At 41.4% G+C, this 111,373-nt stretch overlaps 1 protein-coding gene and 1 pseudogene across 4 annotated transcripts; one reads left to right on the top strand and one right to left on the bottom strand.

The window, feature by feature from the left end:
- Positions 1-770: 770 nt before the first annotated feature.
- On the bottom strand, positions 771-32,403 carry LOC118581924 (annotated as a pseudogene).
- Zhx3 (zinc fingers and homeoboxes 3) lies at positions 955-105,239 on the top strand. 4 transcript variants are annotated; one of them, XM_036183102.1, is made up of 4 exons: positions 955-1,193; positions 46,684-46,805; positions 92,049-95,038; positions 103,009-103,205. In XM_036183102.1, exons 3-4 carry the CDS (start codon positions 92,185-92,187, stop codon positions 103,071-103,073), a joined length of 2,919 nt encoding a protein of 972 aa, XP_036038995.1. In that variant the 5' UTR covers positions 955-1,193; positions 46,684-46,805; positions 92,049-92,184; the 3' UTR covers positions 103,074-103,205. The 4 variants fall into 4 exon arrangements, with proteins under 4 accessions (XP_036038995.1, XP_036038999.1, XP_036038997.1 ...); XM_036183106.1 differs by lacking the exon at positions 103,009-103,205 and adding an exon at positions 105,080-105,239 and having other exon boundaries at positions 956-1,193; XM_036183104.1 differs by lacking the exon at positions 955-1,193 and adding an exon at positions 1,399-1,593.
- Positions 105,240-111,373: the final 6,134 nt, after the last annotated feature.

Here is a 111,373-nt window from a genome sequence, read left to right on the forward strand (position 1 = left end):
TTACATAGGTTTGCTGACTGTAATAAACTCAGCCTTTTTATTGTTGTTGAGACAGGGTCTTACTATGTAGCCCAGGCTGACCCCAAACTTGCAATCATCCTGCTTCAGCCTCTTTGAATGAGATTACAGGTGTAGGCCATCACACACAGCTATAATTTCAGCCTTACTTTAAACACTAAATACCAAGACATGGAGCAGAAAGCTTTATATAGACTGCCGTTTAATTCTGTCATTTATCCTATATATCCTAATATTTTGTTGCCTTTTGTGGATGAGAGATTGTGGCCAATTGATGTTAGATATAAGCAGATTTGGGATTGGGACCCAGTCAGTCTTCAGAGCTCTATCTGTTAATCTGGATTTGAAGGGTGAGGACCACTTTCTGAACATATTTGCCACAGATTTGGGTTCCATTATAAAAAGATGCCTGGAATATGAAACAAGATTTTATCCCAGGCCAACAGCAGCTGCAAAAAATGAACATGATGGGAGCAGGTGTTTGAAAGCTCCAGTATCCTAAGATAGCGTCAGGGACACGGTGACCATAAATTCGTTTCGGCTACTATTTTTTGAAGTAAACAAAATACTACAACCTGCAGTGAAACCTTGGTGGTGTTAAAAAGTATCTCCCTAAGGTTGGTAGTTTGGAATCACTGCACGGAGGAGATAAGGCACACGGGTTTGGGATTCTTGCCCAGACTGCCCTACAGAAAGACCAGGATATGGAGCACAAAGGCCGGGAACGGATAGGGCCTCAGCATCCGCCTCCTCTACCCCCTCGGTCCTCCACACAGAAACCGTAGGCGGCCAGCGGGCCGGCGCATGCGCTCTGGGTAAGGCCCGCTCCCCACGACGTCAGGGGGCTCGCGCCCGTTCCCAAAGCCCCGCCCCTTAGCGCCTGAAGGGACCTGGGCGGGGGGGGGGGGGGCGGCCACGCCCCCAGCCGAATCGCGGAGGGCCGATCGGAGCCGAACTCTTCCGAGCACCACCGAGCTCCGCCGAGCGGCCGGGAGACGGTTGGAGCAGCTCGTCCCCGCCGCAGAAGCAGTCCGTGGCTCCGGCGTCGCCGCCGCCGCCGCCGTCCCCGCCGCCGCCACCGCCGCGGGGCCTGCGCCGGCGGGCCGGCCGCCCGGGAGGGAGGGAGGCCTGCAGCGCGGGGAGAGCGGCCGGGCCGTGGGTGCCGCCGTCGCCAGGTGAGCGCCCGCCGAGGCCCGTCGTCTCCCTCCGTAGCTGTCAGTCCCCGGTGTCTGTGCGTCTCCCCGCCTGTCAGCCCCTGTGTGTTTGCGAGCGCCTTCCCGCCAGGCCCCGCTCCCGCCGGGCCCTGTCAGCCGCCCGCACCCCCGCTCCGAGCGGCCCCGCCCCTTCCCCCTGACGCCCCGCCCTCCCCATCTGTCAGCGCCGCGCTCGCTGTGGGTCCGGCGTCCCGGAGTCCCGGGTCATTGTGGTCGCGCGGGGCAGGGTTGCAGAGGGAGCCGAAGCGGGCGGTGGAGGCCTGGCCGTGGGCACGCGTGTCCGCGCTCCCGCGGGCGGCTGCGGGCGGCTGGCACCCCGGGCCTCTGGTGAGAAGAGCGTCGGGACTCGAACTACTCAGGGGTACAGTAGAATCCTCCTTCCCCACGCGGAAACACCAGGGTTCCGGGATGCCCAGATGGGCGTGTGAGCGGAGTTTAGGACTTGTTAAGCCTTGCCAGTTTGGGGGTTTTCATTCAGAGAAACCTGTTGGAAGTGACTGAGGAGTGGGTGGGATGCGGGGCTTAGGTGGCAAGTGTCTGAGATCTTGAGTCGTTTTGAGTTGCATTTATGAACAGTGATTGCCGTGGTATTGTGCGAGAAACGGTTACGTGATTCGGGTGGGGTAGGGGGTTAGAGAAGAGAAAGCATGTTCCTTTCTGCCTTTATCAGTGTCATGCCAACGCGTATATTTATCTAGATAGCCTACAATGTTTATTCATGAAGCATCCACACGTTTTTAAATTAAAAAGGAATACGGCACTTTCCATTTATATACATGTTCTCATATGTTGCTATCTTGATTTTTTTTGTTTGTGGTAACTTAGTTTTGCAATATTTCAAAACTAAAAGAAATGTGTTCAAAAACAATTGGTAGCTTGCCGGATAATTCTCAACCGAGGAGAAAAGAGCCAAAAGCACACTTCATTAGCTGGAACAACTGATTCAGGGTTAATTTGCTTCTAAGAGACATAGAGTGGAAAAATCCAGAAACAGCAAAGGAGTATCAAAGAGCCTTAGGGAATGAGCGAAAAGGGCCTTTGTATGTATGCTTTGGAGAGATGGTATCGAAGTTGCTGTAAGGGACAGGGCTGCCATGTAATGATAAACATATTAACCAAGTTGATTTTGTGACCTTGATACGTTGGGCCATTCTGGATTTGTGCAGTGGTTCGTGACAGGCAAACATTGCATGGGAAGTGTGGTCATTTTTTGGATGAAAAAAATTCCCCATGTTGTTTTTCTGTCCCCCTTCAGTTGAAGTAAGATTTCAGACTTGCTTCGTCCATGATTGGGGTGCAGTGTGTGTGTGTTCGCGCGTGTCTGTATGTGCGTTTGCTTGCTGTGTAAAGCCATTTCTGTTTTTTCTGCCGCTGATTTATATTTAAAGCAGAAAACTTGAGTAACAAAAGAATAAGCGGCAAAAAAAAATCACACAAACTCTAGTAAACTTGTTTGACATTTATTTTTTAAGTCTTTTGTTCCCAGTTATATGTGCTTCCTTTTTTTTTTCACTCTCTCTAAAAAAAGTGCTACCAACCTATATGATTTTTATTGTATACTTTTCCTTCCATTTATAAATAGATTATGAGGGGTATGACTAGCTTTTATGAGGAACTATTTTCCCTTTGTAATTCCTTTAAAAAGAAATCCAGGTTGTGGAAGTTCTCTGCTTGCACTCCTCCAGTAACTTCTCTGAAAGTTAGATCTCCAGTCCCTCCTGGGGCCTGCTGGCTACCAGTCTCCAGCCTGGCCCAGTCAATCTCGGCTGTCTTTTTACAAACCTCGTCATACTCTAGCCCTGTGCCTCTGTGGTTACAGTTCATCTGTGTGCACAGTTGGCCTAGATATTATAAAATTAAGATGGATTTCCTTAGCTTTAGGTCTTTAGGTTTTCCCCAGCAACTCTACAAAATTCCTATCACCCCCAGCTTTCCATTCTGTGCTGTACTTATCACCACTTGGTAGTATTTATTGGTTGGCTTAATGTCTGTCTTCTTTGCTGTCTCACAAGCACGAGACCTTGTTTCACTGAAATCCCCTCGGGGTTCAGAATGGCCCCTGATCCACTATAGGTACTAAAATACTTGCTCACTGAATAAGTAGAGGAATGCTAGTTGTCCATCTGTTCATGTGACATTGCTGGTAGCCTTCTACATGATGAGATGGAAAAACAAATTAAACTTTGCAACTTTCCTCTCCTTAACATATCTTAGAAGAATTTGTAAAGTGAGCTTAGGATCTTAGAACAACAGTCTTAGGGGCTGGAGAGACAGCTCTGCAGATCTTTCAGAGGATCAGTGGTCCATTTCCAGTGCCCACATGGACAAATATCTGGAACTCCAGCCCCAGGAGATCCAATGCCCTCCACTGGCTTCTGTGAGCACCAGGAACACAAGTGATACACAGATATACCCAAAGATGAAACATCCATACACAAAAATAAAAGTAATAAACTAGAAAAACAGGCTGGAGAGTTGGCTCAGCAGTGAAGAACACTTACCGCTCTTGCAGAAGCTTGAGGTTTGAGTCCAAGCACCCACATGGCAGCTTAGAACTGTCTGTAACTCCAGCCGCAGGGGAACTGACAGTTTTCTGACCTCCATGTGTACCAGGCACATATATAGTGAAAGCAAAACATTCATACACACAAAATAATAAAATCAATAAATCTGAAAAAAGAAAAACCTTGATTTAACTTGAACAGTTGAGGGAAGGAACATTTTTGGCAAATGTTGCTGGCTTTCCATCTTATGCATTATTCCTTGTGTCACACTGGGAATTTTTGAGAAGCCTAGAGTGTCCTAGTTTGGTTTTTCTTAGCAATAGTATAAGCCTCAAGAGTATAGTGAGCTTTTTGTGTCCTCAGATACTCAAAGGTGTAATTACAGCTTCAGTGTTTTCACTTGGGGAGTAGCTGTTATATTTACTTACTTTCTTGGCCATTCTGTCCTTTCATCTCTCTGCCTATCATTTTTAGATGGCTTTGGAGATGCACTTACTTGCTTACTTTTTTTTTATCATTTTATAATCATTGACCTTTGAACATTTTTCAGTCTCTCGTGTGACCTTTGAACTGTTTGAAAGTACCAGCTTTATCTTTCAGGAGGGAACATCATCTGTAGTAAAATGTATCATTGTGCTTCCATTGATTTTGAAGAGGGGCTAATGTTGGGTGTAAAATTCTTAAAGGTTTGAACTTCAGATCGGCTACTATTTGAGGTTTTTTGGGGGTGGGAAAAGACTTTTTAACGATGCCTAGAACAATACAGCCCAGAGATCATAGAAAACCTTTTGATGCTCATGTTCCAGATATGTAAGAACTTGGTGGTAGTGGTTGTTGTTGTTGGTGATATAGTGTATATGTCCTAAATGGAAAATTTCTTCAGCAGAAGGCCTGTAGGAAATATGTTAAAATGTTTTCTTATTTCTTTTCCTCAATGGGGATTTGTCCCAAATGTATTTGGGGGCAAGCCTGTGTGCTTTTGTAGAGATTGCTTAATCCTGTTCAGTTTCAGATTGCCCTCTCTTTCTCTGAGACAGGTCTTCATATATTGCTGAGGCTGTCCTTGAACTCACTATACAGCCCAGGATATCCTTGAATTTATAATCCTCCTGCCTCAGCTTCCTATGTTTTGGGAATAAAAGCATGTAACCTCCACACCTGAATTTTATCCTTTTCTCATACCCCAGATAACCTCACCCAAGTCTTTAGTATGCCCTATATGGAGACAACTCCCTCTTCAAGTCTCCCACTCCTTCTGGCTCAAGGCTTGCATTTTCATCTATCATCAGACTTTCCTATTGTCTTTGCTTACCACCTCATCTCAAACTTCACATGTCCACAATTTACCTGCTCCCTCCATTCCTCTCTCATGTTAGTGATATAACCTGGGACCTTGGATTTGCTGAGCAATCCCTGAAACCCCCAAATTGGTCTCTCCATCTTCTTCTTAAACTTTTATGCCAGGCAGTGGTGCACACCTTTAATCCCAGCACTCGAGAGGCAGAGTTCAAGGCCAGCCTGTGTTTATGTTGTTATAGAGTCCAAAATTTGACTTTGGGTGCCTTTCTTAATTGCTCCTTGCCTTTTTTCCCCCTTTGGAGACAGGTCCTCCCTCTGTAGCCCTAAAGGTCTGGAACTCAATATGTGGACCAGGCTGACCCCAAACTCTTAGAGATCCACCTGCTTCTGCTTCTAGAGTGTTGAGATTAAAGATGAGCACCTCCACATCTGGCCCCCCTTTTTTTAAGTTTATTTTTCAGCTGTAAATGTAAAAGAAAAAATGTGGTTCTCATCTCAGAGGGTCATTGTGAGGAACAGAATTGCACACACAAGAAAATCAGTGTCAATTATAAGGAAGGAAAGGCTTGTAGTCTCACCTACAAATATGGCTTGGTTGAGAATGGAAGACATACAGTTCATAATTGTGTGTTCTTCCACTAACCCCGGTTTTGAGTAAGAATTTGTAATTATTCTGTGTATTCATGATAACTTTATGTTTGGATTTAAGCTTGTCTTATGCTTGGGAGGCAAGATAGCTTCCTTCCTTTCTTTTTTCTTTTCTTTTTCTTCCTTTTTTTTTTTTTTTTGGTTGTTTCTTACTGCTTAGCTTTGGCTATCCTGGAACTTGCTCTGTAGACCAGGCTGGCTTTGAACTCACAGAGATATGCCTGCCTCTATCTCCTGAGTGTTGGGATTAAAGGCATGCGTGCGCCACCACTGTCTGGCTTCCTTTCTTCTTTTAAAACTCATCTTTGTCTTTAAGATTCTTAGAGGAGAGAACTCTCAGGAGGCTATTTTATTTTCCTTTTCTAGAAAATTACTCACTGGGTGTCTAGAGAGATGGCTGCTCTACCAAAGGACCTAAGTTCTGTTCCTAGTACCCACATGGTGGCTCACAACCATCTGTTGTTACTACAGTTCCTGGAGGTCTAATGCCTTCTTATGACCCCCCACCTGCACTTGGCATACAATGGTACACATACATGCATGCAGGCGAAAACACTCATATGCATGAAATAAAATAAAAACATTAGAAAGCTATTCACCTTGCTGGGCAGTGGTGGCACACACCTTTAATCCCAGCACTTGGGAGGCAGAGCCAGGTGGGTCTCTGTGAGTTCGAGGCCAGCCTGGGCTACCAAGTGAGTTCCAGGACAGGCATCAAGACTATGTGGAGAAACCCTGTCTCGAAAAACCAAAAAAAAAAAAAAAAAAAAAAAGAAAAAAGCTATTCACCAGCATACTGTTTGTTTCAGTTCCTCTAGGGAATTTCAGATCCTTGAATGAACAGGGTCCAGCTCAGGTATCATGAAGTTGGCAGCCCTCATGATGGGACTCTCTGAGCACAGTTATATTTTTTAGTGGGATTGTTTATGGATGAGTGATAGCATAATGGCTTCCACCCTTTTTGTATAAGTTACTTTTCTTTCTTTCTTTCTTTCTTCTTTCTTTTTTTTTCTTGGTTTTTCGAGACAGGGTTTCTCTGTGTAGCTTTGTGCCTTTCCTGGAACTCACTCTGTAATCCAGGTTGGCCTCGAACTCACAGAGATCCACCTGGCTCTGCCTCCCGAGTGCTGGGATTAAAGGCGTGCGCCACCACCGCCTGGCCTACTTTTCTTATTGCTGTGACCAAATACTTGGCTAAAAGCAACTTAGGTTTAAGAAGGGACACAGTCTTTCATGGAGAGAAGGCATGGTGACAGGAGTGTGAGGCAACTGGTCACACTGGGTCCACAGTCAGGAAGCCAAGAATGATGCATTATGGCATAAAGCTGGTTTCCTCCATTTCCCCTTTTAATTAAGTTAGGACTCTAGTTCATGTGATGGTGCTGCTTACGTTCATCAACAGTCTTCCTCCATTGTTAATCCTTTCTGGAAACCCTCACAGACACACTCAAATGTGTGCCTCACTGAGAACTTAAATGTTTACAAATCCAAAGAGCCACAGTAGAAATTAACCAATAGAGAATGGAGTTGTTTGCTTAGAATAAGTTCAAAGAAGCCAAAGGAAAAAGGAAACATTTTGGCAACCAATTGAGGACAGAAGGATGGAGAATGAGTTTGAAACAATGTCTGCGATGGCTAGGCAGCTCAAGATAGGAGAGGATAGATTAATTGAGCATTTAACTGCATCATTTGGGGAGCAGAGAAGGCATATGGTTGGTTGGATTGAGCCAGAGTTGGGATTTGCTGAGGGTGAGTGGCAGAAGGACAGTGAAGCAGGTGTGCTGAGGGTATTGGTCAGAAAGTGATTAACATGACAGATGGGGTTCCCAGGCTACATGGCGAAGAGAAAAGAGCTAGAGGTGATGATGAAGTCAAGGGATGAGTGTTTGGGAGTGATGAATAATACCAGGATGTGGTTAGAGCGACATGTGCATGCAAGATTTCAGAGTTGGAGTACTTAATTAGTGGGCATGACAGACTCCTGTGTTTTGCCACAGATATGAACCATTGAAGTGAACTCAGTGAAGATGGCTGAAGTCAAGGAGATAAAATAACTGAACAGCTGGAGCTGTTTTAGTTATCTGTAAGGTTAGAGAAGCCATTAGGATGGCAGCATGTGTGGAACTGAGAAGAGCTAGGTCTTCAGTGAATGAGGGGAGGTAAGAGGTCCCAGCAGTGGAAGAGGCTGAGATCTATTAAAATCAGTCTGCAGGAGCTTCAAATTATCAGTGGATTCTGCTCAAAGGAGGATGGCAAAAGCATGACCCAGATGTACTGGCTGTAACGTCTCTAGGAGAAGTCAGTTTTGGCCCTGTTCATTGTAATTCAAATGGTCTGCCTTGGTAACATGCACTGCTGTGTTTCTAGAATGTGTATGAAAACAATGTTAAAAAAAGAGATACCAGGTTCACCTATGGGACTATCTCAAGGAGAGGAACTTGAGAATATGTATTTAACACACCTCTCCCATATACATATGCCTGGAACTTCTTTATAATTAGGTTCTTTTGGAGTAGTGTGTCCATAGTAATTAATAACACGGGAGTGCTAGGAATGTAATTTATTTGGTAGAGTGCTGACCTAGCAGGCACAAAGCCCTGGGTTCCATCCCTAGCATTACAAAATTATGGTTGCCCATAATCCTACCACTTAGGAGGTGGAGGCAGGAGAATCAGGAGTTCAAAGTTAACCTAGTCTATCTAGAGTTCAAGGCAAGGCTGGGCTACACACACACACACACACACACACACACACACACACACACACACACGGTGGGAGGAGGGTTCGGGGAGAGGGAGAGAGAGACTGAATCTGAAAGTTGACTGCTGAGTCTAAAAGAAGTGACACCAAAGGCAGTGAGTCTTTGCCTTGACTCTCAGTGGCTCATTTCTCCCAGTCTACCTGATAGCAGACGCTAGGACATGTTTCACTAGAGGCGTCCACACTGAAAACAAGAAGGGTGCCAGGTGAGGATAGAAACAACACTGCTTAATAAATTAACTGAAAGATTAGCAGTTTGGAGGATGCTCACCAATCATTATTGTTATCCCATCAACATAAATAGCTCTTCAGGCTTGATTTGTTCATAAGGCAGGGAAATAATAGTGCAATTTAGAAAGCTTTTCATCACAAACAAGCAAGTCTTAGTGATCCATAAAGTTAACTTATGCAGCTCAATTCTGTCTCTGAAGATACTGGATTAAAAGAAAGATTTACTTAATAACACACAAAGACAAAAGCAATTTTATTCATAAGTGATGTATAAGTGAATAGATACTTGTATCATAATACCAGTAGCCATGCTACCCTGTTCTTTTATTTCAACTAAGCAAATCTGTTTCTTTCCATGACAAGAGGGCCATTGCAAAAGAGTAGTTGCTAGGAATGGAACTGGAAGTTAGCTCCCTGGATGACTGCATAGAAGCTTCTGTTACCTGTGAGGAGATTTTGAGCTGGAGTTGTACTGTTAGAATACTTAATTGTATGCCTACCACATGGGTTGTCATACACAAACACTAAAGTTTTTTGGGGGAAGAATGCAGCCAGGACTATAGGAAGTGGATGCTGTGGGCTTTCAGCTTAAAACTTTGATTTGCTCTGTCCTGTGTTAGATTTCTATTTCCTCTTAGACAGAGAAGCCAGGCTTTCAGCTGATGAGCCCATTAACATCTCAGCTGCATTCCAGTAACCTCCACATCTTCCAGTCATGAGTCTCATTCTTCCTTCTCTTCCTCTTCTCTCCCTTTCCTTTCCCTCACCCACTTTACCATTGAACTTCAGGGACCCAGTTGTTTGTTTCCACACTGAGAGGCCTAGAAAATAATGGCAGTGGAAGTTTAGCAAATGCCAACTAATCAGAAATTTCAGTTTTAAATAAAAATATTCCATCTTAGAAAAAACCCCTGGAAATCAGAGTTTTCTTTCCCTTTTAGAAAAACATTTTTCTTCTAAAGCAGAGGACACTGAACAAAGCCAATGAGCAGTTTGATGGTATTTCTTTAGTATCAGACTTCTTTTCCCCTCAGAGTTCAAAAACCCCTGAAAACTGCTGTTTTGTGGTACTCTTTGTAATATTTGAATTACTAATAATATTCACTTTGTGAAGCAATTTTTGTAAATGCCTGCTATGTACCAGGCATCTTGGGGTTACAAAAAGGTGAGGGAGGTCTCTAGCCTCAAAGAACTTTTTTTTTATTTCCTAAGATAAAGAGGTATGGCCTTGTTGGAAGAAGTGTGTCACTGGGGGTGGGCTTTGAGGTCAAATGCCTACACCAGGCATAGTGTCTGTCTGTCTGTCTCTCTGCCTATGGATAAGGATGTAGCTCTTAGCTAGTTCTCCAGCACCATACCTGCCTGCTGCCTCCATGCTCCCTGCTGCCACATGTTCTGCCATGATGATAATGGACTAAGCCCCTGAAACCTTAGACAAGCCCCCAATTAAATGCTTTCCTTTATAAGAGTTGCCTTGGTCATGGTGTCTTTTCACAGCAATAGAACAGTGACTGAGACAATGGTATAACCTATTACTCCTAAGCTATAAAAATATACAGTGTACTACTGTTCTGAATACTAGAAGTAACTATGACACAGCAGTGTTTGTTTAAACTGAAAGTATAGTAAAAGCCCCATGCAGTTGGAATTTTTCAGCTCCATCCTAATCATATGGGACCACCATAATATATGCAGTCCGTTGTTGACTGAAACATCATGATGTGGCTCATGATTATGTAATGTGATAAATGGAAAACTAAAATAATGGAATAGTTGGTGATGGAGCCCTGCGGGGTGGGTCAGCTGCTCGCCAATCTCCCTTGCTCTAGGATGGCGAAGTACAAGGGACTAACATAAAAGCTGTGCAGCAGTGCTCAGGGGAGCTCTTCCTGGTTGAGGGCTCTGTGTGCTTGGTTCTTGTGTGGTCTGCCTCAGAAAAAAAACCTTGTTAGAGTGAATTCTCTCTCACTGATTGAGTGTGTTCCTGTGAGTGAGTCTTCACTCCTTTGGAAGGTTAGTGACTGCCAGGTAGATCACCGTGCTGGCTTTGTGGAAAGTAGGAGCTGAAGTCTTACCCTTGTAAAAGCTATTTTGTTTTTGAAGTGGATGGGCCTTTGGCACTAACTGGTTAAGGGCAGATAGTACAATGAAGTCTTTGAAGGAAGGAGAATGTATCAAATTACTGTTGTAGAACTTCGAAGTAGGAGTTGATTATTGCTTTCCATTGTCTGTTGGATGAAAGTTATACTCCACAGATTGATATTTAAAGACTTCCACATTCTTTGATCAGTTCTACCAGACTACTTATCCTTTTCATTCATTCCAGCCCCTTTGTACATCAGCCAAGAGTGCCTCTGATGGAACACTAGAATGTTATTTGAGGAACCAGATGCTGTAGTGAAAATGCCTTTAGACTGTAAGTCAAGTACTGAACTCTGCCTCACTCTTGGCTCCTCCATTTACTAGTGACTTACTTATCTTCTAAGTCATTCTCATTTATTTTATTTCATTTTATTTTATTTTTTTGAGACAAGGTTTCTCTGTAGCTTTGGAGCCTGTTCTGGAACTAGCTTTGTAGATCAGGCTAGCCTCGAACTCACAGAGATCCACCTGCCTCTGCCTCCTGAGTGCTGGGATTACAGGCGTGCACCACCACTGCCTGGCGTCATTCTCATTTATAACCCTCTGTAACAATGATGAGTGTCAAATGAGAAACTTTATTTTAGAATTTCTTGATGAGAATTAATAATTTATAGAGGTTATGCCATTATGCTATTCCTAATCCTCACACCAGGCTCTTGTATAAATTTTATTCTTTGCCACTGTATCTTCTGCCTTCTCTCAGATACCCAAACTCATATGAGTAGAGAAGCACTAGCATATATAATAGACAACACAGCTGACACCTCAGTGACCAAAAATAATAGACATATTTGTGCTTATTAATAATCCAAATAGTGAGGAAGAGAAGACCCAGTCCTATGAGTATATGCTGGCTTATAATCATGGCATCCTAAGTTGTCCTGGGGTAACAATGGCCAAAAGCATGAGGGAAGAATGAATGGTTGTCTAGGAGGCTTTTATGCACCAGACTTAGGATGGGAGCTGGTGAGTAAATCCAAAGGAGAAAAGGTTGAGAAGAGGCTGGATAGGAAGTGAGTTTGGGTGTGTGAATGTTTGCACAGTGGTGCAAGGACTCCGGAAGAGTGAGGCAGGACCTGTGCTGTTTGAAGACAGAACGAAGAGGCCCTTCTGCCTGGGTAGTTAAGGACTGAGAAGGGCTGCAGAGCCTAAGACTGGCTCCTGGGTGGAGGCAGTTGGTTGCAAAGGTCAGGAGTGAGAACTGCGGTGTTCACATACATTCTAAAGTAACCTTCCAAACAGCTCTGGAGACAGATACTGTTGCCCTTTAAAGCCTGCACAACTAATGGGCAACAGAGGGAAGTGAGTTAAGTCTGTAGTAGTAAGAACCAGGAAAATCCTACCTGGATGACTGGACACCCGAAGCCACAGATGAAGTGGCTGGCGGTGAACTTGGGCCTGGGGCAGAGGAAGATCTTTGTAGATGACCTCCTCTGGGCTGCTCTAGTTAGTGCAGAGGGAGTAAGAAAAGGGACACTTCTAGGTGGAAGAAGCGGCCTGAGCAAGGTTCCAAAGGGGAAAACCTGCTTAGAGCGTTGCAGGTTTGAAAAGAGCAAGTTGGGAAAATCAGGTAGGAGGGAGAGCTGGTGAGAAGATGGGAGGGAAGCAGAACCCAGATCATTCAAGAATCTCCAGGCCTGTTGTGGAGTTGAGATTTTACTACAAGGGCAGTGGGAAGCCACTATACATTTTGAGTGATGAGTAAGTTCTCAACTTATATTTTGAAAAGACCATCCCATCTAGCTGATGAATGAGGAATGGGTGGAGAGGAGGCCAGAATATAAATTCAATGTAGTAGATAGGTAAAAAGAATGCAAAGCCCAGTCTGGAGCTCAGAGAAGAGGTGCCGGCTAGAGAATAAAATGTGATCCTGTTTCCTGGTAGCCCAGTCTGTTCTAAGCTAAGCTTCTTGTGGGTAGCCTTATCCATGGCCTCTACTTCCTTACCTCCTGTGGTTCAGCTCTCTGTTCTCTAGCTCTGTAACTCCCTGAAATGTCTCCAGCAAAGGCCTCCCAGGGTCCTTTGTGGTTCTTAAGTCCAGGACATTCACTGTAGCAATTCCAGCCTGAAGTTGCTTTCCCCTTTAATGCTTTTATTCTTTGGCTCTCAGCCTGTGGCCTTTCAGGTCCTAAGTTCTCAGACCAGTCCTGATATGATGGCATTCTTGAGGCTTCTAGCCTTGAATTTTCTTGATTTCTCTTCTTCATCAGCCCTTGCCAGCCTCATGTCAGGTGCCCCTCCTCTGGGGGCTTTCCCTGACTCCTCTGGCTGTGTTAGGCACCACTCCCCATTTTTCATGTCTCTTCTGGATACTTATGGTAGCACCTGGTTTTATTGTCTGCCCAGGTAATAGTGCATGAAGGATAGGATTACAACAAAATACTTCATGATCTAGGCCAAAGATTGCTTTTCTTCATTTCAGATGAAAGTTACACTTTATTATGAAGGTGCCTGACCTTTAATAGAGCATTCATTTCTCACTGAGTCTGAAGGCTGGAGTTTGGGTATATCTTCTGTGAACAGAAGAAATTAGTTTAATTTGAAATAATCATAAATTGTCTTTAAATTGACTTAAAAAATCTGAATTGTTTCAGAGGAACTTGTAAAGACTTGTGCTTCTCACTGGTATCTCTGCTCTCTTGCTTACTCTCCAGAACTTGTATGTGTCTTGTATTTTGTGATTTCACAGTTCTGGGTTTGACGTTACAATTGCCTCCATGGTGATGGGCACTAATGTTCTGTGCTGAATTGTGATAGCTGTGGAAAGTGGCAAACACACTGGACGAAAGATGAGCTTCTTCCTTTATGTTCTTGCCTCCTGCTAATCAGCTCATGGTGGAGAGAGAAAAAGAAGAGATGAGCAGAGATGGTGCTGTGTCAGTTAGTGCACAAGTCCAGCATTTGGAAGTTCAGTGAGGTTTGGTTGGTTAATGTCACTGATTGCACATGTCTTTCTATTCTTTTGAATCCTCTCTTTCTGTCTTTTAGTTCTAAAGCCACTCTACCTTTTGGGTGGGGGGAGTAAAACAAAGAAAACACAATGTTGAATCTTTCTTCCTAGTGGCAACAAATTTTAGAATATATATATACATTAATATTTAGCTTTCTAAACAATTTCTAAACAGAATAAAAAGCAATCTTGCCTTTGTTTAAATTCTTAGCACCTTTACTCAAAATAATGCAACAGATTGTACTTGTGCTTTTTTTTAAAGTGTAGTGTTGGCTTAGATTTTTTTTCTATTGCAGGGCTGCTAGAATAACTCTCAGATGGAATAAAACTCCCTCTGCAACACAGCAGAGTAACTCATAGCGCTTCTACTCTCTCAAGTGTTTGTTGTTATCCTGATAAGAAATGCTGGCACATGCGAGCCGTGCTATAGTTATTATCACTTCTGTCTCTTTCTGATGTCTCAACTAGACATTAGGATTATAGACACTATTGATGATATGCTGAGAACTCCCCTTATGTAGGGACCTTCTTTGTTTGCTCAAGAACATTCTTCCTTAAAGGAAACTAGCCTCTGTCTTGGGAACTTTGATTCATCCACTTTGCATAGCTAGTCTTTCGACCATATACAACTCTTTAGATTGCTTAAAGCTATCATCTTCCCTTTTATTCCTGTCTTCCTCTCCACACTCTGAATCCCTAGTCTCTTCAGATGTAACCCTCCCTTGTACTCTACACACTGTGATCATAATAGATTATCCCAAAATTTTAATGGATTTTTCTGCTCTCTCAATCACTTGCTGGTTTATTATTGTCTGAAACCCACCCTCATGGAACTCCTGTCAATATTGATTTCCATGTTTACTTAGGGATTTTTTAATTGCATTTATTTTGTGCTTGTGTGTGTGTGTGTGTGTGTGTGTGTGTGTGTGTGTGTGTACTACATGTTATGGTACATATGTAGAGGTCTGGGAATAACTTGGAGGAGTTGGTCTTCTCATTTCTGCATGTGGGCTCTGGAGATATAACTCAAGTCATCAGGCTTGGTGATAAGTTTATTTATCTGCTTAGCCATCTTGCAGGACAGGAATATTTCTATCTCAGGAGTCTTAACTAGCAAGTTTCCTGTTGTGTTTTGTTATATTTGGTAATATTGTAATATACTTACCTCCAAAAGAAAGCAAATGTTTTAAAATTTTGGGGTGATGGGAAAATCCCGATAAAGCTATAGAATTTGATTTCCTGCTAGAGTTCATTTACACATGTCACTTGAATCTGATGACAAGAACCAGATATTTGTTACAGATATTGTTAGTACCGTGCAGAAGCCCTGTGTTAATAATAATATCATTAAGGTATAATGTTACTGACCTCATTTTAGTAAGGAAAAAAACAGAGGCTTAGAAAGGTTGAGACTGCTCCATGGTTTATAGGCAACAAGCTGTCAGGTTGCCTCCCCATTACTTCGTTCACACCTTTCTTTGTACAACTTTCTTCTTTTGTGCTCCATACAGAGTTGAGCTTTCTGATCTTCTTCATTGGAATGCTATTTTTTTTTTCAGAATATTGGCAGATTCTTGTCAACTTACCAGGCCATCTAGAGGAGCAGCATGCACATGGTGGGTGCTGACAGAGTTGAGGCCCTTGGTGTACTGTGTCTCTAGACCCAATAACAAAAGATCAAATAAATCTCTCTTTCTCAGTCCTGAGTGACTAGAGTCACTCTAGGCTTTATAAGCCCAATTAAGCCAGTCAAAGTCTGATGCATTATAGAGGCCTAGAGCCAAACTAGTGGAAGTGTTTCTTCCCCTTGACATCAAATGTAATGCTGTGCATAGGATTTTATTGGAATCTTGGAAAAGAAATGATGGCATTCTCAACTCAGGATAATTTCAGGAGTGGTAACTTAAAGAGGTGTAGGTTGTCTGTAGAGGAAAACATAGGGATATTATAGTAACTTCAGGTTATGGTAATGGAGGAACTCTTAGTATCCCACCTGAGAAGGAATGATGGATGAAAATGCCTATGAGAAGCCAGAAGAGATTTTTATTTAGAGGACGGTTCTTTGAGAGGCTGCTGTACTTTTTGGATTAGGAGTTCATCCATACCAAATACAGTTAATGCCTCTAGCCTTATTCCTTTCCTCATCCCTTATTTCCTTCTCTTGGCCTTTTTCTGAGACTTGGCATTAGCAATCAGTTGGGGTCCAAGGATCCCCAAGGCCTAACCTGAGTAGGTTAGAGAGCAGGATAGAGGAAGACACGTGCATAACATGAGGTGTAAGAACTCATGAAGTTTTACACTGGGGGAATATATGTGTGCTTTAGGTAGAAAGTGGGATAAAAGGATAAGATGAACATTTCTTGAGAATCACCATGTACTAGGGACTTTCTTAAGACTTTATCTTTTAGGGTAAGTATGTTATTTTCTTCTTACAAATGTGAAGAATTTGAACCCAGACACCTTGGTCCTGAGTCTCAGCCAGTCCTTGTGAATCTGGTGATGATGGCTGGTGTTTACCACATCCCAGAAAGCTCTATTTCAAGGCATTGCTGGGGGACAGGGAACTGTAATAGAGCTGCTGTGTACTTTTCGCCTTCAAGTCTGTTAACTGTGGGCAAGGAAAAAGAAGAGGAAAAAAACTCAACTTGGCATGAGTGATGTTAAGCAAGATCAAATAAGGTGAAAAGCAAAATAGAATCCAGAAATTTTAGTTTTGCTTTTACTCAGAGTTCATGGGCGGTTGCTGAACAAAGTCCTTTTTACTTCCCACAAATGCTGAGCTCTCCTCCTCTTCTTCTTCTTCCTCCTCCTCTTCTAACAACACGAATGCCATTATTTTTAGTTTTACTTGCTTGTAAACTTAAAGAGCTTTAAAATATTTAATTAATTAAAATGTTTTTATGTGTATGAATGTTTTTCCTGAATGCATGTCTGTGTACCACATTCATATAGTGCTCAAGGAGGCCAGAAGAGGGCATCAGATCCTGTGGAACTGGAGTTACAGATGGTTGTTAGCTGCCATGTGGGTGCTGGGGATAGAACCTGGGTCCGCTGGAAGAGCAGTCAGTGCTCTTAATTGCCAAACAGTCTTCCAGCTCATTTAAAGAGCTTTTTAAAGGACAAAGACCCAATCAACCATGAAGATCAGTTATGTCATTGGTGCTACTTTATTTCTTATTAATGTAAAAATTATTATACTGCATGATGAGTTATTCTTATTTTGTTTCCTGACATTTTTCATTATAAAAGTATGTATTGAAAGTTAACAGACAGCTGGAAAGATGTCTAATTGGTTAGGAGCATTTGCTGCTCTTGCAGAGGATTCAGGTTTGAATCCAGCACCAACATGGTGGCTAACAACAGTCTGTAACTCTAGTTCTAGAGCACTTTCTGATCTTCACAGGCACTGTACAAATACAGGCCACAGATATACATGCAGGCAAAACATTATACACATAAAGTAAACGTAAATAAATCTTTTAAAAAAAGGAAAGCAACAGTGACATGGAAATTCTTAGTAATTTGCTAGGGAAATGGCTTAAGAGGGTAAGAATGCTTGGTGGCAAGCATGAAGACCTGAGTTAAAATTCACATCACTCTCATTAAAAAATAAAAAACTAATTTTTGAGATTTATATGTATGTATTTGTATGTCCATACCCCTGGTGCCCTTGAAGGTCAGATCCCCTGGATCTGGAGTTGTAGATGGTTGTGAGCTACTATGTGAGTGTTGGAACAAAACTTGGGTCCTCTGCAAGTGCATTAAATGGTCAGCCACTGAATCATCTCTCCAGATCCCCCAAAAGAAATTTTTGATAAAAAGAAGATACCCCAATAAACTTGAAAATAACTTTAATTTTTTTCCCTTTTCCTGTTTTTTTCTCATATGTGTAATTTTTACATGGCTAAAATTTTACAGCTTTGTATTTTTTAGTTATCCCTCTAAACACTTCCCATGTTGCTATGAAACCTGCAAAATTATTTATAATAGTTTATAGTTTACCTTAATTTTTTTTTTTTACTTGTTAGACTTTTAAAATTATTCATAATCTTCTCCTGAAAGGACTGGTGGTTTTGTTGAACATACTGCCTTTCTCTATAGGCATCTAGTTCTACCCTCCCTCTCTGAGGTGGGAAGAGATCTTCATTTCCTTGGAGGACTTCAAGAGTGGGATGAGTGACTCCGAAGCTGTCAAAGAACACGATATGCAGTAGTTGTAGAGAGGGTAGTTGGGGGAAGCAGACTAGCTAAGTCAGTAAGCAGAATGGTTGCTTACAATATTAACGTGGAGTTTTATTGAGTCTTAGGTTTTAAAAATGATTGCTAAAGAGAAAGTTAACATCATTAACATTTACATATGAAATCCAGATGCCAATCTGAGATATAGTTAAGTTAAAAACATCACTCTGGGCTAAATTAAATGTGACAGGTCTTAATCTTATATTAAAGTAATGATATTGTCCCCAATTACCTTATACCCCTTGAGTATTAGCCTTGGCCTGCTAGTCCCCTGCACTATGCCCTGGGCTGTGTTCTTTTCCACCCTCAGCCATCCCTCCCAGTCTTGGGGAGCAGAGTTACTTTTGTCTGTAAAACCTATAACCCAGAAAGAAGGGTCTTCTTTGAATGTCTTTTGACTGGCTCGAATTTTCTTCCAGAATAACAGTCAGATTTCTTTCACTAAGCAGAAACCTTTAAGAAATCAGAGTAGTTTGGTTTTGAATCTCTATATCCTTATTCTGGGCATAATGCCCAGCACATAGCAGATACTCAAAAACACATTTGCAGAATGAAACGTCTTGAGACAGTCCTGAAATGTGTGAATAGTACTACAGTCTCTACATAGCTCTTCTGCAGCTTAATGTCTTCTAAGTCAGTTATTCCTCATGGTAGACTCTCTTGATCCTCATTGCCTATAGCCATGGTTGGCTATTAATCACAATAACATATATAGCCAGATTTCCCAGAAGTGGTGTAATTTACAGTAATACATTCAAGTATGCATTGTTATTTTATTTTGTTGAGAAATCCCTGGCTGCTTATGTCTTTGTATATAAGCTACTATCAAACCTGGTATTTTCCAAAAAAATGCTTGTGTACATGGCCTCCTACTTTAGTGTTACTTGGGGCTTGATGAGCTCTTCACTCAGTATCCTCATCCTTAGGGAAGTTCCAAGGAGGGACCTTGTGGAAACCTCCCTCCAAACTGGCAGTTATCCCCAATTCCATACTTTTCAGAATTTAGTTACAATGCAGGTTTTGATTCATTAGGTCTGAGTACAGCCTGAGATTACACCACTGTAACAAATTCTCTCTAAGGTTTAGCTGATACTGTGGGGTCTCCTGGATTTTACTCTGTGTAGTAAGGTGGAGTTTTGGGGCAAAACTACTCCTGAGTGCAAATCTATCAGTGTTTGGATGGCTGAGCAGTTCCTATCCAAGCCCTCAGAAGATTCTTTCTAATGCTCACTAGATAGACAACAAGATGAATGTAGTTTCACTAGCTTTTACAAGCTGCCCACCTCTCTGTTCAAGTTCATTTGCTTTCTTTCTTCCAGCAGAACAGCTCTCATATCCTACATATTCAGTATCTTTTCGAGTTGCTTTTCATCTGGACATTTGATAAAGCATTGATGTATACTGTTTGGGATTTTGTTTGTTTTGAGTTTGGGGAATATTTTCATATACCAGGTTACCCACTGAATACATTGTTTATGTGGTACTGAAAATTGAGTCCAGGACCTTGAACATGCTAGGCAAGCACTCTACCACTGAGCTATATCATCACTAGACTAAACAGATAGTTTTAAAATCTTTGGCTATAAAGTATGCTGTTACTGATAAAATTCCTTTATAAGAAATGTTAATGCCATTCAGGTTTTTTTTTTTTACTTTATTGGAATTTGTAAAAATGGATTCATTGTTGAAATAACATTCCTGAATTGAAAAGATACCCATGCAGATGGCAGCTTTTGAGATTAGCCAAGTAAATTCTTTAGAACACAGGGTACAAGGTCAGAAGCACTGATGTCCCCCCCTTTTCTTTTTCCAATTTTTAACTCTTTTAGCTTGAGTGAAAAGTGCTTTTTTTTTGCTCTTTGTATAAGGCAAATAACAGTGTATTTAGTTCTCTCTCTCTCTCTCTCTCTCTCTCTCTCTCTCTCTCTCTCTGTGTGTGTGTGTGTGTGTGTGTGTGTGTGTGTGTGTGTGTGTGTGTGTGTGTGTGTGTTTGGGGATAGAACAGAGAACCTTGTGCATTTTAAGCCATATCTCTGCTATTGAGTTATATCCCCAATTCTACCAACAATTTTTTTTTATTATTTCAAAGAGTAATTACTATGCCAAGATGCAGACCTATTTATTACATCTGCTTATTTTGTACAGTTCATTGTGATTTGATTAATGGATTTTCTAATTGCTTTAGAGAATTTTTTGTGAGATAGTTCTCACTTTCTCAAACTTCAACTTAGAGGATATTGATACAGAAGCCAGGAGGGAGACCTCCAGGTGAAGAATGTGCTGGAGGAGACTGGGGAAGGGAAAGATAAGTAATATTTATTGAGACTCTGTAGCCATTTTTCTACATGTTCACTTAGACTTCCTACCATGAAGACTTGATAATTGGAGAAATGTTGGCTTTGCTAGTGTAGCTAAGTAGATAAGAGCAATAGCCTGGCTTAAAATCCCTGCCCTGCCACTATGTATAGGTGGCTATGTAACCTAAGGTAAAGAGTCTTTCACCTTTCTCTTCCTCTCTCTTCATCCAACTTAGATAACATAGCATTCCTTTATAGATTATTGATTTCAGAAATGGTGCCCGGCATGCAAACAGAATTTAGCAAAAGCAAACTAATTCTCATTTATTACTTCTTTGTAGATATATAGGTTTGTTTTGATCTTTACAGATATAGAGGTTTGCTTTGGTATTTGAAATTGGGTCTTATTATCTTATTGAGGGTGATCTCAGACTCTTGGACCAGAACTACAGGTATATACCACCATGTCCAGCTGTAGAGTTAGTGGAGTTTTAGGATCTTTTAATAACATTTAAAGTGATTATAGATTATTACTATTATTATTTTGGTTTTTTGAGACAGAGTTTCTCTGTGTAACAGTTCTGGCTGTCCTGGAACTCACTTTGTAGACTAGGTTGTCCTCGAACTCACAGAGATCTGCCTGCTTCTGCCTCTCAAGTGCTAGGATAAAAGGTGTGCATCGCCACTGCCTAGCATGATTAAGCATATTTTTAAAGACCATAACAGAACTTTGTCAAACATAGGTGTGGTTTCCTCTCCAATGGCCCATTTTGAAAACCTGTTATTTAACTCAGGTTGGCCCAGTGTTGCTCAAAAATCTTTGGACTCACTATTAGTTTTTAATCTGTAATTATCTTTTTGTTACAGTTGCAACTAGGATGGAGGTAAATTCCTACATAAGTAAAATTATTTATCTTTTTATTCAGATTTTTAAATTACTACTACTTTTTTGTCAGCTTACTGGTGGGCACTTGGAATTAGTGAACAAGTAAGATAGGGTCATTTCTCTGTGGAATCTGCATCTGAAGTACAAAAGGCTTTCATGAGCTCATTGGATTACTTAAGAAATATGACACTCTTAACTAACATTGATTAAACTGTTCAAAGGAAAAAGGCAAATTTTAGAACATTTGGTAGACATATCCAAACTCCATATTGGTATAGCATAATCATAGCCTTGGCATGCTACCCAAGGAAGAAATTTTGTTAACAAAATGGGAGACACCACTTTCTATTCAGTGCCATGATATAACCAGCTCCTTAGAGATTTGAAGTGAAACAAAGAGTGTCTTTACTTCCTCCCAATTGGACTAACAGTGAGTTTGGAGCCATTCATCCATGCACTTGACATTGGATAACACAATTGGAATTAGATTATCATTCAACAGTGATGTGGTGATGGTTGAAAATAGTTATATGAGGCCAGGCGGTGGTGGCGCACACCTTTAATCCCAGCATTCGGGAGGCAGAGCCAGGCGGATCTCTGTGAGTTCAAGGCCAACCTGGGCTACCAAGTGAGTTCCAGGAAAGGCGCAAAGCTACATAGAGAAACCCTGTCTTGAAAAACCAAAAAAAAAGGTTATATGATTAGGAATATTTTCTAGAATACATTAACTAACCTGTCTAAAAGTGCTCTGAGTTTTTCCAAGGGCTTAAATAATTGTAAAATATATACCCCAAATAAGCAATGTGGCAGAGCCCTGAAATTCAAAGAAACTTTGCAAATATTTAGAATAGCTACATTTCTAGTGCCAAAATGCTCTTCACTTACTTTCTAACATTTCTAATGATGGAGAATGTCTAGGCATAGACTAAGGGGACCATGGGGAGATAATATAAAGGTGGAACTGGTAAGGGGCTAGAGACATAGTTCAGTGGTTAAGAGTGAGCACTGCTCTTACAGAAGACCTGAGTTTGGTTCCCAGCATCCACATTAGGCAGCTCACAACCACCTATAACTGCAGCTCCAGGACATCTGTCTTAGTTGGTGTTCTATTGCTGTGAAGAGACACCATAACCACAGCAACTCTTTGTTTTTCGAGACAGGGTTTCTCTATGTAGCTTTGCGCCTTTCCTGGAACTTGCTCTGTAGACCAGGCTGGCCTCAAACTCACAGAGATCTGCCTGCCTCTGCCTCCCAAGTGCTGGGATTAAAGACATGCGCCACCACCACCTGGCACACAGCAACTCTTAATAAAGAAAAACATTTAATTTAGGGCTTGCTTACAGTTCAGAGATGTATTCCATTGTCATCATGTCAAGAAGCATGTCGGCATGCAGACAGACATGGTGCTGGAGAAGTAGCTGAGAATTCTACATCTAAATCTGAAGGCAACCAGAAGAGAGAGTGAAACTGGGCCTGGCTTCAGCATCTGAAACCTCAAAGTTTGACCCCAGAGACACACTTCCTCCAACAAGGCCACATACTTCAACAAGGCCATACTTCCTGATAGTGCCACTCCCTATGAGTGGATGGGTCATTTTCATTCAAACCACCACAACATTGGACATCCTCTTTTGTATACCTCACAGTTTTGCTTAAACATGCACTCCCCACATACACATAATTTAAAAAATGTATCTTTTGGGCTGGAGAGATGGCTCAGAGGTTAAGAGCACTGACTGCTCTTCCAGAGGTCCCAAGTTCAATTCCCAGCAACCACATTGTGGCTCACAACCATCTGTAATGAGATCTGGTGCCCTCTTCTGTACACATAATAAATAAATAAAATCTTAAAATATTGGAGAGCTTCTCTCCAGGTTCCACCAAGCCCCCACAGTCCCACAACCCACGTATAAAATAATCATACAGACACTTATACTATTTAAACTGCTTGGCCATTAGCTCAGGCCTACCATTGTCTAGCTCTTACTCTTATATTTAGCCCATTTCTGTTAGTCTATACTTTGCCACATGGCTTGTAGCTTACCGGTATCTTTACATGTTGCTTCTCATGGCAGCGGCTGGCAATGTCTCCTCCCAGCCTTCCTGTTCCCAGCCTTCTCCTCTTCCTTGTCCCACCTACCCTATCCTTCCTGCCTGGCTACTAGCCAATCAGCACTTTATTTATACAGATTTATATATATCCACAGTATATATATCTTTAACACAAAACAATAACAGCAACAACAACAACAACAAAAAGGCCGGGCAGTGATGTTGCATGCCTTTAATCACAGCACTTGGAAGGCAGAAGCAGGTGGATCTCTGTGAGTTTGCTTCCAAGATAGCAAAGGCTACACAAAGAAACCCTGTCTCGGGGTGGGGGTGGGGACCAACAACAACAAAATAGGACTGGTAGTACCTATGGCAAATTGTACCTACGTCAGTGTAGTTTTTCCAGATACTGTCCTAGCCTGCTAAGACTAGTTCTTGTAGGCTAATTTCTGCCTATAAACCTCAATGTGTTGTCCTTCCAGCAAATTTTGGCAATCTTAAGGTTTTTAGTTTTTTTATCTTGTAAAATTGTAATTAGCATATAGTTTAAACTGTATACTTGCTTAGAAAAAATTTAACAACTATTGTGGGCCAATCACTTTTGTAGATTGAAGGAATGATGGTACTGAATAAAAGTCACCATCATCCTGAAGATTTCAGGTCCAGGAATAAGAGGCTCCAAACTTAGACTCAAGTGAAAATTTTAAAAATGTGCTTGCTTTGCTCTACATTTGAATTTAAATGTTGTTGCTAGGCTCAGTTATTCACAAGCACCCATCTACCTGGTTGTCTCATGACTTCATGTTGGCTTCCTCTGGGATGCATGATCCAAGGAAGAGGGAAAGAAAACACCCAAGATGGAAGCCAGAGCTTCTCTATAAACTGATTTTGGAAGTGACATTCCACCACATCTGCTCTATTTGTTAGAAGTGAGTCAGTAAGCCTGGCCCACATTGCAGCAGAGAAGGTTACATAAGGGCATGAATACCAGGAGGCAGAGATCATTAGGGACCATCTCAAAGTCTGCCTAACACAGAGTAAGACATAATGAAATTTAACATGTCCCTTCTGTGAAGAAAAGAACTGACTGAGAGTATCTAAGCCATTATTCAGGCTACACTGTTATTGGATAGCAAGCTAACTATCATTTGAGAGTGTAGGTGACACAGGTTTTCCAGACAAATACCGAGAAATTTAGCATGTAGTGATCATTATTAAACCCCTAAAGTAACAGAAAAATGAATGCAAAAGGAAGGAATGGGATGCAAGAGGCCATTTTACAACTGGTTACATTAACAACAGCTGTCTCTCTAAATCAATTTTAAGTGGCTAATTTGGGGTAATGGAAATTATTGCCTTTTTTGGTTTTTATTCTTTTTTGCATTTTTAATTTAAAAGACTTTGCAAATATACAAAAAGTACATTGTAAACAGTGACTATTATTCTGATGCCATTGTAAATTTTTCTTACCTGTGTCAATGTAAGGACTCTATTATCTAATATTTACAACTTGTACCAATAGTTAACACTGATGAGCCTTTACTCTGTGGTAGGCAGACTGCTATGCATTTATAAGTATTCTCTTTCCTAGTTCTCAGCAACTCTCTGAGATAGGCACTATTGCTATCTCTGTTTTACAAATGAAAACACTCATATTGTAAAAGCTCCCTAACTTTCTGGTGGTGGTACTGGCTATAGAGAAGCACAGGCAGGTGACACTAGCTAGTGGGCAGCACATCCAGAGCAAGAGGATGACAGGCTTTACCCTAGAGCTCTTGCTTCCAACTGCAACACTATTTCTGTCTTCTTTGATTACTTTGTTTTGAGAGAATTATTGAAGTGCTAAGTTAACTCAGGAATCCCTGGAAAATAATCTGATGATGGTTTCTTACTAAATTTAGTATCATCTTGTTAGTGGGTAAGTTCCTCTCTTTTACTATTTAAACAAGAAAACCAAGGCCCAGGCACATAGGCTGACTTGTCTGTGGTTATGCAGCAAACTTTTAGATGCTGGTAACAGCAACATTCAAGAGTTAGGTAATGTTAGCATCATTTCTTTAAAATCTGAGTGTTAGCTTCAAAAAAGATCAAGGTTTTATTACAATAGCTTAGAAAAAATTAATTTTGTCCAGACTTGCTCATTCTGTAAGCTGGGATTCATAACTAGTCAATTTTATTTATTTATTTTCCTTTTGTTGTTGTTTTGAGACACGGTATTGCTATATAGCCCTGGCTGTCCTGGAAATCACTGTGTATACGAGGCTGGTTTGTAACCCACAGAGATCTATGCCTGCTTCACCTTGGAATGGTGAGACTAAAGATACACACCACCATGCTTGACTATTTTTAAGTACTTTAAAATTTTAACTATAATTTCTGAGGGAATTATATTTTTAACTTTCATAAGAAAATACAAAGTACTTCTAGATACCATTAGAGAAAACTATATTATGCATACGTTTCAATAATATTTAATTATATATAACATTCATACAAAAACTTTATAGGAAGTGGGACATCTAGCTGGGTGGTGGTGGCGGACGCCTTTAATCCCAGCACTTGGGAGGCAGAGCCAGCCAGATCTCTGTGAGTTCGACGCCAGCCTGGTCTACCAAGTGAGTTCCAGGAAAGACACAAAGCTACACAGAGAAAGCCTATCTCAAAAAGCCAAAAAAAAAAAAAAGAAGAAGGAAAAGAAAGTGGGACATCTAAAAGACATTGCATGATTAAATTAGTTCTTACTTTTTTTTCTGTACATATATAAGTTAATATAAAGAAAACTGATGATGTCATCTTTCATATGTGAATGTCTTATTTATAGTTTCCTGTATCACAATTTTATAATTCAAAGAATGACTAAATATTTTTAAACAAATTGGTAAGTTTTTATCTTACAAGAGACTAAAAATGGAACAGTTCTGGACATATTGAGTTAAAATTTTCTTATTCACATAAACATGTGTCTTGGTGCTGTTTTTCAAAGAAAACTTTAATTGTGGAATTAAAGGGAAAAAAAAACCATGGTCACTCACTCAACTCATTTGGTAAGGAGTGTGGGCTACACTTGTTTAAAAAGTACTTCTGGAAGTTTCTTCCTTATTTGGGGAGCACAGTGAACTTTATTGGTAGTATGTGCAAGAATGGAGCTCCCTAAGCCCTTCCTCTTCTTCTGGGGATCTGAGATAGAGATTGTGAGGGGAAATGTTCTATGTGTTGGCAGTTGAGTTGGGGCAGGGACTTACTAGTATTTGAGAGCCTCTCTCTTTCTCTTGTTCTTTCTGGGGTGAGTAGTCCAGGGATTCTTATTCTTTCAAGAGCATGTGATGATGAGGTTCACCACTCTGTTGCTGAGGCCAAATTCATTGGCACACCAAAAATTGAGCTTGACAAAAGTGGTCTTTGAAGGCTGTGCCAGCTCTAGCATCAAGTATCAAAAATGGAAGAGTGAATGTCATTATTAAAGTCACAGGAGACAATAAGACAACATGATCCTCATTGTAGCTCAGAATGCTCTTTAGGGAGTTCTCTGATGTTTGCTTTACCACCTTCTTGAAATCATCACATTTGGCTGCTTTCTCCAGGTCAGATCCACGTGGACATGTTGGGGACAGAACTGTAGAAGGCCTTGCCAGTGAGTTTCCCATTTATCTCTGGATGCATTCAGAGTCAGTGAATGTAAGGATGGCGTATAAGTAGCCCCAGGGCCATCATGTCACAGTTTCTAAGAGGGGACACTGACAGCCTTCTGGGTGATGGTAATGGCATGGACTGTGATCATGAGTTCTTCAATGATGAAAGTTGTTGATTGATTTAGGTGGGGTATAGTTGGACTTTCTTATTGGATTTTCTTTGGGACCTCCAGCTCCCCAATAATGACCTGGAGACTTCTTATTGATTATGAAAGCTTGGTCTTAGCTTACATTTGCTCCCAACTAGCTCTCAAGACTTAAATTAACCCTTTATATTAATCTACATTCTGCCATGGCTAGTTACTTCTCCTCCATATTGTACGTCCAACTTCCTCAGTGTCTCACTGGCATCTTGTGCATATATAGATTCATCCCCAAGTTCCCTCTCTACCCAGAAGTCCCGCCTGTTATCTCCTGCCTAGCTATTGGCTGTTCAGCTCTTCATTAAACCAATCAGGTATCTTAGGCAGAAAAGGAAAAACTGTGACACATCTTCACACAGTGTGATAAAGTATCCTGCAACGAGGGGTACACAGCTGGTGGCACAGAGGCAATGCTGACAGTTTGGTATGAGTTGTTATACTTCTGGTGGTTCATACCTATCACAAACAAGAGGGTATCAGCAGAAGAGGCAGAGATGATGACCCTTTTGGTTCAACCCTTTAAGTGGGTTCCCAACTACTTGATGATAGTGAAGACACTGGTAGGGTTGGTTCCACGATATATTCAGCCATCTGATGTTGGTAAGATCTCTCTTTTGGAAGATGGAGATGGCCTTTTGTTGATGACAAGTTTCCTATTCTCAGTCTTGACTATGTTGTGGAAATGCCATGTGTGGAATCATACTGGAACTTCAAGACCATGTAATTGAGGTCAATAAATGGTCACTGATGGCAACAATATCCATTTTGCCAAAGTTGATGGCAGCCCAAGAGACCTGCTGCTCAGTATGGCCAAATTTATTCACTCTGACTGTCACCATCATGTCTCATGGATGAGGCTGGCACCAAGTGAGAAGAAATGGCTGTTCCTGGGAGGGAAAGGATCAGAGAACATTTTTCTTTTCTTTGACACAAGGCCTCATGTAGCCTAGTCTGTTCTCACCTGGTGTGCAGTACTGAGGGTCAAACTCAAGGCTTCATGTATGCTGGGAAAGTTACATTCCCTAGCCCCACTTCTGGAAGTTTCTTGGCCCATGGGTCACTAGAGTGTAATAATAATGTCCAGAATATAATTCACTCCACCCATTCTAAGGGAAATGGAGTCCAACATGCTGGATGCCCTTTATATAGCTAAAAAGGTTTATAATGAAAATATTATTAATGACATCTCAGGGGGCATATTTTTGCAAAGTTTTAAAACATTTGGCACAGCAAAACCTGGAGGTAAAGGGGAAGGTGAAGTAGGACTAGCTTTTATCCCTCACCCTTTTTTCCATCTACATTGGACAGTAATGAAGTGGTCGTGGGAAGAAAAGGTATAACCAGTGTTTATTGATATAAGTGTCTTCCATGGAAAAGGGCAGTAGACAGGACCTTTGGCTTCAAGTAATGTACAGTTGGTGTGAATGTCAAGAGTAAGAGGAAATTATAGGTTAGCATTCCAATTCCACCAGACTGGTGAAAACAGGACAACCAAACTAGTATTTGGAGGAGAAGGAGCAGAGGCAATTAGGGAATGTTTGGAGAAGGAAGTGCCTGAGTGGCACTAAAGGACTAGTAAGAGTGGACCACACCAAGGGAGAAGCGAGAGTGTGTCTAGAGGAAGCAGTGTGGCAAGAACTCGGGGAAAACGTGGTAGGACCCTGAGGAATCTGGCAAGAACTTGCTATGCAGGTTGTAGGTGGGTAGGTGGAGCTAGAGCTTGGTGGTGATTAAATTGGTGGACTATGAGGCTGGGAAGGGTGGGAGGAGCCTGGTTTGGAAGGTAGCATTCATAGATTTGATGCTGAGGTTTTAAGGAAGGGAGCCTGAACACTATGTAGCAAGGAAACAACTGACCAGATTTCCATCAGGAAAGATAGAGCCTGCACACATCCTCAATCAGGAATCTGAGGTGGGAAGATTTCTAGTTTCAGGCCCTCCTGGGCTTCATGGTCAGTTTGAGGCAAAAACCCAAAAACTGGAAGAGAAGATGGAGGGAGGAGGGGAGGGAAAAAAATCCAGGGCCGTCTAGAGAGTGGAATGCAGAGAGCTTGGAGATTGGAATCTTGGTGAGAAGGGCTGTTTCTTTGAACAGATGTAACTGAATAGCCAGCATATTAAAGAATATCTCAGGAAGGGAAATACTGGAGGAAGTTCAAGATAGAGGAAAAACATAGGTTTCGTTATTGCTTGTACATTGAGGTGAGCAATGGAAGAGATAGATCAGTTCTGAAGGAGAGGGTGATTCTTTTGGGACATGTTTGGGACAAGCAGAGCTTTGGAGGAAATGGGTTATCCAAGAGCTGGTGTGCAGTGTGCAGCTAGCAGGCCTATGGTGTGAGGAAGCTGGCTTTGGGAATTGCAGGCATGTAAGGTAAGACTTGAAGCACCTGGAACAGCATAGATGAACACAGAACAGTTAGTGGCTTGAGCATAGAAGAGTCTAGTACAGCATGTTGCTTGGTGCCTTATAAATGCCAAATACAGTGCTTAAATTAATTTATTTAATCAATAGCTGTATTTTTAAAAGTTGTTATGCAATAAGCATTTTATATTTTGTAGTTGAAACATGATATACATGATTTATTGCTATAGGGAGACTAAATTGTATTATGTTTTCTTTAAAAGTTATGCATATAATTCATAGACATACACTTAACATATCCAAAAATATGTATTGTGTAGAGTGTAAAAAGCTGTTCACTTTGACTTTTCTCCTGGCCCTTTGTCCCCTGAAGACCTTTAAGATGATTTTCTATTTACTATTGCTAAGAGAAGCTGAATAGGCTGTAATTTAGAAATTGGAGCTTGTGATTCTTCATGCTTGCCTTTGGCTCATAGATATGTTTTGTTAGTGTTCATTGACTAGTCTTCCTGGAAGAGGTGCTTACCTTTGCCCTTTGTAGTGAACAGTCTTGATGTTACAGGATATCCAGCTTCATAGTGGAGAGCTGAAACCCTGCATTATGAACTCTGGGGATCTCTACAGAACTGGACAGATGCAGAGCAGAGATGTGTCATTTTCATGACATAGAAAACCACTGCTGTATCAATGTATGTAGACACACAACTTCACAACCAGGTCTAGGAGTTGTGATGTGTCTTTGGAGGTGCATTCACATTTTAGTATATTCACACCAATTTCTAGCTATTAAGAGTAATTTTTAGGAAATATTAGTGAAAAGTGTCATTGCCAATTTTATTAAATACCTACACTATCCCTGCTTTACTATATGTAATGGACTTAGGATTCTAGGGTGTATCTGATATATGAACCTCATTAGAGATACTAAAAGCCTTGTAGACATCTGGGGCATTACTCCTAGTGTTAAATGTACATAAAATATGTTTTGAGGAGGATTGCTACTTGATAGGAAGGGTGAGATAAAACATAGAATTGCTTTTGATATTTGCAGAATCTAGAAAAATTAGTCCTGAGCAAAAATACTGCAAATTTTCTGGGCATTTCTTTGATGTCTTCAGAACTGTCCTGTTATCTTCTCCATTTTGGTAGAACAATACTGTCCTGGATTTAGTAATTAAAGCTACAAAGTTGAGATCTATCCTTAAACACTGTTCCTTATGTGCAGCCCACCAGAAGCCTGCTGATACCTCCTGCTTCCAGCACACAGAGAACCCTCTCCATTGCCAGCAGCCTACTGTGGCACTAATGCAGACTTCTGCAACAGCCATCTGCTTTCCCTTTCTGCTCATATTCCGGCCTTTATTATCATCCATTTGGCCCTTCAGCCAGGGTGGTCTTTTTGGAAACCTAAGTCAACTGTGTTAATGTCTTCTTTCCTTCTCTCTTACTTGAACCCAAATCCCTGTCCTCTTTATTTCCATCTCTTGTAGCTCAGGCTGGCCTTGAACTCATTATGAGGCCAAGAATAACCTTGAATTTCTGATACTCCTGCATTAATTCCCAAGTGCTAGGATTACAGGCATGCATTATCATGTTCAGTTTTATGTGGTCCTGGGGATCAAATCTAGGGCTTTGTGCATACTAAGCAAGCACTGTACCAACTGAGCATACAGCCCTCACTTTTTAATCTACTGTTTTTCTTAGTTTGTTAGTTTGGTTTCTATTAATATTTATAAATGAGGATACAGAAAAGCAACTTTCTCTTCTTTTGTGGGGGGAGTTCAGTGAACTTTGTTGATAATATTCAAGAGAGTGGTGTACCCTAAGTCCCTCCCCTCTTCTGGGGGTCAAGAATGGAAACTGAGGGGAGATGCTTGATGTTGGGGGCTGACTTGGACAGGGACTCCTCAGTAGCCAAGAGTCTTTCTCTTCTTCCTGTGTTCTTGTTGGGATGGATGGTCAAGGACTTCTTACACTTTGGAGACCATGTATACCATGAGGTCCACCACTCTGTTTCTATAACCATAGTCATTATCATATCAGGAAATGAGCCTTACAAAGTGGTCATTGAGAGCCATGCCAGCCCCATCATCAAAGACAGAAGGGTGGATGTCACTATTAAAGTTACAGGAGACAACCTCATCCTCAGTGTAGCCAATGATGACCTTAGTGGGCCCTGTAATCCCTGCCTTACTACCTTCTTGTTATCATTATACTTGGCAGCTTTTTCAGGTGGCATGCCAGATCCAAGAGAGACACATTGGGGGTAGGAACATGGAAGTCCATGCCAGTGAGCTTCCGTTTCAGCCTTGGAATGACCTTGCCCACAACCTTGGTAGCACCAGTGGATACAAGGATGATATTCTGGGCAGCCCCATGGCTACCATGCTACAGCTTCTCAGAGGAGCCATCCACAGTCTTCTAGGTGGCAGTGATGGCATAGACTGTGGCCATGAGTCCTTCCACAATTCCAAAGTTGTCAGTGGATGACTTTGGCCAAGGGGGCTAAGCAGTTGGTGGTTCAGGAAGCATTGCTGACAATCTTGAGTGAGTTGTTATATTTCTCGTGGTTCACACCCATCTCAAACATGGGAGCATAAGCATAAGAGACAGAGATGATGAGCTTTTTGGCCCCACCTTTCAATAGGCCCCCTGCCTACCCCATGGTGGTGAAGACACCAGAAGACTCCACAACATACTCGGCATCAGTATCAACAAATGTGATTTTGGTGGGTTTTCACTCCTGGAAGATGATGATGGCCTTCCTGTTGATGACAAGTTTCCTTTTCTCAGTGTTAACTCTGCCATGGAGTTTGCCATGGGTAGAGTCATACTGGAACTTGTAGACCATGTAGTTGAGGTCAATGAAAAGAGCCACTGATGGTAACAATATCCACTTTGCCAGAGTTGAAAGCAGCCCCGGTAACTAGGTGCCCAATATGGCCAAATGAGTTCACTCAGACCTTTATCACAGTGTCTCAGGGACTAGGCTGGCACTGCATGAGAAGATGTGGTATCTAAATGGGGAGGAACAGAGTCAGATAAACAATTTCAAACTAGGACAGCACTGAATGTTCTGGTGAGTTTTAAAATATACACACCTGGGCCTACTCCTGATAGTACTACTCAGTTGAATTGTGGGGTCTAGATGATTGCTGTTTTTATGAAGCTCCCAGATGACTCTGCTTCTGTGATCAGAGTGGTAACTGAATTGGGTTCTCTCAACTCAAGTGGCAATTACCATTCTTTCAGAAGTAAATTCAAGCTACAGGTGCCCTTGTCCTAATAAGCACTCTGTTCAAAGTTGCCTTCTGGGTAGGTGTGTGCCTTGTCATTGTGTTGCTATTTTTTCACTTTGTAGTCTTAGTGCCAATGTGGGTGGGCTCCACAGCCAATACTCTCCTTCAATATAGAGAGCTGTTCTAATAGCTCAGTCCTTATGAGAACATTAAAGGATTCAACTGTTCCCCAGACCATTGATTGTCTCCTTTCTACTTCCATCCACATCAGGTTCTACTATCTGAAATTAGGATTGCTTCCCCCAGGGTTCTATGGATAAACACACAGTCTTAGGAGTCCTTTCTTTTTGCTTGATTCAGGTAGAGGTTTTTTTCCTACATGATCTTGATTGCTTTTTAAATTTTTTATGCCTTCAGTCATCACTCTGTTCTGATAACATTTTCCTATTATACTGTGCCACTCTATCATCCTTTTATATTTTATAATATATTTTTTATAATAACTAATATTTTACATGGAACATTTTAAGAGGAAGAGGGGCCTGGAGAGATATTCAGTTGATAAAGTACTTGCTGTGCAGCACGAGTTTAGATTCCTATTAACCATGTAGAAAGTTTGGGGCTGGCATGTGTCTATAACCCCAGCTTGTATGTCATGGGTACAGAGATAGGTGGATATCATGGCCAGCCAGTTAAACTGAAAAGCAGTAAGTCCCAGCTTCAGAGATAGTCCCTGTCTCAAAAAATAATGTAGGGAGTGATAGAAGACACCAGATGTCCACCTCTGGCCTCATACATGCATTTTTTGGGGGGTAGACACACCTGCATACACATGTGCATATGCTGAACCAGAAATTCCTAACACTTTTTTATTATCCTAAGTAGTGTCCAACAAATTTAGCATACTATCCACAGAAAAGGAGCCATGGGCGTTTTAACTAAATGGAAAAACAACTTCGTTCTGTTAATGAAAAATGCATTTGAACTTCTAAGGTACTATTTTTTTGTATCAAGTTAGCAAAGTATGTTTGTATGTATGGGTGTGAATATTATGGTAGGGAGTGTATGGGGGTGGAGAGTGTATAAAATACAGAGAACAGGACATTGCATGCAGGCAAGAGTGTAGAAGACATTCTCATATACCCCTTGTGGAATGAAAAGTGGCACAATGTAGCTTGGCAAGATGAGTCTTAAAATATTTGTAAAAATGCTTTGATCTAAGAATTCAAATTCTTGAGGCCTATCCTAAGGAAATAATCATGGATGAAGACAGTAATTTACATGCAAAAATAATACACAAGGTAGAGTAAAACCAAAGCCAAACATGTTTAGCTGTTTGGTAGTTGTATTAGTCAGGGTTCTCTAGAGTAACAGAACTCATAAAATGAATCTTTCTCTCTATATATAAATACATATACATATACATATGCATATACATATACATACATATATACATATGCATATATATATACATATATACATATATACATATACATACATACATACATACATACATACACACACATATATATATATAGCTGGAGACCTTCTCTCCAGCCCCTGCCAAGCCCTGTTAGTCCAGCAATCCACTTATAAAATAAACACACAGACACTTACGTTATTTAAACTACTTGGCAATTAGCTCAGGCCTACCATTGTCTAGCTCTTACTCTTATATTTAGCCCATTTCTATTAATTTATACTTTGCCAGGTGGCTTGTGGCTTACTGGTACCTTACATCTTTCTTGTCCTGGCGGCCACTGGCAGTATCTCCTCCTGCCTTCCTATTCTCTCAATTCTCCTCTCTCTTAGTCCCGCCTATATTTCCTGCTTGGCTACTGACCAATCAGTGTTTTATGTATACAGAGCAATATCCACAGCACTTCCCCCCCACTTTTTCTTTTTTTTAAAAAAGGAAGGTTTTAACTTTCACATAGTAAAATTACATATAACAAAACAATTATCAAGCAAGGATTACAGTTACAATATCTAGTCTATTTGTTTTGGCAAAATTAAACAAAATATTCTATCTATCCTATATTCATGTGTCTAAGGTTTCATATCTAACTTATCTTTTATCATAACTGAGGAAATTATAACTATCTAGCCTTCAACTACATCAAAGACCTCAGAAGGATATAATATTACCTGAGAACCGGGAGAAGGATGCAAGCAACTTTTGGGAGTCTTGCAGGGTAGACAGAGACAGCTGGCAGCCTGGACAGTCACCTAATGTTCCTTTGTGAAGTTGAAGCATCTGTCTTCAGCCCACAGGGCTAGAGTCTCTTGGTCACTTCTCTCAGTGTCCTATAGAATGTCTGGCAGTTTCCTCTGCAAAGCAGGAACCCGAAGGACCATTTTGCCAAGCAAAGTTCAGTGGTCATTTTTTTATGAGTCCTGCATGTCCAGTCGATACATTTTTTAAGCAGTCCAGGCAAGAACAGTTTTGCCCAAATGTCCAAATGGCTATTTTGCCAAGAAGAAGATAAACTCCATATGGAGTGTCTTCAATGCCCATCCTCCTCTCTGAAGTATATCGGTGCTGCCAGGAGCAGACATGTCTCACTGTCCAGAAAGTCTAAATTTTAAAAAATATTTCATGCCATATTCTGTAGGTCTTTGAAGTGTTTGAAGATTACCTGTCTATCTGAAATATATCTATGTATACCTAGAAGACTTATTTAACATGGCTATGAGTATGATTATCATAGATGACTAATTATTAATCTATTTTTAATTATCCATTACAATTTTAAATGAGCTGTACAAACCTAATACCTTAAACAAGAGTAGAAATATACACACAGTATAACAAAATTAACTTTAAGTTTGTATCAATAGACTAAAATCTATACCAATGTAAAACATTTTAAAGAAGTTGTTGCTCTTTAAAAGTAAGTTCATTAATCTACCCTTTCATCCTATTATATCTATATCATATCCCCTTTTCTTCTTAGAAAGAGATTGTGTTTATAATCAACCTGTTTTAAATAGAAATATTGGTTTTTCTCTGTCCCACACTAGCTAAAGGGCTCTTATGATTTGGGACACATGAATCTTTTAACCTTTTTTTTTTTTTTTTTTTAATCAATATGCCTGGGTTTAGAGATGGAGTGAGCCAATTCCATCTCCAAAGCCAGCTTGATATATTTGGGAATTTGGGCATAGTTTCTCTTACTACTTCCTGCTGGAGGCAGTGCTGTATCTTATGGGGACATAAATAAAATTTTAGAATTATAGAGTAGTCATGAGGGTGTATCATTTGAGCCAGTTGCCTTGAAACTGTATTGGATGTTGGATCATCTGGGCCATGGTGTCATCGGAGACCTTTCAGATTGTCTTGACTGGTCAAACTTGTTGTATCTTAATCTGGAACAAATCCACAGCCTCTGGCTTTCTGTGGAAACAAAAGCAGAGCCTCTTTTCCAAAGTAACATATCCTTATATCCAAATTTTGAAGTCAAGGTACCTTTAAAATTTACATATTTGTTTAACTCAACAGCTTTTACAATCAAATGTTTTTTGAAGTTAAAAATGGTGGCACACACCGGTAGGATTTGCTGAAGGAGGCAGAGGCAGGAGGATCATGAGTTCGAAGCCAGTCCCACTAGCTCAGTCAGTAGAGCATGAGACTCTTAATCTCAGGGTTGTGGGTTCAAGCCCCACATTGGCCGCTATGTGTATACACACACACACACACACACACACACACACACACACACACACACACACACACAAGGGATTTATTAGAATGACTTACAGGCTGTGGTCCAGCTAATCCAACAATGGCTAGCTGTGAATGAAAAGTCCAAGAATCCAGTGGTTGTTCATTCCATGAGGCTGGATGTCTTAGCTGTTTTTCGGTACACCCTGGAGTCCCAAAGAAGTAGGCTCTAATGCCAATGAAGGAATGGACTTGCCAGTGGAGTGAGACCAAGAGCAAGCAGACATAAAGCAAAAGCTTCCTTCTTCCATGTCCTTATATAGGCTTCCAGCATAAGATTCAGCCCAGGTTAGATGTGGGTTTTCCCAGATCCAAAGATCTGGATTAAAGACATATCTTCCTACCTCGGAGTTCAAGATTAGAAGTGGGTCTTCCTACCTCAAATTAAGCAAAAATACCTCAGAGATGTACCCTCTGTTTTTGGATTTTAGTTAATTCCATATATATTCAATTTGATAACCAAGAATAGCCATCACAGTAGTGCATTGGTGTTTTGCCTGCATGTATGTCTGTGTGAGGGTATCAGATCTTGGAGTCATAGACAGTTGTGAGCTGTCACATGGGTGCTGGGAATTGAACCTTGGTCCTCTGGAAGAACAGTCAGTTCCCTTAACCACTGAGCCATCTCTCTAGCCCCCTAGTTTTCTTCTTTATGCCTTGACTTTTATTATGACTCAGTTTTTTTCACTGCTGTGATAGCATGTCTGATAGTAACAAGGGAAGACAGATTAATTTTGGCTTATGGTTCCTATGCTAGCTGGTTTTATGTCAACTTAACACAAGCTAGAGTTATTGGGAGTGGAGGGAGTCTCAATGAGAAAATGCCTCCATGAGATCCAACTAGGGCATTTTCTTAATTAGTGATTAAGATGGGAGGGCCCAGCCCATTGTGGGTGGTGCTATCCCTGAGCTGGCAGTCCTAGGTTCTCTAAGAAAGCAAGCCTAGAAAGCCTTGATGAGAAAGTCAGTAAGCAGCACCCTTCCATGGCCTCTACAGGAGTTCCTGCCTCCAGGTTCCTGCCTTGCTTGAATTCCTGCCATCACTGCTTCTGATGATGGACTTTTTGTGATATGGAACTGTGATTGAAATAAACCTTTCCTCCCCAAGTTGGTTTGGTCATGGTGTTTTATCACTGCAATGCCAACCCTAACATGGAGGGAGGACAGTTTCAATGGTGTCAGTCATGGTTGTTTGGCTGCACACATCTGGTATGACATCATGCTGGGATGTGTGGCAAAGACTGTTCTTGGTAGGTGGAAAGCGGAAAGAGGAGGAACACAGGAAGAATTCAAGGCAGGAGATAGGCCTTAAGGGCATGCTCCCTTCCTCCTCCTCTTTACCTGATTTCTGCCACCATTCTGTAAAGCCTAAGTGATAGTCTCCATGATATAATTGCTTCTGGAAATCCCAGAGATATGTTTTTACTAATACAGATGTTTCTAAAGCCAGTTAGTAAAAATTGACCATCAGAGTACCCTCTATAGTCTTAAATACACTTTTGATCTCCCGGTTTGCCATATAGAATATATATGGCTTTATAATCTGCTTTATTTTTACATATTAAAAAAATCTAGTTAATATGTCTATCCTCTATACTGTACTTTATACTTTTTTTGGTTTTTCGAGACAGGGTTTCTTTGTGCCTTTCCTGGCCTCGAACTCACAGCTATCCACTTGCCTCTGCCTCCCGAGTGCTGGGATTAAAGGTGTGTGCCACCGCCATCACCACCACCATCACCACCACCACCACCACCACCACCACCACCACCACCCGGCTACTGTACTTTATATTTTCAAACATACCTAAAATATTTGACATGGAGGGGAGGTTAGAGTTAGAGAAACTTGAAAGAAATGTCCATGTAATTAAGTTAGAATTTATTAAATGAAGGCCAGGGAGATGGCTCAGTGGGTGGGTACAGTGATTGCACAATAATATAAACTGGAATTTAGACCCACAGTGCTCACATAAAAGCTGAGTGCTGTGCTGCTCACCTATAACTTTAGTTCCAGGGTTGGTGTCAAGGTAGCTGGACACCTGGAGCTCTGTCTAGCCATTCTAGATGAAACAGCTGAGCCTTGGGTTCAGTAAAAGAAATTCTGTCTCAAAAATAAGGTGTGTAGTGATGTAGGAGTTAACTTCTGGCCTCTGCATGTGCACACCCATGCATACACTACATACACACACCCTGTAAATAATTAATTAAAATAAACATCTGAATAACTTTAAAGAGATGCATCTTTGTTTCACTTAAAGATATATATGTATTTTTTAGATTTATTGATATTTTATGTATGTGTTTTGCCTTAATGTATGTCTGAATACCACATGCATGCCAGATGCCTGCAAAGGTGGTGAGCTTCCATGTGTGTGCTGAGAATAGAACCCTGGTCTTTTGCAACAACAAGAACTTTGAACCATTGTTGTTAAACTCTATAGCCCTATGTATTTTAATTTTAATTGCATTCATTGTGTGTGTGTTTGTGTGCATGCATGCAATAGCATGCAAGTGGAGGTCAGGAGTCAGCTTTCCAGAGTCATTTCTCTTCTTCCCGAGATGTGGGTCCTGGAGATTAACCTCAGGTTGTCAGGCTTGGTGACAAATGTTTTCACCCATAGAGCCACTTCATTGACCTTAAAGATATGAATACATAGTTCTCAAATATCTTACATCTACCTCAAAATTATAACCACATAGTAATGATGAAAAACTGTCTTTGTGTCATTTTTTTAAACGAAAGATCTTTGAACTCTTAAATTTTTAATAATTGAGGTGTAATTTACATAGAGGAAAACATGCAGATTTTAATTGTGTGGTTTTGAAAAGGGCAATCACCATCCCAAACCATATTATATAGAACATTTTTGTACCCCTGGAAAAGATCTTTCATATTCTCTCTTGTCATCATTAACATGTAATCTTTTTACATTTATTACCACCAGAGATCACTTCTGCCTTTCCTAGAATTCTATAAGCCAGAATTATATATTTTCTTTTAGGTCTAAGCTTCATTTGTTCAATATGATTTTGAGATCAATTTGTGATATATATATATAATTCTTTTTTATTGATGAGTAGTGTTCTACTGCTTTTTTACCACAGTCCATCCATTCTCATGTTGGCTGATCATGTATCTGCTTAGATACTGGCTACTTTAAAATTGAGGCTGGTCAGTTTGTAGCTGTTTCAGAAACCTCAGCATGCCATCTGCTTCCCTTTTCCTGTGTGGTGGAGCTTGCAAACCAAGCATTTGCCTTGCAATAAAGGGTTGGCTTTCAGGCACTTATATCAAGGACCACCACAGAGAGCAGAAAATAAAACTGAAGTCCCAGATGGCCACATCAGCAATTCAGCTTTTAAACACCAAATAGTGGGCCTGCAAATCAGTGAGGAGCTCACATTACAGAAAAAAAAAAAGTCAAAAAGCAAAGGGGGAAGAAAGGTTGGGCTAAGATTCAAGAAGCTATCCTAGTTACCATCCAATAGAGAAACCAGTGCATGGAGGCAAATCATAGCAGTTGTCACAACACTGGAATCAGCCCTGCAGCAAGTGTCTGGGCTCCCTTCCGCTTTAGTCTTCTGGGTTGAGGAGCACTAGTGCTTGAAACCCTTGCTGTGCAGCCCTTGTCTACTCTTCTAGCAAAAGTGATATTAAAGGGCAAAACAAAAACCCACTCTTGACTCCTAGAAATGAAAAGCACAGACTCAAGTAATTGTCCTGTGTTAACAGGGTACTTTGTGCTACCCCAAATTAGAGATTCTGAGTTGTGGGTTTGAGAAGCCGAGGCTCATTTCTTGTAGAGTTTAGGCAGCTCACAACAACCTATACCTCCATGTTAACATACACACATTCAGATACACACACATTTGCACAAATATCAATAACATCTTTCTTTTCCTCTGTTCCACCACCAACCAGAAAGCCTCATGTCCCACCTGAGTCTTGACATTAAGTTCAGGTGAACTGAGTCCAACTAGAGCAGAAGAATATGGAGGACAGGTACAATTCAGTTATTTTGTTGAAAGCCCTGAAGACAGACCTCGTTAGGTAGTGGCAGGTCCGGACAGAAAGCCCTTTCCACATACTGTGTCAGGAGGACTTCCTGGTTCTGGAGCCTCTGAGAAGTCGACACCAGACACAGGTGCAGCAGCAATCCCTTGCTTCATAGACTCAATTTTCCAGTCTCAAGTGACTTGGGCATTTGGGACTATACAATTTCCTTGAAGTTGCTAGTCTTAGAAAGCATTACAGTTATTTTTTCCTATGTTACCACATCTCTTTTAGTTTAAATTTTGATGTAAGAACAAGAAACAGATTGTATTCAGCCAAAGGAATATCTATAATGTCAAATGATTGTCTTTTCACAGGCCTCACCAAAAACATTTAAGAAAACATTTTTATAGAGCCTTTCTTTGAGCTGAAGACATAGCTCAGAGGTTAAAAACACTCATTTGCTCTCTTGCAAAGGACCTGGGTTTGGTTCCTAGCACCCACATCAGGAATCTCAAAACAGCCGATAATTCCAGTTGCAGGGGATCCAATGTAATGTGTGCATTCATGCACAGAGATACACATACATTTGCATAAGTATAAATAAAATATTTTTTTAAAAGTCTTACTTAGTCACAGACATTGTGGTTGCCTGCATAAGATCTGCACAAAATCAAGCCAGTCAGCATTCTAGCATAGAATTGGGAGGAGCTCATGAGCCTCTAACTGAGGAGCTACACTGACAGTTGACTTCTAGGGAAGGGAGAGTCAGTTTTCTTTAAAGGTGTGGCTCTTGGTAGATCGGCAGTGATCCAATGGATGGCTCCACCCTGTGAGTTTTCAGTAGCACAAATTGGCCTTCATGGGTCATTACAAATAAGCAAGATAAACTGGATGTGGTGGTTCACGCCTTTAATCCCAGCACTTGGGAGGCAGAGGCAGGAGGATCTCTGTGAGTTCAGAGCCATCCTGCAAAGCATGTTCCACAAAGAAACCCTGTCATGAAAAACAAAAACAAAAAAGCAAGATGAATGTGGATCTGAGAGGAGTTGGAGAGGGCGTATGAATATGAGCAAAATGCATTACAATGAAGTTCTTAAAGAATTAATGAAAATATTATACAAAAACAGGTTTCATAATTGAAATTGGAACTCTTCTAACACACACACACACACACACACACACACACACACACACCACTACCCTTATTAATCAGAGAAGTAAGAGTCTAATGTTTTAGAGCTAGAAATGATTTTTTATTATTGATTAAATTTATTATTTGACAATTAGAGAAAAAAACCTTCCTTGGGGCTGGAGAGATGGCCCAGCAGTTGAAAGTGCTAGTGGTGCAAGCTGGTCTGTGAGTTTCAAGTTCCATTCATTTGTGTAGAATTGCAGAGAACCTTGAGTAGTTAAAACAATCTTGAAAATCTTAGTTGGAAGACTTGCATGTCCCAGTTTCAACTTTCACTATGCAGCTGTAATAAACAGTGTGGTACTGACATAATAAGCATGTTGATAAGTAGAATAAAAATGAGAATCCAGAAATATCCCGTGTGTGTGTGGCCAATTGGTTTTTGAAAATCATGTTAAGACCGTTCAACAGAGAAAGAATAATGTCTTCAATGAATGGTGTAGAAACAATTCAATATCTTTATGTAAAACAGTGAAGTTGTATCCAGACACCATAAAAGGTTAAATGAATCAAAGACCCAGTTATGAGAGCAGACTATATGACACTCTCTCAAGTAAACATAAAGCAATTCTCTTAAAAAAAAAGATTTTATTTTATATATATGAGTGTTTTGTCTCCATATATGTACATGTATCACATGTATGTATGGGACCCATGGAGGCCAGAAGAGAACATCAGATCCCCTGGAACTGGAGTTATGGATGGTTGTGAGCCACCATGCGGGTATTAGGAACCAAACACAGGTGTTCAGCAAGAGTAACAAATGCTCGTAAGTGCTGAACCAGGTCTTCAACCCCAAAGGCTAATGTTTAAAAATTTTAAACTATTATTTGTATGTGTATGTGAGGGTAAACACCTGTGTATCATGACAAAAATGTAGAGATCAGAGGACAATTAGGATTCTGTTCTCTCTTTCCACTGTGGGTTCTATGTCTTGAACTCAGTTTGTCAGGATTTGGTGATAAGTGCTGTTACCTTCTGAGTTATTTTAATGGTCATTGGACCCAAACAGTAAATAAAAAATTTTGGTAAATTGGAGTACAACAAAATTTAATACTTTTTTCGACCAAGGGATACTATCAAGTAAATGGAAATAACTTACAGAACAAAAGAAAAATTAAAATCTCTTAAAGGCCTAACTATCTGTAATCTTAAAACTGAAGAACAAAACGACACAATCAAAAGACGAGTAAAGGACTTGAATACATTTTTCCAAAGAAGAAGCATAAATGTTTCTACTCATGGAAAAATATTCAACCCCATTAGTCATTAAGGAAATGTAAAACAAAACTACAGTGACATACCATTTCATATCTATAGGATGACTGCAACATTGAGAGCAAAACAGAATAAAAATATGGAAAGTTCTAAGTATTGGTGAGGATGTGAAGAGTCCCCACCATATACTTTGTTGGTAGGAATGTAAAGTAGTGTAGCTTCTGTTGAAAACGGTTTGGTAGCTCCCTAAAAAATTGAATGCAGAATTATTATGTGACTCAGCAATTTCACCCCTAGGTATTTTATGTCCCATGGAAACAGGTTTTATTTAATATATTCAATTTAATATAATATATTATTTATATAAAATATAATGAATATATTATATATTTATATTTAATTTAATATATTTAATAAATATTTAATGTTTATAGTAGTTTTATTAACAGCAATACTATTAACAGTGGTCAAAAGATGGAAACAATCTGGTATTCATCAATACCTGAATCAATAAAAAAAAGTGATTCATACAAGTTGGGTTTTTTTTTTTACATAAAAAGAAATGTAGTGACACATAATACAATTTAGATGAAACTCGGAGTTAAGTGAAAGAAGGCAGACATGGAAGGTCACGTTGCATGATTGCATTTATATGAATTATTCTGAAGAAGTTGGGCATGGTGGCTCACACCTTATAATCTCAGCACTTAGGAGAATGAGGCAGAAGGATCTACATGAGTTTAAAACTAGTCTGGTGAGTTCCAGAACAATATACAAAAAGAAATAACCCAAAGAAATAAGTTATTAAAGTAACAAAGCAAATTAGTGATTTCTAGGGGTTAGAGAGGACTACTAAAACTGCTTGAGTGCCAGGTTTCATTTTGAATTGTTGAAAATATTTTGTGATTAGGTAGAGGTAATTGTTGCTCAATACTGTGAATGGTCTAAATGCCACTCAGTTGCACATTTAAAAATGATTAATACTACATTATGCAAATTTTGCTTCAATTAAAAATTATGTCATACACTTTCTATGATCTCACAAATAGCTATGGCTTTGCTGTCATAGTTACCTTGTGACTGTTGGAATCCATGTGATTTTTTAGTAGTGCACCATTGGGACATTCTCTTTAGCTGTGGATGGTTAATCTTGAAGACAAATGAGATAGTCCATCGTGGGTTTCTTCCTGTAATAACAATTAAGGAATGTAGTTTTTATATATCATTTTTATTTTCTTAACTTTGGAAAGCTTCTACCTTGGACTGAGTGATTTAAAATGTAGTCTGGTCTGACATTGATCATCTTTATTTAACTTGGAAAGGCATGTTTAAAACAACTTTGTATTGTTTGGAAATGCAGCACATTTTGATTTTATGAAAATGTATAGGAACTTTTAAAGACTTAGTAAGAAATGCAGTTGCAGTGAAGTTTTTGTGGCTCTTTTTCTGCTATGCTAGTAGAAGTGTTAGTTTTACCTACTACCACTGTGAATGCTTGTTGTTAGCAGTTGAATTGGTGTTGGGAATATGAAAGCCTATTTTCAGTTCAGTGAAGCAGAGTTTATGCAGAACTTGCATACATTGATTTCTTTATCTTCCACCTGCTTTGTGGTTTTGAAGGATGGATTTTAACTTGCAATCTGTCAGTAGAACTAAGGATGAGAAGAGCTTCTCATACAGTAGACATGTGTCAGTCATGAAGCTTTTCTTCATGAAGGAGGCCAATGGCTTCTGGCCCATAGTCACTGCTATGTTTTTTGTCCTTGGCTTTTCAGATGTGTTTACATTAGTGTCTTGTGTACTCCCACCTGATTGTCATTATGACCCAAACACACCATCCAGGCTAAGATTCTAGAGCTATGAAGCAAATAGTATTCAATTGGTCTGTAATGAATCAAAACAGCTGAACTAGAGAGTAAAGAAATTTCTTTTGTGACTTTAAAGTTAGAGGTGATCTGGTAAACATAACAAAATAGCTAAAATAAATAGAATAAATCATAGAGATGAGTGAGTGTAATAGCTTAAGATTAATTATTGCTTCAGATTTTCACATCACTGGATTTTCTTTTTTTTAAATTACATATTTTTATTTTATGTGTCTGAGTGTCTTGTGTGCCTGCATGTATATCTGTGCACCACATGTGTGCCTGGTGCCCACAGGAAAAGATCCCTTGGAACTGAAACTACAGATGGCTGTAAGCTGCCCTGTGGATTCTGGCAACTGAACCCAGGATATCTGCAAGACTAGCCAGTGCTCTTAATCACTGATCCATCTCTCCAACCCCCAGATTTTTTTTCTGATGTTCATAGGATAGGTTTTTAAAATAAGAAAAAGTTGGAGAATTATCAATTAGTTTTTTTTTCTTTTTTCTTTTCTTTCTTTTCTTTCTTTTTTTTTTTTTTTTTTTGAGCTGAGGATCAAACCCAGGGCCTTGCACTTGCTAGGCAAGCGCTCTACCACTGAGCTAAATCCCCAACCCATCAATTAGGTTTTTAATAAGTTGTAAACTGGGAAAAATCTGGTGACAGTTACTTTAACAAAACATACCAGCAGAGCAAGGAAACAAAAGTAAATAGGGAGGAAACTTAAACTTAAGGGAAATTCAAGTTATATTTTCTCAGAAAGGTCTGTCTGTGAAAAGCAGCATAGCACACACTACATGGCTTAAATAATTTACTGAACTTATGCTGAGTTTCATCAACTGGATAATTAGAACAGTAGAATTTACATGCTAAGATCATGGTAAAGATTGTATGCGCTAACATAGCTGAAGCTCCTTGAGCAGGACTTGGTGCAATGGGAAAGGCATATGTCCATGTTAAGGATGAAAGAATGCTGATAATAACTTGTAAACTTGTAGCTACTTTGGTTAGTGATGTGTCTGTGAGGGTCAACCCTGCTCATATTCACAGATGTTCAACAGTCCTGACCCCTGTAGTGTAGCTAAGTGTGAATGTCAGACATTTCAAGCCCTGCTACTAGTATTCTCACTTTGGGTCTCTTTTACTGCTAATTGGCATTTTAACAAGGAGAATGCTTTAGGAAATGAATATAGAACTCAAGAGCACTGTTTTTTAGGACTTTTCTAAGTAATTTTAAGACCTCACAAAGCATCTTTGGTGGTTTTTGTTGAAAAGAGTTTGTTTTATTCATTCACTAACAATTACCATGTGCCTAACATTTCTCCTGGAAAAATGGAATGATGTAGATACAAGGATCAGAGGAGAGGAGAAAGAGAAAATAGTGGCTTGGCATAGAACTGAAGAATATGAATGCGCACACACACGTGTGTGTGTGTGTGTGTGTGTGTGTGTGTGAGAGAGAGAGAGAGAGAGAGAGAGAGAGAGAGAGAGAGAGAGAGGGAGAGAGACAGAGAGAGAGGGAGAGGGAGAGAGACAGAGGAGAGTGACAGACAGACAGACAGACAGACTGACTTGAGTTCATACCAGAAAAACCTTAGGGCTTTGAAGGAAGAACATAAAACATTAGCACATCCTTGGGGTGAACATATCCTGGAAGTTATAAGGCCACATGCTCATCAGCTGATGATTACTGCCAAGCCATCTGAAGTTTAGCTAAATGGAGATGCAGAGATTTATATGAATCATCTTGTTTTGATGGCTGAGCTCAAAACCCGTGTTCATATGCTCCTGTCTCTGCTTTAAGAGGTAAGAGCTCACATCATTGCTTGAGCAGCACTTGTAGTAGCTGTAAATCACCATGTGCATTTTGATAACCTCACTTTTCTCTGTGTATGTGGTATATGTGCAGAGCTGTGAAAATAAATTAGGAAAGATTAATGAGAATAGATAACTGGGCTTCCTAGAATGTGATTTCTTTTCTCATGAGGTGATGACATGATGCTTCTTTTACAGGACTGAATTGCAACTGCCGAGGCAATAAGTTACTCTTTAAATATGCCACAGGACTGCAGCAAGTGAAGGGGGCCCTGGAGAGGATGATGAATTGAGAAGAATGTTTTTCCCAAGGATAAAAAGTATGTCTCTATTTTAACAAAATTCTTGCTGTATCCATTACAAGACTGTAACACCTGAGGTGTTATAGTCATATTTAGTTTTCATTACTGTCTAACATTCTTTTTTTTAATTAAAAAGTTTTTTTACATGGTGGAGTGGTGGTGCTGTTGAGATAAGTCTCATGTAGCTTTGGCCTCCATCTCCAAATGTAGCACACACAGCTATTTGTTGTTGGTCATTTTTATTTTTAAAAGTTTTTATTCCTCTGTCATATATTGCATCCCAACTGTAGTTTCTGCTCCCTCCCCTCCCCCAAGTCTCTCCCTCCCACCTCCCCTCTCCTCCATATCCACCCCCCACCCATTCTTCTTCCCCTCAGAAAAGAGCAAGCTTCCCAGGGATATCAACCAAACACAGCATAACAAGCTGCATGCAATAAGACCAGACACATACCATCACATTAAGGCTGGATGAGGCAGCCCAGTACAGGGAAAAGGTCCCACAAGCAGGCAAAAGAGTCAGAGACAGCCCCTGATCCCACTACTTAGCTATAATATATATGCAGAGTACCTAAGGCAGACCCCTACAGGCATCCTGATCTTGGAGTCCCCATGAGTCCTGGTCAGTTGATTCTGTGGGCCCTGTTCTTGTGGTGTCCCTGACCCTTCTGGTTCCTCTGATCCTTCCTCCCCCTCCTCTGCAGGACTCCCAGACCACCTCCTAATATTTGGCTGTGGGACTCTGTCTGATTCCATCAGTTGCTGGATGAAGTCTTCGGACTCTTTGATGACGATTCTGCTAGGCTCTGGTCCCAGAATGCTCTGCAGGCAGGACAAAGTGTAGGTCAAAGGTTTTGTGGCTGGGTTGGTGTCCCAATATCTCCACTTGAAGCCTTGCCTGGTTACAGAAGATGGCCAGTTCAGGCTCCATGTTCCCCATTACTAGGAGTCTGCTAGGATTGCTACGGTAGATTCCATGGAGTTTCCATTACACTAGGTTTCTACCTCACCCCCCAAGTGACCCCCAATTCCAATTGTTTCTCCCAGTATTTTCTCCCACCCCAACCTGACCCCTCCTGCTGAACCCCACCTGCTCCCAGTCCACCTTCAACATCTGTTCTCTTTCCCCTTCCCAGAGAGATCCTTGCATCACTTGTACGTCCTCCTTGTTACTTAGTCTCTCTGAGTCTGTGGATTATAGCACGATTATCGTTTAATTTACAGCTAATATCTACTTATAAGTGAGAACACACCATGTTTGTCTTTCTGGATCTGGATTACCTCACTCAGGATGATTTTTTCCTTGTTTTATCCATTTGCCTGCAGATTTCATGATGCTATTATTTTTAACAGATGAGTAATATACCATAGTGTAAATGCACCACATTTTCTTCATCCATTTTTTCTTTGAGGGCCATCTAGATTATTTTTGGTTTCTGGCTATTATGAATAAAGCAGCTAGGAACATAGTTGAGTAAGTGTCCATGTGGTATAATTGAGCATCCTTTAGGTATATGTCCAGGAGTGGTATAGCTGGGTCTTGAGGTAGATCAATTCCAAATTTTCAAAGAAGCTACCAGTTTGCATTCCCACCAGCAATGGAGGAGTGTTCCCTTGTGCTACATACTCACTAGTGTGAGCTTTTACTTGTGTTTTTTATCTTAGACATCCTTACAGATATTAAGATGGAATCTCAAAGTCATTTTGATTTGCATTTCTCTGATAGCTAAGGATGTTGGACATTTAAGTGTTTCGTGGCCAATTGAGGTTCCTCTGTTAAGAATTCTCTGTTTAGATCTGTACCCCATTTTTAAATTGTATTATTTAGTTTGTTGATGTATAGTTTCTTGAGTTCTTTATATATTTTTGATATTAGCCCTATGTCAGATGTGGAGTTGGTGAAAATGTGCTATATCACTGTTAATTTAGCTTTCTAAGGGGGAAGCAGTAAGAGAGATGAACTCTTCCTGATTGCCATTTGGTCCATACAAATAAGCAATACATTGAAGACCATTGAATCCTTCCTTGATGAGTGAAAAATAGACTACCAGGTAGTATCCTCTTACATTTTTAAGGAGTTTAGCAATGAGCAGTTTTTAGCTTTGGCCAAATGTAGCATCTGGAGGTGTAGATGTCTACTGTGTGAACTTACTTTCCCTATCCTTAAAAATAAGCCATAAAATTATTTCTATTCTCTAGGGTACATATGCAAAGTTATATGTATGTATGAAGTGTAGCTCTCCCAAATTAAAAAAAAAATGCTCTTCTAGCTCTTTCATCTGCAAACAACACTTTGGGGATGGTTAATCTTCATTGTCAACTTGACTGGATTGGGAAGTGCCTAGGAAATAAAATCTGAACATTCCCATGTGCTTGATAAAGAATAATGCAGTTAAGCAAGATCCTAATATAGATTTTGCTGCTGAGTGGTCACTTTCATTCCCACATTATATTAGTTTTATCTAGGTTATCAACAGAGCAAGGTCCTTTATCTTTCCACTGTGGCACTTTAAAGAAAATAATTATATAGCTAGTTGGAAACAGATTGCTTTTCACAGCTTAATAAACTAACTTGAGGAACACTTGAGATCTTGACAAAAATGTCCAAGTCAGGAAACCTCACCTTTGATGCTGTACAGAAGGAAGACTGAAGGAGTGTTTCCCAGAATCTTAAACAAGAAGGGGCGGGGTGCATGGGTTTGAAGAGCGGGGGAGGGGCTTTGGACTCAGGAATACGAGTTCTAATCCAGTTTCTTCAGAGGTGTGATGGATGAGAAGGGTGAAATCACTTGGAGATTTGCTGTTTTTACCAAGAAAAGTGGCTATCTCTGAAGCTCTCTTGGCATTTTACAAACTGCTTTATTGGTCTCAATGTAAATAGGAATCAATTTTTTTTTTATTATTTTTTTCCATTCTGTAGGCTGCCATTTTGTCCTATTGACAGTGTGCTTTGCCTTATAGAATCTTTTAGTTTAATGAGTTCCCATTTATTAATTCTGGATCTTAGTGCCTGTACTATTGGTGTCCTATTCTGGAAGTTGTCTCCTGTGTGTTCAAGGCTATTCCCCACTTTCTCTTTTATCAGGTTCAATGTATCTGGTTTTATGTTGAGGTTTTTGATCCACTTGGACTTGAGTTTTGTGCAGGGTGATAGATATGGATCTGTTTGCATTCTTCTACATACCAACATCCAATTTGACCTATACTATTTGTTGAAGATGCTTTTTTCCTCATTGTATATTTCTGGCTTCTTTATAAAGCAAGTGTCTGTAGGTGTGTCAACTTACATCTGGGACTTTGTTTCAATTCCATTAATCAATGTGTGTGTTCTTATGCTAATACCATGTGGTTTTTATTACTGCAGCTCTGTAGTACAGCATGAAATCAGGGATGGTGATATCTCCAGAAGTTCTTTTATTGTATTGATTATTTTAGCTATCCTGAGTTTTTTGTTTTTCCATATGAAGTTGAGTATTGTTCTTTCAAGGACTGTAAAGAATTGTGTTGGAATTTTGATGGAGATTGTGTTGACTCTATAGATTGCTTTTAGTAGGATGGCCATTTTTACTATGTTAATCCTACCCATCCATGATCATGGGAGATATTTCCAACTTCTGATATCTTCTCCAATTTCTTTCTTCAAAAACTTGAAGTTCTTATAATACAAGTCTTTTACTTGCTTGGTTAGAATTACCCCAAGATATTTTATATTATTTGTGGCTATTGTGAAGGGTATTGTTTCCCTGATTTTTTTCTCAGCCCTTATTTTATTTGTATATCAGAAGGCTACTGATTTTTGGGAGTTAATCTTGTATCCAGCCACTTTGCTGATGGTGTTGATTAAAAAGTTTTTTTAAAGTAACTAACATGCCTTTATAAAAAGTTGAAATAATAGAATAGTTATAGACTAACCGGAGAGCAAAATGAATCTGATAATTCTTCATTAATGTTGGGTTTATTATAAAACTCTAGATTCTTCCTATGTACTTTGATGTAAATAAATTTCTCATTATTTTTCTCATTTATTCTGTTTCTCTCCTTTTCCTATGTCTGTCTCACCCCTACCTTCATCTTACCAAAATTGCAATCACATAGTCTTGAAACTCTAATTTTCATTTAATAGCATTTATGGGCATCTCTCTGTGTCCATGCACATGTGTCTGTTTCACTGCTTATATAGTATTCCAAAGTGTGGTGTGATCCTAATTTATCTAATTAGTCTCCTTCTTAGATGTTAAACTTATTTCTGATTTTTATGTTTTGCTAACACCATATAAAATTTTTCTTACATGTTTGTATATACAATATTATATAGGATATATTACTAAACATGGAGTTGTGGATTAAAGGTGATAAATATGAGAGTTCTTAAGTTTGTGAGCCACTATAGATCAGGTTCACAAAAAGTCACTACTCCTACCCTGCAGCCAAAAAAGGGAAAGATTGTGAGCTGAATAAACTTAAATAATTTGCCTTAAGTCCATGGTAGAACTGGGATTGAAGCCCATGATTCCTGACTCCAGTGTGACTAAAAGAAAAAGAAGTTAAAAATAGAATATATAACTGTCTATTGTGCCAGTCTCTGAAGGAGGGTTCTAAGAGTGCCACAATGTTTTCTTTTTCTTACAAAAAAAAACTAACTCCACAACTTGTCCTCTGACTTCTACATATGGGCCTTGGTATGTGGTATCCCCCTTCCCAAGTAAATAAATACATATTTGTGTGACAGTAGTGAGGAGAAATCATATCAGTGAATCACTTGAGTTTAATTTTTAAAATCTGTTACTGTATCTGTGAGTATTTGTGCATGTGTACCCAATGTCCACATGTGACATAGTGTGCATGTGGACTTGGTTTTCTTCTGCTGCAGCTTGTTTGTGGATTTTAAGAATCAAACTCAAATTTTCAGGTGTGCCTTGAGAGTGCTTTTACTCACCAAGCCGTCTTGTCAGCTCATAACTTAGTTTTAAGGAGAGCCAGCAAGTTTGTCAAAGAGGGAGTATTCCTGTAACAACCTTTAGCAGTGTTTTCATAGTCTCAAATAAGCTACCTCAACATGTATACTAATGAAAGGTAGCAAATTTATAGAGGAGAAATTAGCTTGACCAAGTGACCAAGGCCGGCATTATCAGTAATATGTCAAGTAATCTACCCCATGATATACACTAAGAAAAAGCCAGGATCAGTATTGTAGATTTTGCCCGTAAGGTATCATTATAACAATATAATAGTAAGAAAACAAGCAGCTGCACCCAAATCAAGGGAATAGCCAATAAAATAACTGATGAATAAGCTTTTGAAGTGTCCAGAGTATGGATGACAAGGAAATAAGTTGGGGGTTGTCAGATACTTCAGGAGACTAAAGAGAAGCAACTAAATATCCTGGGATCCTAGGAAGGAGTCTGGGACAGAAAAAAATATTGGCAGGAAAAACTTGAGTCTTTTGAATATGGTTTTGGTTTAGTATTATGCCAAAATTGTTGTCCGGGTTCTGCTAAATATATTATGCTATATAAAATGCTAACATTGGGGAATCTATGTCAGGGATGTATGGAAATGGAATTATTGCTGTATTTTTTTTCAAAAAGCCTAAAATTTGATCAAAAAGTTTAAAAAAAAAGAAACCTATATAAGATTCCTTATAAAATTTCTGTATCTTTCTCTGTCTTCTTTATTTTCTAAGTGAAAATCTATTATGAGGTTAGAAGAACTTTTTGGTTCTTGGTAGAAACTGGCTTAAGAATATGAAAGAAAGTTTAGTATTGAATCCTTATCAGTGACTGAGTAGATGCTACCAGTAACTTTCCATGGTCTTGCCTCTAGTCTCATTTTCTAATACATCTAATTTTCTAGACCCTTTAAAGGGGTATAGTAATGAAAAGCCATACTGATGAGAGATATCTCTGAACATTTTATAGAGCAATGTGATCATGAACTTAGTCATTATAAAATAATGCACTTAATGGGGAAAAGTTTCCAACCACACTTACACAGAATCATGAATCTCAAGATCTCTTTCAGCTTCATGGTATTCTCTGAATATTGTGTTTGCTGCTGAGATCAAGATGACTTGAAAACTGGAGCACATCCATGCAGAAGTGACAAGACACTGTCTTCTGGAGCCATATGAAGTCCCTCCTTTGTCATTGGGAAATAGCCAAACTAAATCACTATATATAGAAAAATCTGAACAGCCAGGGGTTTGTAAAAATATTTATATCATGGTCTACAGGGAAAGCAAACTAGAAGTCTGCATGGAGTCTTGGATTTGGAGGAGAGGGATCTGTCAGAACATCTGATTTATTCATGAGAAGAGAGAAGTCAGGCCCAGGGCAGACATTCTGGCTTCTGTGAAGTTGAGCATGCTAGATATGCAGGTTGAAGATCTTAAGGAGCTTTGAATTTGTTTCTAAGGCAGCAGTCTAGCTAGGAATTCTGTTTGCTAGAGGCTCTGGGTGAGTGACATAACAATGAGGCTCTAAGAAATCTTATCTCCTCTCATAGTGAGGGGGTCTACTTTGTCTCCATCGTGTTTACTTGGTGTTTAGCCAGTTCTTCTCTACCTAGTTGAGAGTTGACTAATCTCTTACTGAACTAAAAGAAAAAAAAATCAGACTTCTGAACTTCACAAAGCTGAGTTCGACATACTTGGTTGGATTGGTGTTTTGCGAGCAATAGTTCCATGCCAGGCACTGTGTTAGGTCCTGTCAATACAGGAGCAAGCGAGCTCGCCCTAGTCCTATCCTCATAGGGCTCACAGGCACCGAAACTGCTCCCTCCTAACTGCATCAGCCAGCTCATCTGCCTTACTTAGAATGCCTTCACTAAACCACTCTGGTGGCTATAAATGTGTTTTTATTTAATACTAAAATGAACTATTGTTTTAGCTTCCAGAAGTGTTGGAAATATACTTGTATGTATAGTCTGAGTTATATAATTTTGAAGCAGCATTTGGTCCCTTAGAACATAAACTAGCCCTTGTCCTGACTGCTCCCCTCAGACTATGATGTTGAAGCTATTCGTGGGTTTGCTCAGTGTACTTGACAATCCAAAATGTGTTTACTAAAGCCCGGCAAGCTCTAAGAGGCAGTGTAGCCAGCTGGCAGCATCGAGAGGGAGCCAACTTCTCTCTGTTGCTGTGTGGACATTTCTCTCTTCCTGACTTTAATCTCCTGGGTCAGATTCCAAGCTATAACCTCACTCAAAGCAGTGAACCAACTATAGTAGTACTACCAACCTGATTCTACAGTACTATTAGCCTCTTCCTGGGCGGGCCTTTCCAAAGAGGCTTTGGACCTTTTTATTTAGTAGAGATATGTCCTTATACCTTGAGTTGGAAAACATAGATGTTACAAATTGTTAGTTTTTCTGTATCAAGGATACAGTCAGAGCCAGGCATGAAGACCCACCCTGTAATCCCAGCACTTCATATTTTAGAAGCTGAAGCAGAAAGAAAAACCAGGGATCCATTACTGGTTGACATAGTTAGTTTGCAGTCCAGTGGAGTGTTTGAATGAATGGTCATTCTTTCCAGTTACTTTTTCAGGGCAAAGTCTATGTTCACCAGCTGAGTTTGACCCACTCCTTTTCTCAGCAGTGGTCTTACAGCCTGCCCTGCCTTGTTAGGCTAGGCTCTAACAGCCAGTGCCATGCCATCCTACAAGTCCTGGTTCTCCAGTCACCATCCTCCCTGTGAAGTGCTCTTTGGCTCTTTCACTCCCTCCCCCATCTTGGATTTTTTAAAGCAGTTTCATGTAGCTATCATTGGCCTCAAACTCACTATATAGCCTAGGCTGGCCTCTACCTCTGAAGTGCTAGTGCTAGGATTACAGGTATGTGCCACCATTCCTGATTCTTCCTTCTTTACCCCATCAGCCTCTCCTTTGGGTTTTCCAAACCCAGTGTAGTATCTCTCCTAGAGTACACACATGCTGACCATGACTACTGACATGGCCATCTCCTATTCTGAGGTGACCAAGATGTGTGTCTTTGTCATTGTGTCCTCTTGTGCCCAGAGCTGCTGCTTTGTTTGTTTGTTTGTTTGTTTGTTTGTTTTTTCAAGATGGAGTTTCTCTGTATAGCTTTGTGCCTTTCCTGGAACTCACTTTGTAGACCAGGCTGGCCTCGAACTCACAGAGATCTGCCTGCCTCTGCCTTCCGAGTGCATGTGCTACCAATGCACAACAACCCAGAGCTTCTTAACATTAATACTTAACATTCTAGCCATCACCTAAACATTTTACCTTAATTATTGTTTGTCATAATAATGCTGTGAGAGTAGCACATATTCTTGTTTCACAGATGAGGAAATGAGGCACAGAAAGGTTAAAGATTTTGCCCAAAGCCAGAAAGAGGTGGGGTTTGGAAGTTGGGATATGGGTCTTTTAAGCATTACTTGGAATATGTGTGGTAGTGTCCATGCTCTCCACTGTGTGACATATAGGCATACCAGCAGCTAGTAATTATGGAATATTGCTTCTGTGGCAGGCCTGGGTTGTGTTATATATTACCTCACCCCATCCTCACACAAAGTCCACAAGGCACACACAGTCATTCTGTAGATGAGGAAACTGAAATTCAGAGGGGTTGAAGTTGAGCAACTTGTGCTAGGCAACATTACAGTATGGCCTAGTAAGATTTAATAGATGAATGAGGAAATGCATTAAAAACTATAGGAAAAGGGATAAGAGGTAAAGTAAGGTGTATTGAGTACCTTCCATTTTTTTCGGTGTGATCTTTTCTAACATCTTACTATTTAAACTTTCAGACTTACTGTAAAGTTGCAAGAATGTAACAGTGAAAAAGCGTACACCTTGTGTACTTCTTACCCCCTTTTTTAACCATTTACCCATTGTGTTTTTGATTCATCCCTCCCCTCAGTATTTCTGTGCATGTCATGGAGTAGAAGTCAGTGCTTGTTTATAGGTTTTTAAATCCTATGTTTATTTATAGGGAGAGCTGTGCATTCCATGGCGCATAAATGGAGGTCAGCAAACAACGTGTGGGAGATCTTGTCATAAAGAGGAGGAGCCCTTGTAATTGCCTGCTGAAATATTTTTCTGATGGCTGCTTTGCATCACTTGATTGTATTTTCTCATTCAGGTTGTGATTTTCCTAGTTCTTGTTTTGAACAGTTTTTTTTTTTTTTAATAACATTGGGAAAATCTAGGTCCTATTTAAGTCTGCTGTTGAGTCACCCTGTTTAAGTTTAGCAGTCCCAGTGGACTGCAAACTCTTTGGTTTGCTTAGTTCCTGTTGTGCTGCTGGGGATCCCACTGGGCCTTATTGATAGAATCTTATGTAAGAAGTTTTCCCAGGGGCTGGAGAAATGGCTCAGTGGTTAAGGGCACTGATTGCTCTTCCAGAGGACCTGGGTTCAATTCCCAATGCCCATATGCAACTAACTCATAGCTGTCTGTAACTCCAAGATCTGACATTCTCACACAGAAATATATGCAGGTGTAATACCAATGCACATAAAATAAAAATAAATACATTATAAAAAACAAATAAGACCCATCATTTATTTAAAAGAAGAAGGAGGAGGAGGAGAGGGAGAAGAAGAAGGAGAAGGAGGAGGAGAAGGAGAAGGAAAAGAGGAAGAAGAAGAGGGAGAAGAAGAAGCAGAAGAAGCAGCAGAAGCAGCAGAAGCAGCAGCAGCAGCAGAAGCAGCAGCAGAAGAAGAAGCAGAAGCAGAAGAAGCAGAAGAAGAAGCAGAAGAAGAAGCAGAAGAAGAAGCAGAAGAAGAAGCAGAAGAAGAAGCAGAAGAAGAAGAAGAAGAAGAAGAAGAAGAAGAAGAAGAAGAAGAAGAAGAAGAAGAAGAAGAAGAAGAAGAAGAAGAAGTAGTAGTAGTAGTAGTAGTAGTAGTAGTAGTAGTAGTAGTAGTAGTAGTAGTAGTAGTAGTAGTTTCCCCAGGCCATGCTCCCTGGTGCCTGTATATAAGAGAGGAAGTCTCTGTCCCACTGGGATGAAGAGTACTTCTTGGGGACCCTGTAGAAAAGGTGAGGGTATTTCCCTAGACTGATTTATTGTCAGCTTGTCCTGAGCTATCCTGCTACTGGTGTTGGCAGCTGGCCTGGTACTGTAAGTCTTAGACTGCCTTCTGTTGCTAGGTGAGGAGCTGGGAACTTTGAGCCTGCCTCCTCTTTCTGTTCTGTGATGGATATCATAACATGCCCGGCTGTTTTTAACCATCCACCTTCCTTCCTCTGTCTTTCCTATTTCCTTCCATTGACTCTGGTGTTGCTCCCATTGTACTTTAGGAGAGGTAGGTAAGAAGTGAGCTCTTGGGCTTGTCCATGTTGTCTGGCTCATGACGCTGTTCTGTTTGGTCATTCATCTTTTGGATAACATGATTATTTTGAATGGTTACAACTTTAAACTTCATAAAGTGGGTGAGGGGCTTCTGGGGGAGGCTTTCCAGTAGCTTCAGGGTCTGAAAATATTTCTTACTCCACAGGCCCATGGGAGGCTGTTTCTCATCCGCCTTCCCCTTGCTTGGCTGCTTGTGTTTTTCACATCTGCTTTAAAGGCAGTCAGCCCTTCCCTGTTCTTATGCTTGATGAATAATACAGTAAGTTTGCATACCTCTATGAAATTTAAAAATTAAGACAGATAAACTGTTAGCTTTGTAGGGGCTTTTCTTAGCTTTTTGGTCAATGTCATCTCCCTGTTGACAGGAATTTTATTTTAAATTCAGCCATGCAAATTGTATCCATCAGATAACTATAAGATATTTAATTTTTATGTGAGCATTTAAATTTATGCACTGAAAAACAAATTTTTTATAAATGTGTTTTTTACATTCTTTTCTTACAAATGAGGGATTTGAGGTCATCTCAGTTCTTCCACAGTAAATGTGCCTTTGAAAAATCAGAGATTCCTAACATTGGAAGTCAGGGACTGTTTCATGTAGTTTACAATAATAGTTTTACACAAATGATTTCAGGTTAAAATTGCATACTACTTATTCCCACCCATTTCCTTTATTGGCTGTGACACACAGGAATTACGCCCATTGCTTAACTAACCTTTCTGACCTTTTGTTACTTGGCTATAAATTGACTTGCGTCTTTTGCAAAAACATTGGGGGGGGGATCTTTTTGTTAGAACTCAGCCAATTCCTGCTTCAGCGCAGAACAGTTTGTTCTCTTGAAGGAATGAGCCAGTTCAGTGAGCAGAAAAACACAGCCATAAACTGGCATCAGCAGGACCTGCAAAGATGTTCATTGCATAGAGCAAGGGACTCAAGAAAATGATGTTTGAGGGAGAGAAACATGCATTTGAGTTTCACTGACTTTAGGTAAATGTAATTGACTTTCTAGAGTGAGTTGTAACCACATGAAAAGGGTTTTCTTCCTGTGCTCTGGTGGACATGAACATTTAAACTATTTAAACAGGAGTATAGTGGAATTCTCTTTTGCTGTTCCACTGTCCCCTCGGACTGCGCAAGGCATGCTCCCTACATTTCATCTGATCTGCCTATCCGGATGGGAGCAGCTTGTGCTCAGTGTACAAACATTCCCTGACTGACTGCGTCTTGCAAGGTTGATTGCTGGCCCATCCTTGAAAGAAGACATTGACGGCAGCCAGTGAATTAGAAGAAAACATGAAACATGCTTACACGACTGTGAGGCAGGTGTGGTAACAGAAAACACAAATCACAGTATTTCACATAGTGGATGATGGACATGACATGAGGGCATTTGAGTAAGGTTTGGAGACTGTTTAGGAGTTTGCCAGATAGCCAATGAGAAGGTTCTAGAGCTGCTCGGTTACTGCCTAGCCTGCTGCCCCCTGTAGTGTACTCAAGAAGTTTTCTTTCTTTAAAAAGACTTTCTTGGCAATAGGAGTGGATTTAAAGTGTGGAATAATGACACAATTTGGGGAACTAGTAGAATTACACTTGGATCTGATGAAGTAAGTAGGGAAGGGAGTGAAACTGGAACTGGCTAGCTAGGGACTATGCACCATGCACCTCAGTCACAGGTACAGCCTAGACTTTCTCCTATAGGCAGAAGTGGGTGAGAAAAAGTATGTTTGTGCTTACTAGACTAGAAATGTCAGGATGGACCATGATGTCAGGCTGAAGTGGTTCCTGCATGGCGTCAGTAGAGACAATGAACTGCATCCTGGGAAGGCAGATATGTTTGTGACATGGAGGACTTTATGGGGAGGACAGGGCAGGTAGTGTAGATCACTGAAGTCTCTGCAGCAAGTGAGAAGAGGACATTGCTTAGGGCTGACCTTGGTGGAGGAGGAGACAGGAGGCAGGAAGTCCCCTGGACTCCCAACATGCTGTCAGTGACTCACTTACACTGTCATGTCTAATGTAGTGATCTCTATGCTGTTTTCACTTTGATATTGTACCAATGAAAACTGGGATTTGGGAGCTCCAATACTTCCCCAAAACCCAAGAGGCCTGCACAAGGAAGCAGCTGAGTGTCTGTCTGTCTGTCTGTCTGTCTGTCTGTCTCTCTCTCTCTCTCTCTCTCTATATATATATATATATATATATATATATATATATATATATAGAGAGAGAGAGAGAGAGAGAGAGATATTTCTTTATTTTTTTGATACAGAGCTATGCTCCTAGCTGACCTAGAACTTCCTATGTTGAGGTTGACCTCAAACTTGCAGTGATTCTCTTGCCTCTCTTCTGCTTCCCCAGTGCTGTGCTGGTAGGCTTGCTTCACAATGTCCAGCCTTGTATACATTCTTTCTGAGAGCTTACACCTACAAATAGTCATCTACTAATCCTTAGGTAATAGCATTAATGCTAATACAAGTAGCATTTAGAATATCTGCTTTTCTTTTTCTTCTTAAACTATTACAATATAAAAACACTAGCATGATTTTATTTCTTGAAATCTCACCCTTGTGTATGAATTGCTTTGGGAAAAAGCCCAAATCAAACTGACTATCTATCTGTCTGTCTGTCTGTCTATCTATCTATCTATTTATCTATCTATAAACTTGAGAAAATTACTGATTGATTGAATTTGATAATTTATTTTATTTTGTACATGAACATATGTGCCACAGTGAGTATGAAGGTCAGCAGACCATTGTCCAGAGTTGGTTTTCTCCTTCCACTATGTAGATTTTGGTTATCCAACTCAGGTAATCAGAGTTAGTGGAAAGCACCCTTACCCACTAAACCATCTCACCAGCCCTAAAATATAAGTTTCAATGTCCAGTGTATGTGGAACAATTTATGAAAACAACACGCTTTGGCCTCCAGAAACTAAAGAACCATTTAGTACTAATATGAATAGATGGGGTGTGGGATCACTGTTTAACAAATGCGTGCCTAAGAGGGTTTAGAAAAAACACAGTTTTCAGATAACTATATCTTAAAAGGGGGGTTATTCTATAGAGTTCAGCTTTTGTCAACCCCAAGACAAATACATAGTTCTCTGTTTGCTTCATTCATTCTTCAGTCGTGATGACATAGGTTCCAGGATTAGACCCTAGGAAACAGACCATAAAGAAGAAAAAGCAAACCTGGCTCCTTGAGACTAGTTAACCCTTCCATTAAGTACCAGAGTGAAATCCACAGCCATTTGGAATGGAGGCTCACAGTTCTAGCATCAGGGCTGTACTTATGCTGACTGTCTTCTCAGCATCCCCCTTTCCAATTTCTCTTGCTTGTTTCTCACAGTAGAGCAAGAAATAATGAATGTTGTCAAGATAGAAAACGAGGTATCTCAATATTCAGCCTGTATTATTGTGTGGCATCACTGGTAAATATGCTGGTTCTTTAAGGGAAATTTTAATATTTAATGCGGCCAAGCTGTAGCTGTAGCATACTCTCCTGTTCAAAGTCTGGATTATATATAGCTCAGGAATGAAAGGCCAGGTCTGCTTTCCTCTAGTGGCAGATGAACATAGCAGGAGAGGCAGTTACGTAAGTGAGTGCTCATTAGTACTGCTGTAAATTCAGACAGCTGGGCCTCCGTGGTCCTTTGTCCACCTAAGTGTTAACTCTCACTCGCTTCCAGAGAACACTGGAAACAAGGAACCCCAGTTGCAGCCTGACACTCTAGTTCACTCACTGCAGCTCATAGACCTGTATACAAGCAATGCCAGCTCATGTGGAGCAAAAGGTTTGTGGTATATTGGAGCTGAGAAGACACAGCAAGGAGAAACTCACTAACCAAGCTTGGGGCACTGGTCATACTGTGGGGTCCCTTAATCTGTAAATTTGCTTCTTTGTACTTCTGCTATGAAAACATGTTAATGCCTGTTCCATGTTTGGGTATTATGTCATAGTGTCAACACTAGATGTAGTGACTCATGTAATGTGCCTTCCCCAGATTGCTACTTGGTGAGCATTTTGCAAATGTTATTTCTCCTCCATTTTCCTTTCCCAGCCTCTGCCCCAGCTCCGCCTTTTCTTTTTGTTGAGAAATACAGTCCCATTCATGAGCTCTGTCACTACATATATTCAGAACCTCAAAGTACTCTCATCTTTACCTTCTCCTTCTTCCTTTCTGCCTCCCAGGAATATGTATCCACATTCCCTTTCTGCTGTTCCTAGGGAACAGCAAGCCAAAGATTAGAGGTAGGGGAAAGGTGCTGGCCTGAGAAGATAAGAGTGGATCGCTCTCATAAGCATATCCTAGCTCAATAGTTCTCCTATTCCAGGTACCCTCAAATCTCCCAAATAGGTGTGAGAGTCCCAGGCTCTTGACTTTCCTGCATCATTACCATGTTTTCTTTTCTTACATCCTACTCAAAAGAGAAAAGAGAGGATTAGATTTTGCTAAAATGCCTAGTTCTAGAGTCTGTTCTTGCCTTGTGTAGGTATATGTTGGGTTTTATCCACCAAGCTCTCATCGTGGGTTCTCACTGGGGCTCTGTGTGCTTCTACATTGTCAGAGTCCACATTGGAGGCACTTGGTGAGAGAGAGTTCTTGAAGTAGCATCTGTTCACCTTTCCTCTAGCTCCAGGCCTCTCCTTTCTCTGCACCTGCCCAGACTACTCCCATTCAGCCACCCCTTCTCTGGTACATCTTTACCTAAAGAGATAATCATGCCCATAGGGCATTTGGAAGCGTCTCAAAACGTGATTGGTTGTCACTACCCGGGGATTATGGGAAGCTACTGCTTTCTGAGTTAAGGTCAGGGATATGATGACACACACTACAATGTACAGTATAGCATCCTACTCCCAAAGTAGAGCTTCCTGTTGCAATTTTTCATTAGTAATAAGGTTGAGAAGCTCTGATTCAGGGTTTCTTGTGTTGTCCTGCCTGCCTCTGTCATATTAAGGAGGTTTTCTAACCTCCGTAGCTGCTCCTTTCCCTGGATGGCTTCACCTCTCTTAAGTCTTCCTTCATTCCTTACCCAGTCAGAGTGGATCCTCCCTTAGGTTCTTACCTGCTGTGTCCACCCATTGCAGCCCTTCCCACTGTTGCTTTGATAGCCCCTCACAAGGACTTGTTCTTCTGAGAGCAGAATAATAGCTTAATTGGAATGCAGATGATCATCCACCCAATTCAGTATGCTGTTGTTATATAATGTTTATATATAAAAAACTAAAATAATCCAAGGGCCCAAACCGTGACATTAAAAGAGTAAGAGCACATTGAGGAAAGAGCAGAGCTCATACCTTCCCTGACCTTTAGGTTCCACATAGGAAGACAGAGACAATGTTGGCTTCCTGAGATTGTTTGAGACTGTGAGACAACATTAGCAAAGAACCTATCACATTCCAGTGTGTTACAGAACTGGAAAATGAAGCCAGGGTTCCAGATAGCAGGTAACTAACAGACACAGAAAATATCATTGTTTGTTATTGTCTAGTAGTAGTGACCTTGATTCCAGGTAGCTAACCAACATTCATCGTAATGAGCATGATCTCCTTTGCTGTAGAAATACTAAAAAGTGTTAGTGCTGATGGAAACAGAAGAGGGGAAGATTGGGAGGTGGAAAGGAAGAATGGGGGCTAGGGGCTAGGAGGGGAGGATGCAGGGCTGGGGAGGCTGCAGCTGAGATATAAAATAAATATATGAATAATTAAAAATCATGTTAGTGCTTTCCTTACTCCATGGAAGCATGGGACATCCACCCCTATGTGTCTAGTGTTTTGTTTTATGACTTCCTTTTAGGATTCCTTTTAAGGCTTTGAAAAGGCCTTAAGGCATATGAAATGTTTATCTTTGACTTTATCAGTATCTAAAGAAGGGTCAGAGGTCAGAGACAGATAATGCCTGTTGGTTAGTTATTAGCATCAGCAGGGGTCACATAGCTACTAGAAACACATGGAATATCTCCTCACCCTGTTTACATCTTTGACTTCCCAGAATAGATACTACATCTCAGGACTTATCTATACACTGAAATATATTTTCTTGCACTATTCATTATTATAGGATGTTTGTTTTTCTCTTCTTGTCAGCCAGAAGTACTGTGCTGTGAGTTAAACATATAAGCTTTGGAATCTGGGACACCTGTTGCTTCTTGCTTGTGCAACCTAAGTGAGTTACTTAGCTGTTGAAGCCTCAAGTATCCCACTATGTAAAGTTATATTGATATTTAATTCATGGCATTATTGTAAGGCTCAAGTCCAGTGAGAAAGCAAATGGAAGGCAGTTGGTGAGGGCTACAGTGATTTTGTGTAGTGAATGGCGGTGGCAGTGGCTGTATACTGCTTGAAGACAGGCACTTAGTTATCTTTGAATTCTTCCTGCATCTACCATATCCATATCCAGTAGTCCTCAAACTTTTTTATTTGAAATAAGTGACAGATACATATATTTACACACAAGTACACATGGAGAGGATTGTCTGAAATAACAATAATATGAAACACTTGAGGTCTTGTTTTTAGAGTTTGAGCTCATTATTAGAAATATTATTCTTAAGAGGGAGTTTCAGATAGGCCAGGCCTTACCTTGCAGGTCCTAAGTGAGATATCTGAACCACATCATCTGAGCCATCTCCTGAACCAACATCACTTGAAAATGACCTACTGTCTGTGCTCTGCCTTCTGGAGAGCAAGGTAAGCATGGTCATTGCATGCATTTCACTGGGCCCTTTGCTTGTTTTCCCTTATAGACATCTCCAGGGGATGATTCTACAGGAGAAATTGCCTCCGTACAGACACAAATATTTATTAAGTAATGAAGATAGCACCACTCAAAGTACATTTCTCTCAATATGGGGACTCTGAGGGTCAAATTATGTACTAGGTGAAGGGTAGGGAACTTTCTGGTTTCTTTCTTACCACATCCCTCCTTCTTCTCTACTCTTTGCAGCAGCAAACCATGTTTGTTTTCATCTTCAGAAGAAAAAGATTGGTCTCACTCCAAGCCTCATCCTTGGGTCTGGATTACTTAACTAAATCATGTCACCCCACATGTTACTCCAGGATGAGTCCAGTGGCACTAGTATAAGAAGGAGATTTAGGGATGGATATGACCCAAAAAACCTAAACGTCTGCTAAGGAATTTGGGAGAAAAAAATCCACTCCTCAGTCTTGTAACAGGCCTACCCCCAAAGCTAGCCTTCCCTCTGCCCTAGACTTTTGGAGATGTAAGCCTGGGACTGTTGTTTGTTAGCTATGATTAGGGAAGCCACCCTTAGGATATGACTAAGAAAATCAAAGCCTTTGTTTTTGTCACAGAATTCCTAAATCAAACTAAAGCCACCCAACACTGAACTTTTCTTCCATATGTGTGCTAGAACCCTCCTTTATTGTGAGCCATCTTAAATTAAGTTTCTTACTTGCAACTTGGAATCCATATGGTATTTGGTAGATATATAACCTTCAATTTTTAGCAGGTCAGTGATTCTGACCATGAAAAGGTGGCCTGGGGAATTGAGGGACTCCACTTTTGCAAGGCACAGATTGTTTGTGAGAACATAATTCTGCAAGTTAATGACTTGCCTATATATTTTGATGCTTTTCAAGTTTTGCTTTTTGTTTTTGCTTTTGTTTTATTATGAAGCAAGATTTTATTCTGTGATCTCACCAGAGGTGGAGTTACAGGCAGGAGCCACCACACTTGGCTTTACTTGTTTTGGCTGATTAAACACAAACTTAGGTAAACCTGCCAAATTTACAGTTTCTTGTCATGTGTTTTTCACAGAGAACAAAGGTTAATAGCATTATGTAAGTTTCTACCCAAAAATGCTCATTATTTACTGTCCTACCAGTATTCAGTATTCTCCTCTCTATCAGTAATTCTTTTGCACCCTTTGTGCAAAAAACACAGCTTTTTTCCCCCCACAGAGCCAGAATTTTGATGCCTTACCAGCCAAGGCTGCCTGGCCACACTGAAGTGATCTAGTTGAACTTTATTCATTGTACCCCTACTAATAAAGTACTGCTAAGTTTGAGGAAAGACTTACAGTACAGCCTTGAACTCTTTCCCAACTTGTTCAAAACAAAGTAGAAAAACCTAACCAACTCTACTATTTCATGTCAGCAGTGACAAAGGCTTGCTGAGCTCCATAATGCCCTGGCCTATGAGCTGCTTCTAGAATGCCAGCTGAAAGGCCAAGCCAAGGTGGCCAGCTGGTCATGGAACACTTATTCTAAGACTGGGCAGTCCCATTCTTGTGACACTGGAATCAGAAACAGAATGGGCATGCTGCCATCTATTCAAGCAGTGACCTATTTTTACAGTAATTGGGTTGGGTTTCTCTATTCTCTCGGGAGGTAGCACTCTCATATTCTCCTGAGTGCTCAAGAAGACATTTCCCTGCTAACCTCTTTGGCTTGGCTTTTTTCAGCTTGACATAGGTCACTCTGAACTGAAGACAGTAGTATTTATCCCTTCTCTTCACCTGGAGGGTGGAGGATGGTTTATGAATATAAAATAGAAGGATAGGAAAAGGTTTAGCTGAAAAAAGGATAGATGCTTCTGAGAAGAGCAAAACAGATCAACAGACAGAGGGTAGTGTTTGGTTTCTAGGTGCAGGGTTATGCTCTTGAAACCCTAAACACATGTAGCAGCTAATGGCTTAGCCTCCAAACTTGGCTTAAGCTCTATATGTGTAGTATGATAGAGGCTTTATAAAACTTCAGATCTTTCTCAGACAAATCTTGTTGGGGAGGAAGTTTGTGCTTAAAAGTGGGAGGCCTGGTTGCCAGTGCAGCAGAAGTGGAGGGTAGGCCTGGGATGGGGCTGCTGGCTGTGCCACAGAAGGGCACTGGGAAGGGTGTTAGCGGAATTCCTTCCCAGCCACACTGGTGCTTGCAGCTATTCTCTAGCCCTGCCTGGCTTGCTGCTGAGAACCAGAGCCTGTCTAGGTCCTGGTGGTTGCTGTTGTTGTTTGTCTTTTAGGCATATGCTGTGCTACTTGCAGGTTTGTGTTCTCCAGGTCCTTTTCTTATGCCTCTCCAAGGAGATGGCTGGATAGGGGAAAGTGTGTTGTGTGGTTCTGTTCTCCCAAAGTTGACTAGCTATTTTTAAACCTTGGGGCTTTTACACCTAGAATAAAGCACACTCCTCTCTCCTGCCTGGATAACTCCTTCTCATTCATTGGGCTCTTCTCATAGGATATGAGCTCTGGCTGATGTCCTGAGGGACACCTTACTAATTGTTCTCTAGGATTTCCATTGTCGTTTCCTTTTGCATTAGCCTGTAGAACCATGAGCTTCTGTTTTGACTTGCATCTATCTGTCTCTCTCACAAAACTGTGAATGTCATTTAGGACACATCATCGTCTTGGTAAGGTGAGTCACATGAAAGCAGTGTGTATGTCATGAAAATGAACTTCCCATCTGGTACTAAGATGACTAAAGATATGGAGAGGACTGTAAGAGATTCTTTGTAAGGTCTGGAGATGGCTCAGCAGTTAAGAGTACTTTCTGCTCTTCCAGAGGACCTGGGTTCAATTCCCAAAACAGACATGACTCCTAACAACCTTCTGTAACTCTAGTTACAGGGGATCCAACACCCTCTTCTGGGTACCTCATGAATGTGGTATACATACATACATGCAGACAAAAACTCAAACATGTAAAATAAAAATAAATATTCTTTAAAATAAAGTTTTTTTAATTCCCATTTATCTTGAGAAAGAGTCTAGACCTCTATGTATCCCAGAGTGATCTTGAACTGATGCTTCTTTAGCCTCAGTCTTCCAGTTTTACAGGCATGCACCACTTTATGCAGTTTGCAGAAGGTTCTTGGCTTGTTTCTGGGCCTTTTGAGCTGGCTGAATATCTCTTGTACTCAAAAATGAAAAGATATGGGCAATGTTTTGGGGCGTATAGCTTAGGAAGCTATATGTAAACATAGCCTGTCGGTACTTGGGATGCAGAGTGTTGTGCATTGCTTAGTTTTATGTCAGTTTGATAGACACTAGAGTCATTTGGGGAAAGGGACTCTTGATTGAGAAAAATGCTTCTATGATTGGCCTATAGGCAAATCAGTCATTTTCTTAATTAGTGATTAGTGTGGGAAGACCCAGCCCACTGTGGGCAGTGTCACTCTGGGGCAGGTCCTGGATGACATAAGAAAGCAGCCTGGCCAGGCGGTGGTGGTGCACACCTTTAATCCCAGCACTCAGGAGGCAGAGCCAGGCAGATTTCTGTGAGTTTGAGGCCAGCCTGGGCTACCAAGTGAGTTCCAGGAAAGGTGCAAAGCTACACAGAGAAACCCTGTCTCAAAAAACAAACAACAACAACAAAGCAGGCTGAACTATCCATGAGGAGCGAGCTAGTAAGCAGCATTCCTCCATGGCCTCTTCTTTGGTTCCTGCCTTGTTTGATTTCCTGCCCTGACTTCCCTCAGTGATAGGCTGTTACCTGGAAGTGTAAGGTGACATAAACCCTTTCTTTCCTAAGTTGCTTCTGGTCATGGTATTTTATCACAGCAACAGAAACCCTAAGTAAGGCAGAACATGGTCCCAGGTTGTGGGATATCGATGTACTAGACCTTATAGTATGTTTTTGGAAAGATTGTGGTAGCACACAGAAAGTAGTAAGAAGGGCTGTATTATACCACAACAGAACAGGGAAATGTGGTTTAATTACTTTTGTAAATGATAAATATAACCCAAAATGCTGACAAATTTATATTATTTGGAAGATGATATTATCATGTCTCAACATGGAATGCTTACATGTCAACAGTTGTACCAAAGTCTGAAGGCAGCATTCAAAAGGTGATTGGGTGGTGTCAGTATTTACTAAGTTTGGGAATTGAGGTTGCTTTTGTGGTACTTCCTACTTCCAAAGGAAGTGCATAGTTAGTGCTTGATAATGGAAGAGATAGTAATAAACGAATCATATGAGTTAATTTGTATCACAGGTTTTGATAAGTACAATTTCAAGAATGTCCCTTGATTGAAGGACAGTTATGTACACCAGAGGGTGCTATGCTTCAATATTCATACCTTCTTTTTTTTTTTTTCATTGTTATGGTTGTTTGTTACATGTAGCCAGTTGAGAATTTGCTCTCAACAAAGGACTGCCTAGACACATCCTCTCTTTGGGTGCTCCCCAGCCTAATAAAGGGGTTCAGAAATACTATACCCCACACTCCCTGGGTCTGTTTCACTGTATTTCAGTTCTTTACTGTCATGTTCTTTGTTAAAACTAGACAACTTTTTGTTGTTGTTGTTGTTGTTACAGTTTAAGTACTTTTCAAAATTCTTTCTTTGGTGGAAATGGAGACCATCTGCTTACTGTCGTCTGTGTAATAACAATGATTGAAATGGTTATTAAGTCACTCTTCGGCCTTTTCTCTTGTCTAGGCAAAGTTGTCTCTGTTCCTCTGGCCATGGCCCATAAATCTCAATTTCTAACCCTTTAATCATGTTGGTGGCTTTCTGTGGAAATTGCATCAAAGGCTCATTTCAGTGCCTCTATTCTGGTAGGGTCTGGCCATCAACATTTAATGGATATGGAATGTGGTTTTAGCTATCCTGTTTCCATGGCTAGTCCCCATGTTTCCAAGTCAGTCCCAGTGTGCTGACTGTTAGGGTCTATTTTCTCTGTCTCTTCACTGTGACACATTCTAAATACTTTTGATTAAGGTGTTGATTGGATTGAAATGTTGGTTAATAGACTTTGGCAGCCTAGCCTGTTGCATTTGAGATCCTTTTCTGTCTGGTTGTAAGTGACTTTCATTTTATGAGATGACAATCCTTTCTTGTATTTAGTCATTGTTGACTCAGCATCTGTGATTGTATACTATATGTTCAACTCTATGCTAGATATTGAGGATGAAAAAATTAATAAAATGTAGGACTTGACTTCAAGGATCTTATAATCTGGAAGGAAAGACAGGCAGCACATGCTTAAAATTTATGATGGATATGCTATAATAGATGGTTTAAGGGCAGTGGAAATTTGAAAGCCTTCATTGAAAACATCCTGTTGGAATTGCATTTTAGTAAATTAAAAAAGATGCTACTGCAGGTGAAGGTTAAGAGGCCAGCACTTTCAGGAAGCAGGGGTTTAAGTGTGGCCAGACATGTTCTTGAGTGACTAGTTGGAGAGGCAAGCAGATGATATTCTGAAAAATTTCCCACACCAAGCCAAAGAGCATCCAACCAAAGCATGACATGAGATGCATATATCATTTTAAATGCTTTAAGAGGAGTTAGAGAGATGAGTTCGGTTCCCTGCACCCATTTTGGGCAACTCACCTATAACTCCAGCTCCAATAGATCCAATATGCCTCTTCTAGCCTCTATGGGCACTCATGTGCATAACCCCCCCCCCCCACATACATATAATTCAGTCTTTTTAAAAATATTTTTTAAAGTATTTTTAAAAATTAAAAAGTATTTTTAAGTAAAAATAAACATGAGCTATAGGCCATAAAAAGACCTGAGGAGGCCGTGTGGTGGTGGCGCATGCCTTTAATCCCAGTACTCTGGAGGCAGAGGCAGGTAGATCTCTTGGTCTACAAAGACCAACTTGGTCTACAAAGCAATTTCCAGGACAGCCAGGGTGGTTACATAGAGAAACCCTGTCTTGAAAAAACTTAAAAAAAAAAAAGGCCTGAGGGGAATCTTAACTGAATATTAATAGGAGAACCCCATCCAAAAAGCCCACATTCTCTGTGACTCTATAGCATTCTAGAAAAGACAGAATTGTGTAAATAATAAAAAGACCAGTGGTTTTCAGGGGGAGGGAAGGATAAATAGGTGGAATACAGATACTGTAATAGTGAATACAGTCAATTTGCCCAAACTCATAGAGTATGCAAGTAGACCCTGGTATAAACTGCAGGATGTATGTATTCATTCTAGCAAATGCATTGTTCTGGTGGGGGATACTCATAATTCCATAGGCATTGTATGGATAGGGACAGGATATACAAGAAACCACTGTACTCTCTCCTTAATTTTGCTGTGTATCTACAGCTCTAAGATTAAGGCTGGAGTTCAATGGTAGAGTGCTTTCTTAGCATGTGTGAGGCCCTGGGTTCAATTCTAAGCACTGAAAAACAAAATATAGTGAATTCAAGGTCACCTTAGATTACATGAGAGCCTGTCTGAAACAAACAAACAAACAAACAAACAAACCCAAACAAAATAGATCGGGGCACAGTGGCACACATCTATAATCTAATAGTGATGCAGGGAAGTTGCAAGTTCTTGGGATGCATAGTCACAGTTTTTCTCAAAAAAAAAAAAAAAAGTAGGAGGAGAAGAAAGAAAGAAGTAAATAAATAACTAGAACAAGGAATAAAAAAGGAAAAAGCCAAAATAAGTTAATATTAATAATATATTTTATGGGCTGGTGACATATCTCAGTAGGTAACAATGCTTGTCACACAAGTCTGAGGACCTAAATTCATTCCCTGGAACCCACAGTGGAGAGTCAGAGCCAAGTCCTGGAAGTGGTGTTCCTATTCCCACAGGAGCATACCTCTTTTCTTTTACAAATATGTGTGTGTATGTGAGTGCACATGCACACACAACAAATAATAATTTATATATTTAACCATATCTATTAGTATATTAATATTTTAATATGTAGTTTATAAAACTTTTTAGATCTTTTATTCTTTGCATTGAGTTTTTGAAGTATAGTCAGTATTTTACACTTGGAGAAGTCAGAGTGGGAGGGCAGTGGGGTGGTGGGAGGAGGGAGGACTGGGAAATCTGTGGCTGATATGTAAAGTTAAATTAAATTATAAAATATTTTTTTTAAAAGAGAAATCTGAATTGACACTGGCTACATTTCAAGTGCCTGGTAGGCACTTGACCACCTGCAACTAATGGCTGCTCTGTTGAAGAGGTTCTGAAACCTGCACTTGCCCCACTTAAAAGCCTCACTAGCCACAGTGATTTTCCTTCCCAAAGTTCTGCAATGACAAGCAAGCAGAAGGGGAAGAGAACTTACACTCAGTTTATCCCACAGTGTCTGTCTAGCTGTTTTCTACACTGCCTCTGGCTCCAGTCTAGAGCAGCCGTAGTAGCACTGGCCAGGAGAGATATAGTGGAAGCCACTTGTGGGGTTTTCAGTGTTCTAGGAGTCACACTGAAAAAGTAAAAGGAAACAGACAAAATTAATTTCAAGCATGTGTTTAATTTATTTAAAATATTATTTCAATGTGTATTCAGTATTAAAATTGTTAATAAAAATGTATAGATTAATGGGATAAAATAGCCCAGAAATTAACTGCTACACAGGTAGATGAACTTTGACCAGTTCTTTTCAGTGGGACAAGAAGTCTTTTCAACAAATGGTCATGGGAAGACTGGATATCCCTGTGCAGATAGATAAAGCAGGACTCTTATGCCATATGCAAAAAATAAATTCACTGTGGGTCAAACACTAAAATGAAAAATTAAAACTATGAAACACTTCAAAGAGATCACAGGGAAAATCTGTATGGCATTAGATTAGGCAATAATTTCTTATATATGAAAATAAAAGAATAGACAAAAGGTGATTAAATAGACAAATTGAACTACAACAAAAATCTCAAATTGTACTTATCAAGGGCCACATTGAATAGACTGAAAAGTCAGTGCATGGAGTGATAGACTGTACCCCTGTACTGTGAGCCAAAGTGAACCCCTCCTGAAGTTGTTCTTGTCAAGGATCTTGTCACAGCCATTAGAGAAGTAAATAATCCACTTTCTGAAGTTGGTTTGGTCATCCATTTTGTCAGAAATGAGAAAATTGATGAATACAGCACGTAAGGGAAAGAAGGGAGAAGGGTGCGTCACGTGGAAGTGATGTCAAGATCTCTTCTTGGACATTTGGATGTTTGTGTCCTTCAAAGCTATGCACTGAAATTCTAACTCCCAGCATAGGATGAGGAAGGGAGCCTTTGCAAGGCCAGCAGGCCATGGAGACAGAAGCATAGTGAGTAGGATTGGCACCTTTTAAAAAGAGGCCTCACATACTCTTCCATCACATGAGGTCACAGTGAGATGATGACTGGCGGTTAGAAAATAGGCTTTCACCAGATACTGTCTGCCAACAAATTGATCTTGAAGTTTCCAGAGCTGGAAGAAATGAATTTCTCTCTATATGCCACCTGTCCTATGACATGTTTGTTGCAGTGGCCCAAACTGACTACAACAGATAGTAAGAGTGAAGTAAAGATCCATGAAGCCTGGATGTTTTCCTTTTGTTTTGTTTCTTAGAGGAGTAAGTACCCAGGTCAGAGAGGAACCTACCAGTGGTAGACAGAAATGGTGGAGCTGGTGTTTTTGAAGAAGCTTTGGTATGGAAGACTCCAAGTTCTGGTATGGGTGAGATTTGCACAAGTATGGGCCTTAAGCTCCTCTGGGTCCTAAGGGTCCTTAATGACTTTGGAGATTCAGAGTAAAGCTGCAGAAGAGTTGTTGGGAGAGCCACTTGACTGGTCACCAGGAGCAAGTAGTTTGATCAGAACGGGAAGAGGGAAAGGCCTACAGTGAGCCCGAGGCTGAGCAAGGCAGTCAAATGAAGGCAGTCAAATGAATGGGACTGTGGCCAGCTAGCTGGCCCTACAGGAGAGAGAAGGGATAGGAGAGGGCCATTTAAGGGAGTGGTTTCTGGGTTTTATGGGAGTTAAGTAGTATTTTAAGTAAAGTCAGATGATGTTTTGTTTGTTTAAGGTTATCTTAGAAACAATAACAAACAACATACCTTCTGCTTAAAGGCAGATAAATATATTTTGCCATATTTATAAGGCAGACACATAATATCAAAAAACATTTTAAAAGGTTTATTTATGTTTTGTGGGTTTGCCCAAATGCCTGCATGCTCACCGCATGCATGCCTGATAATGAGGAAGCCAGATGTTAGAGTCAGAGCTCCTAGAACTGCAGTTACAATACAGGTATATGAGCTGCCATACGGGTGCTGGGAACTTCTGTAGGAGCAGCCAATGCTCTTAACCCCTAAGCCATCTCTCCCACTCCTTACATAAAATTTGAAAACATACAATTAAGAGAAATTCTTAGAAACTGTTTTTGGTTTTTTTGTTTGTTTGTTTGTTTGTTTTTTGTTTTTTTTCTGAGAGAGGGTATCATTGTATATCCCAGGCTAGCCTCAAGCTCATGATTCTCCTGCCTGTCCTCCCAAGATCTGGGGTTGCAAGTGGAGTCACTGAGCCCAGTAGAAACTTGTGATTTAGGCACTTTCAATCTCAGAGAAAGGAAATAAGTGCATCCTACTTGGCTGAGAAAGTTAAGTCACCCAAACACTATCCAAAGAGTCCTACATGTGAGTGTGCATGTGTGTGTACCTGTATGACCTCATTCCCAACACTGTCCCTAGATTCTCGATGAATGAGTGCGTGTATGTGTTTGTGCACGTGCCCATATGTATACACTCATGTACTGTAGGACAGTGGTTAAGATGGGAGTATGTATCTTCATTTCTGGTTTGAAAATGATGTAAGTAAACAATTGTTGGAGTCTTAGATTTTTGTACCTTTTTTAGTAAGGGTTTCTATTGCTGTGATGAAACACCATGACCAAATGCTACTTGGGAAGGAAAGGGTTTGCTTGGCTCACACTTCCACATCATAGTCCATCACTGAAGGAGATCAGGACAGGAATTCAAACTGGGCAGGAACCTGGAGCAGGAGCTGATGCAGAAGCCATGGAAGAGTGCTGTTTACTGGCTTGTTCAACATGTTTTCTTACAGAACTCAGGACCACCAGCCCAGGAATGGCACCACTCACAATGGGCTGGGCTCTCCCAATCAACCACTAATTAAAGGATTCTCTACAGTCCAATCTTATGGAGATATTTTCTCAATTGAAGCTCCCTCCTCTATGATTACTCTAGCTTTGTCAATTGACCTAAAACTGCACTATGGGTATAACAGTGTTACAATGACTATTACTATTTATCAGATGATAGGCTATGGTCCAGCAAGATGGCTTAGCAGGTAAAGGAACTTCCTGGCAAGCTTAACAAGCTCAATATCTGGAACCCACATAGTAGAACAAAACAACTCCCACAAAATGTCATTCCTGTGGTATGTGTGCCCATGCACAGGAAAATCAATAAATATAATAATAATGTTATAAAATAATAAAAAAGAAGACAAGCTGTATTTTTCCTTTTACATCTAATGGAAAACTGTCACAGTGGGACAAAGTGAGAAGATGACGTGAGTCAGTAGTACTCTACAGCAAACAGCACAGGTGGGAAAATGTCTTCTGTCAGGAACGTGTGTGGGCAGGACTATGGCAACACAGCAGATCTGCTGCTTGGAGGGTTGGAATTCTGTTTGCTTACACAAAGTTGCTATGAAGAGAAATCATGACCAGAGCAACTCTTTTAGTTTTTTGAGATAGGGTTTCTCTGTGTAGCTTTGTGCCTTTCCTGGAACTCACTCTGTAGCTGAGGCTGGCCTCGAACTCACAGAGATCCACCTGGCTCTGCCTCCCAAGTGCTGGGATTAGAGGTGTGTGCCACCACTGCCCGGATTATAACAACTCTTTAAAAAGGAAAATGTTTAATTGGGGATGGCTCACTTACAATTCAGAAGTTTAGGCCATTATTGTCATGGTGGGAAGCAAAGCAGCATGCAGGCAGACACGGTACTGGAGAAGTAGCTGAGAGTCCTACATCTTGTGCAGACAACAGGAAGTGGTCTGAGATACTGGGTGTGGCTTCAGCATATATGAGACCTCAAAGCCTGCCTCAGAAAGCCTGATCTGACCTAGTCTGGTGATCAGATGGCCAAACACCCTAACAGTCGTCTTGGAACTCTCATCTAATAACTGATGGAAGTGGACGCAGAGATCCTCGGCCAGGCCCCAGGTGGAGCTCCAGGTGTCCAACTGTCGAGAAAGAGGAGGGTCTGCAAGAGTGTGAATTGTTGAATCCAAGATTGCAAAAAGCACAGGGACAAATAGCCAAACGAATGGAAGCACATGAATTATGAACCAAAGGCTGTGGAGCCCCCAGCTGGATCAGGCCCTCTGGATAAGTGAGACCATTGAATAGCATGATCTGTTTGGGAGGCATCCAGTCTGTGGGACCAGGACCTGTCCTTAGTGCATGAGCTGGCTGTTTGAAACCTTGGGCTTACACAGGGACACATGCTCAGCCTGGAAGGAGGTGACAGGACCTGCCTGTACTGAATCCACCAGGTTTAAATGAATCCCCAGGGGTGCCTTGATCCTGGAGGAGATGGGAATGGAGGGGAGGGGCTGGGGGGAAGGCAGGGGTGGGGGCGGGAGGGGGGAGGACAGGGGAACCCATGGCTGATGTATAAAATTTAAAACACATAATAATAAAGAAAAAAATTATTTATTAAAAAAACCAAAAACCACATCTACTCCAACAAGGTCACACTTCCTAATAATGCCACTCACTCCCTTTGAGGTCCATTTTCTTTCAAATCACCACATTCCACTCCCTGGCCCCCAAAGGCTTGTAGCCATATCATAATGCAAAAATGCATTCAGTCCAACTTCAAAAAATACCTCATAGTCTATAACAGTCTCAAACTTATTTAAAAGCCTAAAGTTCAAAGTCTCTACTGAGATTCATGCAATCTCTTAATTGTAATCCCCTGCAAAATTAAAAGCAAAAAGCAAATCACATACTTCTAACATATAATGGCACAGGATATACATTATCATTAAAAAACGTAGGGAAGGAGCATAGTGAGGAAATACTGGACCAAAGCAAGACTGAAAACTCAGCATCTCCATGTCTGATGTCAAAATGCTCTTCAGATCACCAATTCCTTTCTGCCTTGTTGACTGCAACACACTTCTTTCTCTTGGGCTAGTTCCACTTCCTGTCAGCAGCTTTCTTTGATGGGTATCCCACAGCTCTGGCATCTCCAACATCTTGGGTTCTCTAAGACAATCCAGGCTTCAACTTCACAGCTTCATGCAGTGGCCTCTCTAGGCCTCCATTCAGAGACACCCCGACACATGCCTAGCCTCAGTGACTTTACTTAGTCTCAGGGACAATTCCATAACCCTTTTTTTTTCTATATTTAACTCTAAAGCCAGAACCGTGGTGGGGGGAAGCTGCCAAGATCTCTTGCTTGCTGGAGCTGGAACATGGCCCCCTTGTTCAGTTACATCTTTACCAGAGTTTTGTTTTCCATGGTTTCCTTCACTACCTAAGGTTGGCTATCCTTGAACTTGCTCTAAGTCTCAAACTTAGAGATCTGCCAGCCTATGCCTCTGGACTGCTGGAATTAAAAGTGCCAGTTCTGAACTTTTCTTTGATTCCTTTTCACAAATTGGAAACTTGGTTGGGTGTGATCTTGCCCTGAGGACTCAGTTCAAGGAGCCCTCTCTGTGTGAGGGTCCTTCAGTGTATCACTACTTGGTAGTTAAAATAGTCTCTGAGCATCTCCAGAGATAGGGAGCTCAACACTTAGCAAAAATGGAAAGGTGTTGTAGAATGGTGTTGTGTAGTGAACACATATAAAATTACCTTCATGTAGGTTTGATTTGCTAAGTTTATGCTATCTCTGAACTCAAGAAACGAACAGTCTGCTGTGGTTATTAGGCTACTTTTCAATATCCTGGACCTTGCTCTTCTAGGCATATCAGAATTGCCTGTCTACCCAAGATTAAGGGTCACCAATGAAATGTGAGAAAATATGTCACCTCCAGGGGCCACTTTCAGGAAAGTATCTGCTTTGTTTCAGTATTTGCTCTTGGGCCTGGTCACTGGCACTGTCTCAGATAGTGACTCCTCCTTGAGTCCTAAAAGAAGAGCTGGGAGTTGGGCATGTAGGTCAATTGTAAAGCACTTGCCTCACACATACAGGCCTTGTGTTCTATCTCCAGCACTGGGGCATAGACTGGAACATACAGAAGTGAGCCATCTGGGTATGTGAGGAAGCCTACTTAAGGCAGAATTGCCAGTTGGCATTAGGATGTTGAAATTGTACCAGTTGTAGAGAGAGGACAGGAAGTGACCAGGTGAAAGAGCTGTGGGGTGGAGTGGTGCACTGTGATGTTCAAATTTCTTGGAGACAGGCAGTGCCAAAGGAGGACTTTAAATCCAGCACTGACAGGGTCTGTCTCATGTTCAGTTCAGCATGGCCCCACTGGCTGTACTGAGAATAAACTAGGAAAAGCCAGAGGGGACATAGGGACATCCATTAGGGTTTGAAAGTAGTCCAGGCAGGAGATGACAGTGGCTGGCATCAGGCTGGGAGAAACAGAGGCAATGAGGGGTAGCTGCGTTCTGGAAACACTTTTGAAAGTACAGGGTATGTGTGCTTCATCCACCTGGATGGAAACCAAGACTTCAACTTAGTCTTCAATTTAGGAAGATGGTATTACTATCAACCAAAACACACTTGGAACTAGTAAGGGCAATGCAAGATGCAAAAGGAGATTTGAGCTGCTGATAATGAGTTTCTGTTCTAAGGGGAAACTAGATTGAGCTGGTTTCCTCAGTGTTTCAGGGAGCTAATGGGTCAGACTGCTAATGAGCAGGGAGGCTGTGAAATGCCAGTGTCCCCAGTGAAAAGATTCTAATCTTTGCCAAAAGCCTCTCAAACCCACAGAAAAAATACAGGAAGTGGGGTGAGACTTAAGGGGTTAGGGTGGGGCTAGGAGCAAGTCTCGGGAGGCAGAAGAGGCTGGTGGCCAGGACTTGTTCTGGGGAGGTGTAAGAAAGCTGCTTTCAGAGTAGATGTGTTACTGGGAAACAGACTTGAATCCTATATTTTGTTCCAAATACAAAAGTAAATTGCTTTATTAAATTTAAGCTAAAATTTTAAAACATTATAAATGGTTCTGGATGTGGTTTTACTTCTGAAATTACATTTGTTTTGTTTTAATTGAATTTTTTTCCAGTGTAGGCCACATAGTTTACAGGGTAAATAGCTTGTAGGCTGGCATGCTTACAAAAACCTCTGAAGAACATTCATTTAGAAAAATACTCCCCCCACCTCACCCTGTAGATCCAGTGTCCCTCCTCCTCCTTCCAGGCTTAGTCTCATTGATGACTCTCTTCATTGACCTTATTACAAAGTCCACACAATCAGATACACAGTGCTTCAGTTTGTCACCATGTGCAGAAAACAGAATTGTCTGCTTCTCTTTTGCTTATTTTGGGAAAACCTAAGACATCTGAAGTTGTGTTCGGTGGGTAAGGGCTTCAAAAACAGGCATTCTCACCTACTATTTATAAGATCTACTGAAAACAAAAATGGAGTTCTCTCCTTTATTCAGCTCAGCCACTCTGCATGTAGGAACACATCCTATTGATAAGCCCACACATATGTCAAGTATGTAGTACACAATCAGTACTGAGACAGCAATGGATGAGAAACAACCTACACACTCACCGGTTAAATCAACTATAGCTTATCTAGATAGTGGACTAATATGCACTTGTGAAGAATAACAAGGGAGTACTTTGTATACTACTGTAAGCTAACCTTCAAGAGATAACCTGATATATGTTTAAAATACAAATACAGAATAAAACTGTGTGTGTGTGTGTGTGTGTGTGTGTGTGTGTGTGTGTGTGCACTTAAAATCACTATAGGAAATACATGAGAAACAAATCAGTGTTTGCTCCTGGGTTGTAGATGAAATAGTGAGACTCAGAGAAGCTTGCCCCATGAACTCTCTTAACTTTTGAACAATATGAATATTCTTTGCATTCAAAACAAAAAAAGTTCAAAGTTTAACTAAGTGCTAACATATTTCCAAGGAACTATCAGTTGTTACATATAACAAGTAAGAAATAATACACTAGAGAGGTCAAAGCCAAGGCCATTCCAGATATGTGACAGAGATGGGAAACTAGATGGGGCTCCTTTACACCCCAAATAACAACTATGATAGCCTCTGTAGTACTTTACATGGGTACTGCCCCTCAGAATGCAATCCCCAAACATAACCTGTGTTTGCCTCCAAGTTAAAGCCATAGCTCTAACGGGACTTGGGAGCACCCAATGTGGGGGAAGGGGCAATGAATGAAGCCTGGCTGCCTTCTGAGCTATATTTCCACATGACCTGTTCGGCAGTCTCTTTTGAGTGTCACCAGGGCTCAGAGCTTACCACAGCTGTGATATTTGCTGTCTTAGTTGATCTCCCCTTGTAGGTGCAGAGTAAGTTATCTATTTACCACCTGACCAACAAGCTCTTTCTCTATTTGACTTGTCTCAGGGTTAAAGGTCATCATCTCACCCTTTAGTAACTGCCTGTACAGTGTAAGCACCCTCAATTCATTCTGCAGACTATATGGGGACCAATTCTTTGAGCATATTCAAATGTGTGCATATCTTTCAGAATGTGGCAATTAGAAATGAAAGATGCAGCCCAACCAGAACAGGATTCAGTGAAAAATGAGTTCACCATTTTGCAACTCCTATGACTACTCCAGACATTTATGTCAAAGTCCTGTTTCATTTTTCCCCTCCCAGAGGAGAAATCTGGGGTGAAGTGATCCAGCAAACTAAGGAAGCCCCACTGGTCTGAGCAGACTGGGATTATCTCATCACAAGGCCACAAGGGCATTCAGGGAGACATTTCTAACACTTCTGGACTTTCTGCCCTTTTCCCTCTTCAAATTCTACCATGTTCACAATGCCTGGCATATAATGATAGCTTCTAGTTATTAAATACATGGATAAATAGGATCTAGGAATGGGGTTAAGAATTCTAATAACTACAGTGCTATCTGTATTGGTTCATACTATAGCTCATATGAGTTAAAATCCTATTTCAGAATGTACTGCAAGCAGATGAGAATTATATGCAGTCTGTACCTTAATCATCTTACTGACACTACTAACCAGGAAATTACTTAGGTACAAAAACTATTGACCTTATTGAGTCTGGTTCATTTCACTCAGCTGTCTCAAGGTTCCTCTATGTTACAATACCCTTCCTTTTAAAGACTAAATAATATTCCACTCTCTATTTATATCACATTCTCTTTTATTCCTTTGTCTGTCAGTGGACATTAGGTTGTGTCCACCTCTTGGCTCTTGTGAATAATGCAAATGTAAGAGTTCATCAGGGAGCAAACCTATGCGTCTCCTTAGTCCTCGCTCCGCAGTCCCATGATGCTGGTGGGTCAGCAACTGCAGGTGTTGTCAGTTAGCCTTATCTTTTAGTTCTTGTCATTAAACTAGCTCCCTCTTGGGCTTGCTTCCTAGTCCTTCCTGATGCCATCTGGGTTCTCTTCTTTTTAGCTGAACTCAACAAGTCAAATTTTAAATTTACTCTACTTGTCCAAAAGGGAAGGAAGCTACTGGGCCTTTTCTTGTCTTCTCTATTGAAAAGCTCCAGGTCCTTAATCCAGAAGAGAGCACTGCCCCAGGCCTGAGCACAGAGAAGAGTTGTAGGAGCCCAGGGTTCAGCCCCCAGAAGTGAAGGCCCAAGACAAGTGTTCACTTCTGGAGTAGTACTTTGAATACTGTTAGTATCTTATCAGGAAGTTACTGTTGTCTCTGGATAGCCAACATTAAATGCCAATCAGTGCGTTGATCAGCCTTATGACTTAAGAGCCAGGATAAGTCTACAAAATCCACTTCTGATCTTATGCTAAACTATTGGGACCAACTGTACTTCATCAGTAAGGTTCCACATTTTCCCAGAACTCTTCAGGATCATGGTCATGTACAGTGAAATGTCATGAGAGGCAGTAGAACAAGGCACAGAGAGTCAAACAAGGCATTTCAGGGCTGCGGTGTGCACTTGGCTCTGTCTTTGAGGAACCTTAGAGCACTGACATGGCTTGAAGGGAAGAGAAGAAAGAAGCCTCAGCACCTAAGCCTTCTTTAGGCTACAAAGCAATAAAACAAATCAAAACCCATGAAAGTAAGTTTGGCTATACAGATACTGTGCTGGCTAGTTTTCTATGAATTTGTCATAGGTTAGAGTCATCAGTGAGAAGGGAGCTTCAATTGAGAACTTGCCTCTGTAAGAGTGGGTTAATTAGTGATAAGTGAGGGAGAACCTAGCCCATTGTGGGTGCTATCCCTGGGCTGGGGTCCTGGGTTCTATAAGAAAGCAGGCTGAGCAAGCCATGAGGAGCAAACCAGTAAGCAGCTCCTCTGTAGTCTTTACATCAGCTCCTGCTCCAGGTTCCTGCCCAGTTTGACTTTCTGTTCTGTTTGAGTTTCCTCCTTCAGTGATGGACTATAATGTGGAAGTGTGAGCCAAGCAAACCCTTTTCTCCCCAAGTAGCATTTGGTCATGGTGTTTCATCACAGCAATAGTAACCCTAAGGTATCTTTCAATGATTTTTTTAAAAGAAAAGTAGAAGAAAGAAAAAGTAAAAGTTGACAAGAAAAAGAAGAATGATCACTAACCCACCAAACCCATTGGAATAATTCATTTTGTAAAATCTTGGAGCCACCAGGAAGGAAATGTGAAAACAAAGGGACCAAATTTGCTGTTTAGTAGATATCCAGAGTAAATGTAGCTTAAAAAGAAAATGGATTTAGAATGAGGATCTGCTGTGATGAGTATATCCAGTCCCTCTTCTTGCTTAGTATCGTCTCAGTGTTAAAAAAGGGCAGGAGCAGTAATAATCCCCTGGAGGCATCAAGGATGGAGCAGGAGAGACAGAGTATCATGTCTTTTGAATGGTGGAATTGTCATTAACTTTTTTTTTTTATGGTGTGGAAAATTCCAAGAAAGATAGTCAATTTATGTAGGGGTTGGCTTGGGCAGTGGGAAGGTGGGTGGTGATATCTGGTTGTTATGGCCAAAGTTAGTAATTTCCAAGAAAGGAAAGATAAACATTTAAAACAAAACTGTTTTTAGAAGTTGATATAAAGACTTTGCTTATCATGCCAACTTTTATATGTCAGTTTTTCTTTTTATTATAAAAATATGAAATATATGCTCATAACTATTTCTGTGTGTCATACTAGCCAATTTGGAACTTTTGTTTTGACATAAATGAAATTCTAATGTTACAAAGAGTTTAGAAGTAATTCTTTAATGCCATATAATTTCCGATTTTGGTAGATTGGCTAAAAAAAAGTATTACCTTTGCTCCCTGTATGGGCATTTAGATCCTCCCTCCAACCAGGAGGTGGAATCTGTTTCTGCTCCCCTTTAATTGGAACTGGCCTTATAACTTATTTTTGACCAGTGGAGTGTGCCAAAGGTGACATTGGCAGTTCCAGATCTAGCTCTTAAGATGACTGGCAGCTTCCTGTCTTGGAAGTCATCCGTGATACAAGAAATCTGACTACTCTTAACTACTATGCTATGAGAAGGCCCAAGCTGCCATAGAAGAAGAATGAGTCCTGTCCTAACCACCCAGCCAGGGAAGGACTCATGTGAGAGAGGATGCCATGTCCTGGTCTCTAGCTTCCCTTCCATGTACAAAAGAATCTCCCAGCTAAGCCTACTCAGAATCATGAGGAAGACATTGTTTTTTTTAAACCACTGGATTTTGAAGGTTTTTTAAAATTGTTTTTTTTAATTCTTTTTTTAAAGATTTATTTATTATGTGTACAGTGTTCTGTCTGCAGGCCAGAAGAGAACACCAGATCTCATTACAGATGGTTGTGAGCCACCATGTAGTTGCTGGGAATTGAACTCAGGATCTTAGGAAGAACAGCCAGTGCTCTTAACTGCTGAGCCATCTCTCCAGCCCTAAAAATTGTTTTTAATGTGATAATAAGCTAAAATGCCAACACATGTTCATGTTCCTCTGATTGTTTAAAAAAATAGCTAGGGGGTGGTGCAAGATTGGTAGCTCAGCAGATAAATGCATTGATAAGTCCTCTGATCTTCCAGAGGACCCAGGTTCAATTCCCGGCACCTACATAGTGGCTTACAGCTGTCTGTAACTCCAGTTCCAGAGGATCTGACACCCTCATACAGACACATATGCAGGCAAAACACAAATCAATGCACATAAATAAAAATAAATAAATCATTTTTTTTAAAAAAATAGCTTTTTGTTCTTAGTTTATTAGAATCAGGGTCCAAATAAGATGCAGCTCATTTGAAAATGAAATTTTTATTTTGAACACAGCACTAACTCTAAAAGCCTGAATTCTGTGCCTTTGTTAGTGTTCTCTTAGTTTCCATTAAAAAAAAAAAACATTTGGATTGGGACTGGAGAGATGACTCAGAGGTTCATAGTACTGGCTGCTTTTGCAGAGGACCCAGAGTTGAGTCCCAGCATCCACACAGTGGCTCACAACCATACCTAAATCTTGTCTTTGGGGATCTGATGCTCTCTTCTGACCTCCTTGGACACCAGGCATGCACATGGTGCACATATATACAAGCAGGCAAAACATTCATATACAAAAAGTAAATAAATCTCAAAAAAACAAAAACAAAAAAAAAGAATTTATTTTATTTTATTCTGAGTATGGGTGTGCATGCATGTGTGCATGAGTGTGTGTGTGTGTGTGTGTGTGTGTGTGTGTGTGTGTGTGAGAGAGAGAGAGAGAGAGAGAGAGAGAGAGAGAGAGAGAGAGAGAGAGAGGGAGTTAGTTTATGTATCATGGCTTGCATGTGGAGGTCAGAGGACAATTTGCAGAAGTCAGTATCTTTCCATCATCTGCATCATCTGAATTCTGGGAATTGGACTCAGGTTGTCAAGCTTGGTCACAAATGCTTTTACTCACTGAACCATCTCACTGGCCATATAAGAACATTTTAAAGCACTATGATTTTCTTTTTTTAAAATATTTTTATTCTTTTAAACTTTTCATATACTCTACTTTGATCATATTCTTTCCCTCCCTCAGTTCCTCCCAGAACTTCTCCAACTCCTTATGCTCCCAGCTTCATGTTCTTTCTCACTCTCTTTAAAAAAAATATTCACAACCCATTTCTTAATTGGACTGTTGGGCATTTTGTTGTCTAATTTCTTGAGTTCTTTATATACTCTGGGTATCAGCCCTCTGTCAGATGTTGGGTTGGTGAGGACCTTTTCCCATTCTGTAGGCTGTTGCTTTGTCTTGTTGACCGTGTCCTTTGCTCTACAAAAGCTTCTCAGTTTCAACAGGTCCCATTGATTGACTGTTTCTCTCAGTGTCTGTGCTATTGGTGTTATATTTAGAAAGTGATCTCTGGTGCCAATGCATTCAAGAGTACTTCCTACTTTCTCTTCTATCAGGTTCAGAGTAGCTGGATTTATGTTGAGGTCTTTGATCCACTTGGATTTAAGTTTTGTGCACAGTGACAGATATGGATCTATTTGCAGCCTTCTACATACACATTGACATCCAGTTATGCCAGCACCATTTGTTGAAGATGGTTTCTTTTTTCCATTGTACAGTTTTGGCTTCTTTGTCAAAAATTATATGTTCATAGGTGTGCGGGTTAATGTCAGGGTCTTCAATTCGATTCCATTGGTCCACATGTCGGTTTTTATGCCAGTACCAAGCTGTTTTTATTACAGTAGCTCTATAGTAGAGCTAGAGATCAGGGATCGTGATGCCTCCAGAGGTTGTTTTATTGTACAGGATTCTTTTGGCTATCCTGGGTTTTTGTTTTTCCATATGAAGTTGAGTATTATTCTTTCCAGATCTGTGAAGAATTGTATTGGTAATTTGATGGAGATTGCGTTGAATCTGTAGATTGCTTTTGGTAAGATCGCCATTTTTACTATGTTAATCCTGCCTATCCATGAGCATGGGAGCTCTTTCCATTTTCTGACATCTTCTTCAATTTCTTTTTTCAGGGACTTAAAGTTCTTGTCATATAGTTCCTTTGCATGCTTAGTTAGCGTAACCCCAAGGTATTTTATATCATTTGTGGCTATTGTAAAGGGTGATGTATCTCTGATTTCCTTCTCAGCCTGTTTGTCTATTGTATATAGGAGGGCTATTGTTTTTTTGAGTTGATCTTGTATCCTGCTATGTTGCTGAAGGTTTTTATTAGCTGTATCAGTTCCTTGGTTGAATTTTTGGGGTCACTCATGTATACTATCATGTCATCTGCAAATAGGGAAAGCTTGGCTTCTTCCTTTCCAATTTGTATCCCCTTAATCTCCTTATGTTGTCTTATAGCTCTGTCTAGAACTTCAAGTACTATATTGAATAAGTATGGGGAGAGGGGACACCCTTGCCTTGTTCCTGATTTTAGTGGTATTGCTTTGAGTTTCTCTCCATTTAATTTGATGTTGGCTGTTGGCTTGCTGTAGATTGCCTTTATTATGTTTAGGTATGTTCCCTGTATTCCTGATCGCTCCAAGACCTTTATCATGAAGGGGTGTTGGATTTTGTCAAATGCCTTTTCTGCATCTAGTGAGATAATCATGTGGGTTTTTTTTCCTTTGAGTTTGTTTATATGGTATATTACATTGACGGACTTTTGTATGTTGAACCACCCTTGCATCCCTGGGATGAAGTCTACTTGATCATGGTGGATAATTGTTTTGATGTGTTCTTGGAGTCTGTTTGCCAGTATTTTATTGAGTATTTTTGCATCAATGTTCATGAGGGAGATCGGTCTGTAGTTCTCTTTCTTTGTTGCATCTTTGTTTGGTTTAGGAATCAGGGTAATTGTAGCCTCATAGAAGGAGTTTGATAATATACCTTTTGCTTCCATTGTATGGAACAATTTAAAGAGTATTGGTATTAAGTCTTCTATGAAGATCTGGTAGAATTCTACATTGAAACCATCTGGTCCTGGGCTTTTTTTGGTTGGGAGACTTTTAATGACTGATTCTATTTCCTTAGGGGTTATTGGACTATTTAGATGGTTTATCTGGTCTTATTCAAAGGACAAAAAACTAGTAAAATATAAGAAAAAGAGCATACAAAACCATGGATTCCATTTTGTGTTGGCCAACTACTCCTGAGCATAGGGCCTGCCTGTAGTATGGTTGATATATCCAGTGTCACTCTGTTAGAGAGTGCTGAATTTTCCTTCTTCCAGCATGTACCAATTGCAAATAGCCTCTTGGTTAAGGATGAGATTTTGTGCCCACTTCCCCTTCTCTGTGCTGGGATTTTGTCTGGCTTGAACTTGTGCAGATCTTGTAAGTAGCACCCTCCCCTACCTCTGTTCCTGGAGACACGGTCTCCTGGCTGTCTTGGAACTCCCTGTGTAGAGACCAAGCTGGCCTTAAACTCATGGAAATCCACCTGCCTCTGTCTCTTAAGTGCTGAGGTTAAACGTATGTACCACCACACCCAGCCAGCAGTATCATTTGATGGTCTAATTATTGTTTGGTTAAGAAGAAAGGATCATCTTCTCTAAGGAAAGGGAAGGTATATGGTCTATAGAAGTTTCTACAGATGAAAGTGCAGGAAGCAGGACTCTAGAGCAAGCCCTCTGGTAGCTTGCAGCTCCCACAGACACCTGCAGCTGCTGTCTTCTCTTGGCAAGGCAGGTAAAGGCAGGCTCATGACAGCCTAGAAGACAGTGGAGGATCTTGACTTAAGGAATAGGATTGTTTCCTTACACAAACAATTGGATTTATTTTTCTTTTACTCATGTTTCACAAGTCTCTTGAGATGGAACCTTGAATTCTGTCCAGTATTTATGGCTGTAGTTTACAGTGGTAGCTACTGCTACCAATGGCTACCAATTGGGATCCTTTGATTCTACCTAACAGTCATGCTCAGAAGTACTTATTCACCCTGTAACTTAGGGCCTGAAGAGATAGATGGCTTAGTGGTTAAGAGTGCTTGCTGCTCTTTAAGAGGACCCAACATTGGTTCTCAGCATTCACATCAGATGGTTTACAACCTCCTGTAAGTCCAGCTCCATGTATCCAGTGCTCTCTTCTGTTCACTTTGGGCACCCCTACACATAGTGCATACACATAGAGACACACAGATACATAAATAAGTTAAATAAAAGAATAACAGCCCACTGCATAAAATATATCTCTTAGTCTTTCTGTTGTTGTGACAAATGTCTGAAATAAACAGCTTAAAAGAAAGGAAGCATTGGCTCCTTTGACTCATGCGTTCAGAGGTGTTAGTCCACTTCAAGAAGATATGGCAGAACATAGAAACTCATGTCCTGTAGCCAGGTGTCCAAAGAGACTGTCTACTTCAGCCTGGTTTCTGTTTGCCTGTGGGATGGCACATTTGTGATGGTATTCCCTGGTTAGTTAATCCTCTCTGGAAATGCCATCAGACACTCAAGAATTTGCTTGTTTATTAATCTCTTAGTTACTTCAGTCCCTTGAAAGTATCCAGCAAGATTGACCATTATATTAACTTAATGATCCCCTCATCTGTCTTAACATGCTCATAACATACCTCTTTAATCATTCAGTTTTGTTTTTTGTGGTTTGGTTTTGTTTGGTTTTGTTTTCGAGACAGGATTTCTCTATGTAGCTCTGACTGTCCTGAATCTCACTCTGTAGACCAGGCTGGCCTCAAACTCACAGAGATCTGTCTGCCTCTGCCTCTGCCTCCTGAGTGCTGGGATTAAAGGCATGTGCCACCACTACCCAGCTTATCTGGTGGCATCTTAACTGTGATTATAGTCCCACTGAAATCCACATCTCTCTGCAAAGTCCTGCTATTACTAGAGTTCTGAATCTTTACTTTCAGGTACAAGCTTTGGCTCTTCCTAGGTTTTTTTTTTTTTTCTTTATTAAAGCTTTGTGTTTATTGTTAAAGACTTTAGAGCTTTTACTGCTAATGTAAATGGGCTTTCCCTCCTTCATTTCTTTAACCAGTCATTTCTGTCATATGGGAAAGTTTATGATTTATGTTTATTGCTAATATAGCCAATCATCTTACTCAAATTTCTTATTGGGTAAAATGTTTGTCATGCAAGGATGAAGACCAGAGTTTAGGTCCCCAGAGTCCACACAAAAGCTGTGTTGCTGTAGCAGCTGCCTGTAATCACATCATACAGGAGGTGGAGACTATTCCTAGAGCAAACTGGCTAGCCAGACTAGCCAAAACAGCAATCTCCAGGTTTAGCAAGGGACCCTGCCTCTATAAAGATAGAGGGTGACCAAAGAAGACACCTGATGTCAACCTTGGGTGCGCGTGTGTGCATATGCATGCGCTCTTGCGTGCGGGGACACACACACATACACACACACACACATACACACATACACACACACACACACACACACACACACACACACACCTTGGTACCACAAGATAGAGTTTCTCACTGTCTTTCAGCTAGGCTGGCTAACCATCAATCTCCAGTCATTTTCTTGTCTCTGCCCTCCCCAGTGCATGGTTTAATGATGTTCTCATTCTTGGTCAGTAGGTGCTCATAGCCCTGAGCAATCTCCCCAGCACCACTTTACCTTTCTTGTTCTTCTAGTGTATGTTTAGTACTTCATCCCAGGAGACTTCATACCATGGACACTTACCACTTCTCCCCGCCCATCAGCCCCTGGCAACTAATCTACTTTTTGTCTCTATGGATTTACTCTTCTACATGCCATATATAGATGAGATAATGCATCATGGGACATTTTGTTCATGCTTTTCTTTCACTTAGCATAATGTTTTCAGGTTTATCATGTTTCAGTATTTATTAAACCCCTCCCCTGCCAGATGTTATGGCAAATACATAGGAGGATGAGGCAGAACCATGAGCTTGATGCCATCCCAAGGTACATGACAAAGTCATGCTTCAAAAGAGTAAAACAAAACAAAAACCAGAAAAATGTCATCCGGCTTTATGGTAGAAGAATATTCTATTAGATAGATGTTTCACATACTTACCCATTCATCAGTTACTATTGTGAATGATACCATGGTGAGCTGGTAGTAAAGCTGTGTATGCTTTCGTGTGAGCACACACTCATTTTCTTTTGCATATGTTCAGGAGTGGAGTGCTGGATAAATTTGGCAACTATGTAGGTAGCTTTTTGAAGAACTGCCAAAATCTTTTGTTCAAAGTAGCTGCACCATTTTACATTCCTACCAGTAACAGTGAAACCTCCAGTCTCTTCACGTTCTCACCAGTATTTGTCCTCTGTGATGTGATTGTAGTTGTCCTGGTGGGGTGCAGAGGGATTTCATTGTAGTTTTGATTCATGTTTCCTTAGCTACCAATGATGATGAGCACTTTTATTATTTTTGTTTTTGTTTTTTGAGACAGGGTCTCACTATGTAGCCCCAGCTGTCCTGAAACTCACTATGTAGCCCAAGCTGGCCTTGAATTCATAGAGATCTGCCTGCCTCTGCTTCCCAAGTGCTGGGATTAAAGGCATGCGCCATCACGTCTGGCAATGTTAAGCACTTTTAAATGTAATTTATTACCCATTTGTATGTCCTTGGGGAAAAGTCTGACCAAATCCTTTGCTCACTTTTAACTAGATTGTCTTTTTCTTAAGTTGTAAAATATCTTCAAATATATTCCAGGTATACCTTATCAGATATATGATTTTTAAAGCCCCCTTTTTATGCTGGGTCTTAAACTCAGCTCCTCACTAATATCAAGAAAGCATTCTAAGATTTCCAGCCATCTTGTAACTTACTGACAGTGACCTTTGAAGTCCATTTTTACGTTTGGTGACTTGAAGTTGATCTGCCGCTTTCTTCTTCCACTTGTGCTGGGATTCTGTCTGAGGCCTTTCATGACTCATCCAAAGATCTGATGTGTTCACCAGAGAAGCATAATTTTGTGTCATTCTTATGTTTGGAATTACATAAAGCACTTATAATGTTTGAATCTTAGATGGTTTTTTAATAAAAAAAAAAAATCCAGAGCCAGATATCAGGGTGAAAGCTGAAAGATCAGAGAAGCTGAACAGCCAGTCACTAGTTCTTACCTTTATGAAATCCTCAGCCTAAAGAGAGAAAGAGTTCCTGTCTCCTCATGCTTTAGATACCTTTCTCTGCCCAGACATCACTTCCTGGAATTAAAGATGTGTGTGCTTCCCAGTGCTGGGATTAAAGGTATGTGCCACCACTGCCTGGCTCTGTTTCCAGTGTGGCCTTGAACTCATAGATTCAGAGGATCTCTGCCTCCTGAGTGATAGGATTAAGGGTGTGTACCACCACTGCCTGACCTCTATGTCTAATCTAGTGGCTGGCTGTGTCCTCTGATCCTCAAGCAAATTTATTAGGGTACACAATATATCACCAGACACTTCGAAGCATTTGCTAATTATATTTAAAGGAACTTAGAAATTATGTACTTTAGGCTAATAAACCTATTTATGGGCACTTATCCTCAGGAAATAACTTTTGGAAGAAAAAATATCCTGTATGGGCAGTTGTTCCTGTACTGTGACCCCTAAGAGTGGGCAATTGAAATTCATGTGACACTGAGCAGGATTCATTAGAGTTAAGTCAACTGCAGTACACTATTAGACTGTTAGTAGACATTTTAATTATGAAAGCCATACAATGAGAATATGTACGATAGTGTGAGGAAAAGAATATATATATGTTTGTTATGATTGAAAATGGGCATATTTAGACACAGAAGAGTATTGAATTATTACTATGTAGTTTTATTTTCTTAAACTTCACATACTATTATTATCTTTGTAATTAAATTCAGTAAATTTGTTCTTGATGTTGGTAAGTTGGTAGTGGAAATAGTGACAAGTGGTTAGATCTGGATGTATGTTTATCTTATCATAGCCTTTTTAATAGCTGTTACTTTTATCACCATGATCATTAGGCTAGATTTAGAAGCCAAAAATATAGTTTATTCTTTTTGTTTACTAAGAATTTGAATCAAGATGTTTAAATTTTCTCTACCTTTTTATCAAATCCAAACACTGATACTAATTTTATTTCAATATTAGAATCATTGTACTCATAGTCATTATAGCTTGAACATTTGCTAAAAAGAAAGTTGATAGTGATATATATTTTTTAAAGGCCAGAGTTTTAGAAAGAAAATGTAATAGAGATATAAGCTAGGGGTCGGTAGGAAGAGAGAAAGCACTTGGGAACAAGAGAATGCACACCAGAGATAGGAGTGTGGCTCCTCAAGAGGCAGCCTTGATGGCAAACTGTTAACAAACAGGGCAGGGTCACAGGACAAAAACATCTTCTCAGGATGTCTCATGTAGTAGCCACTACAGTTATTTTACATATAAGTAAATCTCAGTTTAATTTCAAGCAGATCAAAGATTTAATAGTAGTTTTTTTTTTTTTTTTTTTTTTTTTAAAGAACAAAAAAAGGCCCAGCCTGGTGAGTTCCAGAACAGCCAAGGCTACACAGAGAATTCCTGTCTTGGAAAACCAAACCAAACAAGCAAACAGAGAACATAAGAAATAAAAATGAAAAAATACAAAAGAAACAAAAATGAAAACTAGGAAGTACATGCTTGTGAGTAGTTACATCCAAGATGAGGCCTCACTTTGAGTTGCTCCACCCAAACTGAGTATGTGCGTGTCCTAACCTTCTGATCCTTGGCTTCACCTAAGTGACCATGTCCTAGGAACATGGAGGGACCACAACTTTGGTTGGGAATACAGGTGGTAGGTCAACAGGAAAGGCCAGGCCTGACTAAAATGGACTTGGTCTCTGGGCTTGGTTTGAAGGAGACAGAGGCATTTTCATGTTCTTATATGTGGGAGGACTATGAAAAGAAAACACTTGTTGGCTCAAATGTTTAAACAGGAATTACACTGGGTCTTTTGTTCTCAGTCCAAAGTGGTCAGAAGTAATTTTTAGGTCCAAAGAGGGTGGCTTTCCTTTCCTCCCTCTTTTTTATAAGCTGAGTTACTGAATGCAAAGATAAGGGGGATAAAAGAAACAAAGAGAAACTGTGTAATTTAAGCTTATCAAAGGGTACAGAACATCCCAGCTCATTCTTAGCACAGCTACCAAGGAGCTCCTGTCTTAGAACTCATAGCTAAGAAGCACATGAGCTTCTTGTGCAAAGACCTACAAGACAGAACACCAGCAGTGGGTATGTGACTGGTGATCTGAGGAACACAGATTCAAAGATTGCAAGATCCAAGATCTTCATCACAGTTTTCTCTTTCTCCTCAGGCTTACAAGGAGAAGTGGCTTTCTGCAAATGACTGATAAAGCCAGCCCTAGAAGCCCTTCTCAGGCCCTCATGAAGTAGCTGAAATTTGTCCTGCAAGGCCCTCTTGCCTGCTGACCACCCAGAGTGATTGTCATCATGGCCAGCAAGAGGAAGTCCACCACCCCATGCATGATCCCGGTTAAGACTGTGGTGCTGCAGGGTGCCAGCACAGAGGCTCAGCCTGTGTCAACTTTGCCTGAAGGTCCCCAGCAGGATCTTCCTTCAGAAGCACCTGATGCCAGCAGCGAGACAACCCCAAACTCCAGCAGCACCGAGGGCTCTGCCCTGGCAAACGGGCACCGGAGTGCTTTGGATGGCTATGTGTATTCCTGTAAAGACTGTGAGTTCAGGTCCCAGGACATGACTCAGTTTGTAGGGCATATGAACTCAGAGCACACAGACTTTAATAAAGACCCAAATTTTGTATGTACAGGGTGCAGTTTCCTGGCAAAAACCCCCGAGGGGCTTTCCCTCCACAATGCCAAGAGTCACTCAGGGGAAGCCAGCTTTTTGTGGACTGTGACCAAGGCAGACAATCATGTAGTGGTAGAACAAAATGTCCCTGAGAGTACTAGCACATCTGACCTAGCAGGTGAGTCTGCCACTGAAGGGACTGATGGACAGGCTGAGATCATCATTACCAAGACACCAATCATGAAGATAATGAAAGGCAAAGGCGAAGCCAAGAAAATCCATATGCTTAAAGAAAATGCTCCCAATCAGCCTGTAGGTGAGGCTTTGCCAAAGCCATTGGCCGGGGAGGCAGAGGTTAAAGAGGGGGACCACACTTTCGCCAATGGGGCAGCTCCAGTCAGTCAGGCATCTGCCAGCACCTCAAAGCCCCCTCATGCTGCCAATGGGCCCCTGATAGGAACAGTGCCAGTACTACCAGCTGGTATAGCACAGTTCCTCTCCCTCCAGCAGCAGCCCCCAGTGCATGCCCAGCACCATACCCACCAGCCTCTGCCCACATCCAAGGCCCTTCCAAAAGTCATGATCCCCCTGAGCAGCATCCCAACATACAATGCAGCTATGGACTCCAACAGCTTTCTGAAGAACTCCTTCCACAAATTCCCTTACCCAACCAAAGCTGAACTCTGCTATTTGACTGTGGTGACCAAGTATCCAGAAGAACAGCTTAAGATCTGGTTCACAGCCCAGAGGCTGAAGCAGGGAATCAGCTGGTCTCCTGAGGAGATTGAAGATGCCCGGAAAAAGATGTTTAATACAGTCATCCAATCTGTGCCTCAGCCTACCATCACTGTTCTAAACACCCCCCTTGTTGCCAGTACCGGCAATGTGCAGCATCTCATCCAGGCTGCTCTCCCAGGCCATGTTGTGGGACAGCCAGAGGGCACAGCAGGGGGCCTCCTGGTCACTCAGCCATTGATGGCCAACGGGTTACAAGCATCAAGCTCATCTCTCCCCCTGACAACTGCATCTGTTCCCAAGCCAACTGTGGCGCCCATTAACACTGTGTGTTCAAATACAACATCAGCTGTGAAGGTAGTCAATGCAGCCCAGTCACTCCTCACAGCATGCCCCAGCATAACTTCCCAAGCCTTCCTTGATGCAAGCATCTACAAAAACAAGAAGTCTCATGAACAGCTGTCAGCCCTGAAAGGAAGCTTCTGTCGGAACCAGTTCCCTGGGCAGAGTGAAGTAGAGCACCTGACCAAAGTGACAGGCCTCAGTACCAGAGAGGTGCGGAAGTGGTTCAGTGACCGGCGATACCACTGCAGGAACCTGAAGGGCTCCAGGGCCATGATGCCTGGAGAGCATAGCTCTGTTCTCATTGACTCTGTGCCAGAGGTGCCCTTTCCTCTGTCATCCAAAGTTCCGGAGGTGACCTGTATCCCAGCAGCAACCTCACTAGCAAGCCACCCTGCCACAAAACGACAATCTTGGCACCAGACCCCAGACTTCACACCAACCAAATACAAAGAGAGAGCCCCAGAGCAGCTTCGAGTCCTTGAGAGCAGCTTTGCCCAAAACCCACTTCCCCCTGAGGAGGAGCTGGATCGCCTGAGAAGTGAAACCAAAATGACCCGAAGGGAAATTGATGGCTGGTTCTCAGAGAGACGGAAAAAGGTGAATGCTGAGGAGCCCAGGAAGGCTGATGGGCAGGTACCTCAGGAGGAGGAGGGTGCTGAGGATGAGGGTGGAGATGAAGAGTTGGCCAGTGAGCTGAGGGTTCCTGGTGAGAACGGCTCTCCTGAAATGTTTCTTAGCCATACCTTGGCAGAGCGGAAGGTCAGCCCCATAAAAATCAACCTCAAGAACCTGCGGGTCACTGAAGCCAGCGGCAAGAGTGAGCTTCCAGGGCTGGGTGTCTGCGAGCCCGAGGAAGAGGGTTTGAACAAGCTGGTTGAACAGCCACCGGGTAAAGTGAGCTCCAAGAAGACGGCGCAGCAGCGTCACTTGCTAAGGCAGCTCTTTGTCCAGACACAGTGGCCGAGCAACCAGGACTACGACTCCATCATGGCCCAAACAGGGCTGCCCCGGCCAGAGGTGGTACGCTGGTTCGGAGACAGCAGGTATGCCCTGAAGAATGGCCAGCTCAAGTGGTACGAAGACTACAAGAGAGGCAACTTCCCACCAGGTCTGCTTGTCATTGCCCCTGGCAACCGAGAGCTGCTGCAAGATTATTACATGACACACAAGATGCTGTGTGAGGAAGATTTGCAGACCCTCTGTGACAAGACCCAAATGAGTGCCCAGCAGGTCAAGCAATGGTTTGCTGAGAAAATGGGTGAAGAGACCCGGGCTGTGGCAGATACAAGCAGTGAGGACAAGGGCCCTGGAACTGGAGAGTCTGTGGTAGTACACAGAGTGCTGGGTGATGCCTATTCAGAGATGTCTGAGAACAGTGAATCATGGGAGCCAAGTGCTCCTGAGGCCAGCTCAGAGCCCTTTGACACTTCAAGTCCCCAGTCTGGACGTCAGCTCGGTAAGGGGCTCATGGGATCCATGCATGGCCTTTCTGTGAATCTGAGGGAGGGTGCCAGCACAGTGGGTATGGGTGGCAGGTATTATTGCCTATAATAATAATAATAATAATAATAATAATAATAATAATAACAACAACAACAACAACAAGCAGACTAATTGCTGAGGAGTAAATCCCAGGGAACAGGTGGCAATAGAAGTCATAGAAGTAAAAGGCTGAGAACCGGACTTTGGTGTTGGTTCCTGTGTTCATTTGTGGTGGTGGTTTTGGTTTAAATCCATGCAGGGAAGAGAACATAGTAAACTTAGAGGGACTCATGCTTTCCTTGCCATTTCTTAGTGTTAAGGTGTCATCTGAGTCACAAAAATTCCAGGCACTATGTGGAAGACAGGGTTAGGAGTTCAGAGGAAATTTAACTCAAATTGACAAGCAGAAGAGATTCATTTGTATGTGTATGCCTGGTGCCCACAAAGGTCAGAAGAGGGCATAAGACCCCCTGGAACTGGAGTTACAGGCAGTTCTGACTTGCCATGTAGGTTCTGGGACTCAACCCTGGGTCTTTTGGAATAGCAGCAAGTGCTCTTAACCGATGATCCATCTCTCCAGCCTCACAGGGTACTTTTTTCCCCTAATGAAAATCTTATCTTATGTTTGAATTGTTTTTCCTTATGTGGAAGAAATGTTTATCATAATGGAAAATCACCTTCTGTTTTAAGAAATATGAAATCCAAAGTTTGAATTTTGCCCTTTGGGTTCTCTGGGTGGTGGTATGTTAGTATTCAGAAGTAACATTAGATTTTTAAGACATAGTTGTGAAGCCATTGACACGTCCCATCTTCAGGTTTGTTTGTTTGATGTGTTTTGGGTTCCTGAGTTGCAGACTCTTCCTTCACTGTCGCTTTGCATTTGTCTCCTGACGGGATGTCCCACCCCCGAGCAGCTAGGCCAAGGGAGCCTGGAGAGAAGAGTGTCGCAGAAGCTCAAGGACTGGTTCTCCAAAACGGTAGCCTGGCCAGCTGAGTCAGGAAGGGGCAGAGGTGACCAGAAAGTGTCTGCGGGATTGGACAGCTGTGCAGGTGCTCCCTGGAGATTGCTGCTTTTGTGGGAGGCCCTAACCCAGCCCAGTGCTGCCCCTGAGATCCTGTGCATTTCCTGGACAGTGGTCTACTGTGTGCATACAATGCCTGGACATTTTGTTTGCTTTGACCTGGTTCCCCTGCCCTATTTATTTCCTACTTAAGCCACAAAATTCTTACCCTTTCGCTGAATATTCTCCTTTATTTCAATATCTTTTTTGAGACTCTCCTGTTGCTTCACTTATTTAAGGGAAAGGAGATTTCTAAGTAATGGTTGTTGTGGGGAGGGTTGCCACCAGTGAGCACTTGCAGAAAGCGAGCACTCTCTCTCTCTCTCTCTCTCTCTCTCTCTCTCTCTCTCTCTCTCTCTCTCTCTCTCTGTGTGTGTGTGTATGTGTACACGTACAGGTATGTGTTTGTATTTGCTCATGCATGCATGCCTGTGGAAGGCCAGAGGTCAACCCTAGATATCTTTTCTCAGGAGACCTGTAGCTTGTTTTCCAGACAAGTTCTCTCCTGGGACTTGAGGCTTGACCATTAGGCTAGTGGGCCATCAAACTTCAGGGGTCCACCTGTTTACACCTCCCCAGCAGTGGAATTATAAGTGTGTATGTGTGTGTGTCACACCTAGCTTTTGTTCATCAATTCTAGGGATCAAACTGGGGCCTTCATGCTTTGGAGACAAGTGCTTTACTGAGTTGTCACCCCAGAAAACTTACTGTTTCACATGCCTGCTAAGGTAGAATTCAGCTTTGCAAAGCAAACGGAGCAAACACCTGGTGAACCCAAATCACTGCTCAGCACTTAGGAGCGTGAGCGCACAGTGCCATTGATCTCTCCAGTTCTGACCACATAGTCTCTATTGGAAGAATGGCTCCAACATCTCATGGCGGCTTTTTTCTTCTTCTTCCTCCTCCTCCTCCTCTTCTTCCTCCTCCTCTTCTTCGCCCACTCTCCCTCCTGCTCTTTCTCTGTGTTTGTATATGTGTGTGTGCATCTAAGTGTGGAAGCCAGAGGTCCACATCGGATGTTTCTCCTTTATTGCTCTCTACTTTTATTTTTTGGAGAAAAAGTTGTTCACTAAACCTGAAGTTCACTGACTAGGCTGGCTGGCCAGTGAGTTTCAGGGATCTACCTTTCTTTGCATACCCCTACCCTCATCCTCCAGAGTATGCCTCTATACTTTTTTAAAAGCAACTTTTATTGCATTTGTTCTTTAATTTTATACACGTATATAAAGTGTATTGGTTACTGTAACCCCAACCCTTTATATTTCCCAGTCACTTTCACAAATTCATGCCCCTCTGTTTTGGTGATCCACTAAGTTTAACCAGGATCATCTGTGTGACCATGGGCTTGGAACTGTCCATTTGAGCCTAGTGGCTCTTCAGTGGGCACACACTGAAGGCAGTAGATACTCCTCTAGATTCCATCAGTAGCCAGTACTTCAATGGCCCTGTGAGCCCCTCCCCAATCCATGATTGTTGATAGAACCAGTCTCCACCCCCCACACACTTAAAAAATAATTTTATTGTGTCTGGGTGTTTTGCCTGCATGTATGTCTGTGTATCATATGCATGCCTGGTGCTCTTGGATGACAGACGAGGACATTGGATCCTCTGGAACTAGAGTTACAGATAGTTGTGTGGGTACTGGGAACTGAACCTAGATCCTCTGCAAAAGCATCATGTGTTTTTAACTCCTGAGCCATCTCTCCAGCCTCCTAGGAATTGAAGGTAGCTGCTGTGAAGTTATTACTGCATTGACTATGCCAAGCCCAGAAGACAGCATTTCACAGCCTCTTTCCCTGTGCCAGGGCTCTTCTGTTCTCTCTATCCTCTCTTCTGTGATGATCCCTGAGCCTGAGTGGGTAGTATAAACATCCTATTTAGGGCTCAGCGCTCAACCATCACTTTTTCTTAGCACCTTGAGAAGCCATTTTATCAGGCAGCTCAGTGCCATGATAGTTTAGCTAAACAATGCTAATAAGTTTTCCCCTATGACATGAGACTCCCTTAGCAATGAGTGTTTACCAGACACAAGTTCCCTTTTCTGGAGTGGGCCAGAAATCCAAGCAGAAAGCGGTTGTTCATCTGTCTAACAGCTGTGCCACTATTGCACTAGTGGACACATCCTGCCTTACAGATTGGTATTGTAGTTTGTAGAGGTTCCTAGCTATTTAAGACTGTTGGTGCCTTTTCTTCCTCAACAGCATACATAAATATATACATATAATCTTCCAGCACTATGGAAGCTAGCCAGAATGGAGGAAGCTTCCAGCTCAGTTCCAATTTGACCTCTATCCTTGCAACCAAGGTATATGGTGTCTTCAGTAGTAGGGTCTTATAAATTAGTTCTGATGGGCAACCAAGAGAAATGGCAATGGCTTGTATTATTTAAGGGTACCCCTGGCTCCATGACCAACAATTCAGAAGTTTGGTATCTCACATTTGGCACTGGGGGTTTTGTTTAATAGGCTTTTGGGAGTAGCATCATCCAAACATGCATGATATTTTCCTTATAACTGTCTCAGAGCTGAGGTTGTAGGAGTATTACACAATGCCTGTCTTTTAACATGGTTTCTGGGGATCTGAACTAAAGTCCTCATGCTGGTGTGGTAGGTCCTTTACCAACTGAGCCATTTCCTCAGTCCTCACAGTGCTTCTTGGGGTGACTTGTGACATCCTGGAGTGACAAAAGTGTAGGAAACAGCTTTTTAACGTTTGGGCTGACCCTTTTCCAGTGCAGAACAGATTGTTTCTCCCCTTTACCTGGAAGGTTTTGAGTACAATGGTCTAAGTGTCCATACACTGTTCCCACTTCTGTGCTTGTGTAATGACCAGTAGGTTGGGATGGCATATCCAAGAGATGATGGTAAGAGAGGGGTGTTATAAAGATGGTAGAGCAGGACACAGAGCCCAGCCCTTCACCAAAACAACAAACAAAAGCAACAACAAACCCTAGCAAAGGAACTTTAAAACTTGCTTTGGAACTCTTTAGTTTTGCTGAACATTCATAATATCCAGGGCTGAGTGTGGAGAGGCTTGTCTAGTTTGGTAAATTTCTGTTTCCTGTGCAGGAGTCCTCTTTCCACACCCCTACAGCAGACAGTCATGGGAACTGTGGCCCAGGTTGCTGATGATTCTTGTTTTTTACCAGTGAGCAGTAATGACTTTTGTCCTCCAGAACATAGAGCTTGTTTTGCATTTTTGCCATTATAGAGGCCAGTCATTATTTAAAAAGAGTCTTTTCCCTTGTAGTAAGTCGGACATTTGAAGAATCTTAGGCTCCCACAAAGACAACAGCAGAAATTTCAATGGCTCTACAACAGGAGGAATACCCACTTGACTGGAAGTCTGAAAAATCTCAGATGGCTCCAGCCCTCAGTGAGCAAAAATCACCAATTCTGGAGGCTGAGAGAATTAAATTTTGAGTTACCACACACTATACTTAGAAGGTCCAGTTTGCAATAGAAAATTACAAAACATAAAAAGAAATGGGAAAGTATGTCCTTTAACAAGAAAAGAGTTTGACAGATAACTGCCCTTGAGGAAGTCTAGGCAGTGGTTAAAGATGTCCGCTCAACTACTCTCTGTCCAGTGAAATACAGGAGACCGTGGGGAAAAGCAGAGAGGAAATGGATGGACACAATGACATTGGTAGATAAAGAAGTACAAACGATAAAAACAAATCACACTCCAAAGCAAAACAATATAGTCACTGAGATGATGTTTACCAAAGAGGCTAAGCAACAAATTTGAGCAAGAAGGGACCAGAGGATTTGAAGAGATGATGCAATTACCCAGAAGCACAGAACACAAAAGGACAGTAGAGACTAAAGGGGCCTGTGTGACATAGATAAGCATGAGCCTGTGTGTTGTGGGACTTCGAGAGGAGAGAAGAGGCAGAAAGGTTAGCCAAAGAAGTAATGGCGGCACGCCTTTAATCCCAGCACTTGGGAGGCAGAGGCAGGGGATCTTTGTGAGTTTGAAGCCAGCCTGGTCTACAGAGCAAGATCCAGGAAAGGCGCAAAGCTACACAGAGAAACCCTGTCTCAAAAAACCAAAAAAAAAAAAAGTAACGGCAGAAAACTAAAATAAGATGAAAGACAAGATCATACACATCCAAGGAATTTAGTGAACTCAAAACAGGGTAAATTCAGTGAAAAATAACTCATCACATAAGGGATCCTCAATAAGGTTAAAGGTTGAGGAGGGATACATCTGAAGTCCTAAGAGAGGAAATCAGTTGAATCCTTTCGAGATGAACAAAGGGTAAATTCATTACTGATAAGATTGTCCTACTGGAGATGCTACCAAGAGTCCTTCAGGCTGAAGTGAAATGACACGGAATAGTAATTTGAAGCCACAAGAAAAAAACAACCATAATAAAAATAGTTTTATAGGTAAATGTAATGCTAGTACTATTATACTTTTATTTAGTTTGCATTTTTCTACTTTCCCTATATAATTTAAAATGCAAACTTCATGTGAAGTATAAATCTGTGTTAATAACAGGAAAATGAAGCCTGAGTCACTAATAATAATGCAGTAAACAGCAAGGGAGGAGATACTCAGGGTTAGGGGTCTAAATATCATGGAAACTGAGTGGTATCAGGTTAGATTGCTTCAAGTCTAAAGTGTTAATTATGATCCCCAAGTTAAGCAAGAAAATAACAAAAATATAAACAGGGGAGTCAAACTGAGCACACTGAGAAAAACAAGTAACTATCCAAAAAGCAGTAAGGGAGGGTTGAAAAATAAAAATTAAGAAAGATACAAACAAGTAGCCAAATATCAGGAGTAATCTTTCTTTATCAATAATCATGTACAATATCAATGGATTAAGTTGTTCTAAAGACAAAGATTGGTAGATTGGATCAAACCAAGCAGGAATCATCTATATACTATCTATAAGAGATTCACTTAAAATACAGCAACACAAAAGAAGTGGAAGGTAAAGGATGGAGAATTATCAGTGGTTGGGGTTCTTGTCAAGGTGTTTCCAGGCTCTTGGTCTTTTATCCAAAGAACTGAAAATCAAGGATCACACAGATGTGCAGAAGCAGCAAGATAACTTCATGTGAAACAAAGCGATAGTGCAGGAGGGTCTTCAGGGAGACACTGTCATGATTGACAGCCAGCCACCCCAGTGAAAACGGTCAAGAGCCCTGATTATTGTCCCAGGCTTCCTTTATGGGGTTCAAGAGAAGGAGGAGCTGGTTACTAACAGGTACACTTGGGTGGTTCTCTGTTTTGATTGGTATATTAGGCTATATAATCATTATTCTGCATGTCCCTTCCTTCCCATAATGCATTTGTTTTAGTCATATGCCCACCCAATTATGCAAAGGCATGAGATGGTAAGTAGGGGGTTACCATAAGATATTACTAGAGGACAGTGTTTTATCTTAATTCACATGTACTCAAAACCAACTCAAGCCAGACTGGCCCTTCTACTCTCATACCCAGATAAGTTGAGAATAGACTTGGATAGAAACTGTCAACATTTGAGTGTTACTAGGGGCAGGGATACCATGGTTCAAATGGGAGTACATGTAGCCTGATATAGGTGGGTTATTGAGATTTCTGAGGCTGTAAGGTGCTGTTTAGAGAAGGGTATATGTGTACAGCACATGCAGATGAAGGAACTAGGCTGCAAAGTGCATTGCTACAAGAGGGGTATGCATTTGTGTACATAATCAAAAGCAAATGGGGTCCCAAACTAAACTGTTTCCTATGCTTTCCTGCCTCAAATCTATCATACAACAAGTAAGTACATGGAGACCCAATGTGGCTGTATTATGGTGAGGCCAAATATTTTGAATGAAACATTTATGACAGACAAGGATATTATATTTTAGTAAAGGTCTACTACAAATTTAGCAGTTATTAATATACACACTTGTGTCCAAAAGTATATAAAGTAAAAATGGGCAGAATTAAAGGGGAAATGAGCAGAAATATTTGGAGACTTTAATATTCTATTTTCTGTAATGGACAGAAAGCCCGCAAAAAAGCCAGACGAGACAGCATGTGCCTATGGAGGCCTAAGGCAGGAGGATCCCTTGTTTAAGACCAGACCTCACAATACTGTGAGAAATTCTTCAACACTAAACAAAAGGAGCAGAAATCAAACAGAAGATCAACAGGGAAATGGAAGACTTTTTAAAAATCTAAACTTAACCAGGTGTGGTAGCTCATGCCTGTAACCCTAGCACTCGGGAGATGGAGGCAGGAGGACTACTGCAAATTGGAGGCTAGCCTTGGCTACATAGTTCGTTCCAGGGCCAGCCTAGGAAAAAGGAAAATATTACAAATAATTAGAAATACTAGATACAAATGGATCTACCAAGCAAAAGTGATAAAACACTTAGAAAAAAATACAGGTGAAAACCTTCCAGACCTTGGATTAGGGATTAGGCAGAGGTTTCTTCTCTCTCTCTTTCTCTCTCCCTCCCTCCCTCCCTCCCCTCCCCTCCCTTTCACCCTCCTTCCCTCCTCCCTTTTCCCCCTTACCCCCCTCTCAACAGAGTTTCTCTGTGTAACAGCCCTGACTGTCCTGGAACTTGCTTTGTAGACCAGATTGGCCTCGAACTCACAGAGATCTGCTTGCACTCAGCTTCCTGGGTGCTGGGATTAAAGGTGTGTGCCACCACTGCCCAGCAGCCAGAGATTTCTTAATTATGATATCAAAAGCATTGTCAACATAAATAAATTGGGCTACATCAATATTTAAAGACTTTGAGCTAGGCATGGTGGTGCACACCTCTAAATCAACATTTAGGAAACAGAGAGAGGGTTGTGAGTTCCAGGCCAGCCTGGGATACATAGCAAGACCCTATCTTAAAACAGCAAAACAGAGTTTTAAAAAGATTTTCAAATCTTTTTAAAGGTATGGTGGCACATTCCTGTAATCTCCCCACTACGGAAGCTGAAGGAGGAGAACTGAAAGTTTGAAGCCGCTCTGGTCTACACAATGAGGCCTGTCTCAAGAAGAAATAAAATAAAATAAAACAATAATAAAATAAAAGCTTTTGGATATTAAATGGTAGCCTCTAGAGCAGCATTTCTCAACCTGTGGGTTGTGAACTCTTTGGGAGTCACATACCAGATATCCTGCATATCATATATTTACATTACAATTTATAACTAACAAAATTATAAATATGGAGTAGCAACAAGAGAATTTTATGGTTGGGGATCACCACAACATGAGCTGTATTAAAGGGTCACAGCATTAGCAAGGTTGAGAACCACTGAGCTGGAGAGTGAAAAGGCAACTGACAGATGAGTGAAAACACCTGAAGATCATGCATCTAATAAAGGATTAATGTTCAGAATACATAGAAGCACAATTCAATAACAAGCCACTAAAATGGGTGAATTTATTTAAATAGATATTTCTCTCAAGGAGAGAGCTACAAGCTCCTGGAAAGATGGGCAGCATCTTATGCTAGAGAGAAGCCTCGGTGGTTAAGAGCACTGGCTACTCATAAGAGGACCTGGGTCCAGATCCCAGCACCCACATAGCACCTCACAACCACTTTGAATCCAGTCTCAGGAGATCCAGTGCTTTCTTCTGGTCTCCATGGGGACCAAGAACCACATGTGGTACACAGACATAGATGCGGGCAAAACACCCAGAGACATAAAAGTAATTTTTAAAAGACAAAAATGTTTAAAAAGCTGACTAAGATATTTAGTTTTTAAGGAAATGCATATGAAAATCTAGAATGAGATTCCAGCTCACACTTAAATCTGCTATTGCTAACATGTACACAACAGAAAATCACAGGCATTGGTGAGGATGTGGGGCAGTTGGCTTATAGTATATTGCTTTGAATGGAAAGTGATTAAACCTTGGAAAACTCTTCAGCAAGTCTCAAGAGGCTGAATAGAGGCTTCTCATCCAACCCAGAAAAGAGGGCCAGCTGACACTGTGCAGGAATGTTCAAAACAGTAATATTCACAAGTTCCAAAAGAAGGAAACAACCTGTGCCCATTGCCACATGAATGGATAAACAAATGTGCTATAAACATACAATGGAATATTATTCAACTATAAAAAAGGAATAAAATGCTGATACGTTGCACAACATGGATGGAACTTGAAAACATGCCAAGTGAAATAAACTAGTCACAAAAGACAAATACTGTATAATATGCAGTCTTTAGAATAGCCAAATTTATGAAAATTGAAGGTAGAATGTAGGCTACTTCTGAGAGAAGAATTGGTAGTTATTATATAATGGATACAACTTTTATTTATGGTGCTCAAAACTTTCTGGAAACGGTGATGGTTCATAACAGAAATGTGCATAATACTGAGTCATGCTTAGTATGGCTGTAATGAGAAATTTAGTGTTAGGTGTATTGTACCAAGATTTTTTTTTTTAAAGCTGGAGAGGGGATGAGTGGGTGGAAATAACAAGCATGGCAGAACAGAGCAGAGGTGGCAGGGTAGCCATACTCTTGTGGTAGCATTGCCTCCACAAGCACCCTGGCTCCTTATACTCCCGTCAGCCTCAGTGATCTGTACCTATGAGATGAGACACCTCCCATCAGCTGCCCTGACCTTTATAAATGAAGACATGAGGAGGGGGCACAGCAACTGCCAAGATGCCAGCACAGGGCTCTTATGGGCCAGGAGGCAGAACTAGCTGTTAGAATACAGGGATAGCAGGCATCAGGGCTCAGTGGTTGCAGTGATGATGGGCTAGGTGAGAGCCAGGAAGCCAAGAAGTCTGAAGGCTTTGTCAGATTCAGCCAGCATCCTGTCGTTAACCCACACTCTGCTCTTTCACCTTCTCTCAGACGGGAGGGGACAGTGGAATGGCATTACTTACGGAATTAAGGAATCCCCAACACCACTGATACCACCCAGGATAGTGAGAACTGGGCATCCCTGGGAACTGTACAAGTTGTAGCTGCCATAGAATGACAGGTATGTGTTTTCTCCTCAGAAACAGACTGAATTTGATCTGATTACTGTGAAGGACCGGCCAGTCTGGGATGCTGTCTACCATGTGGAATGGCCAAACCTGCCATGCATCATCTTGATGGCCAGCTTTGCCAGGCACCCAAGAGAGCCTCTGGAGGCCTCACTGAGCCCAGAACCTGCCACCACCCTAACCACCCTCTGGCTGATACTTCTAAGCAAGTAGCAAGGGGTTCTCATCAGCCCATCCTCCCACTATGCAAGACCTCTCCTTTGCCTCCCAGGGACAAGCAGTTCAGATTGCATAGACATAGACCCAGAATCAAGTTTTTAGCATATACAGCTGCCCATATACATTTAATAAAGCATCCAACTACAGACATTCTCAATACATAGGAGCTTGGGTTAGCAAAACAGTACAGCTCTGACAATGCCATGTCTGTTCTCTGGGAAGCTGAGACCACAAGGGCCCTCATCCTCTGCAGCAACAGGAGTCACAGGTTTGCTCAGAACTGCTTCAGGCCCAGCCCCACTTGCCTTCTCAAGGGCACAGAACTGTTGAAGAGCCCTCTGCATCACCGAATGGAAGCAAGCCACATTTTGTGCCAGGCTTGCCTTTGTTCTGACTGATAGAGCCCAGTTATCCTAAGTTCTGAACACAGCCCAGCTATGAGATCACCACTGGATGCTTCCCACTTTCTTTAGTTAACTGTAATTCTGATTTTTCATGGAGCTTGAATCATGGACCAACTTCTCCATTATCAGATCAGCTAAAGAAACCATTGTTGAAAGCCCAGTGTACTGACCTATATGCTCCCTTCAGTCCTTCAATTCAGACTCCTTAGAGCAAAAGGAAGGTCGGCAAGGTAGAGCCAGTTGCTGTGGCTTTGGCCACCATGGTGCTCTCAATGCTCCTGTGGGTCAGAGGAAAGTACACCGAGGCTGATAGAAAGAGTGAGGCTGAAGAGCTTGGAAGGATTTTTACTGACCTGCACTGGTCTTGAACACAAAGACCTGCAGGTAGGAGTCCCTGGCAGAAGGCCCTTGCCACACACCAGGGGCCTGACCAACTACTGGTTTCATGATCCAGAGGTGCTGGACATCACTGGATAGATTCCTGTGAGATGTTTTTAAAGTTTGAATTTTATATTCCCAACCTGGGAAACAAGAACTCTCTATTTGCTTTTGCCTAAGCCTTGTGTCCTTTGAATTAAAATCACAAGAAAAGGTGCCTTTGAAACAATGGACAACTTGCTTATGGAGCTGTACTAAATATTAAAGCCTCAGTGTCTCCAAGGCTGAGAGCAGTGGATAAAGCAGGGGAGGGGAGGGACAACGATGACAAACAGTATGTGTCATCGTGACCCTACAGGAGACCCACAGGCGGGGCAAGCATTTTGACCAAGTAGTGGCCAACTTGTAGGTGTCATCTTTGCTCCCCTCACAGGGGTGGGAACAATCTGAGGATGAGCATGGCGGCCTTCAGCCTTCTAGGAAAGAGGCCTTTCTTTGTAACCCAGAGCCCTGGAACCATTATAAGACGTTTCTCTTGCCTTTCCTGTCCCCATAGGGATGACTGCACATTTGTCTCAGATTGGGGTTTTTTGACTACTTGGCAAGTTTTACAGCCTATTTTTGTATCCTTTCTCTTTGGGGAGGGAAGTTATTTGGCCCTAAACTTCGAGGAATTGGAAAGAATGGTGAGTGACTGCTTTCCTTCAGAGAACAGACATTTGAAAGTTTTCCTTTAGTGTTTGTGTATGTGCAGATTTCCATATCCACATATACAGTACACATGCTTATTTGATACTTACAAGAACATACATCTGATGTACACGTGAGCTTCATGTGAGTGCCCTAGGGGGAAGTAGCCTGTGTGTGAAGAGATGAAAGTACACTGGGCAGCTGGAGCAGCAAAGGAAGCCATCTACTAAGAAAGTGCCTGTGTCTCACCTGAGCCCAGATGCCTGCTGGCTTTACTTTTAGAGCCTTGCTGCACTAGCTGAATGGTAGACTCTATAAAAGGTCTGAACAATTTACACGGAACAGAAAAAAATTAAGTGACTTGGTGGACACTATGCTGGACACAGATAGCAGCCTGGTCTTGAGCACCAGGCAGTCTTCTGGATGGGGAGTTGTAGTAATGCTGGCCCCAGCACACCTTTCTCAGAGCTGGTAATGGCAAGATTGCCCAGGTAAGGAATCCAACAGACTAAATGGACCATGTTTTGGACCTTCCTTTGCTTTGGGATGGGGGAGGGAAATTGTGGCTTGGACCTTATGTTTGACAGGTAATGAGGGAGGTGGTCATGGCACAGGCACTTCAGGGAAGAGCTCTGGGTGCCAAGCATGAGTGCCCTGACAGAGGAGTAGGCGTGTAAGTCGGCAGCTACCATGTCTATGGCTACTATGTGACAGATCACAGCGGTCTCATCAGTTGGAGGGTCAGTTGTTCTGTGTGCCCTCAGTAGAAGGCTGGCTGAGGGCTGCAGGGGTGGGATGGAATGTGCCTCTCCTAACAAAGCTTGCTTTGTAAGATGAGTCTTGCCCCATCCTCTGCACTGCCTTGGACTTACCAGAGGCAGTAAACTCTAAGTGTTCTTTGTTGCCTGTATTATGTTTGATTTTTTTCCCTACTTACCTAGGGTTGTAAGTTCAGTCCTAAACCAGATCCCATTCTAACAGAAATCTGAACTTATATGTAGGCTTTGCATATTACTTGTAATTTTGTGATCATATTTTTTCTTTTGGGAGTTGGGTGTGTCAGTTTCAGGAGGCCATTCTCTGGGTGCTTGCCAGCACTTTGAGGTCTACCAGTGACTGCTCTTGTACTTTTCTCTTGGCTGAGTGACAGCAGCTGTCAGGTGGATAAAATATCTTAGCCTGAGGCACCCTTCCCTCTGGAAGCAGAAGAAGAATTGGGGCAGACCCAGTAGATTTCTGCCTGTATCCTCCAGTCTGTCCTCCGCTGGCCTTCTCTAGGCCCAGATGGCTCTCAGAGTTTACGTATTCTGTCAGTAGATGTGCCCTACCTGTGCCCTTCCTCTCTGTTGCCCTAGGACAGCTGTGGAGAATGAGAGGCAGCCTTTCTGCCTAGTCTCTGGGGTGTCCCCGGTGACTGTTGAGCTGTCCCTCCCTGCCTTGAGCCTTTTGTCTTCCTTGTCTCTGTATGGACCAAAATCCTCAGATTGGAACAGCCCAGAGAGTTCCACTGACAGCCCAAGCACATAAAGGCACTTTGTGGGAAACTAACCAAAAAGAAATCCTAAAACAAAACTTGGAACTTACGGTTTTCCTAAAGCCCCTGCCCTTTACCTGCTGTTCTCCAGGGAAGAATGTTTGTTCCATCCACTTTTGCAGATGAAGTTGTATCGCATTCATTTGCAAGGCTCAATTGTCTGCAGGAGTCTTCTAGATCAGCTCATCCTGGCCAAGGTTTGGCAGGCTGCCTGGTTTTCCTTACTCCAGACTGGAACCCTCACTTTAGCATCCCCGACTTAGTTTCCTGTTCTTTTTCTCAAGAGCACACTGCTCACCACCATCCTGCCCAGACCTTTAGTGGTGACTTCCATGTGTTCTAGCCCTGGAGCCCACAGGTCTTCCTGAGTCTTCAACCTTAATTATCCACACTGCTGCTTTGGTTCAGTGGAGCAGGTAAATGACTGAGCTGTATACTCCAGGGTAATGAGACTGTTGGGGGTCTTTGGTGGAACAGCTGGGCTTGATATTGACTGAGTAATATGACAACTGATTATACTGCTTGCTGTTTCAGTCGCTACCTGGTTTATTAGCCAGAAATCCAAACGGAACTGAGTCCTCAGAATCCATTTCTGCTGGAGTCTGTGTTCCTAGTGCCTGGCCACTAAGGGTGGCTGCATGGAGTGGCAAGCCCAGGTGCACTGAGAGCCCAGAACCTGCACTTGGTTATGAAGTTCACAGAGTATGGTCTTAGGACTGAGAACCTGCTTTGGGGTCTGAATGCTTGTCAACACTAGCCAGCAATCCTAAGGACCTGGTCCTCCAGACTTGAAAAACAATACAGGTTTTTCTAGCTCAGGGTCTAGAAGGAGCACCTCTTCCCAAGTCCTCTGAAGTCTGGAGCAAGGGTGGAAAACCAGGGGTTGGGAATGAGACAAAGGCAGACCCGGGTTGCCAAAGGATGGAAGTAGGTGCCTGTTTCCGTTTTCAGTCTCTTGTTATGGTTTGCAGGGCTGAATGGATTTAGGGTAGTTCCTACTCCACTGTCTCTGCCCTCCTTGAGCTAGACCTTCTCTTACTCAGGCAGGAACCAGGCAGAACAGAGGGAGAACAGCTATTTGCCAGGGACTGTTTGCTGCATAGTGTCTTCCTGCTGTTTACAAGGGTGGGCGGATGGCAAGTTAGGACACCTGAGAGGGACCTGCACATTTACCTGCTGTCATTGCTGCTTCTGTCAAGAGATTGGTCTACTGTGCACACTTACGGGCACCTATGTGTTAACAGGTTTTCTTGGTCAAGGCCTTTTGACATATATTCCCTTCTATGGAAGGTGGATGATGCTGACGTACTCTGTACAACTGGAGTTGAAGGTAAAATGTCTATGATAATGCCTGTTCAGACACTGGAGATAGAAAGTTGCCAGTGCTTGGTCCTTCCCAAGCAAGTCCCAGAAGAGACACTGTCCATCCGGGGAAAGTCTATTATAATGTGGTCCCTGTTAACCTGCAGTTTGCGCTTAGAGATTTTGTCCTTAGCTCCTGCCCACACAGCTTGGTCTTGTTCTTGTTACTTCTTTGGCTCAGGTCAGGGCCCCATGTGAGGAGGTTGGCTGCAATGAGAGCCAGCACCCATTCCTCAGCAGGTTTCCAGCATGAGTTGGGTTGCTCCTTGTGAAATGGGGTGGGCTGAGGGCAGCAGTGGTCACTAGGGCAGTGATCTCTCTCCCATGCTTCTGAGTGGCCTGCTTTGTTCAGCTTTGCCAGGGAGGTCAGACTGTGTCACAATGTTATTAAACAGAGAGAACAGGCCAACCTTTCTCTGGCCTCTGCTGACTATTGTTCTTTGAGTTGTCCTAACACAGCCCTTGGGGAAGTTGGGGAAGCTGCCAAGGGCCTGCAGAGTCCTTGCTGACAATGTCCTGGTTCCTGGTCCTCCGGCCTTGCTTTATATTCTGATCTCAGTGTGGATGGCTTTATTCTTGGGGGCCAGACTGCTGAGAAGTGTGACTGGTGAATGTTTTGAACAGTCTGCCTTTGGTGTGCTTCCTGTCTCCCAGGAACAGCTGAAGTGACTATCCTGGTGCTAAGTGGGGGGCAGCTGTCCTGTTTAATGGCAGGAGGGTCACCTGATACTGTGACCAGCTATGAGAGCAAATTGAGAAATAGCTTATTCTATCACATAGGCATTCATGGAGTGGGAATTTTTTGTGGTCCTGGCTGGCCTGAAACTCACTTTGTAGACCATGCTGGCCTCAGTCTTGGACACTCTTCCTGCCTCTGCCTCCCAAGCACTGAGTTACAGGCAGGCATGGGCCACACCTGCTGGAGTGTGAGGATCCTTTACCCTGGGAACATTTGAATAGAAAGATAGCCTTTGCCTTTGGTGTGGGCTGTGTCTGGTGGGAGGTGCGGGTCTGACCTCCTTGGGCTGAGTCTCCGGGCCTCTTAAGGTCCCCCATGGGGATGCTGCTATTTCTAAGATGCAAATTGCACATTTCCTAGATTTTGTATCTGCAGATTTGGAGAAGGGATGGGATGAGGGACAAAACTGCTTATGTAGTTTGAGTGGGCCTCAGTGGTACTTCCAACCTTTTGACTGTTCCTAAATAAAAATGTACAGACATTTCTTACCTGCTGACTGTGTGTGTGTGTATGTGGTGGTGGGAATTAATAAAAAGCTAAAAACCCCTCTATTGATCGATTTATTTTTGCAAACCTGACCTTAAAATCAATAGCTGTTAGGGCTCCCCTCAGCGCCCAGAGAAGAGAAAACATTCCAATTCACCTGTCTTCTGCCTTACTGAGTTCACGCTGATGGCTTCCATGTGAAACAACGTGGAATTTTAAAATTGTGCCGAGCCAACTAAGTCTGATCTTAGAGCCATAGGACACGGGCAAGCTTTCTTGCTCCTTTTTCTGACGAATTATCAGTAGAACATGCTGTTTGCTAAGGAGGGCTTGTCACTATGCAGGAAGACTCAGGTGCCTTGTAGAGGACCAGGGTCAAACCCACACCTCCAAGACTCAAAGCAACTCGTTTTGTTGGGATGACCACATTGGCCTATCACACAAGGAAAAGGGGCTCCTAGAGTAAACGCACCTGGGAAGGAACGAGCATCAGG

Source organism: Onychomys torridus, chromosome 4 (genome assembly GCF_903995425.1).
Source record: "Onychomys torridus chromosome 4, mOncTor1.1, whole genome shotgun sequence".
NCBI lineage: Eukaryota > Metazoa > Chordata > Mammalia > Rodentia > Cricetidae > Onychomys > Onychomys torridus.

Excerpts from the sequence above, each read along its gene's own strand:
- Zhx3 (XM_036183102.1), top strand. The coding sequence starts at position 92,185 with ATGGCCAGCAAGAGGAAGTCCACCACCCCATGCATGATCCCGGTTAAG. Across the intron at positions 95,039-103,008 it reads CCAGTCTGGACGTCAGCTCG|GTATGGTGGCACATTCCTGT; the intron begins GTAAGGGGCTCA and ends ATCTTTTTAAAG.